Raw genomic sequence first — 144,179 nt, forward strand, 5'->3', positions numbered from 1 at the left:
TGTTCACAGGGCAAAAGTTGAGTAGTCTATCAAAGGCCAGTTCAAGTTTATAGGATTTGGCCTATTTGCTTTTCAATTAAAGTATCTTTTGAAAAGAAAAAAAAATATATTAAAGTATATTCTTATCTTTGTTACTAATATTTTAGATCTTTAATCAATGTCTGATCTTTGTAGAACAATACTAAAACTTAAGTTGACACAAAGGCAACCACATTCTCACGTTTTATTGTCTTCCAATTTAGTTGTTGAGAGTGTTTCTTTTTTAAAATTTTGAGAGTGTTTCTTCAACTGAAAAGTTGCTAATATATTAACATAAACAACTAAATAAACTTGAAAATCACACACAATTTTGTTTTGGTCTAATTATCTAAAAATACTTCAACTTTTTGACTTTATTTGTTTATATTTTAAATTTTTAAAATTACCGATTTCATCTTATATATTTTCCACTTAGCAGTTTCAATTTATCTTTCAAAAAAATGAAGGTTTGTAACTTTGAAAAAGATTAAAATATGTCATTTATATTTTTATTTTTTTAAACATAATGAGGATTTCATTAATACTAGGCAAAACGTACAATACAGTCCCAAAAAGAAGGAAATACGAAATACAGAAATTACAGGGAAATATTTCACATGAAGGACAAACATTGAAATTTCACAACTCAGCTAAACAAACAAATGAACCATACTCGTTGTGAGGTCCAAATAAGGATCCACTAGGGGTAGAAAAACCAGCAATTCACCGAGACTCAACTGTTTGTAATGATCTTTGACGAGGATAGTAGCGTTGATTACAGAGATCCAACTTCCTTGACCTCAAAACTCGCATCTCTATTTCGATCGGTAGAGAAATACAAATCTTAAATTACATTAGATTAGATCTAACCTAACTAAGACACTAGAAAAAAAATCTAGCACTATATGTAGGATGGAAAAAAAATTGATCAAACTGATTAATCGAATATAAATCGAAAAATCAAAACAAAAATATAGTCAATCGATCTAAGAGTTGAGATTTTAGTTTGATATTCTAAAACATTTATGGTTAATGGTTTAGGATTTCAAGTTTGAAAAACCGTGGTTAACCGATTACTGGTTTATAAGTAATTTATATATATATATATATAACAATTTTTCTATTTTCTATTTTTATCTATTAAAGAAATTGAACAAAATTGTAGTTTCGTAATAGAATACACCCAAAATTTTATTCAACCGTTCTAAATGGTTAACCAGTTAAATAGTTAACCGTTTTAAATTTTAAAAACCATAAATTATAGATCGATTTGTAATAACGCTCATGCACCAGTTAACCGGTTCATGGCTATCCCAAATTCTATCTATAATTCGTACAATCCTATTTAAAATCTATCGTTGTATTGATATCACTAAATAGAATAACAGATATTGAGAGTATGCAAATTATTAGAATATATTATTTTGATGATTAGATTTTGATTTTTTTGATTTTAATTATTAAACTTTAATTTTTTTAATTTGTTCTTTTTTTTAATTTGGTTATCAAATTTTAATTGCATCTGAAATTTAATTTTTTTTGCATAATTTAATTAAAAAAACTCATTATTGAATTGAAATTATGCACAAGTGATAAGTTCTTATGAAAATACAAGAAAAAAACAATTGCCAAGTGTTAAAATCCGGATGCCATGTTACCATTCTAGTCGAAAAACTTACATTGAAATTATTTTAAAGTTCAGCAAACAAAAAAAAAGTTCGATAACCAAAATAAAATATTATATAGTTTAAATACTTTGAGTGTCTATTATCCAAATCACTTAATGAAAGGTGAACTAAAAATGAATCATGACCAACTTCCTCCAAATGAAACTAGTCCATTATAATCAAATGGATTTCTAAAAGTGGTACTAATTTATGAATAGAAATAAAACCCTTCTCGAAAAACATGACAGACTTTATGAATCATAAACATTTAATTAATGAGCAAATCTTAAAATAAATCTAGCAACTTAAGTAGACTCACTCAGCTCAGATGTATTAATTATGATACTACTGAAGTTCTGCGATTAGAAAAGAAATTGACAAATGATAATGAGTGAGTGAGAGAGTAGTCAATTTCCATTAGATTTGTGACGAAACAAGAGAGCAATGATGATCTAAGTTAAGTCATTTTCTCATTGCTTTCACTCTTCTTTCTATTAACTGCACTCCAGACCCGTACCGGCCAATTCAATCCATCTGATATATATTGTTCTTTCCGCTCCATAATATTTATCGTGTTTGGAAAAAATAAATTCATAATATTTTATTTAAAATATAAAAATTTCATTATACAAAGTATACTCATATCTAATGAGCCGGAACTCAAATAATATAAATGCTGGACAGCAAATTATCAAGATTGTGAGTTCAATTCCTCCCACAAGCGCTCTCCTTCTCCAATTATATCAAAAAAGTATATTCATATTATATATAGATATGTAGCAGTTTAATTGATGGCTAAATCGATTAAACTATAGCCACAGTAATTGATTATCGGTTTAATTTTTAAAATATTAATTAGCTGCTTAAATTTTATTTTTGTTTCAGTAACTATTCTTTTTCCTGCCATTGTACATTGCGTTTGATTAAGGGTTAGATGTAATGATGAATGAAATCGAGGACATGACTTGTTGGATTGCAGATAGAGTTAAATGTAGCCATTTATGACATTGTGAGCCCACCCAATGACCATGAAAATACTCAAAATGCAAAAGTTGTAAAACATTTATGGGCCTAACTATTTCTCAAAGTACCAACTAGACCCACCAATCCATTGTTGTTTCTGAAAATTAATTTAATTAATAAATCAAAACAAATCTCTGTTCTAATTTTTTCTCCATCCGTTAAAAAAAAACATAGAGTTTTATATTAAAATAAAAAATCTTTAATAGCACAAATTACAAAAATAACCCAATATTTAGAGATTATCACGAATTAAATTAGAACAAAGGGTCAACGCTCCCCCCTAAACTTGTAATACGGGGTCATCTAGCTCGATTTATATTTTTTTGAGCAACTAACCCCAAAACTCTTCATTTTTGGGTCAAATAACCCCATAATTTATATTTTTATTTTAAAAAACAGATTTAGGATAATTATATCGCAATAATTAGAGAAGTATCTAATTACTTTTTTGCATCCCTCACCTCCGATTTGTATTTTACGCATTTTGTAAATATAATTATGGGGTTACTTGACCCGAAAATAAAGAGTTTTGGGGTTAGTTGCTCAAAAAAATATAAATTGAGTTAGATGACCCCGTGACACAAGTTTAGGGGGCGCGTTGACCCTTTGTTCAATTAAATTATATCGTATTTTTTTATAAAAAAATAAACTCTAAAGTTCAAAAAACTTTAGAAATATCGTTGGATCAAAACAAAACATCAGAAAAAGATTATACTAGCTTTTTTAATTTATAATAAAATATCAAATTAACTAAAATTTAATTACTTTGACAGTAATCCATAATTTTAATTAAAATAAAATAATATTTTATTATTTAAAAATAAAAAATAAAAAATATTATTTATTTTTGATTTTATTATTTAAAAATAAAAAATAAAAAATATTTGTTCTTAATTATTATGCTTAATAAGTATTATTTATTTTTGATTTTATACTCCAACCTTGAAATTTTAATTTTTTTTTTAAAATATAATAGGTTGTGCATTAAATATAGACTTGATTTCAAATATATATATATATATATATATATATATATATATATATATATATATATATATATATATATATATATATATATATATATATATATATATATATATATATAGACTTGTCGCTTAAACTTAATTGCTTTCAAAATTTATATTTTCGGTAAGTATATATTATGCATTGTTTATCTAATTTTTTTATGTAATAATTTTTTATAAGAGAAAGTATTTTATTGATATTGAGACATCTCTTATAATCTACATCGATTTTAAATAAAGGATGTTGATTATTTATTTTATTTTATAAAAACACATATTTTATTTAATATTTTATTATTTTAAAGATAAGTTTACATGTATTTTATGAATTATTTTTTTAAGATGAATATAATAGTTATTTAATCAAAATATTATAGATGATTAGTATAGTTTTAATTAAATAAATTATTATTTTTAATATTTGTATAAGTTAACAGAAATATATATTTTTATGAACTATGGGAGTAATATTTATTTTAAATCAATTAAACTCTTATCTTTTTATATCAGGTCATAATTTAAAGTTTTACAAATGAATAGCAAAATATTAAATAATAATTAATGACTTCTTAGTCTGATGGCGAATGTGAAATTCGATACCTAATTTTTTTAATATAATTGTACCATCATTTGTAAAAATAACTGCTTGTGTTGACGGATCTATAGTGAAGTAATTAGTGTATATTTATAAAAAAATTATCTCATTAATTATTTATTTTTAAAATGTTTATTTTTATAAATATTTTAAAGAGTACATGAGAGTGTAGCCTCGCCGTACATTCTGAACCCTGTCTTTTGTTATTAATTTTTTTAAAATATTATTTCAACTAATTTTTAACATTGATGCATAACACATGTCACTGATTAACACTACAAAAAATACTATAATTAGCAGCAAATATTTTTGCTGCTAATAATGCTAAAATTGTTATCATTAACATATAACAAAAAAAAATTGTGACATGTTGCTACTAATAAAATGTTGTCTTAAGTTATTGGCAATAAAAGTTTTTGTGAAATGCTGCTAATAACTAACTAATGACAGCAATTTTTAAAATTATTGCTGCCAAATGTTTTTTAGCAACAAAAAAAATTCGCCGTAAAAATTGTTGTTGCCAAATACTACATTTTTTGTAGTGAAAAAAATATTTTATATAGTAAGATGAGAAAATGACAAATAGAGTAGGTAAGATATTTTGATTTTTTTTTCTTTAGTTATTTATTTTTAATATACTAAATGAGGGTGTTATTCCATTTTTCATTTTATTTCACTAATTTGATGTTTTCACTTTACTTGCTTTATTGTGATTTTAGTGCGGTGTGTCACATCTAATCTCCATATGACCCCTTAATTTAACTACTTAGTACTTTTTTCGGATACTATTCAAGTTTCTTAGATTGGTCACATATGTTCCTCAAGATTTAGACCTAATAGAGTAGGACTTCTTGATAGTGAAGCAATAAAAGAAAACATTAGGAACATAATTTTAGTGGGTATCCCTTCCTTTTTAGGGGCAGATTTTAAAGTTATGGGGTACATTGTCAATTACAATAAATATATATATGAACAAATTACTTTAACACCCCTCATGTTTGTTATAATTCTCAGTTTGATACCCCTTATTTAAAAATCAAACGATTTGGTATCTCAGTTTTGATTTGTAAACTATAAGACCTTTCTGTTAGTTCCCTAATAATTTGAATTTTACTTTGAAACGATATGGTACCTCAATTTCAATTATGTAAATTATTTGGTACTTCATTTTCAAACAATTTGGTACCTCACATTTCATTACATTAACGATTTAGTACCTATATTTAAAAGAAGGGCTTTATAGTTTACAAAATTAAAACTGAGGTACCAAATCGTTGATTTTTAAACAAGGGGTACCAAACTGTGAATTATGACAAACGTGAGGGGCCTTAGAGTAATTTTCTTATATATTTTTAATTAATTGACCATGTAAAAAATAATAGAGCACATTATCTTAAAGCTCCTAATATTTGTCATAATTCACACTTTGTCCCCTCTTATTTGAAAATCAAACAATGTGGTCCCTCACTATTGATTTTGTCAACAATTTAGTTTGTCCGTCTATTTTTGGTGTTAGTTAACCAAGTTAAAGAATTTATGGTTAAATTAGTTTCAAACTTTGATGAACGAAATCGTATACAAAAACAATAGTGGGGTAGCAAATTGTTTTGGCTTAAATGAACTTTCGCGTGTTTTTGGTATTTAACATAATCTTTTAATTTTGGCATATTTAACATGAACTTTCCAATTTTTTGCAATTAAGACCACGTATGTTTTTCTTTGGAAAATAGTTTTATTTTACATTCAAAACTGTGCCGGTCTTTAATTGCAAAATTTTAAAAGTTCATGTACTTTTTTTGTCAAAATTAAAAGATTATGTTAAATGCCAAAAACACGCAAAAGTTGGTGATTTTTAGTGCATTTAAGCCGGTTTTTTTAATAATTTTTTTTTGATTTAGTCCTCTAATTCAGTTGACTAACACAAAAAATAGACGGAAATATTAAATCGTTGACGGAAACAAAAATGAAAGAACAAATCGTTCGATTTTTAAATAAAAGAGATCAAAATGTGAATACATACGTGGAAGACTTTAAAATAAATAATCTGCTCAAAATAATAATATCTAAGACCTCCCTTTTAAATCTTGTCAATTTTTGATTTATCAAAATAATTAAATTACTCATTTTCTCTATTTTTAATCTTGGAAGACTTTAAAATAAATAATTTGCTCAAAATAATAATATCTAAGACCTTCCTTTTATGTTATCAAAAAAAAGACCTTCCTTTTAAATCTTGTCAAATTTTGATTTATCAAACTAATTAAATTACTCATTTTCTCTATTTTTTAACCTTTAATCTATGTCTGATCTTTATTATACAAGACATGACTTTTGAAGTTTGTTTTATCAAATTAATTTCTGTTTTTGCACATGCAACTGTCCTTCATTTTCAGTTGTTATCTAACTAAAAAGGTAAGTGGATCAAGAAACTTGTACTAAGGACTCTTTATGAACTATCTTGTCATGCCCTAGTTATGATTAACATACTTCTAATTAATTCATAGCTCAATTTAATTTCGTTGTTGTTGCAATATATAATTTGTAATCCTAACAAAGAAATAATGTCCAACAATAAAGCATTATTTTATAATTGGTGGTGCTTTAAAAAACAAATCAATGTCTGAATTATTGTGAGTGTCGTCGATTCACGATTCAGTAGGTTTAATTACCGCTTAAATAAAAACAAAAAGTAATAATTCTATACGTAATATAAAAATATAAATCGGCATTATATATAAGCTTTAAAGTTGAAAAGATTACAATTAAATTTATGAAAATCGGTTGAAATAACTTATAAGTTATTGATGAAATAACACTTGACTATAGAAGAAGACACAATCCTACTTCTTTTTAAGATGAGAAGAATTTAGAAGGATTATTTAGAAATTAGCATATCTTAGCAAATGTATAGTTAATTAAAAGGGTTAAGGTCATAAAAATTCACCAACTTTAAACATTTTTTTATTTTAATTACGCCGTTTAAAAATCATAATTTTCATACACGAACTATCAATTTTTATCAAATTCATACACCATTCAAAAATCCGGTGGGAGTTGCCATGCAACCGGATAGTGACATGCCATAATAAATCGGATAATCACACATCATCAATTTTTACCAGATTTTGAACGGTTGAATTTGAAAAAAAGGTAGTTGGTGTATGAAAATGACGATTTTAAACAACGTGATTAAAACAAAAAAACGTGTAAAATTGGTGAATTTTTATAACTTTATCCCTAATTAAAAACTCTAAATTAGATTAGGTTATGATGAAATAGTAGTTGGTGTCAATTGTAAGGGCCATATTATTGTTTTCCACTAACATATTAAGATTCCTTGGTTTGGCCCCTTAGATTTGACTAACCCATCCAAGTACACCACATTCAAGGCCCTTTTAATTCATCAACAACTACATCTATATGAAACAAATTTTTGGATCTAAACTTTTAAGAATTTGTCGAGGTAGCTCTTGTTGCATTCAGTAACTTAGTGACAAAACTGAAAATAAATAAATAAATAAAGAGATGAGATATAAAAATAATGACTGGAAAAGGAATATAACGGAAAATTTAAATTAAAATACTATAAAAAATACTGTAGATAATTAATAGTCGACACCCTGCCTCTACCTTGTTTCTGCCCATAATTGCTATCACATTTACTTTTCATTAATTATTCAACTATCCAGTTGAAGCTTATATAAATCTCACTACAGTATGTTAATAAGATATGTTACGTTGGATGATGTTAAATGTTCTTAATAACTCAAAAGCATATGAGCAAGAGAATGATAAACAAACAAGCATGTAAATATTAAAAAAAAAAAAAAAACAAGCATATAAATATGTATATTGTTCGATTAATATGATCTATATTTGCAGATGGTAGAAAAATAATTTATTATAGATGCTTGTATAATAGCAAGATGTGAGTTCCCATTATTACCTGCTAAGAGTAAGAATTATGAGAATTTAAGTTAAGCGTTAATGACTGAACTAAGATCCGTACAGTATTTTGATTGACACTGAAGATATAAAAAAATACTATAGTACATCATTCATATCATCTGTGTTAGGACGACCAAGATGATACTGGTGTTAAGGATAATCACAATGCAACTACTTCTAGATGATAGAGATTGTATAGATTGAGTTTGTATAGAATGAAACTTCCTAATTCTTATCCTTATCACATTGTATCCAGCGTGTATATATATACACATGTACTGTTACATTATTGATTCATTAATAAAACACTTTCTCATAACTTTACATGGTATCAAAGCCATAATGACTTCAACTCCAAATACTCAAATTGCCCTTCCTTCTTCTTCCTCCTCTTCTTCTTTTACTTCAGCTCAACTGAATTTCGCTATTAAACTAAACTCCAGAAATTTCTTATCTTGGAAAACACAGCTGCTGCCTTTACTTAATTCTCAAAATCTGACCAGTTTCATCAATGGTTCCAAACCGCCACCTCCACAAACTATTATGTCTAATGATATTCCCCCTTCTATTATTAATAATCCTGAATATCAAGAATGGTTTCGAAAAGATCAAACTGTATTATCATGGCTTCTATCCTCATTAACTGAGGAAGTATTTCCTTATATTGTAGGCCTCAACTCTTCTTAGGCTGTCTGGACTGCATTATCTGACACGTTCGAAGCCGTCTCTCAAACCAAACAATTGCAGCTCCATATCGAACTCAATGAACTCAAAAAGAATGATCTTTCCATCACTCAATATCTTCTCAAAGCCAAATCTTTGGCCGATGAGTTGGCTGCAGCAGGGAGACCATTACAATCGGCTGAATTCAATGCCATTGTATTTCGTAATGTTGGGTCTGAATTTCGTGAAATTGTTTCTGGCCTTACCTTGCGAACTACACCCGTTACGTTCAATGAATTGCATAGCCAATTAGTAGCTCATGAACTCCTAGCCAAAAGTTATTCCTCTGAATCCCATATAGCAAATATTGCATATAATCCTCCTCTTTTACCCACACCACCTCGACGTACATATTCATCACCAAGACCTATGTTCAATAATAACTTTTCACCATCAAACCATTCAAATAATGCTCGTCCTTCATGGCAAAATCGGCGTCGCAAAGGATCTCAATGCCAAATATGTGGGTACTACAATCATACTGCTAATATTTGTCGTCGCCGGTACCAACAGTTTAATCAGACATCCTCTCCCACATTCAGATCATCTTCTCCACAGGCTAACATTGGTTACCAGCAGCCTTATATTGCTCAATATTCTTCTCCATCACCACCTGTCACTTCTATTCAACCTTGGATAGCTGATACTGGTGCCACCTCTCATATCACACCGGATCTTGGTGCTCTTCATCTTCCCCAGCAATATGGTGGTAATGATCAATTAATTATCGGTAATGGTAAAGGTCTCTTTATTTCTCATCATGGCAATTCTACTTTCTCCTCTCCTTCTCATAATTTTGTTCTATCTAACACTTTACATGTTCCTCACATATCGAAGCCCTTAATTTTTGTTCAAAATTTTTGCACTGATAATGACTGTTATTTTAAATTCTGGCCATCTTTCTTTCTTATCAAAAATCTGAAAACAAAACAGGAACTTTTGAGGGGCATCAATGAACATGGCTCATATCAATTTCCACCATCACGTGTTGCTCCACCAACTGCTCTTCTTGCTGATTCGGCCTCCTATCAAATGTGGCATTCTAGACTCGGTCATCAACAACAACGCACTGTCTCTCGAATTCTTCAAGAAAATAATTTGTCTGTTTCTAATAAAATTTCCCATGTTCCTTATGAGTCTTGTTTAATGGGTAAACTAGCAAAAATTCCTCTTGCATTAGTTGAACACCATTCGACTGCACCGCTTGATATTATTTATTCCGATGTCTGGGGTCCTTCTCCCATTTGTTCTAATGTTGGTTTTAAATATTTTATCTTATTCATTATTGATTTCACCAGATTTACATGGATTTTCTTTCTTAAAAATAAAAGTGATGTATATGATGTATTTATTAACTTCAAATCCATGGTTGAAAAGCAATTCAATACTTAACTTAAATCATTTCATTCGGATTGGGGTGGCGAATATCAGCGTCTCAATAAATATTTTCTTTCACAAGGTATTGTTCATCGAATTTCTTGTCCTTACACTCACGAGCAAAATGGCACTGCCGAAAGAAAAATTCGCCACATTGTTGATACATGCCTAACTTTGCTAGCTCATAGCTCTCTTCATTTTAAATATTGGCCATACGCATTTGACACATCTGTATCACTCATCAATGGTATGCCTACTCCTACTTTACATAATAAATCACCATTTCTTTCATTATATGGCCGAAATCCAAATTATAATGACCTCAAAATTTTTGGTTGTGCCGTATATCCACTACTTCGCCCATATAATAAAAACAAATTTCAATTTCGCACCACATGTTGTACATATTTAGGTCCCTCTACTTCTCACTTTGGTCATCGTTGTTTGGATTTATCTAGTGGTCAAATCTATATTGTTCGTCATGTTAAATTTGATGAATCAAAATTTCCTTGTCAAAATTCTAACATGCAGGTAGATGCAGATTCTCCAATTTTATCACAAGAGAATGACATCTAGTAATATTCATGCACCCTCATCAGGTACGTTACCTAGGGTTTTTGATATTTGGGTGCCTCAAAGGCACCCAAAAATCCGGATCAGTGCCTCTTTCGGATTTAATTCCGAAAGAGTGCCTGGTCCCATGTGGTCCGCATTCTAGGAATGCGGACCACGAGGTGTTCCGCATTCTTAGAATGCGGAACACGCTAATCAGATTTAATAATCTGATTAGCAGTGTTCCGCATTCTAGGAATGCGGAACACTGCCAACTTTACCGTTGGGAGCTGGTCTCCCAACGGTAATGTCAAAATAAACTTTCTATCAAGTAAGGATCAGATTGGTGATATCTTCACCAAGCCATTGGGGGTTCGCCAATTTCAGCAACTCTTTTCCAAGCTTCGCCTCACAGCTCACCCACCATTGGCTTGACGGGGGGTGTTAAGGATAATCACAATGCAACTACTTCTAGATGATAGAGATTATATAGATTGAGTTTGTATAGAATGAAACTTCCTAATTCTTATCCTTATCACATTGTACCCAGCGTGTATATATATACACATGTACTGTTACATTATTGATTCATTAATAAAACACTTTCTCATAACTTTACAACTGGGAGAATGATTCCCTACTTCTCTACTGTTTGAGACCATATAGAATAAGAATAATCCCATTGCTTGTCATTCACTCGCCGTTTCCGATCTAAAAACATCATCACTAACAATCTTCTCATCTTCTTCAAATTCCTCCATAACCAGACCTTCCGTATTTAATCCATCAACAGCAGTTCGTTCATTGTTCTTGACGAAGTGACTGTAGATCTAAAAAGCCATCTTCATCTTCGAAGTGACGGTGAGTAGGGATGGAGGCGACGAGCAAGAAAATTGGATTTAATTGAATCTTAAATTTTTTGTTGTTTGATTTGTTTGAATTTTGATTTTTTTTTGTAGGATTTGTTTGAATTTTGGTTTTTTTGTTGTAGGATTTGTTTGAACATTAGTTTTTTTTTTGTTGAATTTATTTGAATTTTAGTTTTATTTTGAAAAAATTGACGTTGAATGAAAATGACGACGGTAATGATAATAAGTACTAGAAAATGACAGCGGTGTAACAATACGGTGGGAAAGGTGAGGCAATGAAGAGGTGATAGTGGTGGTGGATTATACTAGAAAACTGCATTTTACCAACGGATTTTTTCGTCGCTAAAGGCTGAAATCCGTCGGTAAATTAATTTTTTCGTTGGTAAAAGGCTAAAATCCGTCGTTACATCTAAAAATTTCGTCGGTAATTCTCTGTTTTATACTCTCTCCGTCCCATTTTATTTGTCCACTATTCTATATTTGTATGTCCCAAAATGATTGTCACATTTGTATTATATACACATATGTTCCTCTTTTATCCTTAATATAAATGGATATAATTTATAGAATATTGTGTACCATAAATACATATGTTTGACTACCTTACATTTTTAATGCAAAAATTAATGACTACTTCTTTTCTAATATAGTAATTGTAAATTTACTCAAGAATCAAAAAGGGTATAAAGGGAAGAATTGTTAGTAATTAAAGTTTTCTTAATATGTATGAAATTAGAAAGTGGACAAATAAAATGGGACGGAGGGAGTAGTAGATAGTTAATAAGGTTAAATAGGTTTAATTATTTTTAATTAGGATTAATTACGATTTATTTGGATTTTAATTTAGGATTTTAATTAAAATTTTAATTAAGACTAATTAATTGAGATTAATTAATTTTAAATTCGTATCTCACTCTCTTTTTCAGTTAGAAGAGTAAAACCGATCTAATTTTTTCGGATAAAAATGAACCAATTTTATGAATTTGGATTTATTTAATATTTTGTGCCGGAGTGAAATAGTCCTTCGTTCATTTTTTTTGTTCTTAAAACCTTGCACACTCCTAATCATGTTGAACATTGAGAAGGTAAAAAGATGATAGTAATAATTGTAGCAAATACTAGTAAGATTTGGTTGGGAAGAAGAAGAAAGTGATTAAAACGGCATGAAAGCATCTTTGAAAGTTGTAAGTAAAAAACTAATGCACTCTTTTCCAAGGCAAAAGTAAATATAAGTTTCAAATCCCAAAGCAAACAGTCGCACTACGCAATGCAATGCATATCTTTAAGCCTGCCCTGCCAATGATTTTGACCGCCTGCTTCTCTAATCTATACACTCACTTCACTCTTTTACAGTTGCATTATCACCAGTGTTTAAAATAACTGAATTACAGTGGCTATTGGTTCAAAATTGAACACATTCAATCGATAATTTAATCGATTCAATAGGCAAATAAATCGGTTGAATTATTTTCTTTAAATATAATATGAATGTCTTGTAACAATAAAAACATCTGTAGTGTTTGAAGGCGACGCCAAACTGGTAACCCAGTCGATTTAGTTCGAACAATTGCTGGTCGACAATGAGTAGGGGCACCTGTTAAGATATTTGGCATCTAAAATCACATTTTCAAAAATATTTTTTCAAGTACATCAAGAGAAGTGAGAATTGGATTATAAAATAGCTCATGAGGCGAAAGCGAGAGTTTTAAATCTTTGTAATTATAGATATATTGTCTAACTTCCGGCTATTTTTAATATATCTCTACCTTTGAAAAAAAAAACATAGTGCTTGATAGTAATTATCACTAAATTTTATTAAATAGCGTTTCATAATTTATATTATGTTTTTTTAATAATTTAATTTATATTAGGTTGATGCGGTTGCAGTTACGGAGACAAATTTTGAATTTATGAAGAAGAGAGACCAAAAAGTGGCGTATTGGCGGTTTCGTAATTATGATAAAATTGGACATGTGCAATTAATTTAGACGATTCCTAAGCCTAAATTTATTGGAAACAGGCCAACGATCGATACCCATCAATTATGCTTATTACCTACATCACTTTTGGCCGAATTCCATTGTCTATACTTTCAAAATGGCGTTTTTATGATTTCGGTAGTTTTTGAGACTATTTTATTTCTTTTTATACCCATCAATTATGCTTATTACCTACAATGCTTATTGAATGTTCGTTTTTTATATTTATGAGACAGTTTGATTATTTTTTTTTAAATATTAGTATTGAATTAAATCAATGACTTTTGATGTCCAATACTTAAAATTCTTGTTATTGAATCAATAGATTTTAAAAGTTTATTTACATATATTACGTATAATCAACAATCTTTAAACTATACAGTTCTTAGTTGTAACTTCCACTATATATATATATATATATATATATATCTATCTTAATTTATTTAATTAAGTTTAAATCGATTCAAAATGTTAAGGTTTCAATTTAAAAATTTACTAAAAATATTAAATTGTTAGTTTTCCAATTATGGACCACACCCTTTTTTCATTAAAAGTATTTTACTACTACCTGTTATATATTTTTGTTAAATAGACCCATAAGTTTAATAAGAGAATATTTAAGTAAAATTTCTTTGAAATTTTTATCGGTGTTTAATCCACAAACAATCAAATCTACTAACCAACTCGTTTATTCATTATTTATTTTAACATATATCTTATTGATTGCAGCAAGAAATTTAATTTTTTTTAAAGGCCTAGAGTTGTCCTAGGGACATCTAAATAGACAAATAATATTAGTATCATATAAAATAAAGGGAAATTTTAAATTGAAAAATAAAAATTGTTACACACAAATTATAAATTATAAATATTTAGAGAAAAAAATTCATTAAAGTACATAAATGGTTTTATATTTATAGATTGTAAATATACATTAAATACTTATACAAATTTACTATGTTGACTACAATTAAAATTTAAATGAATATTTATTCAATTTTTCTTCCAAGTTTTATTGAACGATATATATATATATATATATATATATATATATATATATATATATATATATATATATATATAATGTACAAAATAAGATTAATTTATATCTGAATCTAGTTTTTTTATCAATTTTTAATTATTTAACTCGATATATAAACATTTCTTATTGAAAATGTAAAATTATGAATAAATTTAATAAAGAATAATTTATGAAATAAACGAGTAATCAACTATTGAATGATTATTTATTAATATACATTAAAATGATATATTTAATACGTGATTAACGATTTAGTGATCTAATATTTAAGAAAATAATAATTCATCGAAGTTAATTATAGAAAAATATTATATTTTAATATAATTAGTTAAAAGAATAATAATTATATTTTAATTAATTATATATGGACTCCACCATGTAAAATTTCTGGATCCACCACTGTTAATATACAAACATAATATTTAAAACAATATTTTTTGGTAGTTACAACAATCAAACATAACATTAAATTTATTATTCAAAAAATTTAATGTTTATTATATTTAACATTGAAAAATTGATACTTAATTTAGCAAAATAATAAATTGATATGGGATAAGGAAAACGACAACCGCTTTCTTGTTTAAGAAGAAATATAAATTTTATATACATGAATTAAGAAGACAATGATTAATATTATTTTAGCTCATTTCATTCTAATTATTGATGATTTTGTAAATTGTATTTAGAATTATATTTGTTATTTTTAAAAAAAATGGGTCAAATTTTTCTTTATATAAATAACATTAAAATCGTGATAGAAATTCTTAAATGAAACATGCAAAAAAGAAAATGTCTCATCTTAAATGAGATGAAAGGAAGTGTTAGATATGAAAGAAAATATAATTATTTTAATTGATTTATCATTTCATAGAAGTATAAAATAATTAATTTATTTAAAATTTTAGATTATCAAATAAACCTCTAATTATAATCATATTGTTATTTTTAATATAATTTAATATTTATTAAAAGTAAAGTAATACATATTATGTTAACACATATATTTAATTAATCTAATGAAACGATGAGAAAACAAATTTTAATTTTTAATAATAAAATCTATTATTTCCTAAAAATTATTTAACTATGAACTCAACGTGCAAATATAATGTGTTAAATATAATACATGATTGGCAATATAATTTTCTGTCTTGCAATTTTAACTTTTTAAAAAAGATAATAAAATAAAATTATAACAAGGTTAATTTTTTAAATAAATCAAGATATTACTAGTACTAGTAGCTACTTATAGAATTTTAATGTCTAAATATAAAGAGGTTATATTAAGATATGAACAGCTTAATTCACTAAAGTATCCATAAAGCTAAAAAGTTCTACATTTGCATTAATAAAGATTTTATTACACACTAATGACTAACCTCCTTACAACTACAACAAAATGCTACTAACATAATGATATCACGTGCAACACCACAAAAAACTTAGAAGTCACGTGACATAGCTAAAGCAGCATCATCCATAGTAATAATGCAACTTTTGGTGGTTATAGTGCTGCTTTGACTGCAACTGCGAGCACGATGGAGACGAAGAACAAGAGCCACCAGTACCCTTAAACGACGACGTTTTCACCGAGAACACACCGTTCCAGATCTCAGTAAAAGCTCTAACAATAATCCCATGATAATACGGAGAATTCAGCTGCAAGAAACAGTTCAGAAGCTCCTTCAGATCATCTTTAGAGTAAATTTCCTTCTCCAATATCATCTGCAGCATTGAATGTCGGAAATCAAGATACGGGTCGTCAGAATCTTTCTCAACTGCTACACTTTCACCTCCGACTCTCCCCAATCCTCGCACAGTCGAGCGTTTGTGCGGTGGCGTGTCGGTGGCCGGAGATAATGAGGTAGCGGAGGTGGCGGTGGTGTTTGATGAGGTGGAGCAAGAATGGTAAAGGTGGTGGTTATGATAAGTAGTGGTGGTTTTGGTTTTGTGTTTAGGTTTAGGTTTAGGGTTGAAAATGTTGGAAAGATTTGGTTTCTTGCAGCTGTTACAGCCTAAGTTGATTGAGACAGTGTTGAGAATGAGTTTTTTCTTGTTACTGGATGACATTGTTGTAGTAGAGAGAGAAAGTAATGGGATTTTAGAGAGAGAAAGAAGCTGTTTGTGGAGTGAATCAGTGAAGAAGGATCGTTATAAAAAGTTTTAGTTGGGTTATTATATAATGAGGCTTCACTACTTCACTGTGAGATAGTGTTACTGGCTGTTATTGTTTGGATCTCACAAGATGATCTTGGCCGTTTATCTTGAATAATGTATTTAAAATTTGGAGTCAAATTAGTTAATAAATGTTGAGTTAATGGATATTGGGATTGAGGCAGGCAGTAATTCATAAACTAGCTGTTGATGAATGATGTAGTTTCTTGGTAGTTGCTACAGTGTTTGAATTGATTTTTTTATACTTTAGGAATGATCTTGTAAAAAAATTAATCAATGATTAGAATTTTAGATAGGAAGATTTTCTTTTCCCTTTATAACACAAAGGAGTCTAACAAAGGCTAATACCAAAAGCTCTCCCTCTGTCCCATTCTAATTGAGTACATGGTGATTGTATATCAAACTGAATTAATTGCATATATTAACTTTATTTTAAATTATTGTTTATTATATTTTATTAATTTTAAATGAATTAATCAAATCAATTAACTAATTTAATCATTTCAGTTTTATATTTTTAATAATTCAGTTAAACTAATTTTAGAATTACTAATTTGAACGATTCAGTTAAATATATACTTGCTCAATGTAAAGTAAAAGAAAATTATTTTTAGTGTACTTTTTTTTGAATTCAATAAAAATAGATTTAAGAAGCATCAGAGCTTGAGACGGGAAACAAGAAATCTGATGGATTGAATATCCACAAAGGCTAATGGTTGAAAAAACCCGATCTTTGTTTTAGTTTTTATTTCCACCCCGACCTAGCAATTTTTTCAATTATACCCTATTTTGTATTTTTAGTTTTCAATTGCACCCTGATGTATTAAATTGAACTCTTTTTATTTGATTAATATTCAAAATAGGTCCTTTATTTTTATTAAAAAACCTAAAAATCCTTTAATATTATAAATTATACCAAAAAATCATCTTCTCTATAAATAAAAAACAAAATTAAATTTAAATTAATTAAAAAAAATAAGAAATATTTTTTAAAATTTCCGAAGGAGGAGCAGCTGCTCCTCCTCCGGCAGCTCCTCGACGGAGTAGCCGATCTGCTCCTCCGTTGAGGAGCAGCTCCTCAGGCCAAGAGCTGCTCCTCCTCCTCCGGAAACTAAAAAAAATAAAAAAAAAATTATTTTTATTTTTAGGATTTATTTGAATTTTATTTAAATATAAGGATTTGAAAACTAAAAATGCAAAATAGAGTATAATTGAAAAAATTGCAAGGTCGGGGTGGAATTGAAAATTAAAATAAAGGTCAGGGTTTTTTCAGTCTATTAGCCATCCACAAATTAGAATCGGACAGGAAAAAAAAGATCTCGCTAAGCTTTAAAATGCACAATTCACTGATTAAAATACAAAATGCCATTTTAAATTTATTATAATGCACAGTAACGATTTGCAATCTAAGATAGCAGCCCCAAAATAGTTGTGACATTCGGAGAATTGAAGGTAAAATTTATTAAGGTTTATAGTAAAATGTGGGACAAAAACAGAGAATGAAAGGTAAATTTATTAATTTTATGACTTGATATACCTTTTAAATTGTGCATGAAGCTAAACTTTGACAATCTTTAATTGTCCCACTTTTTTAAAAAATATGTTCTAGAAATAATATCATTTTGATTGATTGCACTTCTTTTGATTCATACTATGTTCTTAATTATCTAATTTTAAACCATAAATTAATCAAATAAATTTAAAGTTTGAACACGACTGACTAGTTGAAGCAACTAAATTGAAATTCGAGCAGCTTATTGAGCGGAAAACACATAATGTGTGCGTTCGTATTAGCAGAGTACACATAATGTGTGTTTGCATATCAGCAATGCATACATATTGTATGTGTTGAAAATTCTAGTTTGTTAAGAAGTACCGGTTATTCATTTTTGTGTATAAATAGATGTTTAGGTTTTAGCTTTAATCTCTAATTTTATACTCACAAAGATTCAATCAATATAGTGTTACATATTCTCTCAAATTTTGATAAGTTTGACTCTTTCACCTTTTTTTCTTATTATCATTTATTAACTATTTATTCCCTTTCCTTCACATTATAATTTTAATCATATCCCAGTGGAAACGTAATTTAATTCATTTACCCTTTGTTGGGCTAATTCTATCCTAATAATTCATTTCATTTACAAGAACTTATTTGTTCTTCCTTTTATATATATATATAATTTATTTACTTACAAATAAATGTCACAAAATTTATATATTCCGAACACACCATTAAAATTGTTTTATACTCACCCACCAAGTGGTAAGCGGCTTGGTATCGCTTAAGTAAGGTCTCGGGTTCGAGTCCTTGTGAATGCAGAAAATTCCCACTGGAAGACTCACCCACCATGCCAGGTGCGCGACACGGGTCGGATCCGGATTAGTCAAGGCGAAGCCTTGGAAACCGGATGGGCTTACCAAAAAAAAAGTTGTTTTATACTCCCTCAAAGTTCAAATTAAAATAAAATTTAAAATAAACTTAAATATTGTGGTCTTTAAAATTTAAAATAAACCTTCCTAAAAAAAATTAAAATAAACTTAAAATATTAAAAATTATATATTATAACTATAAAGTTTATATTTTTTAATTGGCCAAATATTGTAAAAAGGCCAAACCTTTCATAAAAGTTTCACAAAAGTCCTGACCTTTCAATTTTGTTGATTTTGGCCAAAAATAAATTATTTGGTTTCAATTGTGGCCCACTCTCAATTTGATCTCAATTTGCCTATGTGGCGCCTACATGGCATGCACATATATTGAAAGGTCAGAACTTTTGTGAAACCAAATAATCCATTTTTGGCCAAAATCGACAAAATTGAAAGGTCATGACTTTTGTGATACCAAATCGACAAAATGGAGTAATCAGTTTTTGGCCAAAATCGATAAAATTAAAAGGTCAGGAGTTTTGTGAAATTTTTGTGAAAGGTTTGGCCTATTTACGATATTTGGCCTTTTTAATTTAGGCTTAATTACTTAAAAACCACTCACCTTGAACTTTTTTTTCGTTTATACCATGACCTAGGAAAAAATTCATTTATACCCTGACGTATGTATTTATGTTTCATCTCTACCCCGAGGCACTAAATTAACCTCTTTTCATTAAGAAAAAAATTTAAAATGGTTCTTCATTTTTAACCTAAGCTAATCAGAGTTTAATTAGAAATGAATTTTTTCTCTATTTTAAACCATAAATTTTTCTCTATTCATTTTTGTGTATAAATACTAGAAATTTGTTACAACTCATTAACAAAAATTATAATGGTTGTAAAATACACCTGGCTGCCCCAACAATGTTTTGTTTGGTGAATTTTGAGAAAAACTACAAGCTTCTCCTCATCACAGTCCTGAATTGGTCCACGTACGTGTTGTCCCTGCAAATTCATGTATTTTGACATTTTTGGTGAATTTGCTAAACTACAAAACTTTCATTTTCATTTTATTCATCAATTCCTTCTTTGTACGTACGTGATACACTTACAGACAAATTTGCGAATTTCTATTTTTCCCTCTAGGCAAATTTACATATGTAGATAGACAATTATGATACAACTGCAGTTTTTTTTTTTCAATGAAATTTAATTATATCATGTAAATGTATCTAATCTGTCAATTGAACTTCAATTAACATTTGATTTAACAAGGTTAATCTCTTACCATTGAGCTTCTTATGATTTTGATCATTGCTAACTTGTAATTATTCCAAGCTTGTTGATCTCTTTAGGCGGTATCAAAAGGTAGAATGAGCAACCATCCTCCTGATCTTCAACCGTCAGTAATTAATCGACTTAGATAATTTTTACTTCTTTTATATTTTTTTAATCGTCTCATTAGTAGCGGAGCCAGGAGGTGAGAGCGGGTGGCCACTCCTCCACCGGTTAAAATATGTTTAGGGGATAATCTAATTATGGCTAGCCGCTCCCTCTGCTCTAATTAACTAAAAACAATCATTGTTTTTATTTTGAATAAATTTTCATTATTTTCCCGTGTTTTTATATAATATTGTATAATAAATAGTAAACTATGTGTTTTTTTTTTATAATTTGGGGAGGGGGGAGCGCTTGTGGGAGGAATCGAACCCACGACCTAGCAATTTGTTACTTAGCACTTATACCATTTGATCTGTAGCTCATTGGTAGCTAACTATGTGTCAGGTTATTTATAATAATTAGTTGCTCGTATAAATTTATTTGTTATGATTGATGAATTAATGAATTTTATTTGTTAGTTTTAACAAAAAGATAGCTAATTTTATTTATTTTATATAAATGAGTTGATTTTTCAATATTTGATGAATCAATAAATTATATAAATGAATTAATATAATTAATAGATTTTATTAATTTTTAAAGGGACAAAAATGACTTTTTACAAAATAGGACGAACGGCATAAAAACAAAAAAAGCCAAACGACAAACAAATTAAAGATCATAATTTATCTTTTCCTACACTTTTCTCCACTTTTCACTTCTTTCCTTCAATTTCGATTCTACGAGATCACAATTGAAGATCTTAATTTATCAAGTGAAGGAAGGTAAAAGCAACGTTTATGGTATTACGGTAAAGATGAATATAGACAAGAATAAGGAAGAAAACAAGAGCTAATAACTCAACTTTGTTGCTTCATAATTTGTCTCTATTTACACATTTAGGAATGTGTTCATGAAATATTATAGAGACAAAAATAAAAGTTGGACTACAAGAATCACATGCCCTTTTTATCAGTATTCTTCATAAAATTACTAAATATTAGATGGTGCCCATGTGCACCATCATTCCACTAGCTCATTCTTTTTGTCCATTTACATTATTTTCTTAGTTGACCACATTTGCAGCTTTAATTTTATATATTATAGTTCCCAAATTGAAGATGTTAATTAATCAAATATTTCAGATTTACAGGAGGAGAAACTTCTATGCGAACCTAGTTCGTCAAGTAAAATTATAAAAATATTTTGATGTATGTACGATATTTTGGACAGTGCAAAGCTTATAATATTAGAGAAACTCTGCAGATAATCTTTGAGATTCTGCACTAGTGGAATTAATACACTTCCTGACTTCCTGCACTAAATTTTATTCAAATAGCATCAAACATATAGTACTTAACTAATTAATTCCCTCACTAATACATTTTTTTTGCTTTGTGCCCACATCGGACCGACCAACGCGTTTCTGTTTACTTTATCTATGATTAATTTAGGATACCGTTGAATTGCCTCTCCGTAATGATCAAATTTGAACTCTAGTGGATTGCTCGAGTCGGTTACCAATTCGATCATCATTGTTGTTGAAAAACATATGTATAGTGAGACTGACCTTATTTCTCCGGACTAAGTATTCGACTGTTTATCAAGCATGCTACATGTCGAGCAACCCACAACGAACCAGTTTCGGTGCAGCAGAAACAATGCGTGTGTCCTTCTCTTTCAACAGATAGAGCAATTCCGGGAACCTGCTTTGAGATCTGTTTCGAAGGACGAGTTAGTTCTGTATATTTGAAATTATCAAATTAATAGTGAGGAAAACATAAGAGTTATTATATAATTGCACTTGCTTTATTTCAAAATGAGATTGGTGGCACTAATCATAGATCAGTTGACGATCAACGATAAACAGAATGTTGATGAGACTGTAGTTTCGATGCATCGGTGCTATAAACTTGGATGTAAAGCACGTCGTAGAAATTGACTAATTCCATTTCAGTTATAATGGAAACTGCTCTATGTTATAAAGGCTACACATAAGCAATTTGGTAGATAAACTTAGAAAGAGTTCAAAACGAGAATTCCTTAAGAATATCATCCATAAATCATACTTGCGTAGCATATACTCGAAATAAAGAGGATAAGGGTGAGGCTTAATTTTCTGACAGGAACTGTTAATACAGAATAATAGCACGTACCTCTTCGAACATCAGAAGCGGAGCCCAGTGGTCATCATCACCGAACAAAAATGTGACTTTGTCCTTGTTCTCCCTCATGAATGTCCAGTCTGGTGGCTCCAAAAGCTGAAGTGATTTACAAGTAAGAAAAAAATTACAAGTAGTCAATAGCTAAAAAGGAATTTCAGGAAATAAACAGAATTTCCGGATGTTTGTCCATGTGCGTTAGATGGATATAGATACAAAACCATCTCTAATGTCGTAATATGATTATTTTGCAATTAATTAATCTTAAAATCTAAAATACCTTCTTGAACTCTGTCATTGTCATAAAGAGCACATTCTGCATAACGTGGTACTGTAGATAAGTGCAACATAAACAGGTGTAAGTTCGAAAAATTCAATAGTTTTAGGCACAGAACACGTATTTTTTTTAACATAAGAATATATGCCGGGAATGTCCTCTGTGGCCAATTACAGATACATACGAAGCAAGTACTTTTGTAATATATGAAGTTCGTACTTATATCTAGATCAAGAACTCAGATTATACCTGCAGCAAATGACTGCAAGCAGCCTCGACGACAGTAGCAGAACATGATTTCCCGATAACCTTTAGTGCAATCAACCTTAAAGCCCACTTCGGAACTAGCATGCCCAACAATGCAACAATGCAACTGACTAGAGAAGACACTTTCAAAGACCTGAAACTCGTGATTTTTCGAGATATGCATTAATCATAAAATACTAAATGCAGAACAAAGGAAATGAGGGTATACTTTAAAGTGAACACTTGAAATGAACGTTGATCTACGAATTTTATCTACCGGATTATGATTAATCCATCATATAAGTATTGGGTTAACCATGTTGTTTATCTACATTTAGCCCTCTTGTGCTGTTATGTATCACGAAAACAGAAATGCCGAAACGGAAAATATAAAAATAAGAAACAATGAAATTAAATTTTTACAAGAATATGTTTAATATACATGGTTTTGGAATTTCACAAGCATTTCTAAAAATAAAACAAAACACCAAAGACCATAGAATTTTCTGTACAATACAACTGTGTTTTTTCAAGTCCAATCGTTCATTAACCGTAACCTAGAAATCTTTACCCAAATAGGAATGATTGTTAGGATACAAAGATCATAAATATGAATATAACAAATTTAAAACAACAGTTTTCCTTGTAATAAAGAAAGAGGAAGGGACTTACCCTGAAATCGTCCCGATGATAGGCTGCCACGATGACTTCGGATTTAACGTTAAAAATGGATAGAGTGCTACACAATATACAACCTATAATTCCCGAATTGAAAAGGTAGTAGGTTTTTACATATTCAAAGCATAATAGAGATAAAAAAATGAAAAATAAAATAAAGAACAAGAGTTTACCTTCTCCTTACACCTCCTCAACATTTCAAGAGATATATATGAACCAATAGAGTGCCCAACCTTCAGAACAAGAACATTTGATTTTCTGTCAAATTAGATAACATATAACAAACCAACAGAAAATTATAGGCATATACTGGATAACGGGCAATTTTGAATTTCAGAATTCTTCTTGCTATGGAACCCGAAAAGGGGTTGTCGATAACAAGAAAACGACGACATGCTTCTTTACTAAACCATATATTGGAGTTTAGTAGATCACTATTTTCTTGATCCAATCTCTTGACATTTAACAGGACAATGCTAATTACTGGTGCAATACTTTTATCAAGTCTGAGCAATTGTTTCCCCCGAAAAAAACATTTTATAAATTAAAAAATCAGAAAGGATTAACTTATCTCTACATTTTCAAAACAAACCACTATTACGAAAGACAATAAGGTGATTCAAATGATTTTCATACCAGAACTATAGGAACTTCAACATTTTGCAGTTCATTTCGGATGAAATCGACCTGCGAAAATATTAAATTAAACATAGAATTTAAAAATGCATACTGAACTTGGAAATTCCTACTGATTAATGTTCATGTTAACTGACCTTATGATCAATCTGTTCTTGCAATGAGAACAATCTCCCATGCTCCCAGTCCTAAGAACCACATAAATTTGTAGTAAATCACACAAAAACATAAGATTTCACAAAAAAATTAATAGTTACAAAAATATTACCTTTTGGGTATGAGCAATGTGCCCAATGGCTTTTGATAATCAAAGACAAAACCAATTAGATAACATAAAATAGAATAAATAAATTAAAACCAAAGAAAAAGATATATAGTAATCAGATTAAAATTAAAGAATTACCAGTAATGGATGCAACTTCTCCAAGAAGCACAAATAAAAATTCCAAAAAGTCCTTGTATAAACCAATAACACCTTCATGATAAATCAACCAAATATTAACATAAATCCAATTACTAATTAATTACTAATAAATTGACACAACAAACCAGGGTTTCCAGGGATGAACAGAACATGTAATTGTGGGTCATCAGCTTCAATCTCCAGCAATTCAGTAGTGTAACTGAATAAAATCATAAACACAGAAGAAAATTATATGTTAGAGAATGAAAATTCTGGTTTGGCAATGGAAATTAAAAATTAAAAAGAAATTAAAACCTGGAGATATTGCACAATCTGAAATTCAAAGGTTTCATATTGGTGAGCAAGATTAAGAGTACTCAGCTCTTTCACTAATTGTATTTATAGAACTAATTTGAGTAAGTATATATGAACATAAATATAGCTAGAAATTAGATAAAGACAGGTGTAAGCTAAAATCAGCACCAACATTTTTAAGCATGCATGCATTTTATTTTTGATGGGAAGTTCAGTTCATTTTTTTATTTTATTTATGACTTGTCATTTTATATATGTTATATAGTCCTTGTCATATGGCACAACCATAATATAGATCAGGGACTTACCTAAAAATGTCCTTCAAAAACTCTAAAGTGCAGGTGAATTGGTAAGCCGTTCTCCTGACTTAAGTGAGGTCGCGAGTTCGAACCGTACTCATGTATGCAGTCGTTTAAAATTTAAAGTCAGAGTCCGCCTCTCACAAGGGACCTACACTACTCGGGTGAGAATTAGTCTGAATGTAAAAGATTTAAAAGTGTTGTCTTATAGTTGATACCCGTTTAAAAAATCTCATGAATCATGTACCAAAAAAAATAAAAATGTCCTTAAGCAAATAATAGCTTAATCAGTAGTAATGTATTTTCTTAAGTTCAATTTTTATTTATAATCATCAAGTGTCTCTACTCTCGAATAGTAATGGAGTTGTTTATACATAATTTGATGTGTATTAACAGATTTATTTAAAACATTAAATAAATTCTTTTAGTATCGTAAATAAATTGTTTCAATATCATAAATAAATGATATTGAAATTGTGAGCCCGATGTGCCTTCTGGTGATTTGTTACGCAGTCTCATGCTCTTAAAATTTGAAAGAGTTTCTTCTTTTTATGTATTTAAATAGAAATTGATGGTAATATTTTCCTAATATAAAAATGTGATTAATATTTGAAAAAGTGTAATGATAATTTTTAAAGAATAAAGTCGGATGACGAGCTAATGGGTCTAATTAAAGAATTTAAAAACTAAATTGACATATAGCAACAAAATTAGTAGATTAAACTGTAATTATAGCAAATAATTTATAAAATCTAAAAGAATTGCAGATAGAAAATTGAACAAGAAAATTGGTTTGCCTAGATTTTCCCAGACCTCACGCCTGTTCGTGCATAGTTGTCACAAAATTCATTTTTTGATGGTTATGAATATATTTGTTCCTGGATGATTTATACTGTTGTAAATATGTATGTCTAGTCTTTCAGGAATGCTTAATAAAGGTGTAAAAAGGAAGTAAATTGATTAAAAAAAAAAGACAGTTAGATTTAAACTTACTATAAAATTAAAATTTATATTAATTGATCATCGTTTAACTATGCAAATTACCACTTAAGTCATAAAAAAATTATAGCATACAAAAGAGCAATTCAAAACCTAAATAGACATATATTTAGGTTTATAATTTTTTTTTTCAAAATACCAATTAGCTATAGCTCAAATAATAAAAAAAAGTAAAAAAATTTGGAGATTCTTTCAAATGTTATATTTGAGATCACCAAAAACAATATTTAAAAAAATCTACAATTTAAAACATATTTAGAATTCTAGCCACTGTCATTATGAAATAAAGCAACAAACAATTTCATCAAAAATGTCCAAATTTTCCAGTAATGATGGAGTTCACGGCATAAATCAAAAGATGATTTGCACCATATGAATTTAAACTTTCAATTAAAACCGTCAATATATATCTTACTAATATAATTTTATCCACCTTTAAAATTCTGTTTTATGTGCATTTCTCTTCGCCTTGTAAAAAAAATTCTGAATCCGCCAATGGAATCAATGACTTGAAGTGCAGCATCTGCAAGGTGTCTAACTTCATTGATTTGAGCTTAACACTTGATTCTTAACCAGATCTGCTACATGCTGAGCCACCCACACCGAGCCAGCCTCAGTGCAGCAAAAACTATGCATATGGCCTTCCCTTTCTATGGATAGAGCAATACCCGGTGCTTGCTTCGCGATCTGTCAGCAGACAACGAAGCAAGTTTAACATAATTATAGACAATTACATTCCGTTGACGCCTTGCAGAAAAGGCAAGGTTTCCATGCATAAAATCATGAATGCATCAACACTTAACCTCTTCAAACATTTCCAAAGGACCCCAATGATCGTCGACTCCAAACAAGAATGCCATTTTACTTTCGTTAGTTCTCATGAATACCCAATCTGGCGTTTCCGAAAGCTAAAGATAAAAAACCATTAAGGTAGTCGGACACGCATTAGCACTCTTACGTCAACACTGCAACTCTCTTGAATCTTTCACTACAGAAGCAAAGGTGGAATAATATAATATTGTACCTACAAGCGAACAGATCAAAAAAGTGTAAAATATATTTAGCATAAATAAGAAACAGCTAAATAGAAGTTTTAAATAACCTCTAAAAGCTACAGCTTTTAACTTAAAAATCAAATTAAAGTTAAATTCTGGGAATTATTCTATTACTTTCATATTCATGCAAGATTACCTTTCTGAATTCTGTCAGTGCCATGAAGATCATGTTCCGGAATGTATGGTACTGTGTGAATTAAACATATTAACAAAGTCCACACATAATTTAAATAAAATAAGAAATGGGATACCAAATTCATTGGAACAATAGTTAAAATGAAAGATGAATGCAATGATATTTTATAGATAGCCCATTACAGTGAAAGTGGCGAGCGAGGAATATTTGTAATGATGCGGCAAGAAAATCAAATGGATTTAAACATTATTTAAAGAATATCATACCTTTAGCAAGTGACTACAAGCAGCGTCAACAGCAGTAGCAGACCATGACTTTCCAATAGATTTCGACACAATAGTTCTTAAAACAAATTGCGGTAGCAGTCCCAATGATGCTACAGCAAAACTAATCAAAGCAGACTGAATTGAAGACCTGAAACTCAAAACTTTCTTCCAATAATTATATACAAACTTCGAACTTAAAATATAGTAATATGAATCAACAGAGCACTGAAATTATAATTAAGGCCATTTGAAAGAAAAGAAGTATCACTACTGCATAATTATCACTAAATAGATTGACTATTTTACCTTTTTTTTCTTAAAAAAGATGTATCATTTCAAAATTCAGTCTGATTCAGACGAAAACTTTTTTTAGTAAATTAAGATGCAAATATTAACAGTTGTCACTTATTTGTGATTCTTATTCTATTTGAGCGGTCCAAGTTCTTGAACTATTAGGATTAGTGCATGGAGAAAATATATGAGTCCTTATTTTTCAATGTATGTGATACTGTTGTGATAAATAACTTTGCAGCTTTTAAACCCTGTTTAATGTTTGTCATGCAAGTGTGGCCCTCAATAGAGTGACAACAGAAATAAGGATGCAATTCTCAGGGAATCTACAAGCAAAACTTAGAAAGCTTTGTTTTCATCCATTTGCAGAATTCATCAGATGGTAGAAATAATTTGTAAAGAAACCTAGTCAACACCATGAACTAATAACATATATTCCAGTTATATCCTAAAAATAGATCATCAATGGTGCATTATACAGTATAACTCAACCCTCGACCCTCAATCCTAAAGCATGTTGTTTTTCTAAAGATGTTATTTAAACCATTAAAATTTAACAACTGCGCAATTTTTCACCATTGAGATAACCCCTATAAAGTAAGCATCTAAAAGAAGTACTCCCTCCGTCCCAATAGAGTTGTCCACTTTATCTTTATCATACAGTTTAAGAAAAGCAATTATTGTTAATGGGTGTTGTAAAATTTTCTTTGCTTTTCTTGTCATACCCCTATTTAATATAGGGTCCACTTACAATTTTACTTTAAATTTACTTATTAGTAGATTTTAAATAGGGGTAATATAGAAAAATTGATTGTAAAAATTAGTTACTTTTTGAAAGTGGACAAGAGTTATGGGACAAAAAAAATTCTCAAAGTATTTTAATTGTATGACACTATCATGACACAATGGTATTGTTGACATCTAAAGAGAGAAGAAACTGTAATATTACCAATGACAATGCAATGCATGAGACTAGGGAATGTAGTAAGAACAAAAGGAAGTACTTTACTAATAAGAGTAAAAGAAAGTGTTTTACTCTGCAACTTTCTGAATATCAGTTTGCTTCTCTGATTGTGGGTCCAACATTAAAAAAGGATAGAGTCCTATACAATATTGGACCTATAAATCAAGAAGGTAAATGTCAAGAAGCTAATATTTTAAGTAAATATCACATGCGGGACATCATGAAAAGTACTGAGAGCATTAGCTTTATATAACAGTAGATACCTTTGCAGATCGTCTAAGTGTTTCAATGGCTATGTATGATCCAATAGAATGTCCAACCTTTGGAGAGAAACTGCAAATTAGTCACCATAAATTTCAAATTGAAACTACAAGAACTATCATAGGATTGAGTCAGTCCCAGAATTTGGAAACCATTCCCAAAACAGATCATTTAATAATGACCAGAAATGTTAACGACGCAAATGATGCTTCACTAAACCACATTGGAAAAATAATAAAGTTCAATGGAAGAACACGGCCAACCAGTACGATAGGAACTTCAGTATTTTGTAGCTCTTGTTTGATGAAATCCACCTACAAAGTAAAGGCACATCCAAATGGTCATCATAATTTACAGAACAGAAGAAACAAGAGATATATCTCGGTGTCAAGTCTTAACCAACAGCCAACAATTATCTTAACAAAAGTAATGAAGCATGGAGCTGAAAGTTAAAAGCTCATTGAAGAAAATAATTTTGCTGATAAATGAGACCTTAATGAATAAACTGTATTTCGTGATAAAATAAACTTAAGATGTATTCCAATTTTAGGCTCTTGGCCCCTTGCTGTCACTAGTACTAGAAGAACATTGATCAAAACTCACATAGATTAACTAAGAAAGTTCATAAAGCTTCATATATGGCATGAACATCAACTCAAGGCATACGTTGGTTCTATACCTCTACTGTATCAAGCCATAGGTTTCAGCCATAAAACAATGTCCCAAATCTCAAGTCCTTAATTTAGTAATCGTTCACACAAATAAAAATCAAATGAAAGCCAGGAAAGCAAGCAAACAGATACCTTGTGATCAATTTGTTGCTGCAATGAAAACAACCGGCCATGCTCCCAGTTCTAGTTAGAAGACAATTCATGCAAAGAAACAGACATTAGCCACTATAAATCTGGAGATAAAATATGTACAGACCAATTGCATTACATGCTACGCCTTCCATAAAAAGAACAAAACACCAAACGTCTTATTCACTCAAAATCTTTATAAGAAGAAAGCAGGAAACACTGTAAAATCTTTTAAGCAAAAAAAAGAAAAACATTTTGACACAACATTTTCCTATGTCCTGAAACAATTGAGCCTATAAATATAGACTCAACTACGGCATAGAATTACAAATCAAACGAGTAATTCTTCTATCAACGATATCTTCAATAAGATCATGCATCCGTCTTTAAAATCAAAATTAGGAAAAGCAAGTACCTTTCTAGTGTGGGATATATGCCCAATAGCTGTTAATGAAACGAAACAAAAGCCGCCATTCAATTTCAATAAAGATTACACCTTACTAAAGCTGAATAACCAACAAACTCGAAAGTCAAAATTAAAAGAGGACACAAAAATTGCCTGTAAGAGATGCAGTTCCTCCAAGCAAGTCATACAATGATTCTAAAAAATCCTTATAAAAAGAAACAACACCTGCATTCAAAACCAATCATTATTACTAAAACTCGTAATTCCCATAACTGAGCAACTAACAGCATTAACTAACCTGGATTCCCAGGAATGAGTAGAACATGTAATTTAGGATCATGAGGAAAAATCTCGAGCAGCTCAGTTTTATAACTACCCACAAACAAAATCAACTTCCAATTAACAAATACAGTAGTAAAAAAACAACAAAATCAATGATAAAAATTACCCAGAAATGGTGCAGATTCGGAAACTAAGACTTGGTTTGAGTGTAGAATTTTGAAGACTCATGATGCCTCTCCTTTTATAACAAACAGAATGAGCTCAATTGAGTAACTATACAACAATACTGTGACTGTGACTGTGACTGTTACTGTTACTGTTACCTGCTGCAAGTGCAGAGGAGTGAGTTTGTAGAGCCAGACACAAGAGGGAAGACGGACATTAATGGGACAGAGCGGTACATTTTTCTGCAATTCATGATACGTTTTAAACTACGACATGTCGTTTATTTGAGTAACGGCCAACTAACTTGCTTGCGGCGATTAATATTAATGCATACAATATGATTGTAGGTCCCTTAGTTTAATTTATATTCCCATTCCGATCCATAAAGTTTAACGTTTGAAAATAGTATACTCATAGCGATAAAACCATTTTTGTGTGTTTGCCTCTAACATTAAATAAGCCCTTAAAGTTAAAAGAGGTTTAAATATGCCTCCAACATTTTAAAAAATAAACAACCAAACCCCTCAATTTCGACAATCAGGCCCCCAACATTTCATTTATAAGTCAAAATTAGAGTCTGCTTGTTCACTTTATAAAATGTTAGAGCATATCCAATGACACTCTTTATAATAGAGAGTATCTTTTGCAAAATAGAGAGCATCTGACAAAAAAAAAGTATGATTTTTAGTTTTAGTTCAATAGACTCTCCAATTCATAATAATTTACTTTATACTTTTCTAAATATTAAATAATATTAATCTATTAATTTATTCATTTGTAATTTATTTATTTTATTACTTTTAAATGTTGAAAATAATATAAAATTATATTTCCAAGAGTAAATCATCAAAATCATTTTAAAATTTGAATTTTTGTTTGATAAGATTTGAAGTAGAGAGTAAATTTGACTCTCTACATGTGAAAAGTCAAATTCACTCTCTACTCTAAATTTTAAATATAGAAAGTCCATTGGAGTTTATATTTTGCATCAAACTCTTTAAATTAAAGAGTTTTACATTTTTAAAGAGTGCATTGAAGATGCTCTTAGGGACATATTTGAATTTTTTTAGACGTTGAGGGCTTACTTGATCCTGAAGTCAAATTTTAGGGGCATAAATGACTTTTTTCTCTAATTTAAATAGTTTAGCTTAAAAAAATGATAAAGAAGAAGGTCTCATAAAAAAATGCAATCATAGATCTATAATAGAGCTGACCGCAACGACCACATTGATTACTTTTATGCATAAGGATATTAATTTTTTTTGTATAAAAAATTTATAAATCATTATAAATCTTCCTTTTCTTTTCTATTGCAATTTGCATGATGACTTGACATCAGCCTCATCTTCCTTCACTTAACCACTAACAATTTGTCTAAAGGTGTCGAATACATAGACGAGGGTCATCGGTAGGCTATTATAAGATAAATGAATATCCATGTTTTTAAGAACTATACGAAAACATTTGCTACCGGCGAAGAAAAAGACAAGTTCTAATTGTATAATAATATCTTAAACTTGAGGTGTTCTAAATCATTCATGATTTTATTATGAATATATAAATCGAAATTGTAAAGTCCTACAAGTATACAGTTAACACATGTAAATACAATTACTATAACTAAACATATGTAGGTTATAATTTAATTTTAATGTATTCGTATTATGATATGTATGATATTTTTTATCAAAGTGAAGAGATAAAAGAAATTGAATCTAGTACTTTCACATTGAATTCCAATGCCCTAACAACTTAGCATATGCTTTTGGGGATTGTAATTTAATGCATAGTTTATCGTGCATTGACAAATCTATTATAACACATTTAAGTTTTTATACTGTCTCATCTTTTTTTTTTTATAACTAGAGAAAAAGCGCACGTTTATGAAAGGATTTGTACCCACAATCTAGCAGTTTACTGTCTAACATTTATACCATTTAAGTTATAGCTTATTCCATCTCATGTTATCTTACTTAGATAGAACTATACTACTTACATTTTTTTTCTATAATTTAAAAGATACAGAGTGATGATGACGACTAAAGAGTGAAAATCACCTAAAGAAAATGTTATTTTACTAATAAGATGATTCCAAAATCTTAGTTTAACTAACCTAACTGAAAATCATACGTTATACATAATCGGACCGTCATGATACATGCTTACAATATAGTTTTGTATTATTCTCATAATTGTAGATGAAAGGGTTGACCTAACGACTTCATACAACTATGTTTCCTCTTATTGATTAATTATATACACTGATGAATTTCTTCAATTTTAAGTGTCCATAGGTCCATTATTTTATAGAAAATTACATTATATTTTTTATATTTAGATATTCGGTCCCTATATTATATCGATTTATTTAAATTTAAATCATAGAAACATATGATCGTCATGATAGCGTATTTAATATGCTATTGTGGGATAGTATAGTCTTTCTTTTTATTGTTTAGTTTTGTCTATATAAAGGTCTCTTATGTTATTTTAGAGTTTAAGACTTTCTCTTCTATTGTTAGCCTCTATCCTTTTATATCTCATTTTTCTTCTATTCAATCAATAATTTCGGATTTTTCCGTCAATGTTATCACGTCAAACCTCTTCTCCAGTTCTGTTAAAATTGTATATATAACTGTGTGGAAAAATTAAATTAGGTACCAAATTATAGAATATACCGTCCACAAATTTATTCCTGGAGTATTTTAATGTATTGGTGAGCTTACCACTTCTACACAAATTAAGAACTTTTTGGTTCGGAGACACGTCTTGATGGCCGTTTTAAAACCAATTCAATGATCGAAATAAGGTTGATACTAGTTTATATTGATATATAATTTAATCGGTCATATTAGTTCAAACTAGTGATATGACCAATTTACAAAAAAAAAAAAGAATCTATAGTTTTTATTAATTCAATGTATCTTTTACTAAGTTGATTATTTCAAATCTTGATCAAAATTAATGTTATCAATATGTCTAATTTTAAACTCTTTCTGAAATGAATAAGTCAGACCAATTTATTTTATTTTCAAAGGTTAAATTTCACTGAATATGGTGAGTATTTGTTTATATTGAGCGTAAAATATGATTATCACTTTTTTTCGATAATTAAAAAGAGAGCGTTTGTGGGAAAATTTGAACCTACAACCTACCAGTTTACTGCTATGCCCTTATACCATTAGAGCTATAGAATTAACACTTGAAATACAATGATTTAATTGTTTAGAGTTAGTTGATTAGATCTTCGAAGTGCATTACTGAAATCTCGGCTTGAATTTCTAAACAGTCAAATTAAGGTTGATTTAATATTATATATATCTAACAACTAATTTATATTAGATCTATTTCTGAAAAAGAAAAAAACCATTCAAAATTTTTAATTTTGATTTATTTTTCAATTCTCAATTTTAATTATAGTCATTTGTCTAAATTAGATGGAAAAAAAGTTTTATATATATCTTTCATATTACTTTATTTTTGAAATTTTTTATTTAAAAAATGCAAATTTAAAGATTTTAAAAAGTTAGACAATAAACGAAAAAAATTGAAACAGTGGGATATTTTTGGATGATTAAACTAAATAAAATTGTTACCTAAACCTTTCTTTTCTCTCAAAGCAAACGCTAGCCGTCTAGAATTTTTTTGTTGTTTCTTCTCCGGCAGCCGTCAATGGTTTGATTTTACTGTTGACGGTAGCCATCCCTTTATATATGTTAATTTAATTTCATAGATATAATAAATAGTCAATTCTTTTCCATTTTTTTCTTGATGGATTAAGATTTATCAACGAAGCCCAATTCAATTACCAAGAAGCGAAAATAAATTGAAGATCATCAACAACAAAATAGAATCGTTTATGAGCTATATTAGGTTTATTTATTTTTTCTTATTTGTTTTTTTTTTCTGAATGTTTTATTTTATCATTTTTTTGTAAAAGGTTTGTTGTCCTTCCTCTGTGGAAGGTTTGCTGTCTCTTTTTTATGAATGAGTTATCAAGTGGTGGTTGAACCGGATGATGTGAGTTTGCGGGTGGTGAGTGATGGATGAAGTTTGATCGAAGATTGATGAAAAACTGCACTTAATTAGCGAAATAGTTAATAATTTATTTTTATTTTCGTAAGTAAGATCTTTGAATCAGACAGCATGTTGTCTGTTCCATGTCAGGTCATCGGGTTTCATTTTCGAATTATCCCGAATTTTTTACAAATATAACTGTTTCATATTCGATTTAATGAGATTTGATGAATTCAAAAACAAAAGCTAAATAAAATTGTTCAGCATATAAAGAATATGTCTTAAGTTATAATAAATGCTAATTGTCTGAAATACCCTTTTTGACATTTTGAAGATTCTAGAAAACTACTCACGAAATCATAATTAGAAAAGAAAAAAATAGAAACGTGACTGATTTGACTCGTTTCTAATGTTCTTGCAATTTTATATCGTCAACGTAGAGGAAGGCCCATGGAGAAATAAAAGAAACAAGAGAAAATTAGGAAAAATACTCTCTTTTTAAAAATAATATGATTTCCTACCTCAATAAGGAAAAGATAGAGAAAATACCTCACCCTTTTAACATATTTATTTTTTTACTCTAAGACATGTTTATATTATAATTATACCTAATTCTTATTGTTATTTTACTCTAATCATACTTATTCTATTCAAAATGACATCTGTCATTTTTCTCTTTCTTCTCTCTTTCTTCTTCTTCTCTCTTTCTTCTTCTTCTTCTTCTCTCTTTCTTCTTTTTCTCTGGTTCTTTTTTCTTCACCATGTTTCTTCTTCTTTTTTTCTCTATTTTTATTCTTTTCTTCTTCGTCGTTCCTCTGTCGCTCCGCCATCGCTTCGTCATCCTTTCATATTTGATTTTAGCGATTTTTTCTTAATTCGTGGTGGTAAATATGATTTATTTTCATTTTCAGATCTAAATAAATTACTCTTGAATTTTTTTCAACTTTAGATCTAAAAATCTGCATAAGAAACAATGTTATGATGAAAAAAAATGATTTTATGCACAAAAAAACGATTTCTGCAAAAAAACAGCCTATGATTATCATATGAGTATCATCACTGCATTATCATGTAAGTATCATAACACTACAGAGAAAATTGATTTTTTACTAAAAAACAGTGTCTGATTATCATATGAATAACACTGTATTAACGTATCGTTATCATAACATTATATGATTATGATAAGGTTATGATAATATAAATGTACGATAATGATAATAGTATGATAATAGTTTTATGATAATATAATGATAAGCTTATAATAGTATGATAATATGATACTTACATGAAGAAAAAAATTTACAGAAATAGTGTCATATGATAATGTTTTATCATATGATAACGAGATGATAATATTTATGGTACATATATGATAATATCTATGATAATGTATGATAAAATAGTTTCTGATTATCATATCGTTATCATAACACTGGAGTATGATAATTAGATGATAATGAATTATGATAAGTTTATGATAACTGGATGATAATGTACGTGAAGATAGAGTTATAAAAAGATTCATGACACCAGTATGATAACCAGATGATAATAAAATAATAAAGTTATGATAATAATATGATAATATGATACCTATATGTAAACAAATCACATAAAAAATATGATAATGAGATGATAATGTAAAGATAATAGTATGATAATATGATACATGTATGAAAAAAATAATTACAAAAAAATTATAATAACGAGATGATAATGTGAAGGTAATAGTATGATAACATGGTACATGTATTAAAAAATAATTACAAAAAAATTATGGTAATAAGATGATAAGGTGACGATAATAATATGATAACATGACCTTATTGTACTTCATTATCATACTATTTTCTTCACATTATCATCTCGTTATCATAATTTTTATGTAATTATTTTCATATAGGTATCATATTATCATATTGTTATCATAATTTTATTATTATGTCGTTGTCATAACATTATCATTTAGGTACAATAATACATTATCATCTCGGTATCATATGATTATAATATGATAACAACATGATAATACAGTGATAACAACATGATAATCAATTTTTTAAATTTTTTTTCTTTATGCAGTGTTATAATAACAACATGGTAATACATTGATACTCATATGATAATCAGAGACTGTTTTTTTTTTTATAAAAAATTATTTTTTCTGCAGTGTTATGATAATCATATGATAATCAGAAGCTGTCTTTTGCAGAAAATCGTTTTTTTCATCATAATATCGTTTTTTCATGCAGATTTTTAGATCTCAAATTGAAAAAAAAAAAATCAAGTGTAATTTATTTATATCTGAATGTTAAAAAATCGCAATAATCACCATGAATTAAAGAAAAGTTCGCTAAAATAAAAAATAAAACAGAAGAGCAACGGTGGAGCGACGGTGGAGCGATGAAGAAACGGCGGCGGAGCAATGAAGGAACGACAGAGAAGAAAAAAAGTGGAGAAGAAAAGAAATAAAAAAGAAGAAGAAAATTGATGAAGAACAGAGAAGAAGAAAAAGAAGAAAAAAAGAAGAGAGATGAGAGAGGAGAGAGAAAGAAATATAAAAATATGACAGTTGTCATATGATAAAAGTAAAAATATATACTTGGAGTAAAAAATTAATAAAAAGTAGGTATAATCATAATATAAACATGTTTTAGAGTAAAAAAATAAAAATATTAGAATGATGAGGTATTTTCTCTATCTTTTCCTTATTGAGGTAGGAAATCAAATTATTTTAGAAAATAGAGTATTATCCTAATTTTCTCAAGAAACAATAATAATAGAAATAAGACCATAATCTATATATGATTGGATTATAATCATAAAATTGTAACAAGTTCATCAGAAAGTTCAATATTCAAATTTTCTAGTAGCTGAATTGCCTTTTTTAATTGTCAAATTCTAATTTTATGATTGAATGATAGTATAATTTTAGATTGGCTTATCCCCTTAAAAAACCCTCACCTTTTACCCCTAATTCATTTGCACCCTCACATTGCAAAACCACCAAATATACCCAAATTACGACCTTTCACTTTCAATTGCACCCTCAAGCATTAAATTAATCTCTTTTCACTTAAAAAAGTAGGTTTATTTTTGTTTTAAATAAAATATTAAATTCTATTTTAAAATATATGCTAAAATTTAAAGTATTGATTTGAACATTTTTCAAGTGAAAAGAGGCCAATTTAATGCTTGAGGGTGCAATTGAAAGTGAAAGATCGTAATTTGGGTATATTTGGTGGTTTTACAAGGTGAGGGTGCAAACGAATTGGGGGTAAAAGGTGGGGGGATTTTAAGAGGATAAGCCTTTTAGATTAGAAAGTTCAACATTCAAATTTGCTAGTAGTTGTTTCTTGATTGTAAATTAGGCACATTTTGAGAAATCGGATGCATTCTATATCGTTTGCAAAAGTATATTTATTATTTGAACAAATAATCTAAAATTAATGATTGAATACTTATATAGCCATCTAGGTTTCATGTATATACCTAATATAAGATTTAAAAATCAGACTTTTATAAGGTGTAGTATTTGATATACCAAGAAATGGAAATTGGGAGTGGCGTAAACGAGTAGCATTACTCGCGAATTATTCAAAATTAACTCGAAAATTTTGAGCCGAGTTTGAATATGAACTAAAAAAAGCTCATTAGATTTGCGATCCTAAACAAGTATCTAATATAATAAAAAAATTATTTTTTTAATATATTAATTTTTTTATACCTTTAATTTAAATGTGTATCATCATAACTTTTATATTTTATATCGAAATAAATTTTAAATATATAAAATATAAAAAACATTAATATAAAAATTTATTTTTATTGAACTCAAGTCGAACTCAAACACAAGTAGCGCTCATGGCTTAGGAGTTTGAAAATTTAAGTCCATTAAAACTCGAATAACTTATTAATCTTTTAATTTCAAATTCCAATTTAAAAATTTAAATTCATTCGAATTCAAACTTGTATTATATACACTAGATTGAGTTTGCATGACTCAAATCCGGCTCGGCGCGTTTGCACTCCTAGGGTGAAATAAGATATGAGGATGGACTTAATAGAAAATTTTTTATAACCCTCCATTTTAACTCATCTTCTATAACTTCCTTATGTGGCAGTATTTTATTCGTCTGATTCCCCTTTAAAAGTGTATATTTTAAAAATCAATTTTTAATACATTCACTCTTTTAATGTCGTGTTAAGTGGGTTAAAAAAAAGAATTAAAAAAGAGGGTTATATAATATTACTCCTTTTTTAACTGTTAATCGATGGTTGTTTTTTAATATTTTTTTAAATCGTCTCATTTTATCTCCTTCCTAGTACTAATTATTTTTCTCCTTCTTTTCTTTTAGTTTTGTCAATATTTTAAAGAATATATATACAAATCAATATATTGAATATTGATGAAACTTTCAAAATTATTTATTCTAGAATTTAGTCTTATAAATAAATATGAATTTGAGGGTTAATAGGAGATTAAATACTTAGAAATTCTAATTTTTAAAATTTTACTATGATAAAAAATTAAAAATAAATTACCAATAAATTATAATTCAAATTGTATAAGGTTTGGACAACAAACTGTTAGATCGTAAAATCCTCCCACAAACGTTACCCTCCCTAATTATAAAAAAAAATACAATTCTCTAAATTTATTATATTACAATAATTTAAAATTTTGTACTATATATATTTGACACATTCTTGAATGAGTACATAATTAAAGAATAGTAAATAAAATCCTTACAAAAAATGGGTCTATGCAATATAAATTTAATTTAAAAAAAATGGAGTGAGTGAAATGACGAAAATAGGGTTAAAAGTAGTTAAACTAGTAAAATAACTGCTAAAGCGTTGAAGGCGTAAGAAGAATCCTGAGAAATCTGAATCTCCGCTTTCCCTCCCAATTTCTCTTCTCTTTTGTTTATTAACAGAGGCGTCTCTGCCAAGAAATCTCTCCATTTTTTTCTCTTTTTTTTATCCACTCTTCTTATTACTATAAATATACACACTTTAAAATCCGTTTTTAAGTTTTTTAAATTTATTCTAAACTCTCTCTAATCTCTCTTCCTCTGTATATTCTCCGGTTTCTCACGATTTCTGCGAAATAATTTGTTCATCGCATTATATTATTTATCAGAATTCGCAGAATCTGAGAATCAGAGATATCCCTCTCCTCTCAAATCAACAAATTAAAGGTTAGTTTTAATATTAAACAAACCCCATTTTTCTTCCAAGAATATTTTATATATATTTAAATTTTGATTTGGTTCATGCGTTTGAATTGTTCATTATCTTGTTTTGTAGATTACAGTATTTTTTATTTCTTCAGAAGAAAGTTTCTTCATCATTTTTGGTCTTCAGGTTCGACTTTTTTTCGTTTTTTTTTAATTTATAATTCATTTTTGTTTTCTTGGTTAATTTATGGATTGAGTTAATCAAAATAGTTATATATTTCAGGGTATTTATATATAGAGGGAGAGATTGAAGATGTTAGGAGATTTCATCACCAGAATTCTTGTGTATGTCACTGAAAAATAATCACCAATTTAATTGCTTTTTCTTTTTGCTTTTTTTTGGTTTATTTATTTCTTTTACTTTTGTTCTTTTTCTTTCTGATGAATGTTTCTGGATTGAATGCTGATTTGTTTGTTATGGTTAATATTTTGGTTGGCAGGTTGCTTTTCGGGTATGCATACCCGGCTTTTGAATGTTTTAAATCTGTTGAGAAGAATAAAAATCAAATTGAAGAACTCAGATTTTGGTGTCAATACTGGTAACCCCTTTTCTTGATTTTAATCCTGCTTTCAGGTTGTTGACATTGTTCTGTCTTTTTCATTTTTTAATTTTGATGATATAATTGGCCATGGAAATGCATTAGAATACTATGTTTACAAACAATATTTTTCGCCAACTTGCTGCCAATAGGCATTGCGATAGAATTGGTCAAGTAATTTAATAAAGGACATGTAGCTATTAATGATGTGGAATTGAAAAATGAAAGAGAAAAAAAATAGCGGGTAACGGAAGAAAAGAGCGGCATTCGAGTATTTAAGAGAAGAAATTATTATGGTAGGAAATAGAAAAATAATCGAAAACAACCGGTGACTGATAGGTCTCGAATTGCAGTCTTAGCAGCACCTTCCTTTCCTTTACTAAAACAGAATTGACTCAACAAAAATGAAGAGTTGTGAAGCAAAATGAGTTTTATAAATTTGGATATTGCATGGTTATAGAAATGGTTTGATCTCACGTTATTCGTGAATAAAGCTATCTCATTATAGCATATCATTAAAATGATAATAATACACAATTGATAATGTTTTATAATGTGATTGGATTTATCACAACGTTGGACAAAATCTACTTAATTTTTTTTTCATATTCAGCGCAAATTTAGCTCCCATTCTTTTAACATTTTCTAAGAAACTCGGGAAATTTTTACTTATACTATGGCCATCATGTTATTCATGGATAGAGCTAATAATTTGTCGTCACACCACGTGGCCGACAAAGTTTATGTAAGAATTTCTCGCTAAACTCCTATATATCACAACAATTATTTCTATATAATTTAGATTTCTTTCCTCATTAGTGTTTCGTTGATTTTGCAGGATAATCATAGCACTTCTTACTGTTGTTGAGAGGATAGGGGATATTTTTATTTCATGGTAACCATATCTCTACCACTTCAATTCGTATCCTCATCCTCAAATTTCCCATTTGTAGGTCTGATTTTGTTCTCATTTATTGCTGAAGGTTGCCAATGTATGGGGAGATAAAGCTGGTATTCTTTATCTACTTATGGTATCCCAAAACAAAGGTAGGCGAATAAAGAAAACGAGAAATTCTCATACAGACTTCGTCCACCATGTTACATGTCGATATTATATCACATCATTCAAATAATGTCAATAGTATAATTCAATCCATTAAAATCCTCAATCATTCAACAATGTGTTATAATCAGTGGCGAATTCATTATTGTTTTCAGTCAGGGGTTAATTTTTAATTCACAAATGACCTTTTGTCAACCCGAACTTAACATTCATCTAGCCTCGACCCCAGTCCGAGCTGGAGCCTACCCTAACTTAAAGGTAGTTATGCCTTTGGTTATAAAATCATCTCATTGACTCTGACCGCTGATAATATGGTGGACAAAGTCTATGTAAAAATTTCTCGAAGAGTAATTATTATGATTCAATTTGCCGAACTGAAATTATGAAACTATTTTGTTCAGGGAACTGGGTATGTCTACGAAACCCTGTTGAGACCTTTTGTGGCAAAGCATGAAACTGATATTGACAGGAAGATTGTGGAACTGAGAGCTAGAGCTTGGGATTTTGCTCTTTATTACTGGCAGAACTGTACTAAACTAGGACAGGGTACATTCTTTCAGATTCTTGAGTACTTGGCTGCTCAATCTGGAAAATTGTCCAACACAAATCCTAAGGTAAATTAGCTCTACTTGTCTTCTACTAGACTTTTGTAGTAAATTAACACAAAGCAATAGAACATCTCATTGTTGGACAGAACTCCGAAACTCTATTCTTGTAAAAATGTAATACTCCGTTTTCCGATTTATTAATTCCATTTCCGTCCTACATAGCGGACGAGTAAACAAAAAATAAATAACAATGTAACTGCAAGCAACAATTTTGATATGTACAAGCAAAAGTTTTTGCTATAATTAACAAATAAAAATGAAATCATTAGTTTTTAATTCTTGCAAGCATTCCATTTAGTTTAAACAGTTACCTTATCAGTTTGTTTGCACACAACAAATTTGATTCTTACAAGCATTCCTTAATTAATCCAAACTTTGCTTATCAACATTTGCTATCCAACATAATTCAAATTAACACTAATTCAATCAATTAGTACTAATTACTGATTACTAACCAAATCCTGCAGAAGACAGAAAAAAATGAACCGCGGTCACCATCAGCAGCTCCACCACGAAACGATTCAGATTCAATGAGCAAGCACAAGAACAGCAGGTGGCCATCAAGAGCGCCGCCGCCACCTCCGCCGCCAGGTAGTTCAATCAACCGCGAACAAACAGAGAATTTGCACTCTGAAACTGACGTCAATGACAGCCTTCAGCAGGCTCGGATGAAGCTCCGGCGATCAAAACCAGCCGTGAATTAATATAAAAAAAGTTCTTGTAGCAAAATTGTACAAAAAAACACTAGCCAAACACTGAAAAAGAAAAAAAATTGTAAATTTTTTTTTCTTGAATTGGATGTTCAATTTGTTTCATTCTTTTTTATAGTACACACTTTTGTTTGTATTTTTTCATTTGTAATTTATAATGCAAACAAGAAAATTTCTATCACAATCATTGTTATCTATTCATCGGAACGCCGATTAATCGGAACATGCGATTAATAAATTGAGTAATACTCGGAATTATATGGCGAGTGATGAATTCAATACAAGCATTTATAGGATTCTCTGTTGAGAATCGAAGCCAGAGGCGGCGGAGGAAATGTTGACTGGTGGAATCCGGCGAGGACGACATAGGCTGAAGGTAAGCCCAGGCAGCTTGCTTCACGAGGCGGTTACGGATGGAAATTTCATAAGCGGAGCCACAGGTTGGAGTGGCGGCGCCGCCTGTGGGGGAATTAACCGCGACGGACGGGAGGATATCTTTGAGGGAAGTGTAGGATAACGAGGAGGAGTTGAACGAAGATAGCTCGAATGAAACGACGTCGCTGGAGTTGGTGGCGGTTGTGGTGGTGGTGGTGCTGCCGTTTATATGTAAAGGAGGGAGACTTGTGGTGTGGTAAGGTTGGGAGTTGGGGACAGTGAGTTTAGTTGGGATGAGTAGTGAGGTGGCGATTGAGTTTCTGCGGCGGAGAGTTGGCGGCGAAGACGGCGGCGATAGAGAGGCTGGTTTTTCCATGTGAGTCGCTGACTCGGTCAGAGAGAGAGAGGAGAGAGAAAGCGGAATTGTGGAATTAATGAGAAGGAATTTATAGGTGAATGGAAAATAAAAGATGGTTTCTGCTAGTCTTGTCTGTAGCTTAGCGTGGCTTAAGCCCAGTTTTTTTTGTTTTTTTTTAAATGTTTAAGCTGTGTAATAGTGCGATTATTGCTAATAATTGTCTTTATTTAATGTGATTGTGGGGTGGTTTTGTTTTTTTTTTATGCCCCTAAGTTAAGAAATACGATTCGAGCCATTAAAAATAATATTTATAAATAAATTTTCAAATTAAAAAAATAATTCGAGGACACATATTACGGTCGATTTCATAATAAAATACTGCCAAGTGATATATCTATTAGCACAAAAACATTGTATCATAAAACTTAGAATTTCATGTAGAAATAAAACTTCCTCCTTTTTGAAAAAAAAAAAACTTCCTCCGATCTATTTAAAAAAGGACATATCCAGTTTACATATAAATTAAGAAAACAGTAATTACTGTCGTTTTTTTATTTACTAGTATCAACTATGGCTTTATAGTTTGTGTATATAGCAATTAATTATGAGTTGATCTTTTTATGTAGAACAACAAAAATTGAAGAAATTATTAGATAGACTTAGTCCACCACGTCATCCGTGAACTAAGTCAATCATATCATAATATTTTTATTAAAATGAGAGTATTCTTATAATATCATTATTCAAAAGTGTATGCAAATAATGAACAAAATTACAAAAATACCCTTATTTTAATGAGGTATTATCATATGATTGGTTTAGTCCACGGATGACGTGGTAGACTGAGTCTATATAAGAATTTCTCCAAAAATTGATCTCAAATTTCAAAACATTATCACTTTCCTTCAAATCCTAATGTTTGACCTTTTTGACAATTTAATCTCAAACTCCAAAACATTACCAAAAATGTCCTAACATTTTCATTTTCTTGATTTTATAGCCCGATTTTTTCGGAATATTTGTATACGTAACTGCCATATTAGAAACGTATATTAGATTGAATCCTAATCTTTCGCGTTTTTGCTATCTGTAGCCCAAAAAAATGACAAAATTGCCGGAAAATAAATTGGGCTACAAAATGCAAAAATGGAAAAGATTAGAATTTGTTTTGTTACGTTTTGAATATTGGGACTAAATCATCAAAAAGTTAAAATTTGTTTTGTTATTATCTAAATAATCTATTTTTGAAAAAAAAATTATAGAGATAGAATAAAAAATGAAAATTATGTATTCTTATAATATTTAAGAACCTATACGAAGGCATATTCTTGTTCTCCTTTACAATTATATACATACACATGATTGGGTTTCTGCAATAATTTTATTTGTCCTATCATACCTAATAAATCTCTTATCAGGGGGAATAGATAACAAAAAAGAATTTATTAGGAAGAGCCATCATCAAGACGTTGATTTTCAGATTCAAATATAGTTATTTAATTAAAACTGATTAAAAGAATAAAGGAAAATTTATAAAGTACAATTTATAAACACCTGATATTAAGTTTGAATTTTTCACTATTTTCTAAAGTATCACAGGAAGGTAGCTTCCAAGAGATTAGGGAGGAAAAATAACAATTAAAAGGGCTGAAAGTGGAAACTGAATTTCCACCAAATGGTAAGCATTTTGTTTGCTATTTAAATTGTAATGAAACTCTATCACTTTCCTTCAGATTAATGAATAAAAAAAAGGTCAAGCTAAGTGGCCTAGACCTATTCTTATTTCATTTTACATTGTCATATTCAATTTGCTAGTCAAAGGGACTCTCCCATTTGTCACATAGGTTTTGTTTTGTAATGTGCCTAAAATTTTATGCACTTCTTTTTATAATAGGAATTTTATGCATATTTTTATGGGTTAATTCTATAAAAAATCACGAACTTTACATAAAATTTCATTTTAATCACGATCTTTAAAAATTATCATTTAAAGCAACGAACTTTCAGTTTGTTTCAAATCTATCATTTAAGTGTATTTTTGTTGACTAAATTTTTCATTAAACCAATAATAAAAGACGCAAATTATAAATCGACATTAAATCTTATTACCTTTTATTTGGATTATGTAGGATTAAGAATTTTTAGTCGGATAAAATACACCAAATTTTACTTTGGTGATAGATTTGAAACAAACTGAAAGTTCGTGCCTTTAAATGACAACTTTTAAAGGTCATGATTAAAATGAAACTTCGTGTAAAATTCGTGATTTTTTTAAAAATTAACCCTATTTTTATTGTTGCCTATAGTCTTCTTTTTAGGCTATCACCCTAAAATATCTAACTTTTTCATTATTATTTGACCTCATTACTTATAAGTTCAATTTATATTTTTTATTAATTAGAACAAATTTTTTAAAATTTTAAAATTATATATAATTTAAAAAAAATATAATTATTCCAAAACTTTGAGTCACATTTGTTTAAGTCCAAACTTTTAGGGAAAATTATAAACAAATCCAAAAAAATACATACTTTTCAAAAAGTTTACAAAAAATACAAAATAAGTTTTCACTTTTTACGTGATGTATCAAATATGTTTTGATAATATATCAAATATGTATCAAAAGTATATTTTTTATAGTAAAAAAGTACTTAATTATGTAAAAAAAATTAATTATTAGGTAAAATTAAATCTTTTTAACTAAGTACATATTTTTGTAAATAAAATTATTTTTTATGATAGTTTTATAGTTATCCCAAACTTTTATGTTCCTTGTCCGTTACAACCAAATTTTAAAATATTATCTAACTTTTAAAATGAATTAATATGAAAATTTAGAATTGATAAAAGATGCAAAGATTTGAATTTAAAAAATAAAATTTTAAATTTTAAACATATTTAAAAAATTAGTTTGGCGTCAAAATTTTTATAGCCAATTTTTTTAATCTTATCAATTGTAGAATAATTTCAATATCATTCCATTCAACATTTGATATGCATTTAAAAAAATGCATTTAATTGAATAGTTGGCTTCAAATGAAATGTACTTATTAAAATTAAATTGCAATTGAAGAAACTAAAAGATTAAATCATAAATAGAAAAGGTCAAAAAAGTTATATATTATTGAATTCTTATTGAACCTTCTTTTTATTGATTCTTGTTTGACCTCAGCAAAACATTAGAGCCTAAAATAAAATAAAACAAATATACACTAAAAAAACTATAATTTGTTAACTGGATGTGAAATCAGAAAATAAAGGTGGCAAAAGAAAGCTAAAGGCATCAATAAAGCATTCTTTAGGAGTGGATAAGTTTATGCATCTAAAAACTCAAACAAGGGTCCATGTAATGAGAATGACTTATCAAACGTGAATCAACCACCCCAAATCCACCTCCACAATATAATTCGACAGAATTTGAAAATTTTGTACTCATCTGATCTAGCCACCTCCAAAGCTAATTTTGTTCTGGTCATGAAAAATAGAACAAAAACAAATCACTTATGAGTTGTTTTTAATTTATATGCCAAAGCACATCAAACCAAAAGACTCCCTAATACAGGTAGAACTTGGAATATAAAAGAACTGAAGTTCAGAACTCTGATACTTTCTAGGACCAGATTAAAATAAAATTCTTTTGATTTTTTATCAGTTAGGGGGAACTTTATTACTTTAGCGACTTTTAGTAATGAACCCTCAAAAACTAAACAGTTCCAAAATCCTATAATAGTACTAAGTTAGAATGCTTTCCTTTGAAATACAAAGCGCATGGAGAAAATAATCTCCAACATCATATATATGTTTCGTGACAAGATTTAACAAAATAAGAATAAGCAGCGGATTAGCCAAAGGTTCAGTCGATTATCAATTTTAAAATGAAACTAAACAATAACATGAAATGCTATGTTTCACAGAAATTTTAAGGGAGGCAATTCATTCAAGAAAATAACATGATCCTATTGCTATAACGGCGTATGCACTGTTTACAAATGAAGTCAATAAAAATAACTAAAAGATACAATTAAATCAATTCTGGAGGGAAGGCTATTGCTGCCCCCAATATTTTTTCCCCGAAGAACTATTCTTGCTGCAAGATTAGAGTTTTTGTTGCCTTCACTCCATATAGAACCAATTATGCAACACAAAGCTAAAACATACATGATTATAATGGACAGCATGTATATTCAATTGTGTAATGGTTCCACTATCATAACCCTAATCCACTAATCCTGCCATTCCCTATTTTCAATATTTTTCCTTAATTTATTTCCAGATGGACCGTAATGGTAAAAAAATAGTTGTGATGTTACTGTTCATGACTCGATTCACCCTTTACGATCTGCCAGCTTCTTCGAAACGAGTCTCTCGTTTCCACTCACAGGCTACCAATTGGCACTTGTGTAATAGATAATGGGCAGCCAAGGATTCGCATTTGAAGAGAAACGAGTTTCTTTGATTTAGTTTACCTAGAGATATCAAAATTTACCTGGTAGAGTTTTGAACGGATGCCACATCAGCTATTCCTGATGATGGGGTTTGTGCCCTGGGAGTTTGCACGTCAGATATTCCAAAGTCATCCCGGAGCATATTCACATCATTCCATTCAACATTTGCTACATATGGGTCAAGGATTACATACTTAAACGGAGAAAGAGAAGAGTAGAGGTGATGAAAGAGCAAAATATTCAAGCAGGATACAATCCGTCCTCCACATGTCTGTAATGCTAACGTCAGCATCTGAAAGAAGCCAATAATCTGCATCATTCTGCAAAGATAACGTGTACTTCAACAATTTGAAAGAATTGATACATGTGAATAAGAAATGTCTTAAGATGGTCAATTCAAATCCATTTAGAACTGTTATGGAATGAGATCGTGGACTATTTGTACTTCTGTTTTGTCAGCTGGCAACCAAAGGCAATTTGGAAGAGTTATGTTTCACTTACAAATTCAAATGCAAAGAACAAAAAAATGATAATTTACTAAGATATAATTCTAATGTGAATTATAGCGGAAATGCAGTCATAGACATGATGATAAGAATGACTGAGCATGAAACAAAGGGTTTCATATGCAAGACTTTAGCAATTAATATTATTCATAAACAAGTGATATCAAATCTCTTTGCAGGAAAAAAAGAGATCAATTGCAAAATAGAAAACTCGGCATAAGCACACTTACATCAACATCAGAAGGAACAATCTTCATCATTCCCCCAGCCAGCTCTTGTGAAGCATCCAGATCAAAGAATGGACTGTGAACTTGTTGCATCTGAGGTTCAACTCTCTTCTGAAGTCTATTCTCATTGATCATCATCTCTTTTGCTGGGATTTCATTTGAGCGAGAAGTAGGAGCGCGTGGGACACTAGTGGACGCCTCACCATTGGCCTCCTCAAAATTCTCCTCAAATTGACTAGAAAAATATAGCAGAAATGGAAAGAAAACAAAAGGCATTCCATTATATATAAGCCCAAAGAATCCACCGGAAAAAAAAGGTATTTCACTAGGTTGCAAAAGGTAGTGGAGATAAAAGTACACATAAGTGAATACATCGGTGCCACATAAAAGGCAGTCTCACCTCACTAGGTAAACATCAATGGGACCCATTGAACTTCTAAGTATTATCCTGTATCTCCTCTGCGGATAGTCAACGGCCTGGTTTCAAAAGGCAAGTGATCTCAAGCATTAAGAGCACTAAATAGAATAAAGTAATAAATGCCTCTCTTTTTAACAATTTCTACTCGTCTTACTTCATCAGGATCTGGGACTTCAAGTGTAGTGCCATGGGGGGCTTTAATTGCTATTAGGGTTTGATTCTGCAAAACGAATACAATTTTAAATATGGGCGAAATAAGCAAACGTTTTATCAGACAAGAGTCAAAATAAGATGATTATAATGATGAAGCAAACTGACCTGAAAACAAGGCAGGGTCTTAATATCTTCTTCAGTCACAAAAAGCCACCTGAAATTGTTGGAAAATGTAGAAAGGTATTAATATATAAAACATGAACATTAGCTGAGATTAATCTACGAGTGTTGCGCTTGGATGGAGAATTTTTACTTTTGACTGTTTTCATCTTCACTCAAGTCTCTCAATCTTTCCTGCATTTCTCTGCAAAGGTTGGAGAGTGTCAAGACTAAATGTTGGGTTGAAAAGTGGAACATAAAAGAAGGAAACAATCTTTGTAACCTTGTTTGATCATCTAGCCTGCGCTCTTCCATGGTAAGCTTTTCAATTTCTTCCTGTAAGCAACAGAACATCAATTTCCATTTCATCAGGGAGAATGATTTAGGTAACAATCCAGCATTGAGAAAAATTGTAATAAGCAAAAATTAAGATGATTTTGGAAACACAAAGGCTGAGTAAAGAGAATAAATCAATAAAAAGACTAGCAATAAAGTAAATGCGAGAATAGATCAATAAATAAGGCCATCAATAAAGCATTATCTGCTTCCATGCACCTGTAACGAAGAGGCGTCACCATCTGGCTCCCCTGGCCTTGAAGCATCAACTCCCCTGATAAACCATTCAGCCAATTACCCATTAAGTTCACATGTAGTACACATACTCAATAAAATACAATTAAAATGAAGAATACATAGAGATTTTGAAATGTTAATGGGTTTAAGATTACTTCCAACGTATCCGGTTCTTGAGCGTCTTCTCAATGAGACCAATTCCTTCCAGGACATTCGTTATGTCATATATTCGTCTCTTCTGCACCTGTTTCAATGAAAAGCTCTTACAAGCAGTATGGACGCTTTAAAAAAAGGCTAGCATCCAATCGAGAAAAAATGAACACCTCCAAAGTTTCGGCAGCCTTGTTTAGATCGAGAATACCGTCTTCAGCATGTTTAATCAAGTTGACAAACTTCTTTGTTAAAAGACCTGAAAATTTGGGCACATTTATGAATGACAAGCTTTTAATAGATGCAAAATGAGCAGGAAAAATATAAGTACAAGCCAAAAAAAATGCTAATATTCTCGACATTACCTAAAGAACTATCATAACGGCAATTGCCTGCTGCTGTAAGAGGAGACGGACAATCTGCAAGTTCGCAAAAACTCACATGTTAATGGCGCTAAGCATAATAAATACACCGTAGCAACTTAGCAAGTGAACAAATACTTTACAAGGGTTGTAGAAAAACTGAAATCTACAATTCAATTGAATTGAATGTCAAATAATAACATGTGCAAAAGGACAGGAGAATAGAGTTCTGACCAAGGTTTGACACAGGTGTCTGAGGCCCTGATCTATGGCCCTTAGAAGCCTTTGATCTATTGTACGCCCTTCCCCCTTTTGCAGAAACAGGTGTTCGAAATGGGCTATTTGATACATCATTGCATATAGCACTGCTAGACTCGAAACCATTCTCATCGGAGCCATTCTTTCTTTTTAATAATGGCTGAGAAACACACAAAATAGTATATCAAAAAATTTAAGTTAAAACTACAGCAACAAGTAAATAAGACTATGCAACTATCTACAAAGAACAAACTAAGAACTTGTAGCAGCATGTTGCGTTATTACTAGGTAGCACAGAAACTTCATCCAATCAACGTGTCCCATTTCGGACATGAAACTTCATTTTTTTACATAGGAAACCTTAACATAACACTGTTTCTCCGTGTCCGTGTCCAAGCATAGTCCAGTTTCAATTAATGCCTAAGCTGGAACAAGAATTGACTTAATGGAATACTTGCAAACTCGGGTCGAGATAATTCAGTTCTAGCAATTTCAAGATCTAACTAGCTACATTGCACAATAATTCAGCAAGTTATTTAATCAAATAAGTGTCACTAATCACAGTTCGATTAACAAATTAATTAGACATCCAAACAGACCATAAGCAGAAAAACAAACAGCATTAAAATAACTAAAAAATTCAATTAGGTACAATTACAGTAATCAATTAAAACACATTTACAAAAAATCAACTCACAGGAGACCTAACAACAATCCCTTCCGCTTCACGATCGGCGATTCCGTTACTATTATAATTATTACCACTACTTGACGCCGGAGTGAAGCGGTGATAATCATTTGGAGGAACAAACGGCGGTTTCATTGTTGCAAAAGCAAGGTGTCGTCTCAGCGGAGGAAGGATCGGCACCGCAGGCGGTGGATTATGAGAAGGAGGAGTAGACGATGATGATGATGCTGACGCCGCGGCGGTCGGCGGAGGACGGGCGGAAGCTTGAGAGCCGCCGGGCATGATGGTTGAAAGTAAAAGAGTGGTCGGAGATGGGAAATCGGAGGGAATGGAGATCTGTGGAGTGGAGTAGAGAGAGAAACTGAGGGTTTTTAGAGAGAGAAAGTGGGGGGTTTGAGGGGAAAGTGGTGAAGAGCAGAAAACGAGGGAAAGATGGAAATTTTAGTTTGGGATAAATGTGGAGGGAAGAATAATAGAAAGAATACCAAGACAAAATTCATTTTTTATAATTGCATTTTCTACCCCTAATACTTTTTATTTCGCTCCATATGGTCCTTTTCGGAGACAAATAAAAAGATTTTGGATTGGGATTCTTTCAATTTCAAAATAAATTTGAGAGGTCATGTTCACAATCTACACCGTTTGTTATAGAATAAACGGTGTAGATTTATTTGATTAAAATTATACCTTTTTTATCTACACCGTTCATTTTATAACAAACGGTGTAAACTGTGAACATGACCCTTCAAGTTCATTTTGAACTTGAGGGAATTCCAATCCGTATATTTATTATATCTTTTCAAATAATTTAGTCAGTTTATTAGTAGAAATTAGAGTAAAATACACACACCTAACATTTTTCAAAGTTCATATTTATCACTTTAACTTCATGATTAACCAATGTGATCTCTTGATTTTGATAGCATAAACAATTTAAATTTTGTGCTAAAAAATTATAATTTTACTAATAAAAATAATGAAAAAACATTAATATGTTTAATTTGTGAACTGGCTATACTAGACGATTTTGAGTGATTTTGCTAGAAAAAATTTCAAATATCTCATATCATTCAAAATCGGTTAGTTTAGCCTATTCACAAATGGCAATTTTTTCGGTTTGATTCACAAATGCCGAAAGACTAAAAAAAGGCTTCAAATATTTCAAAGTAAGTTAAGCTAGCCGATTTTGAAAAATTTAGTTATAACTAACAAAATTCGTAAATGTTTAGTATTTTATTGGAATTAACCCTTTAATTTATAATATGAATTGTCTGAAAAAAAATCTTTATAAAATTGAAGATTATTTCTTGTATATAATTTTTTTTATTAAATCAACAACTAAATCATTTTTGAAAGTTGAAATGTATTTATTTTGATCTGACATGGACTTGAGTTTACACGCATAAAATTGTACGTAATTCATTTAATAAATTTAAAATATTATATATATGATTGTTTATTATAATTCAGATCTTTTGAACTCTCAATTAAAATATATTTATTTTTTATTAAATATTTATTATTTAAGAATATGTGCCGTAAGATTAACAAATTAAAAATGAAATCTATCATGATCTTTTTTAAAATGTTAATGGGTAAAGTGATTGCAATTGGTTGCATGCGTTTATTGTTGAAATAACCTAATCCTTTTCGTAAAGAAAGATAAAATAAATTTATGTGAAAAAATAAAGATAAACAAATTTCATGAAGAAAAAAAATTAAGTGAGATTAATTTAATTTATATTGTTGGGGCGTCTAGATCTAATTTTCAATTTCAAAACTTGAATTCAAAATAATTACTTTTTATAATTGAAAAAAAGTAACAATAAAAACATTAAATTAAAATTCACTACGCACTGAAAAAAATAATAATTTCATTTAATACTGTTGATACCAAAACAAAAAAAAATGATGTTAGATGGTTAAGGCTTTTCGAGGGCTTAACTGAAACATTTTATGACAATAAGGGTACACAAATAAACTATAAAAAAAATATAAATCAAATGAATCATCTGTTTATCATAGCATAAGCGCCCTTGTTTAAAGATACCTAACAAATTATTTCAGAAAAAACAGAGATACCTAACAAATCAATAAGATCATGAGATGTGATTATCATTTTCCATAATTGTGTATTTCACAGTTTGTATTTAACGTTAGTAATGCAACTAAAAAAAAGAATGATAAATGAAATTGTAAAAAAATTATCTACAAATAGAATTTTATAAGATACTAGTCCGGAAATTTAATTTTCCGGAGTATCAGAAAACATATCTATAAAAATATCGAATCGAAATAACCAAAAGTAAACTAAAGTTAAACCGATTTAATCTAGGTTTAGTTTATTTTTTGGTATCAGTATGCCGACAATACACCGAAAAACGTTGAGATAAACATCAAAAATATAGAAAGAAACAATTGAAATACATTTAACTAATACTTACATAATAGTCGACAAAGCCAAATACACAATAAAAAAACATTTTAAATACACCTAAAACTACTTATAAAACCCTTATAGTATAATAAAGTCAACAGTGTAGTGGTCAATAGCGAGCACATCACGTATTGAGCATGTGATGACCATTGTTGACTATTTATTGACTGTATGTTTAACCACCGTTGACAAGTAAATTTTCAGCCTAATTTTACGAGCGATCATCGGACTCTAGCGGTTTTATTTTGATGTCTTTTTAGTGTTTCAGGTGTTTTTTCAAATACGATATTTTATAAATAAAAACTAAAAAAAAGTAAACAGTATTTAAGTGGTCCAGCATGAAGAGTGCTTTTAAACCATATTTTTAAAATCGGACTGAATATCAAACCGGTTTCACAAAGAGTTCATGGTTCGACAAAATAAACTGGTTCAACTTAAAATTTTTAATTTTAATAATTAATTTGTATTTTGATGTTTTAATTTTAATAGTTCATGGCGGTTTTATTTTGATGTTTTAATTTTAATAATTAATTTTAAGAAAGTAAACAATATTTAAGTGCTATATGAGATTTATATTAACGCTCTAGTTTTTAAAAATACAATCACAATTTTGTGATAACGTTTTCATAAAGATTTTTAAAGTGATTTTGAAAAGAAGTGAAAACCTTTTTGTTATTTCAAAACACGAAAAATTTAAAGAGGTTTCTAAGCTTGCTACGGGTTTCAAAACTAACATTCTCATTTCCTGAAGTCGGTCTCGACTCGAGATATCGGGTCGTGACAAGCGGATAGAGTATGAGTACCTCCCCCGCATTTATTTCCATTATGATAAATTTTGCCATGTTAAAGATTCGTTCCTGATAATATTATTATTGAACATCATAGTGCAGTTGACGATGCAGCTAGTAATGCAAGGTAAACTCCATTATAGGCAGTGAAGAAGAACAACATGGAAAATCCTAATTACGCCCCTTGCATGATAGTCGATAAAAAAAGTCGAAATTTAGTGATGAGGATAATTCCTTTTCTGTTAGGAGGTCGAATATTATGGGATCACGATTTCAAATATTAAAAGATAATGTTTTGGTTGAAAATGATGATGGAAATAATTCTCTTAATTTGACGGTGATAGAGAATGGAAAGAAACATGCTAATCAAGGTTTTTATAGAAGTCATATGACTCGTGTAGTTAATGAGAATTTTAACTTTGTCATATAAAATTGAACCCAGTAAGGTCCACTGACAAGGTCTAAAAGCTCAACACATCATGTGAATTTTAAATTTAAAGTCATTCAAGCCCGAACTTCTTTGGACCCTAGGTCCCTAGCGGACATTATATTATTCACATGGTTTTAATCATCCAAATACTCTAAATACTAGAAAAATTAATATCAGTTTTGATGAAGACAATATAGAAAATATGGAAATCAATACCGCTAAATCTGAACCTCATAATACTAACCATTATGCTGGTAATAGTCAGGGTATAAACCCATCATGGAAGCTTGATTTCTTAGTTGGTTCACGATCATTAAGAAATCTTATGATTTGTATTTTTGTAATGTTTTAGGTCTATACCTCATCCCTTATAATTAAAAAAAGAATATTTTATAGTAAAAAAATAAAACACTATTACAATCCAATTCTTTATAAAAGGAAACAGAAGAAGTCAACGGATTTTCATTATCAAAACTATAATTATCTTCCTCTTGCGACACCATCTTCCTTGCAACTGTCAAGTAATGTAAAATAAAATTAGATTGACTTAAAGATTTTTAACTTTATATTTTTTATTTATCTGGTTCCTGAACTTTCAAAATTTTCAAATTTAGCCAAATTTTTATTTTTTAATTTCAATTATAGCCATTAGTTCAAATTAAGGTGGAAAAAGTTTAAATATACTCTTCATATTATCATATCATTCTAATTTATCCGTTTATCATTAAATATTCTAAATATGAAATGTATATTGAATTTTTTTTCATTAAAGTATCAACAAATAGCTATAGTTGAAACTGAAAAATAAAAAATATATATTAAAATTCAAAACTTTGAAAGTTTAGACCATAATTTTTCTTTTTCTTTAAAAAAAATATGGCATTTTTGAATGGTCAAACTTTGAAATAATTGTCTCATATAGACACTATTTTTGCTTCTTTTTTCGGCTACAAGTGAAATGTTGTGTTACTTTTACTTTTCAGTTTTCCCAATCAACCAAAGATATTTCATCCATGTTAGAACATTTACAACAATACTCTTTCGAATAAAAAGCATATTTAATAAAATAGAAAGCATTTTAAAGATGGAGAGTAATATTTTATTTTTTTATTTTTTTGCCAAAAATATGATTTCATTCATAGATGAAAATTCGACTACAAGAGTCTCAATTCTAACCGCAATAAACGGGTCAGAAATTACAGAATATTAGGATTACTCGACAACAATTGTGTCACTCAAAATCAACTCCACAAAAACTAGATCTAAAAATAAACCTAACTAATGTGGGCAATTTACAAATATAAAATTACAACCAAAATAATAAAAACCTTAAACCTATAACAAATCTAAAGAAATATCATTTAAACTATAAAAATTAATTTGTAAACTAATCTTCCAAGGAGATGTTAGAAATTCCGAACTTCAACGAAACACTCGTTCTGGCCGATTTCTAGACGAAGAACAACCAAGCAATCTTGTAGCGCGAAACACCGGAGTAGTAAATCTTACATAGCTCACTATGAAAAGAGGAAGAAAACCCATAAAGGGTAGAAATCAATATGGTAAAAATTATTATAATAATAGATAATAGATGGCAAAAATACCATTTATTTAGAGTAAATGTAGAGAAAATAGAGGGTAGGGAGATAATTTTGGCAAAAAAATTAGCAAAAATCACATCCCCAAGACATGAGCGGCGCTGGTTGTTTGTTAGGGTTAGAAAAAATGTTGGAGAGAAAGGAGCTGGTTAGGAGGTGATATTTTAAATTTACTTCAGTGGACTCTTTAGTATTAATTTTTTTTTGTATTTTATTTTTATGAATAATAATAAAAATATCAAATATTAATTTAATTGACTTTTTAATATTACTTTTTATTTTATTTTATTTTCATAAATAATAATAAAAATATCAAATGTTAATAAAATGAATTTATTATTATTATTTATTATTTCTTTATTCAATATTTTTATTAAAAATAAAAAATATAATATTTTAATGTAAAAATAAAAACAAATTACTATAACACCCCTCACATTTGACATAATTCACAGTTTAATCCTTCTTGTTTAAAAATTGAACTATATAGCCCTTCAATTTTGTTTTTATCAACGATTTAGTCCTTCCGTCCATTTTGAATGTTAGTAAACGAAGTCAATCAAACTATATGGTCCTCCACTTTTATTTTTCTCAACGATTTCACCTCACTTTTATTTTTATCAACGATTTCGTTCCTCAGGTTTGATAATTAATTTACCCAGTCCTTTGACTTCGTTGACTAACACCAAAAATGAAAATATTGACAAAAGCAAAAGTGAGGGGCCACATAGTTTAGTTTTCGAACAGGAGGGAGTAAAGTGTGAATTATGTCAAATATGAGGGACTTCATAGTAATTTACTCTAAAAATAACCAACTTGTTTTTTGAAATTTAAAATTCTATAGAAAAATGAAGTAGAAAGTAAAAATGGCTCTTTACATGTGGAGAGTCATTTTCACTCTCTACTCTATTTGACTTCTTTTTTTATTGTCAAACTCTTTAATTTAAGAAGTTTGATAAATTTAAAAAGTTTGATAAATTTAAAAAATTCATTGGAGATGCTCTTAAGCCGGTTAAATTGCTAAAACTTATCACCGGTCTTCCTGCTTTTTCTCTCCACACTCCAAAAATAAGAGACCAGCCCTAATTGCAGGGCCAACGCTCCTTATGCGAACCAATTTCAAACTCATATACGTTCTATTCCAGTGACAAGGTTAGCAAAAGGCCGAAGGTACAAAAAAAACTCTGAACTTTTCAAGAAAGTACAAGACAACTCTTTACTTTTTTCTGGCTCAAATCGACCCCTCAATTTTTTTTTCGAACAAAAAACCCCCTCCGTCCAAAATCTCCGTTAAATGATGACGTGGCACATAAAGGAAAAAGTTTAAAAACATTCTTAATGTTTAAAAGACTTACCAAATTTATACTAATGAACCTTTTTAATCATTCTCACCCTCTTCTTCACTTAAAAACCTCTAAAAAAACCTAATTAATTTTCATTCTAATTAATTGTAATAAAACACTAATGAAACTCAATTGAAAAAAACGAATTAATTTTAAAATCGCCTCCGAGTACCGAATCCACCGCCGCAACCCGCCGCAACCGTCCCATTCAATTTTTTTTCTTAATCCTTTTTGAAAGGATGAACAGTGTTCGTCCTCTTTGAGAGGATGAACATTGTTCGTCCTCTCAAAGAGGATGAACAACTGTTCATCCTCAAAAGAGGATGAGCGAGGATGAGCAGAACTTGCTCATCCTCTTTCGAGGATGAGCTTGCTCATCCTCAAAAGAGGATGAACAGTTCGTCCATCCTCTTTTGAGGATGAACATTGTTCATCCTCTCAAAAAGGATTGAAAAAAATTAAAAAAAAACTTGATTTTTTCCGGTAAGATTTTAAAAAAATTAGTTGAATTCCGATTAAGTTTTGACGTATCTAATTAGATTTCTATTTGGTTTAAATGGACTTCGATGTGTTTAATTAGATTTTTACTTGTTTTAATTGTGTTTTGAAGTGTTTAATTAAGTTTCAATGTATTTAATTAGATTTCTATTTGTTTTAATTGTGTTTCGAAGTGTTTAATTAGGTTTCGATTGGTTTAATTGAGTTTTAAGTGGTTTTAACTTATAATTTTATTTAATTATAGATATTTTTTTAAAAAAAAGATGGTGAAATGTTTAAAAAAATTATAAGTATAAATTTGGTAAGTCTTTTAAACATTAAAAATGTTTTTAAACTTTTTCCTTTATATGCCACGTCATTATTTAACGGAGATTTTGGAACAGAGGGGGTTTTTTGTTCGAAAAAAAAATTGAGGGGTCGATTTGAGTCAGAAAAAAATAAAAGGGTTGTCTTGTACTTTCTTGAAAAGTTCAGGGGTCTTTTTGTACCTTCGGCCTTGGCAAATGATAGAAACTCCTTGATACTCCAAATTGAACAGAAAATCGAGTAATCCATTTCGACTTGGCTGCAACAAAAACTATAGACATTTGCAATAGATTTGCAATAGCAAAGGTTTCACACGAGCATTTATACAAACACCTAATAACATAACGCTTAACACGAAAGCCAATCCATCCGAATCCTCTGCACCGGACATTACACTTCGCAGGAGCATTTAAACAAACACATTCACAATCAAATAAAACATAAACAAAAAAGAAAATTAACAAGAATTCAGCTTGTATTAGAAGAATAATCATCAGAATCACAACTATTTATACAAAACAAAGGCGAATTACTCGAAGGCATTGACGAATTACAACAAACATCCAATCGACTATAAAATTGATCGTCAGTAGTCTTCAACAAACCACGTAGAGGAAAATACAGACCTCTCTCAACACAACACTGGTGTCTCGGCTTAATCCTATTCTCTAAACTAAACGAAAAATACTGCGGAAACTCTCTTAATTCCTTCAAATCCCGCCCCATTTCGACTACAAAATAGTTCAGTTTCGGCTCAAAATTATCATTCACACTGTAATTGAACAGGGGCGGAAACCTCCTAAACATAGACACAGCTTCTTTATATTCAAACCCTATTTTTTCAAAGTATTGAATTCTCGGAATTAATTTATCCTCCACACTACACGACAGTAAATACGTGTGTTTATTTACCTCTTCTATTCCGATACTCTGGATGAAGTATAGGGTGGGACGCAGCCTTTGTTTTACGCTGGAGAGTAGCAATCTCGGCCGTCGGTTGATCACTCTCCTTAAATCGGAGCCGTTGACGCCAGCTTCCCGGAGAAGGAAGGTGAAGACCGGGAGGATTGAGGCGGCGCTGGAAGCGAGAATCTCGGGGCAGATGGAGACGATTCTGCGAAAGTCGAGGGATGTGAAGTTCATGGAGGAGAGTAAATCAACGGTTGATTGAATGTCTGTGAGGGAAGCGGAGAAGATAATCTGACGGTGGCGGTCGGGTGATGAGAAGACGTCGATTCCTATCGAGTCTAGGTAGAGCATTTTATGTTGGAAATCGTCGTTGGGTTTCGGCGGTGGAGGGTGGATTTGAGGTGGCGGAGGTGGGGGCGGCGGTGAATTGGGGGTTTTGATGTTGTGAGGGAGGATAATAGTGTTTGTTTTGGAGGAAAGGGAGGGAAAATGGAGAGCTGTGGAGCAAGAAAGTGAGGGAAAATCATGGTGAGGATAAGGGAAAGTGTGGGCTGGTTTAGTGTAAGGGAATGAGAATTTGTGGTGAGAGAAGCAATGGAGTTTTTTTTGCATTGTTTTTACATGGTTTGTGTGATTGTGAGGAAGAAGATGATGTGAATTGATTTTTATTTTTTGAAAAAGAAAATAAACAGAGGGAATGGTGATGTTTGTTTTGGGGTGGGTTAGGATAAGGGTAAGGGAAGATTATGATTTGAAGATGGTGAACCAGTGGAATGTGAAACTGGATAATACCACAATTGGTTATACAATGGGCTGGGTATGGGCCCAAATAAATAACTCATGTTTAGACCTTCCAAATCTCCCATTTAAATTGTGGCATAGCCACGATGGTCCTTGGCGGTGGATGCACTAGGACTGCAATAACAATGGAGGAGTTGTTGATTTCAGACATCGTTGTCAAAAATACTGGAGTAGTCTTAATTGATATTTTTGATCTAATTTTTCGATTTTCGAAAATTAAATTTTAATTGGGTCCATTCGGTGGCTAAAAAAGCTCTTGTGGATGACTGCTTTGCTGTTCTCATCATTTTACCTTGTAATAGTTTACTCATTAGTGTTGAGGAGTTATTTCCTTTTTATATATATATCTTTTTTCATTTAATGAAGTTCAATATTCGATAAAAGAAATACCAATTTTATCTCTTTAATTTACATACATCAATAATTAATATTTAAATTTACAAATGAATTAAATAACTTTTGAAAATTAAAATGTATAGGTAACTGATGTGAAAATTAAATTAATCAACAAAAATAAATTATTAAAAATGATTTAAATTTAGATTAAACTAATTAAAAAGACATTTTCTCTTTATTTGATCAAATTCACCACTATCGATCCGTGAGTTAACTCTAGTAGCTGATAGTCACAAAACTTAATTTTTACAAATAATATTTAATTTTATATATAAATTTATTTATTTTTATAAAAATTTATAAACTAAAAAAATTTATTTATTTATAATTTTTATTTTATTAATACATGTTTATAATAATAATTGTTATTATTTGAAAATATATTATTATTATTAAACTAATTTAGTATTACTAACTTTTCAGTTTAATTAAAATATATAATTATCAATTTAGTAAATATTTATGATTTTTTTTATATTTAAAAAAATAAAGATAAAATCCCAATGCGCAGATAAGTGCTCTCCTGATTTAGAGAAGTCGCGGGTTTAAACCGTGATTATGTATGCAATCTTTTAAAATTTAGAGTCAGAGTCTACCTCCCGCAAGTGACCTATATTACTCGAACGGGAATTAGTTTGAACGTGGAAGGTTTAAACGTGACGTCTGATAGTTGAGACCTGTTCAGAAAATCTCATGGACCATATATTAAAAAAATATAAAAATTATAGTAATTGTTGTAAAAAATAATTGACAAAAATCAACTAACATCACCATTAAAGTAATAAATTTGATGGAATTTTTTTTAATAGTTTTAACATCAAAATTTTAATATAATTATTTCTTAATAAACAAAAAATTATTTGAGTGTCAATTATCCAGCTACAGCTAGCAGCATATGATATTTAAGTGTATTTTATCTTCACACTTCCCCTCACCATCGCTTCTCCACCTTAGACTTTGTAAGTGGCAGTGCTATAGTAGCCACTGAGACACTAACTCTCTCACAAATCAATCGGTTTGGTTCTGCAACAAAATGGCTTGTTCTGCTGCTTCAACGACAGCTCTTATCTCTTCAATTGCAGCCACTTCCAAATTAACCCCCGGCCCCATCTCTCAAACCCTAACTCTCCCATCTTCCTTCTTCGGCCACCGCAAGCCCCTCCAGTCTCGCTCCCCTCGCTCCATTTCTCTCAATCGAACCTCTCATTCCAGAAGAAGCTTTGTTGTTAAAGCTACTGTAAGAAGTATTTGCTGATTTTTTAACCATTAATTGATTCAATTAGAACTCTACTATTTGCTGTTTGTAATGGAATTATGTAATGTAGCTTCTTTTCTTTTTGTAGAGCGAACTTCCTCTTGTTGGAAACAAAGCACCTGATTTCGAGGCAGAGGCCGTTTTCGACCAGGAATTTATTAAGGTAACTTTTATTACCGTAATGTTATGCTGTGAATTGCCCGTTTCGAGGTTTAATTCTGTTTATAATGTTATTTGTTGTTGTTGTTGTTGTTATAGGTTAAGCTTTCCGATTATATTGGGAAGAAATATGTGATTCTCTTTTTCTATCCGTTGGACTTCACATTTGTTTGCCCTACAGGTGTGTTTTCCACATTAAATTTAACATCATAAGTTCGGTTTTTTTCCGATAGAAATTGATGCTTATTATTGTTCTTACGGATCTTGAACTGTTTTTTTATGAGCAGAGATTACTGCTTTCAGCGACCGCCATCATGAGTTTGACAAGATAAACACTGAAGTGTTGGGTGTTTCAGTAGACAGTGTGGTAAGTCTCTCATCAATTTGAAAAGGCTAATGTCTTTCTTTGCAGTTTTGTTTTGATTTTATGTAATGTACTGCTATTTCTGTGTGTCTCTGTATTCTCTCTTACTGAGAATTGTCTTTAGAATATAATCTGTGTGGCTACAGAGGGAATTGAATAGTCTTGTGGAGATTTATGTTCTATCTTGCAAAGATTAAACCCTTAACCTCTTTGTTTATAGTATAGTTCTCGACGATTAAATGTTTATGCACGCCCCACGAGTGTATTTGTATGAGCATTGCAGCCGATGAAGATGGAATGTTTTTTTTCATCTCTCTCATTATCTTCACCTTAGGCTTAGCTTAAGTACCTTTTTCACTTTTTTTTCTTGTTGAAAGAGTAAAGATGTCAATTTTAATTTCAAAAGTTTTGGTTTCAGTTTGTCTGTTCCATTTGACAGAAGAATAAACTAAGAAATTATCTTTTTTGCATGGAAGATTTAAATATTGTTTTGGTACTAACTTCATTGATTTGGCTTTGAAAGGCTAAAAGCTTTTATGTTCAATTTTATTATAAAATGGATTAGCAAGGTCAATGACGAATGTCTTAGATTTTTATCAATTGTAATTTGTATGTAATGTTTAGTCATTTTGCTGTAGAAATTAGTAGCAAAATGTATCCATCTTTATTTCACAAATTATGATAATGTTAATTTTGTGCTCAATGTTGAATTTTCATATTAATCCTGATTCTGTTATGCTATTCTTTCTGTAGTTCTCCCACCTTGCATGGGTTCAAACTGATAGAAAGTCAGGCGGTCTTGGAGATTTGAACTACCCTCTGATATCTGATGTCACCAAATCGATTTCAAAATCATTTGGGGTGTTGATTCCTGATCAGGTATATGACATGCTTATGTTGTCAAAACTCATCCTGAAATAGCATAAGGTTTTTGTTTCCTATCGGTTTTATTTCCAGCTCAAATTTAATAGTCAGATCTCCTGACTACTTTATGAACACTGGCAACACATTCGCACAATCAATTTTCATGCATTCACTGTCTTTCCTATGATTATAGCTTTATTTATAAGTGTTCAAATATAGTTTATGTGGGTTATGAACTTTGGATGAGATGGTATTTTAAGTGTAATTTTGACAATATCCCACATAAACCAAATGTGAACACCCCTAGCCTTATTGGGACAGAAAAAAATGTCACTGCGCATGTGAAGCTAAGTGACGATTCACCAAGTTTGTTCTCTGTGGTGCTTACACTTATGGGTGTGCAAAAACTGAACTGAACAGACAAATTTGGTTCTGTTTGAAACTATAAAAAAAGTTCATTTTTTAAGTTAGGAGCGGTTTTTGAAGTAAGAAAAAAATTCAGTTCATGTGTTTTCATACCTTTGTCTTGTAATGACATATAGTTTCTAATGCTAGGGAATTGCTTTGAGAGGACTTTTCATTATTGACAAGGAAGGAGTTATCCAACACTCCACCATTAACAATCTTGCAATCGGGCGTAGTGTTGATGAGACTCTGAGAACCCTTCAGGTAATAATGCTTCCCAATTATAGAATTCTCCATATAGATTTATGGAAGTGATACCTAGTCTATGTTGATTGATTTAATCTGTTTCGTTCTTTTGTACTATGGTTGCATCAGGCATTGCAGTACGTTCAGGAAAACCCGGATGAAGTTTGCCCTGCCGGGTGGAAGCCGGGGGAGAAGTCCATGAAGCCAGACCCAAAGGGGAGCAAAGAGTACTTCTCAGCAATATAGGGGTTACCTTTGAAACCCCGATTTCGTATCGTCTTCAGGTAGAGAGTTGTAAACATTTTTTTTTCCGATTTTCATGTAACATTTGTTAGACGCTTGAGTTTTGGAAACAATTTCTGGAATAATGCATTGGACAGGACTTGCATCTTGTTTTTGTGAATGAGTTGATTCATTAATCAAAATGACTTATGTGTTCCTTATTTTCTCAAATAATTAATATTTTCTTACTTCAATCCCTTCTTGTAACAAATAAATTGACAAGCATTTTAATTGAATTTAATGACAGTAGTATGGTTTGATCTGTCAACAATCCTAAGTTAGATTTATCTAAATCAGATATTCAGACTATATTTATATAATATATGTATATTTTAAAATTTCTAAAATTAGTATGAATTTGGAAAATAAGCAAGAAATTTCATAATTTTAGGCGCATCTCATGTGATTCAAATACAAATAAAAGTTTATAACCACATAATATCATGTGGCTCACATGTAAAGGCTCAGCTTGAACTCATGAAAAATTATAGTACTATTAATATTCTGAATCGGAGCTTGAATTAATTTAGGTATCAATTTCTATTTTTTTTAACATACCATCAATGTCTATCAGTATGAAGGCAAATGCAAACTTTTATAACGGTAAACAAGCTTCATCTAAGAGGATAAAAGAATAAAAAAACATTGGCAACCACCCAACACCAATCATGAAACTCAGATGGTCACATGCTGTCGGCCAATTTGGATATGGATAATAAGTGATTGACTGTAGAATTTTTCACAATAAAATAACACATAAAGAAAGAAAATAATAATGAATTGTTCTATCAAACCTAACACAGCTGATTTTATAAGACTGTAAAGCATTTCAAATCATATCAATTAATAATTAATTCTTGGAGTTTGTTAAATTTGTTTAATTCAATATGTACCTAAAAATCAACTGAAATGTTATATCATTAAATCAAATTAAACTCAAAAACTTTTTTTTATAATTTTACACTAAACCAATACGAATATATCTACTCCGTCTGATAAATCGATTTCAATTCAATTTTGCACAATGACAATTTACAATTTCGAACTCCGACATTTAGTGGCTACAAATTAAAAGCTAAAACAAATATACAACTATAGTCTTCTTTGCATAGGGTGAACAACACAAATTATGTATATAAAAATATAATAATAAAAGCTTGATTAGATTTCCTTTTCCTTCCCAGTTCAGACAAAAAATGGAGAAATGACACATTTTTCTGTTCTCCACAATATCTATACATCTGAAAACATAAACTGGGACAATTGTGCTTAATTTAGAGCATTGAACCAAAACAAAATCCCAACCCCAAACAAAAACTTCTTCTGCTCCAGATGTTAACATTTTCTATATACTGGGACGGCCAAAAAGAGGTTCAAAATAGGATCATTGTTCTTCATTATATTTATATATTGGATTACCTCCGCATTCTACAATGTAGCAACTCCTGGTCCGGCCACATAATTTAGTCTACCAACTTCTTCCCATACCAGCTTCGACGTTATTTCGTCGTATTCCGGTACGTATTCCTGCCGGAAACAAATAAAGAAATACAGAAAGATTAGAGATGATACTCTAAGTCATCATATGATCATTTTCATAAGAATCTCAAAATTAATCTAATCAGAGAGATCAATCATTTTCAATTGTTAGTACTTAGTGGGGCACCACTTCTTTCTACAAACGATGGCAACTATACTTGACCATGGACCGAGCTTGTCTGATTTCGGAACTGATCCAATCCGACCTGACTCTCTTAAATGTAAATCTTAAGGGTTCACAAATAAGCTTTTACAAAAATAAGCTTTTCTGAATTTTTTTATTTTACAAAAATATACTTTTTAGTAGCTGCGGACAGCTCCTACAACTTTTTGAGAGCTTTGCATTAGATTTTTAAAAAAGCAACATTTATGTAAAGAAAAACTAAAAAAATGTTTCTGTAGAAACAAAAAGTAAAGATTGTAATTTCCTAAATCTAAAACTCATCATCCAGGTGCAGTTCATGAATTGGATTTATACTCGTTCGGTCAGGATGTTTCAGGACTATATGCAATTATTTTTAAAAAATAAAGAGTTCAAGCCCGCCTGTTAAAAATGGACTTAATAGGAGCACGGCCTCAGACCCGGACCGAACTTAAAATAAAAACTAAGTGTCCAAGTCAAGTTCAAGCCGGACGGGACAGTACTCAACAGTATAATGGCAACTAAGGAGCCCGAAAATGAAACCCGTGCTCAAACAAGTCTAACTTAAGATGAATCTAATTCTGGCAAATTTATAAGATTAAAATAGAACCAAATTGTACCTCAAGTTGTCTGACTAGTTGTTCAGCAGTTGGTGCAGAAATGATAATGCGACGTGCAATAGGAGATATAAAGCCTTCATCAACGGCCTTATCAATGAAAGACAACAATGAATTATAGAAGCCATCCACATTCAACAGTCCCACCTGCATGTTTTTTAATAGTTATTTATTTGCATAAGAATGAGACAATGTTTAATTATTAATATGGTGTAACACCTAACATACACAAGCACCTTCTTTTGACCAAATTAATACCCTTTCTCCCATTCAAACGGAGATTATCTCATAAATCAATTAATAATCCAAAGTCATGATTCATAATCATCATTGCAAAACTATATCTTAATTAATCTATCTTTCCATGTGATATCCATAGAGTGCCCACATGATTTGATTCCTTCATTATTTATCAACTTTTGATAAAATTATACTATACTTAATTGACCAAAGAAAACAAATTAGCTTCTTACGAATTGAACGGAAGGCTAATAACAAGAGACGTGTACTCAAGAAACACGACATATCAAACATGTCCCATCAAGCTACAGAAAGCTTGGAGACCAGCTTTAAATATTTATTTATCATGTGAACTAATAAGTTTATTATATAGAGCCGTGTTTAACAAACGTATCGGACCGACCAGTTCAACTGCAAATCGAAAGCCTACCAGCTAGGTTCATATTACAACAAAACATGTAATTCGACCGGTTTGAACTGAAAAAAAAAAACTATAGGAATCGGTAAACTAACTAAACATGCGTTGAGCCGTAAAAACTGGTTGATTTTCATAAATTTGATTATAATTTATTTATTTTCCATTTTAAACTACAAAATCTCATTTACAAGGTCCAATTATATAATTCATTGTTCTAAGAGTCTTTTGTTTGTATACATATATATAAAATTATGAGTATCTATTTTTATTCAAACGGTTCAACAGTTGATTAAATTGTATGAACGATAAACAGATTCGATTTTTAGAACACTGATTTGGAGTTTCAGACTATAAAACACGACATCATGTGTATGTAACATGTAAGAGATTAATTTCTTACAGGTTTCCGATGGATTCCAAGCTGAGCCCATGTAATGACTTCTAGTAATTCTTCGAGTGTACCATAGCCTCCTGTTATCAATAAATGAAATTACAATTATGTACGCTAACTAGTTACAGTTTTATTGATTAATATTAAAAAGCTTCTTTAAATTCCTGATGTGCAGGATCAAATCTAAGAGGCAATTTAATATGAAAATCTTACCAGGAAGGGCAATGAAGGCATCGGCTTGACGTGCCATCTCAGCTTTTCTTTGATGCATATCAGAGACAGCTCTAACTTCCCCAACAGTTTGACCAATTATCTGCAACCATATCAACTTTTGTTAATTAATATCTTATTTCTCTACCATAAACAAATTCCTAATCTAGTTCCAAAAAAGTAATTAAATAATAAACCATGTTTCCTAACAAAGGATATTAAATTGATACATTCTGTAACCTTGTCTCAATCCAACACAGCAATAATGAAAGAGGCAGTAGAAAGTAATTAAACAATTAAATGGCCTATTTTTCTATCATGAACTTGGTTCACTGCGTAAGATTATAAACCGTATAATAAATGTATGATATTTGCAAAATAAATGAAGATATGAAAAAGCTTCAATTTTAACTTAGCATATTACAAATAATAACAAAACATCTAAAGAAGGAATCAAATTGCATGTGTACCAAAGACCAAACTTACCTCTCTAGGCATAAGTGTTCTTGGGATTACCCTGCAAAACATAAAAACAAACAATGAACATAAATCAAAATCATTTACTACTAGGTCCTTCAATCTGGTCTAGAACATCAAGATTTCAAAAGGGTAACAATGTCTTTTTAATCATAGATCCACTATTGATGATAATAGTCCTAAAACTCCTTTTTAAAGAAAGGTGACTATAATCACTACCTTAAAGTGTACATACTTTCTAGCTAACTTTTCATTATCTTTTAATTCCAAGCTTAAGTAAACAACACATGGTATTAGTCTGACACTGCAAGAAACAAAAAAGATTTTCACTTTATCCAATTGATCAAGAACATTGTTATCCTCAAGGAACATCAAGAAACTAGTTTCAAGAAAAAGACTGTATGAAAACACAGAATTTCAGTCTCTCATTACATAAAGATAGAACCTTTTTGTTTCAAATGAACCAAAAGAAAGAAAGAAAATTGCAGAATTTCCATTTTTTCTAAAAGGGCCACCAAGGGTATAAGAAATTGAAAAGTCCACTTCATAGTAAATGGAGAAACAAAAAAAAACTTGCATGGTTTAGCAAAATTATGAGCAATTATAATTTTGCAATAAGAAATACCACTTGAGCTACATTTCATTATAATGTTTATCTAGCGTATATATAATTTGAGCTACCGCTCGTTGTACTTAAACGTGTGACATCCAACAATTAACCAATCAATAATAAACTAAATACTTTTTGTTGATTGATTATTAGAATGAATTATAATAAATGTCATGCAATTAATAAATAATTCATAATCCTACTACACAACTCATACAAAAATAAATTGTTATAATGAATAAAAATAAGTTGAGATTCCAAGAAAAGAGAGACTAACCCTAGAACATGGCGCCCACCATCATGAACTGCCTGAGAAACAAGACCCATCAATCCCACGCTCCCACCTCCATACACCAAATCAATCCTTCTCTCCACCTTCATTCAAAAACATTAACACGTGTCACCTTCTCCAATCATCACCCTCACCACACCCCAACACAAATAACACAGCAAAACAGTAATTATAATATTAATAATAAAGCTTGGTGTGAGTGAAATATGCACATTTGAAGACTCATAATATCAAGGTAGCACGTTTGGTTCCCTTAGAGTAAACAATAATTTTTTTTTCTTTTGGTAGGAAGAAATTTTGTTTTAACTAATTAAAAACCAAGAAATTAATGTTTTTAAAAAATGGATTAAAACTGTAAAAAAAAAAGGATCATGCAAGAAGTCTGCTCAACTGACAGGCAGGTTACAGCTAGCAAGCAGCCTCCTCTCATGCCAAACATAAACCCTAAACCTTCTTTAAGAAATATATGTATATTTATTTATTTATTATTAACATTTTTCAACTCTTTACAATCATAAGCCCACGTTCAGACCTTGTTTCTAGCGACTACCTTCATCTCCTCCAAAATATTTATTCAGAATCAAAAACAAAAAGTTACATAGCTTTTTAAACTGAGATGCAAAGTTTCTGACATAAAACAAAAACTTTCTGATCAAAAATGGAGATTTCAACAATAAAATGATAAAGACAGTTGATTAAATTGCACCCAGAAATAAATAATGACCATTTAAATTCATTTTTAAATAATACCCAGAAACAGAAAAGGCCAAAAGAAGAACACAAGCAAACAAGAACTGAATATGGTTTGTTTTTTAAAAAAAAAATCGGGATTGGTTCCTGCAACACATTTTTTTCTTGATTTTGTTTCTTGAAAGTGAATGAAAAAGAAACTAAAAAAATAAAGAAAAGTATACCAATTCTTTGCCTAACTGAACAGCAGCTTCTTGATAACTAGGTTTTTTGCCAGTACTGCTACCACAAAACACACAAATCCTTTGAAACCTAGACTTTGATGCTTCCATATTATTCTTCTCTTTGTCTTTCTAATCAAAAAGAAAATAAAAGATTGGTTTTTTTTTTGGTTTGTTTGGGTTCAACAAAGAGAGGGTTGGGAATGAGAACAAAGTGAGTGTTTCTTTAAATATACAAAAATCCCTCAATAACTCTCTACCCAAGTCATTTGGATTTTTTTTTTATTTTTAGAAGTTTATAAAATACAAAATAAATTTTTTTATAGGTATTTTTAAAAAAAATTGTGTGTACTTAAAACAGAAACAAAAAGTATACATGTCATTGTGAATGGAAATAAAAAAAATGAATAGAATCCCACTGGAATATAAAAATAAAAGTAAGGTGGAGTAATTATTCACTGGTATGCATTCATTTCACCCACTGGTGGATTTAACCATACATGTATGACACGTGGAAGTTGTGTTTAAGCGCAGATCAACCCTTGCCTACTGGATGAGGCGAAGCGACTTGTTCAAAAAGTTGGATGGATAATCATTAAGGTGCAGTATATTTAACATGTAGAGCAAGCACTGGATAATTGATTTTTTAGTATGAAAATTAAGAGCAAATTACTCTGAAGTCCCCATATACGCTGTAAGTCACATTTTAGTCTATTCTATTTGAAAATCGAACGTCATGGTTTCCTTTTTTGTTTTTGTCAACGGCTTAATTCCTCCATTAACTTTTTTCAATTATTGATGTTAGTTAACTAAATTAAAGAACTTAATAATAAATTAATTTTAAAAATGAATACGAAATTGTTGATAGAAATAAAAGTGAAGAACCATAATATATTTTTAAAATTTCTTAGCTCTCTTCATCCTTTACAACAACAACGCTTTGAAAATAATAAAGTGAACGACAGACTCAGTGATCTTGTAAAATGGGCTAATGGTTGTAAAGTAAAGTTCAAATTAGGGTAATTAGAGAGAAAATGAGACAGTTAAAGGTAGATAAGGAGTTACTTGAGTTAATGAGGGGTATTGTTGGTATTAGTGACAAATTAAGAGGAGTTGGTGATGAATTAAGTTTCTTCAACGTTTTCGAAACTGTTTCCAAATTTGTTGAGTGTTGAGAATCTAACATAGCATAAAGTTTTATTAAGTTTTATAACTTACAGTTCACTTTTGACAACAACAATTATTCTTTCTAGTTTTAGCATTTTTAGTACCTTTTTAGAGATTTAAGCCATCAATTTTATCTTTTTCATAATTTTTTATCCTATCATGGTTGGTGATTTGAAGCTTTGTTGTAGAACAATTTTTATCTTATTAATGCAAGTTATTATTGTGGGTTCAAATCGTCTAAGTAAGTATTCATTTATCATGCTATCTTTTTGTTTATTAGTTATTATTTTGATGTAGAGCATGGCTGGCTAAACTCCCGTTGTTTGGGGGTGGATTATGAACTCGCAAATGTTGTATTAATTGGTTTTGTATGCTATGGCTTGTTTAAACATATTTTAATCATAGATCATAATGCTTATTTAGGTTTCGCTACCCTAAGCATGATTTCTGTTTGTTTGATGCATTGAAAAATGGTTTAATGAATAGATGTGTATGGTTAGGAGCCTATGCAATGATGCCGCGAGAGCGGGTTAGGGTTTAGGTAGTCATGAGTTGGGTTAACCATCCTTTATCGCTTAATCGGATGTACCCAGGATCACTAGAGTGTATTAGGCTACGTTTAGCTATTCAGTTGACGGTTTTGTCGTTCTTTGAGACTCGAGAGAGCGGGAATGGTGCCTTATAAACAACTTGGTTTGTGTTTATTGCCATGATATGCATGTCCAGTTAGTGCAATGTTTGCTAGCTAAGTATCAGCCTCCAAACGTCTTTACTCTTATCACTAGTTCTGTATTTGTTTACCATTATTTAGTTAAAGTTTCGTGTTTATTGTTGAGTTTCTACTAGTGTTTTGTAGTTGTAATCCGGCTCTATTTCGTAATGGTTTAAAGTGTTTTCGATGCCTCTTTCTTGTTTGCTAACTGAATTGGGACTCACTATCAATTCATTTTTGTTAAATCCTTTTCATCCTTGTGGGTTCGACTACCCGGACTTATAGTTCACTTTATTACGAGTTGCGATACCGTGTACTTGCGATAAATGACCAACATATTTTTAGCGTCATTGCCGGAGATGAAATTGTATTTGATTGATTGAAAGTATTTTGAAACTCGGTCGAGTTAGCTTTATTTTTCTGTTTTTACTTTAGTTGTTCTTATTTTCTGTTTTTAATTTTACGCCCGGGTGTTCTTGTTTTTGTTTGCATAGAATTTCACTTGTAGTGTACGTACAATACGCGTCGATTCAAACTTCCACTCGAACCATATCAAGAAGACATTGGAAGCATCGAAAGGAGTGTGCGTTGAGCAAACTGTCGACCCATAGTAATAGAGGGTGACAGAGAAGAGTATCATATTGAGAGATTCAATCCTTCGATAGAGGAAGGGGGTCAACATTTTCCACCATCCCCGCCTCCTATTGAGGAAGGAGTGCAATAAGCGCAACATCTACAAAGACAACTGAACCCTAGGAATGATCCCCCACAACAATCACAAAGGCGTACCTTGGGCAAATTTTTCTTGCCGGATGTGGATAATGCGAATTACCGCTGTTTTGCTCAACGGGTCCAAGCGGTCACTTTTGAGATCAAACCGAGTACCATCCAACTTATGAAGAATCGGTGCCAATTCTATGGTTTGCAAAACAAAGATCCAAATACTCACGTCTACAAGTTATTCGGAGTGTTCAATATCTTCAAACTTCACAATGTGAACTTGGACCAAATTAAACTCTGAATTTTCCCGTTTTCTTTTAGTGATAAGGCGAGTCTATTGCTTCAATCGCTTCCTAATGAGTCAACCACTACTTTAAAAATGACAAATATAACCCTATAAATATTCAGCCATATATTTATTTGTTGGAAAATTATACCACCGCTTTAATAGAGACATACCCGGCATAATTTTAATAAAAATCTTGTATATATTAATTATACATATATATTTATAAATATAGAAATATTTGCGACCAATCATGTCATATATAAATTATTGATTTTTAGTCGACATTCTTTAAAATATTTATATATTAAATATATATGCATACTAAAATTAAAATTTACTAAAAATATATTAATAATTTATATTTTAAGAGTTATTTTAATAAAAATATTATATAATATTATATTTACATTCAACTAGTTTATTAATATATATTATGACTACTTTTGTATTTAGAATTATTTTAGTAAAAATGTAAATATAATAAAACCTACACATGATTAGTTATTTCAATAAACCCAACATATAGTATTTTTATTAAATTTTAGTATTTTTATGTATGGTGGCCACAGTTCACAAAGTAGAGTTTCTTGTTTAAAATCTATGATTCACGTGCAAGGAACAAATGAAACAGTTCCATTTTTTATCGATTTGTTTTTTGTTTTTATAAAATTAAATATAAATACTTAAAATAAAGTTAAATTTAAAATTAAACTTAACGTAAATGATTAATTATATTTAAAATTTAAAATACTCATTTTGTTTACGTTAAATTTTGATTTGTTTTATAATTGGAAAAAGAAAGAGTTTATGAAAGGAATTAAATCCACGATCTTAGCAGAATGTTGTTGATATTTATATCATTTGATAATTAATATTTTATATAAAGTAGATATAGTTATAAATTGTTATAAAATAAAAATAAAATTGATGGTTATTTTTAGAAAGAGTAACAAAATACAAAATATTATTTATAAATAAATAATTTTTTAAATATTTATAGTGAATATATTATTAATAAATATAGTATGATATATAAATAATTATATATATATATATTGAATAATTTAAAATACATCTTTTAAGAAATATGCATTTTGAAACTGGAGATTCTGATTTTTAAAAATACTGAACCTGTCCGAACTCGGTTTCCTACCAATTCCAGGCTGATTTGTACCTGATGTAGGATTTGACTTGTTTCTAGTCGGGCCAGTTTTAGACACGAATCACGGTTCAATCTGTTCTATTGTCACTTCTATTTCTATGGTCACCTCTATTTTTTTAATATATATATATATATTATTATTATAATTTTAATGAATATATCTCTTTATTAAGGTGTGAGTTTAATAGCAAAAAACAAATATAAAATTGGATATACTTATGTTTCAGAAAGGAATTTTTTAAAAAAAGTATAAGGATTTTGCTTGTATTTTTGATTTAATCTATAACAGTGTTAATTTTTTGTTGGATTTATACTTATTTGTATTGAAATAATTGAGTATATATGTTCTTTTAGATAAGTTATATTAGATTAAATGTTAGCGAAAATATTTATTTTTAATTCAACCGACTGACTGTAGAAGGGTCGATCGAACTCACACCCATTTAAAGGATGCAATATGAGGATTGTTGTGTTGGCCAACCCTCATTTGTAGTATAGATGTTAATATGTCCCTCTTTTTACTATAAGTTGATATATATACCAACAAAGTGTATGATGATTCTTTTTTGGCTTTTGGCTTTATTTAAATAATTTTTTATATTTTTCATTTTTGGTAAAAGAGAAAAATTTGGCACCTGTATAGATATAATGTACTGGTGTCCATGCAGTTAAGTAAAAATCACAGAATAAACTGAAATGCTGTCCATAACTTTTGCAATCTAAATCTAATTTTGCATAAATTAAAAACAATTTTGAATATTCTTGTCTTATATGTATATAAAAAAAATAAAAAAGCATGCAGGTCACGTGTAAACCCCCAGTTGTATTGGGGAGCGCCTACAATTCGGAAAGCTCCTGGAAGGTAACAAAATAAGACAAGCCATTTCATATCATTTAATTAAACATATCTAATTACTTATATATTAGTCTATTCCTATTAAATAAAGTTGTTGTCTTTTTTAATTTGATCTCTATATGCTACAAGACAACGTTACTAACTTAATAATTGAATTACTTAATATATAGTGTAAAGTAAATTTGATCTCCTTTATTATTGGAAAGGAGGAGTAGATTGGACCTCCTTTAAGATATAAACTATTAATATTATAGCCTAAAGTAATGAAGGCTTTTCATTATTATTTTTTAGTTATAAAGTGTAGATGGAGGGTAATTGATCGTCACCATTATTGAATTTTTTAATTTTTTCATTTCAATCACTAAATAATTTTTTTAATTCATTTTTTTATTTTAATATTTTCCAGTCAAAAAGAATTAGGTGAGCCGAAAGTTTACACGTGTCAATCGAATTTTATTAGTATTATTTTGAAAATTTACCATATATATATAATTTTATTTTAAAAAAGAGTTTTTAGGTTAAATTATACTTACATGACAAATTTTTAGTTAAAAATAATTAATTTTTGATTGTCATTTAAGTATTTTGGCCGGAAAATATCAAAATAAACAAATAGCTTGTTGATCAAAATAATAATAATAATAATTTAATAACTGAAATGAAAAAATTGAAAAATTAGTAATCTTCAAGATGAATTATCCGTAAAAGAATCTAATCAATTAATACTCTAAGTTGCTACAATTAGAAAAATTCAAGTTTGCAAATGATTATTGACAATTTGGTGCTTAATTTAAATTATGTGCTAACCTTCAAAATGACACAAGTCCAGCTGTTTTAAGAGGACATTCTATGTAATTTTTTTTTATCATCTTTCTTTAGTTTCTTTAAAGATTATTATCATAAAAACAATCTTCGCATTTCATGTTATTTCGATTTAAACATATTTTACCAAATGTGGCATTCTATTATTAAATTGTTTATTTTCTACTTAATAAAAACTCAATTTTTATTTTTTACATTTTAAAGCTCAAATGTCTTATCTTATGTCATTGTAGTCGTTTAAAATAATTAAAACATCGTTAAATGCCTAATGAGATATGCTTAAATAAAAAATGCATAAGTTAATTTTTGGTTTAATCACCAAATTGTCAAACCTATACGTCTTGTGTTAATTATAGTCAAACTTTTAAAAATCACCAGATTTAGCCAAAGCCTTATATGCTCTGTTTTTTTGGCCATTTTTGAATCGAACTGGTTTTTCTGACACCGTGTCGTCCACGTGACCACTAACTAAGCAATTGGCTGACATGACAGCTGAAATATTTAAAAGTTTTTTTATGTCTTTAAATTTTTATTTTTTCATGTCTCTAAATTGGCTGTTCATCAGATTCTTCAATTTCTATTTAGTTTTTGGCTTAATTACTTAAAAACCACTCACCTTGAATTTTTTTTTCGTTTATACTCTGACCTAGAAAAAAATTCATTAATACCCTGAGATATGTATTTATGTTTCACCTCTACTCCGAGACACTAAATTAATCTCTTTTTATTTAATTTTTTTTTTAAAATAGTTCATTTTTAACCTAAGCTAATTAGAGTTTAATTAGAAATGAATTTTTCTCTAAATAAAGGACTATTTTAATTTTTTTTCTAAATGAAAAGAGATTAATTTAGTGTCTTGGGGTAGAGGTGAAACATAAACACATACGTCAGGGTATAAATGATTTTTTTCCTAGATCAGGGTATAAACGAAAAAAAAGTTCAAGGTGGGTGGTTTTTAAAAAATTAAGCCTTAGTTTTTTTATGTTTTTAAATTTTTATTTTTTGATTTAATGATGCCTTAAAATGCATAAAAAAAAAAGGATTTTGGCATGCAAAATCATGTGGTACAAATAGTGGGAAAAGGGATCGCCAACAAAACGATAGCATTGAATTAAAGAAGAAACAGAAGTGACAGTTGACAATGTATTAGTAGTATGAGATTGATGATCAAAGAAGAAAAAAATTGTATCGGAAAAAGAGTTATATTAAATTTCTGGGGGAGTGGTCCGGTGTTTCTCTTGTAATCATTACTCTTTTTGCTTGAATTGTGCACTTTGATTGATTTAATTTCACGTCTGCCTCTTCAATTTTTAGATTACCACCTTACTACTTAATATAAGTCCATCAATCCACTTCAATTTAAATCTTTTTATCAATTAGATATAGATTTAATTTCGAAAACATATAAATTGATAAGGCGTTTTTTTTATTTTTTTATCAAAGGCTAAAACTTTCATTGATGAGAATGAAAATTACATAGATGAATGGTTCTTCAACATATTGAACGAACTATTCTAAATTAATGATGAGAACTGTTAATACAGTCATCGATTAGGGCTTTTTCAACCATCAAAAGGTTACCCAAAACATAAATGAATCAAACTGAAAATAAGATCTTGAAATCGCTTGATTCTTGGAGCTTCAAATTTTTCAAACCTCATCTTCAACATAGATCCATAAGTTATCTTCCAACTCTTAGATCTACAACAACATTCAATCAAAATAAAATTTAAACAAACACCTTAAAAAAAGATTTATTGAAATAAAAAAAGTAGATCTATGATTAATAGTATTATGGGCGGAGAGAAGATGATTTTCCGGTTAACCGGAAAAATCTTCTTCTCTCACCCTTAAAAAGATGAAAAAGAAAAAAAAAATTGGTTTTAGAGAGAAGGGAGAGCTTTTGGTTTTAGAGAGAAGGGGAGTAATTAGTGACATGTATGCAGTTATTTAAAAAAATTAAATTAAAATTTTGTCTCTCGTAAAATATCTATTTAGTTTAAATAAAATTTAATTTATATGTAAATTTTTTAAATGTGTAATTTTATAGTTAAAACTCGTCTAAAATATCTCACGTATCTTGTGCTAAAAAGAAAGATAAAGAGAAGACAAATTGAGTTTTTATAACCATTTTGTAAATAACGGATCTAACATAAATTTGGTGACAATTTTATTAGAGTAATGACAAGTTAAAACACAGCTTAATAAAAAAACACTGTTATCAGAAAGTATTTTAAACTTGGCTTACTACATAATTTAGCCTTTAAATTTATACCTATTTATCTATCTAACTTCTAAACGTGAAGTTTGATCTACTAAACCTCAGAATTTGTTAAATAATCTATTTTCACCTCTAAATTTGATAGTTTTATAAACATTTAACATCTTCTCGTCCACCTGACTTTGGCGTCTATGTTCAAGCAAAGATTGGCACGTAACGGTAGAAATCAAAATTTAGATGGATAAAATAAAATGGCTTAATACATTATCTGATCCCTAAACTTGTACTGATTTACTCATCTGACCTCTAAATTTTTTAATTAATCCATTAGATCTCTAACTTGTTAAATTATCCTTTTTAACCCCTAAATTTGAAAAGTTTTAAATTTATATTTCATTTTTAACATATATCTAATTTAATTAATAATTATTAATAAAATATTAATTTTTTTCCATGCCTTATATACTATTTTTATAGTATACATCGTTTATTTTACATTTATTAGTTCTAATAAATTATCATGTAAAATAGTAATACCTTATTTTTATTTAATTTAATATTTATTTTATTTTAGTTTATTTTAATTATTATTTTATTATGCAATATTTTTTTATTAATATTTTTTTTGATGATTGCTATAGTTTATTTATGTTTATTATCTATTCAATTTTAAATATTAAATTAAATAAAAATAATTAATAAATAAATTATAACTATTTTATAGAAAGTTTATTAGAACCGATAATATATACAAAATATAAACGATTTCATTTAAGCAAACAGTATATAAAGCATGAAAAAGTAATATTTTATTATTAATTAAATTAAATTAAATATAAATTTAAAATAAAATATAAATTAAAATAATTTAAAATTCTCAAATTTAAGGGTTAAAAAGGATAATTTAACAAGTTTAGAGGCGTGATGGGTTAAATAAAAAATTTAAGGTCAGGTAAGTAAATTAGTACAAGTTTATAGGTTAAACGATGTATTAAACCGTATATATTTAACAATGTGACAAACGAACTAGCAATTTAGTCAAAAAGCTTTCGCTACGTCAGTGCGTTTCAGGCTCAATTTTCGTTAAGAAGGATAATTTTATAAGTTCATAGGTTTGATAGGTCAAACATCAAGTTTAAAGGTTAGACGGGTAAACGAGTACAAATTTAGGAGTCAAATGTTATATTAAGCATTTTAAACTTATTTTGACAACTCTTTTCAAATTCCATGAGCAAATGATATTCAAATTATTTGGTGAAGGAAAGCAGCATCAAACCATCGACAAAAAGTATAAAGATTAAAGTACATTATATATGTAAATAAGTTTATTTATCAGACTCTCCCTTTTTCACATTTATATATATTAGTAGTATTATTTTACATACTTCACGTATAGCCTATATTTTGACATAAGTATAATATAATTTAATTTAATTATTAGAATAAAATTAAACTTAAGTAATAATTTATTAATAGATTAACAAAAAATTACCTAGGTCGTCGGCTCAATTTCTCCTACAAACGCTTCTCCTTTCTAATTATAAAAAACATTGTACGATTATAGTTTATCCTATTTGGTATCTTGAATAATGAATCTAATTTTAAAAATTACATAAAATTGCAATATACTTTATGACTAGATCAAATATAATTTTACTTAATAATGGCTGTTTACGTGAAATATAATCATACAAAACAATAAAAAATTAAACTTAGTAATTAGTTCAAACTAAATATTTTAAATTAGAAAATATTTTTTGTATTAATTCATGCATATATAAGTACTTAGAAATAATACCTAATGACGGTTTACTAGATAACTTTTGTAGATTTTATATAAATTTTAAAAATTCGAATAAGCTTTTTTTTTATTATTAATAACATTTATATACTATTTTACAAAGAGAAAGTAAGTATAGAGTCGAATTAAATTCTATTTTAACAGTTAAACTCTTTGATCAAGAAAAAAAGTAATGAAAAGTTTTAAGGGAAAAGGTGTAAAAATAACCTTATAAAACTCAAAAATGATCCTAATGACTGTTTAGACGCAAAAATAACCCTAATGTACCCATTGAGGAGCGAAAATAACCATTATGCTATGAAAAATGAGATTTAGAGTCCTTTATTAGACAAATTTATTTAGAATGTATAACTAAAAGTCTTTTTTTGCGCCTTAAAAGCAATATTTAGGATTGTTTTTATATTTTTCTATTGATATGTATTAAAAAATTTATCTTTTATTAACTTCTATTGTAAAATTATTATAATTTTTTTGTAATCAAATAACTTTTTCCAATTTTTTCACCTTAAATGTTATTATTTCTACTAATCTGCATGATAATAACAATAAAAAAAGTGGATGTTATAGACAACAACCGGAGTAAAAACAATATTTGAAAGATGTCATTCAATTGTAAAATAACTTTACAATAGAGGTTTTAAAAAATAAATTTTAATACATATCAATAGAAGGATATAGAATGGATCTTAATATTTCTACTGATACACTACAATGAATGATTTTGGAAGCGCAAAAAGGACATCAAGTTTAACGGTATGATATAACTCGATCTAACAGATAGGTCAAAATATTAGTTTTTAGAATGTTCGGGTTACGTTTCGACAGCAATATTAAAATTACTTTTGTGCCTATAAAATCATGAGGATGATTTTTATAATTCAGTGACAATATTAGGGTATTTTTGTACCTTTTCCAAGTTTTAGTTAATCCAACCATTTATTAAGAATAATAGAATTATTATTTTTTAAAATTATTATCAGTAATTTATCAAAATTCAGTGATAATAGTTTTTTCTTTTTCTGGAAAAAAGTGGCACACAACAAAAGTTGTTATGAAAATTGGAAATGGGGGCCCGAAATAAAATCTGAAGCAACACCCAACAACAAGGGCCCCTATCAGTCTATTTCATTGCAAAAAGGCTTGCTCTGCCGACACCATGGCTTATGGACTGCCACGTGTTCTATCATTAAAAGTGAACTCATATCCACCGTCAGATTATAATCTTTTGATAAAACATGCGGACCCCTCCATATCAGATCACATCTGACACACGTGCGATCCGCCGCCGGCTACATAACCGACGCTGAGACACATAAAGACATGAGATAATGTGTCAGTGAATTATACGATCCAGATTCATTAACTTGTTTTGAAAAATAAATATATACTCTTATCTTCAAATTGAAAAATTATTACATCGTATAATCGTCAGGATATGTCATTCGCGCGATAAATAGTGCGTTAGTCATGTGAAAAATTAATAATAAAATTAAATAATATTCTCTCCGTATCACTAGAGTTGTCCACTTTGTCTTTATCACACAGTTTAAGAAAAATAATTATTGTATATAGGTTTTATAAAATTTTACTTACTTTTTTTTTTATAACTAGTTTCGCATTACGTGCTATGCACGTGGCTCGTAACGTAACTGGTCAATGTATATATTAGTAAATTTATTATAATTATATTAATTTTTTATTTATAATTAATATTAAATTAGTTAATAATTTTTTTAAAAATAAATATAATATATTCGGTTATTAATTTTTTTTTCATACTGCAATTATTTTTCTTTTGATTTTATAATAACCATAATTAAATAATTAACTTAATTTTAATAATAATATCTTTAAAAATAATAAAATAGAAATTTAAATAATATTATATTGACCAAATACAGTATTTTAATTTTATAGATCAATCAAACTAAAAAATAGGCATTCCTACTAATTTGGAGACAATTTAGTTATTTTTTACATACTAAAAACTAAATTGGAGATAATTTAGCTACCTATTCTAATTAGAATTTTAATTACAATAGTGATTAATTAAATGACTAATAAGTTAATGACTATAAAACCTTTATTTAGTAGTAAACTGAAAAGGATTATTCAGTAAATTTGTCTGTCCCCCCCATCCGTGCTTTTATATATAGTATAGATATCCCTATTTTATATAGGGTCCACATGCAATTTATTTTCACTTTATTCATTAGTGGATTTTAAATAACGGTAATATAGGAAAATTAAGTGTAAATTTAGTTACTTTTTAAAAGTGGACAAGAATTTTGGGACAAAAAAATTTCTCAAAGTCGACAACTCTATTGGGACGGAGGGAGTAATTAAAAAAATTTCTATCATAAATGCTTATTAACCTATTGCAAATATACTACTCCCTCCGTCTCAATCGAGTTGTCCACTTTATCTTTATCACAAAATTTAAGAAAAATAATAATTATATATGGGTTTTGTAAAATTTTCTATAATTTACTTGTTATACCCTTATTTAATATATGGTCCATTTTCAATTTAATTTATTAGTGGGATTTAAATAGAGATAGAATAGAAAGATTGGTTTTTAAAATTGTTACTTTTTGAAAGTGGACAAGAGTTTTGAGACAATTTTTTTTGACAAAGTGGACAACTCTACTGGAACAAAGGGAGTATAATACAACCAATGAATGAGATAAATACTCGTTCAAATCTGGTTGACTGTGTAAATGTTATATTTTAATTGATAATTTTAATTTATAAAATATTATTTTTTATGAAAATCAAATATTAATTTTTTGTTTCATCTTCACGTGTTTCCAAAAAAAATGCTCTAAAAAATGCATTATATTTGATTAAAATAATATTTTTGCCAGTATAAAAAAAGTGATTATTTTTTTATTTTGACATCTTAAATTATAGGTACTTTCTATATTTGATAAACAACTTAAAAATTCAAAGTTTTATAAATTCCTAATCAATATGTGTAGTTCGCCTCGAATGAGTTAATAACTTCACCTTCCAATACAAAATTAATCAATAAATAAATTAATTATTAATATGGAATATTATGGAGTATTATTTATATATCTAAAATTATAAAAGAATCAAATTAAAAAATGAATAATATTTTTAACAGTTTAATCAAATCAACGCTTAATTTGACTGGTTTAATTATTATTTTATAATTTTTGTATATTAAGTTAATTCGTCGACTCGATTAAAGAAATAAATAATTAAATTAGATATAACAAAATCAATCAATTTTCAACTGGACCAACCGTGTCCTTGTCTTTAATTCGCCAATGGAAGAGAAATCATCTTATACTTTTTCTGATTTTGCAGATATGTGACCATGTTAGATTCATCCAAATGTAAGCAAATTATAAATATCTCTCTAAAAGTTTGACCATGTTAGGTGTCTATGATTTTTTTAGAGATTCTTTGCTTTGTAAAATGAAAATAAAGGGTTAGTTCAAAATTTAAAAGGTAAAATTCAAGCAATAGTTTATAAACACAAATACCCAATTGATCATCTGTAAATCACATGACTTGAGTTTGAAATTGCATTAAGTTTAGAGAAAAATTGCATTAAGTCTTTATTCACAAGACTCATTTCCATTTTATAAAGAAATTAAAACTAAATTGCTATTTGATTTGCTAAGATTCTCTTCAAGACTCAAGTGAAGTTAAATTGCATTAAAAAATTATTTCGTTTCTCAAAGGATTGTAGTTAAGTAATACATGATTCTATTTGGAAAAAGAACTCATTTTGTTTTTAGAGAATCAACCAATAATAATGTTTAGAAAAAAACTTAGTATCTTTGTAATTTCATAAATCCATCTGGTAGAACTACTTACAGAATTAGATATCCATCTGATTTGTTTAAATCCAACCTGCTTGTACTGCGTTTAAATACTCATTTTTCATAAGTCTAACATGGAATTGATTCCGTATTAAATTTTTTTATTTTATGTGTAGATTTAAAAATGGATTTTTGATTTATTTTCTATATAGTTTTTTAAAAAATTATGTCTGAATCTGTATAAAGATAATAAATATACTGAATTTAAATATTTAAAATGTTAATTTTCACTTATAGTTCTTAATTTTTTTTCACTCTTACTAAAATCTTTAAACTTCAATTTATAATCAGAAAATTTATGATTTTTCTTCTCTCTTCCACCAAAGTCTTTAAATTTCATTTTGTAACAAAAAACCTCTTATAATTCATTAAACATTCACAAAAATCTGTTCATCTATTTTTTAATATGAATTTAGGCTTATATGGCTGTTAAATTGTTATGAAAAACATAATAAAATATATTTTAATCTTATATCCTAATTATATTTTAAATATTATAAAATATTAATTAGATTGTTTCACTATCTTGTATTTTTAAAAAAGTACACAACTACAAAAAATCAAAATCTCATTTCTATAAAAAAAATTATTAATTAATTGTTTTATTTTTATAATTACAAACAATAGAATGATACTTTAATTTTTGTACTAAATTTTATATTTTTTATAATTATAAATATATACAATAATACTTTTATTTTTGTATTAAATTTTACTTTAATTTCTTTTTTAATTTTTTTTTATATATATATATATATGTGTGTGTGTGTGTGTGTGTGTGTGTGTGTGTGTGTGTGTGTGTGTGTGTAAAAATATAAGTAAAATTCAGTACAAAACTAGAAGTATTATTGTATATATTTATATTTATAAAAATAAAAAATTAATTAAAGATATTTTTAATAGAAATTAATTTTTAATTGTTTTATAATTGTGTATATTTAATTAATAATACAAGATGTTAAAATAATCTAATTAAATATTTTATAATAATTAAATTAATAATTAGAATACAAGATTAAATTAATAAAAAATTATGAAAAAACTTTTTTTTTCTTTTGCCTTTCTTATGTTTTTAGTAACGTTTTAGGTTTCACATAAGCCTCAATTAGCAATAAAAATAGATATATTTTATTTTATAAAAATTTAGTGAAACATTAAAGATATTATAAATTAAAACTTAAGGACTTTAATAAAAGAGAAAAAAAATCAGAAACTTTTTTCTTATGAATTAAAGTTTAAGAATTTTAATGAAAGAGAGGAAAAGAGTGGGGGATTATGGATGAAAATTACCTTATTTAAAAGAGGAAATTACACGGAGCACCATTAAACACTAAAATAATCTCACAATTACGGACACGCATATCTCGCTGCAAATATACGACAGTCTTCTTTTTCCTTTTCTTTTCACGTTTTTATTTTATGTCTCTACCATTTTATATATTAAAATTTTCGACTTCTTCTTCTTAGAATATGTAAGGCGCTGTTTTTACCATCTTGACAATTTGTTCGAACAGATACCTCCTATGGGTTTGTTGTACCCAATTTTTTTAGTTCCAAATGTTTATCATCCACAGCAATCGTTGCCATCCCTTTTGTCGCCATTTTCACCGTCCTCATCGCCATCTTCGTCTTCGCCGCCATCCTCAATGTCATCGCTAAATTAGGTATATGTCTGTCTTTTTAAATAACTGTACATTTGTTGGTTTGAATTGTTTGCAAGATGATTGATCAAACATTCACTAATTTATATGTAATTTCAATCTAAATGAAGGACGAATGTGCTGAGTCCAACATTGAAGTTGTTCTATTCTTTTCAAACTAATATCAGTTATTTAGCTTATGCATATCTATTGTTTGACATAAAGAGACTCTTGTTCTTAGAGTGTAATAATTGGTGGGTTTGCTAAAGTTAGTGAATATATATTCTAAGTGGGGAAATATTATTCATGAATAGAAATATAAGTTGCGATGATGCCTGAACCTTGGTGTGTGTATATGTTTTCTTTCTTATGTTTATCAGTTATTATGTATATAGCTTTACAAGAAGGACTGTTATCTATTTTAGTTTTATAAATTCTGCAGTTGTTTAGTGAACTGTTACTGAACTTACAATAAACTACAAGTTAGATTTATGTTAGTTTAAACTGAGATTTACCTGAATGTAGTTTGTTTTGTTAAATTTATGTGTAGAATAGAAACCTACAAATAATGCACATTGTTTGAAGTAAATTGATAGTAGATCGTAAGTAAATACAATAAAGTTTGTAATCTTGCGATTCTAATATATATTGTATTTGAATTTATGCTGCATTCTTTGTTGAATATCCGGATGGCTCTGGTATGTTTTTTAATGCATAGTGGCCATAGTGGCTATATTTCTTGAAGCTAACTTTTGATTTTAATTATGACTATGGTTGTTGGATTGGGTTGGTAGAGTTTATTTTTTCTTCCTTTGATAATGATATATCATATTGGTGATTTATGTTCATTAGATTATCTAATTGGTAGTATTTTCCATTGTTCGGAAAACACATTGGTCGTTGGATTATGTTGGTAGAGATCATTTATCTTCACCATGCACAGGTTCATTGGAAGAAAAATGGAGTCCCCGTGTCGAACGAGAAAAATTAAAACCGTGATGTTTTGTGATTTTATTTTGTAATTTATGATTGTAATGATTTTGTTGTTGGTTTACCAACGGTTTACTAATAGTTAACCAATAATTTTAATTTTAATAATACCGTTAGTAAATTTATAATTATTCTTTGATGATGCTCTTGTTTTTTTTATGTATTTTTTTTTCACTTGTGTATCTGTAATGGTTTTGTTGTTGGTTAACTAATGGTTTACTAATATGGGAACATGAAGATGACTGAAAATATTGAGAGTGGCGAAGAGGTTGAAGTTAAGAACACGAATGCGGAAGCAAGAAAGGTAAAAATGAAGAAAAAAATTTTAAACTTATGATTGTCTAGTATATGAGTTTTCAGTATCAGTTGTTTGTTTGGATTATTTTATTGTATAGGATTGTTTTCTAAACCTATGAATATTGACTGTTATTTTTGTTTAGTTTTATAAATTTAGTATCTATTTAGTACATTTTTAGTTAACTAGTAGTAAATTATACTTTAGTACATACTTTACTTTATTACAAATTATCGGTAAATATTTGATAATCTAATAGTAATCTTCTGATATATAATTTGATAAACTTTTATATAATATACTAGTAATTATAGTAATTGTCTAATGATTATTATTATTTTTGTGTTATCTGATGGTAACCATTCAGTAACTATTTAGCAAACCTTTGGTTACCATATATGAATTTATTTTACTTTTTAAAGTTTTTTGATTTTTAATAATAGTAATATTGTTAAACTTTTAGGTAAACTATTAAAATATTTGAATTTTGAGTAAAATAAATTTTATTGGTCAAATTTGGATATAAAAATTGTGTTTTTATTGTTGGTGGATTGTTTATTTGGTTAGCAATGGATAACCATTTAGTAAATTATAAAAAATCTATTATCAAATTTATTGTGAAAGTATAAGTAACCTATTGGCATACCATTAATAACTCTTTAGTATGTCATTAGTAAGCTTAAATTGAGAGTATGCATTATCTAATGTTAATCTATTGGTAATTTATCGTCAAATTATAGAAAACGGATTGGTATACTATTAGTAAAATTTCAGTAATCTATTAATAAAGTTACAATGAGAGTATGAGTTACCTATTGATTTACCACTGGTAACTGTTTAGTAACCTATTAACAAATTTTACAGTATTAGTATTTGTAACCTATTAACAAACAGTTACCAAAGGTACACCATTGGTAATCCTTTATCCTTGTTGCAGAATAATATGTCAATGAAATTTATTACAAATCTAAAAGAAATGAATTTTTAAATTGTTCATGAAAAATAACATTCTATTTATATTTATTTTGGTTGATTTCGACACGTCTTCCTGTTATGTCCTTTTTTCCCACATCTTATACACTTATTTGTACTTTATGTCTTCAATGATGCATTTATTCTTCTTTTCCTTGGTCTCCCTGGTGTTATCTTTGCTATTGATGGAAGAATTCAATTCTCTCAACTTCAACAGGTATATCCCAATTGTTTTGACTAGGCATTGGATTCACAACTAACTGTATACCAAATATATCAAGAAAAAAGCACGAGTATATATATATATATATATATATATATATATATATATATATATATATATATATATATATATATATATATATATATATATATATATATATATATATATAAATGAAATAGTAAAAAGAGTTAACTAATTGTATACCAAATAGTTACTGAGAGTTTACCTTATAACATGCAGTCTACATACAGAATCACTCATCAAATCTTTCAATTCACCTAATTTAAGAAAACCGAGTCTCTAAGAGTATAGATAAATTTTAATTTTAAATGCTGAATATGTAACACAATGTTAATTTTTTTTGCAAAATATAGAACTACTAGTAAACTAACAATACAATGATCATTGCAAAATATTGTGCCTCTAAAAAAGAAATAATTGTTTTCATATCAGCTTCTAAATTCTCAAAAGTTGAAATTAACTCATACACATATATTTAACATATTCAAACTGACAGAAAACTTTTAGTAAACTAATAATACATACTTGATCAGAAATCTAATTGAAGCATCTTCAAAATCAATCAAAACCTAAATTGAAGTAAATTTGAACAAATTCCAGCTAAATTAACACAATTGAGTTAAATTAATTGTCACGACCCAATTTCATGGATCGTGACCGGCGCTAGGTTATGGGTATGGTTGTACCAAAACCCGTAGCAAGCCTTGCGGAAAACCACCAATCATATAAATCTGCAGAAAATCCAATGCTCGGGGGCAACCGAGACTCCAACTTAAAACTATCAGTTTAAATATAAGTACTTCCATTAAATAAAAATAAGTAGAGTTAAACAATAGTAATGCCAAAGCATAAAATAAAGTCAGTCAGACAAATCCGACAAACAGACTAGAATAATATAGACTTCTAGTTTACTACTGCGGTCTAAAAAAAGGTAGTTTGACAATTTATTAAAAGAAAATAAACCTCCGAGGAATAAAGATTCGGAGTGGACCAGCTTTCAAATCATAAACCTGGAAAATTTGGGAAAACAACGGGGTCAGATATACTGAGATGAGTTCGCAATACTATTTACATTTATTAAGTTTAAAACCCTTAAATCAAAACAGTTTATATTAATATAGTATGATTATGGAATAACAGTATTGAAATGATCCCAGCGTAAGTATGACATAGCATACTGAAAAATAAACCCAGAGTGGACGGGAACTAATCCTCGTCAAATTACCAGCGTAAGCGAGACCACAGTCTGCCGATCCCAGAATATATACCGGTGCACACAGTCTCGATACAAGCCTATCGAGTAGCTCGTTTCAATCCAGATCCATAATCGCTTAAAACAGTTCAAAAACATTTATAATACTAAAATAAAATGCGGTACTTAATAAAGCGGTAAATAGCACTACAAACTCACTGCTTGCTTATCCACGTGAATCTTGGCAAACAGCTAACCCTGCGTAGACTCCAAAGCACGAGCAGTCGACGGGTCTAAAACATTATACGAGTTAAAATTCGAACAAGCCCTAACTCTAAGAATACTAGACACCACATAGGACTAGCATCTCGAACACAACAAAAGAATCAACCAAGGTGACCAAGTACAACCAATGTATATCCAAAATATTTCATTCAAACCAAATAACAAAGTTAGGCAAATTAAGTTAGGTGAGTTCTTATTTTTGAAACAAAACCAAAGTCCTTTCATAACTTAAATACTTTATTTAAAATTGAAAGATTTCCCAAAGTAGTGTGTTAGCCTTAACTGCAGTATAGCTCAACATCACATGTCGGGAGACCACGTCTAACCCGACTCATACATAAACCAAAGTTAAAACCAAAGTCTTAAATCAAACCTTAAATGAAACCAAAGTTATTTTAATAAGAACTCATACCTTAACTTAATAATGCCAAAACATAATTTAGCCAAATAAGCTTGCCAACACTTGACAAGTAACACCCAAGGTACACTTGAATATATCACCTTAAATAGAATCAATAAGATTCAACATATTTCAAGTATCAACTTGAAACTAAAATAACTTAACTAAACATAATACGCTTACCCCTTACATGCCTTTAATCAATTACTTAACCCATGTTAACCACAATCTAGAATAAGGCTAACATCCTTTTAATATGTTTAAACCACTTTTAAAACATAGTTTTCAGCCTCTTATATTTACCAAAAACCATCTTAAATATGCCTTAAACATTTGACCAAAATGTTGGTTAACCATTTAAATCCAATCTTCCCCAAAGTAGCACTACAGTTACTTAAAATCAATGTTAAAGTAATTTCCAGAAAATAAGTCATTTTAAAACAGCGATTTAATCTTTGTAAAACGTTAATTAGCCTATGATTTAACCTTAGCCAATGTATCACAAACCCCCCAAAAAATTAGTTGTTAACTAACAACCTATAATCATCCTATAGTGGATTTCCAGAATTTCAATTCAAAATATTGCCCAATGTATTAATCCTCCAATTAACTCAACCAAATCAATCCACCCAAAGTACAATTGACAAGAACAAGCCAATCGCAACACTAATCATTATATACAGATTTTTATATTGCAACCAAACAGAAATTAACAAGCCAAACACCCTAGGTATGGATTCATACAATCATTTAGCAATCTCTACACATTTAAACAATGGATTAGAGCCACTAACCTCTTGGAACAGATTAAGAACGATTCAATATAGAAAACCCAGAAAATATTTGATTAGAACAAACCTACAATCAACCAAACACTATAACTAATTAATCCAAATCGATGGGACAAAGAAATCAATGAATTAAACGACAAGGGATAGGTTTAGAACACTTACTGAATGTCTAAATCACCAAGGAAAGGTAGGAAATCAGTTGGGAATGAGTTAGAATCGTGTTTAGGGTTTTAGGAAAAAGTGGGGGCTGATTAGGTTTCAGAAACGGGCTTTTATAAGCTTTCCCGTTGTGAACCGGTTCACTGGCCGGTTCTACTGGGCAGAACCGGTCAATGAACCGGCCATGCCAAAAGTGAGCCGGCCCTCTGGCCGGTTCTATTGGGTAGAACCGGTCAGAGAACCGGTTTACCCTCTGCTCAGTAAAACTGAGCAAACCGGACCTCCAAACCGGTTCTACTCAGTAGGTCCGGTCCTAGGTCCAGTCAAGGCCTTAAAACCGACTTAAAACATGTCCGAACACGTCCCGAAAGCTACGATACGATCCGCCAATCGCACACACAAGTGTGAACCAAACCGACACCAAAACACATGCACAAACCGAAGTTAAAACACGGCTAGTGTTCAACCTAAACCGAATATTATACGGTCAACCAACCTTCGAATCGAGTCAGAAAAATACGGGGTATTACATTAATACTGTTATTTAGCTAAATTTAAAATCATGACTGCAATTGAAAGTAAACACAACTGCGATTGATTACACTCACCAGAATCGTTTGGAAAACCCATGCCGTTGTGATTCTTCACTTTTTTTTGAGTTTCTGATTGATTATCCCCTTTTTTGCTGAAATTTGATTGATTTTTATGAACTGTGATTGATCGATGCTCTGTTATTTGATTGATTGTGTTAGAACTGTGATTAATTGGAGTTTTGAGAGAAATCGTTCTCTGGATTTGAGAGAAATTTGATGAAATTTCTGATTATGCTTTTGATTTGAGTTTGTTTTTTATTTAAGGGAATCATATTTATCTAAACTAGGAAATATAAAGAAACTCGGTCAAATCATATATTTTAGTTAATTTCAGTCAACAAGTACTCGTGAGATTATTTTGCTATTTTGTATACATTTGTCTAAAAATTCCTATTTAAAACAACAAAATGTAATTGGATCCGGTTTGAATCCACTTAAACCCAGCCCATTTACATATATATATGCTGGACAGAATTCTGTGAACTTAATTTAGAGAGACAGGCTACGGATGTGGACATGGGCATGGGCATGGCACGTTTTGAGCTAATTTATGGGAATGAAGTAGGAATAATTATAAAACTATTTTAAAAAATCACTTTATTTATAAAAATATACTTATTTTGTCAAATTAATTTTATATAAAAATTAATTTTTTACATAATTTATATAATTTTTTTACTATAAAAAATATTTATTTGATACATATTTAAAACATATTTAATATATTATCAATATATCTCTTTTGATACAGTACGTATAAAGTGAAAATCTATTTTATATTTTTATATATTTTAGATATTAAGTGTAATTTTTTTAAAAAGTACATATTTTAGTATTTCTTTCCGTTTTCAATTTTTTTTTATAATTTTCCCAATAAAGTATTATGTGGTATGTGTTTAGAAAAATTATAACATACAACATACTAGAATAATTTTTGAAAAAATACTTGACCGTCTTTTACATTAGATATTATTTGATTAATTTTTTTTAAAATACTTATAAAAATATTATTACTATCTTCAGAGTAATATATTTTTTCTTCGCAGCAGTAGTGTGACACTGGGATATGGAGGTATGTGGTTGAGAATAGAGGTGGCAATTTTCACCCATACCCATTTACCCACCCATATCCACCTATACCCACCCATTATATAAAGAATATGAGTTATAAAAGGGTAGTTATATGTTAAATGGGTAGGAAATGGGTAAAATCTTCCAACCCATTAAAATAAGGGTTATAAAAGGGTTTGACATTGGTACCCACACTCTATCCATAATACTTCAATAAGTAAAATTGGTTAAATGACACATGTCAATTTAAGAGTATTTGAGTTTTTTTAGAATATCAAATAAATTTTAAATTTCAAAATCAATATTTAAAAGTCATAATGAACCAAAATATTTTTTTTCGAAAATAATTTTTTTTTTTCAGAAATTTTTTTTCGGAAATTTTTTTTTTTTCAGAATTTTTTTTTTCCAGAAAATATTTTTTTTCGAAAAATATTTTTTCGGAAAATATTCTCTCTAAATATTTCTCTCTAAAATTCATTAATTCTCACAAGATTACAATTTAAATGAAATATAATTTAAATTTAAAAAGTCAATTTTAACATTATCTATACTATATATAAAAGCACGGATGGGGGGGGGACAGGCAAATTTACTGAATAATCCTTTTCAGTTTACTATTAAATGAAGGTTTTATAGTCATTAACTAATTAGTTATTTAATTAATCACTATTGTAATTAAAGTCCTAATTAGAATAGGTAGCTAAATTATCTCCAATTTAGTTTTTGGTATGTAAAAAATAACTAAATTGTCTCCAAATTAGTAGGAATATCTATCTTTTAGTTTGATTGAACTACAAAATTAAAATACTGTATTTAGTCAATATAATATTATTTAAATTTCTATCTTATTATTTTTAAAGATATTATTAATAAAATTAAGTTCAGTATGGAAAAAAATTTAATAACCGAATATATTATATTTACTTTTACAAATTTTTTTAACTAATTTAATATTAATTATAAATAAAAATTGATATAATTATAATAAATATACTAATATGTTCATTGACGAGTTACGCTACGAGCCACGTGCATAGCACGTAATGCGAAACTAGTACATATAAAAGTGGGTTAATGGGTGGGTTACGGTCATATTGAGTTATAAGAGTATGCGCATCCATATAAAATTAAAACGGGTCATAAATGGATAGATTACCCATTTATTACGCTACCCATTTAAACCCAACCCATATCCACCCAAATCCATCCATTTGCCACCTCTAGTTGAGAGGAGTTTGAAGATATAGAAATGGTGAGAGATAGACACGTGTCCATAAATTTTAAAGTCGGCACTTACAAACAAAGTTATGAGGAATATCATTTAGAGTTAATACATGTATGTTTTTAGCGAAAACAAGACTTTTATTAAATTGATGGTGAATTAGATTTAAAAAGTTAAAAAATAAAAAAATAAAAAGTAAACTAATAATTAACTCAGTTTAACAATAAATATAAAATAAAAATATAACTTTACCTTGTAAATCATTAACTGTAAATATATAAAAATAAATTAAAAATAAACTGTATCAATAGTGTCAAAAATAATTTAAAAATAAACGAGAAATTTTTAGGTATACCAAGTCTATCACGTTATCCGCAAACTAAGCCACTCACAATATAACATCTCATTAAAATATTGGTAATATGTAATATCACCATTAAAATTGGAATATATTTATTGCACAATGATTATGATATTGCTACCTGGATCGATACCGGAAATGGAGATAGAAAAAAATACTAAGATTACTAAATATCAAGTAATTAATAAAATTGATATTTTTTTTTATTTCAATTTACAAGATCAAAATGAGGTGTTGTATTGTGAGTGGATTAATTTAGAGTTGACGTGGTAGACTCGGTTTACATAAGAATTTTTTTAAACTAAACTTACAAAAATAGATTCTAAAAAATTATAACATCTAAAGTTAACTAAATACTTTTATGCTCTTTATTGAAAACTATCTAATTTATTTAAAAAAATGTAAAAATAGGAAGGATTAAATTAATTGATATTAATATTTTTTTATTATATTACACTAACACGTGATTAAGTAAATAATTTTGATTCAACACGTAGCCCTTCATCTTCCTCTTTTCTTTTTTTTTTCTTCTTCAAATAAACTCTAATTCAAAAGCTAATAAAAAAACAGATCCATCACCTGGTTCATGCTTCATCACCTTTTTTTTTCTCATCTCTGCTGCCTACCCATCATGATTCATCTCCATTTTTTTCTCTTCATCTCCGTAAATTTCTTTTTTTTTTTATGTCTTTTGAATTGTTTATGAAATTACAAATTTAATGAGTTTTATTTTTTTTAATTAAACTTTTACAATTGATTGAAATCGATTTCAATCAATTTCAGTTTTATAGAATTGCTTAGTTTTATTGTGAAGTGTTGTTGTTTTTTTATGTTGTTGTTGTTGCTGTTGTTGTTTTCTATTTTTCTCTACAGCTGCTGCTTTTTTCTGCAGCTACTGTTGTTGTTATTTTCTTTGTATACTCTTTGTGTATTTTAAGTACAATTTAGTATATCTACATATAATTTCAGTATATTGTTTTTTATTAATTAACACAATTTAAAGATAAAAACGACAAAATGTATCAAAATTAATTAATTTTAATATTACATTGACAATAGTGTTTGTATGTTTCTTAGTTTGTTGTATGTACTTGTGAGCGGAGTGGATTTTGGTGGTTACTCGCCCAGACTTTTGACTGACTTCAGATTTGGTTAGATTTTGAAAAATGGAGTTGCCACCTAGTTAAGTTAGGAAATGCCTGTTTCACCGACTAGATAACCCTCACACGCTTATGAGTGGGATCATCGTGCATTGTGCATCAGAGCAAAAGACAGTGTTTGATGGACACTACCAAAACTCTTGTACTTGGCTTATCGATTGTATTCATCCACAAGGCATATGCGGTATATCTCATTTATATTATACATGTAGTCCATACGATAATATACTAGAAAGTAAAAAAATTCTAGGAAGCTAGTAGATGAAAAGCTAGAAATAATATGAGACGCGCATATGACTCAATATGGACTAACATGTGAGCATATAGTAAATACTTCTAAACAAGCATTTAATCTCGAGTTTCTATCATGTAATAAACAATGGTAGGTCTTAGTCATTTTGTATGCATAAGGCCTAAACCAGATGTATATATGAGATTGATTTTAATTTGGTCATCTTGAATGTCTATACAACTACTATTTACATTTTCATAGCAATCATAATATTTTTAGGCGATTTGCTAGATTTGGAAATAAGTTAACGTGGTTAAATTATTAAGCCTGTTAATATCTGGATCGGGACAATGCTTTGGCAAGCAATTAAATCATTTAAACATACACAGTTATCAGTTGATATATATACAAGGTTAGAGATATTTTTAAACCTTGAAGAACTAGAGTGTTTGGTACTCGTCTCTTGTCTAGATGTCCGTGTGAACAGAATCTAGATTTGATCAGAATATGGAAGTTCCTTTTTTTGGTCGATACAAGTCCACTAGTTCAAGTTAGGGTCAATTCCGAGTTCAAACAAACCTAGAATCACTTCTAAAAGTTGCCGGTCTTTAGCGAGTTTGGGCTTTATGGATCGGATTATGTGGCAGTCCACAAAAATGACGTGGCAGTCCACAAAAATGACTTGGTAGGTCGATGCTGACTAGGACATGACAATATAAATACAGAATAATATCTTACAACTAATTACAAAATCGTTAGCTCAAACAGGGCTCAATTTTAAGCTCAGACGAAAATATAAACACAAAAACACGATTATCATTGGAAACAAAGATTTGGGAGTGTCTGCGTATGAAGAACAACGGTGCCACTTTGAGTGACGATGGCGCCACTTTAATCTGGCGGTGGTTTCAGATCAACCCTGGTCAAGACGGTTTGGTTTTGACCTAAAAAGAATGTAAAGTCGACAGAAACACATAATTAAAGGTCTAGAATAACATATAATCAAAATATGTGCATAAAGAACGTATAAAACATCATAAAACATGTTTTTTAGGATCAGAAGCATGGCTATTATGGCAGTTTGAACAGTTTATAACAATTTATGGCTAAACATGGAACCGTTATATTTTTAAAAGAGTTTAATTTGTTATTAAAAAATTATTAAATTATTAAAAGAATATGTAAATTGAATAATACTTTCATTATTTTATTAACCAAATTTGATAAATCCATAAAACTTTATTTAGATATTTTTATTAAAAATATGAATCTGTTTATTTAAAAATTAAAATACACAAGTATATTATATATAATTTATTAATTTATTAAAAGATGGCATTTATGGACCCCACCATTCAGACATCCATATGCCACTGCGATAAAATGATTTATGTCTATGTGGTTACCGTTAATTTATATAAATTATTAAATGTCGTGTTTATATAATTTATATTCAACATATTTAAATAAATAAATTAAAGATATTGAATTGGTATGTTTCATAGTTTGATTTTTTTTTTAAAATAAACAAGTTAAATACATTGTTTGTAGGATCCATATCCGACTTACTAAATTCAACCTTTTAAAAAAACCTAACTGCCTATAGTTTTTATAGTTTTTTTTACTGCCATTAATAATTTAATTTTACGTTGGTGCTAGATTTTTTTTTCTATATTGCTTTAATTATATAAAATTTAATAAATAGTCAACTCTTTTTGATTTTGGTCTTGATGATTTAAAATTTATCGACGAAGCGCATATCAAATCCAATTTATCACAAATTTCAAGAACCGAAGATGGATTTAAGACCTTTCAACATTAAAGATGTAATTATTTATGAGCAATATTAGTTTTTTTTTTAAAATTAATTTTTTATTATTTGTTGTTCTTTTATTTGTGAAAGGTTTGTTTCTTTTTATGAAGAATTTGTCAGGTGACGATTGAATCAGATGTTATGTCTATAGTTTTTGATATCAAAAATCAATAAACCGGTGAAATTTGACTGAGTACTGTACTTTATTGACAAATTATTTTTATTTTTATAAATAGATATGAGAATCAAACAACACATTTAATGTAAATTATCTGTTTTATGATCGATCATCGGAATTTAATTTTTTATAAATGTAATTATTTCAAATTTGATTTAATGAAATTGATGAATTTGAAAGAAAAACAATAATCCTACAATAGCCTCTATTTGAAAAAATAGAAAATCATATACTCTTTTTTTTGTTTTTTGTTTTTAAATCTAATCATAAACTGTTCATTCAAAACCACTGGAATTTAATGTAATATTTTAAAAGACAATTTTGTGCTGACACACATACAAAAAAATTATAATTTTTAGCATGCAAACACATATTTTAAAAGACAATTTTATGCTGACACACATACAAAAATTTTAAAAATTTTAGCATGCAAACACCCCCTGCATAAACTGTCATTGTATGGTGGATAAGAGAGGATGTGGTGCCTATCCTTCTTAGGAAAATAACAAAAAAAGTCTGATGTAGCACTTCTTTTAATTTATGAAATACATTTAAGCCATGTTTAGTTCATGAAATGAAATAGCATGAAATTCTAAAATAGCTATTGTATAAGGAATGCTATTCTTTAGTTTTTGAAAGGAATACTTATTCCACAAAATCATGCAATAACAATTCCGTGGAATATCTATTTCATGAATCAAAATAAAAAAATTTCATTTTATACGGAATAGTTATTCCATTCCGCACCTATTTCATGAACCAAACATGGCCGCATTCACACTACGAAATGTAACTATTAACTTTTAGTAACGATATATTACGATGACTATGAAGTCTGTAAATAAAAAATATTTTTTTTCAAAATATATATTTTTATAATTTTTTTTATGAAGACTATTTAATATTATTTTCAAAAATATTATTTAACAATGATTAATAAAATTATTACAAAAATTATACTTTTAATTAGCTGCTTATTTAATACTGTTTTTATATATAATTATTTTATAACAACTAATTAAGTTATTCTAATATATTTTTTCGACGATTTAATTTGTGTTGCTTTTGAATATAACTATTTAACAACGATAAAAAATTCGTTGCTAAAAAATAAAATTTCACACATAAAAAAAAAGAAATTTAAAATATTGTATCTTATTATAAAAGAAATTTACATTTCACTAATCTATTGGAACATATCAATGAAAAGGTAAATATTTTAAATTTTAATAATATTTAAATTATTAATTATATAAAACATTAAAAGTAATTTTTTATTAATTATATTATGTTTTAGAATACTAACTATAATCTTATGATAATGACTTTCTATGAATTTGTTTTTTAAATTTATAAAATATCATTAAATCGAATTCAAAATGGTTCCATTTGTAAAAGTTTTAGAAAATTCAAAATTAATTCGATGACTTGAAATAAAACGTACAATTTTTGTTAACATATAATTCCCCATTCACAAATCTTTTTACAAAGATAAATATTCCATTCATCACAAATTGATAGGCACCATTTCAAATTTTTGTCCCAAATTATAGGTATTAGATATTTGTTTTACTAAATAATTGACTCATATATCTTCATAAATTATACAGAATATCTTAAAAAGACAAGAAAACTCATAAAAAGACAAAAATTATCACTATATTAAATGAGGGTAAACATGATATTTTTTCATATATTAACTCATTTTTTCTTGAGAATTTTAAATTTCTTAGTACTCGTGTTTGTCCTAAGCTGCCTATCAATTTGGGATGGAGAGAGCAATAAATTATGAAAGTTTGCAGTTTTTGATCAATTTTTTTATTATTAGCAAACTGATTCCTAATAGCAAAAACTTCAGTCATGACATCAAAATCCAACTACCACTTAACAAACTCTTCATAAAAAATGAAAAAGAACTATTTACAAAAAAATAACATGAAACTTTCAAAATGAAAGACAATAAAATAAAATAAAATATTTTATAAAGTAACACTACTATAATTCATAAACAATTCTATCTTTAAGTCGAAATGATTTAAATCTATCTTCGATTCTTAATTTATGAGAATACAAGTAACTGTATCAATATAAACAAAATAAACCAGAGAGGAACTACATAAAAAATAAAAAAATATAAAATTTTTCTTCTTTTAAAATTAGAATTCAACACAAGATCAAAATACAATTAAAAAAATTATATGACAAAAGTTTACAATATGATCTTTCTAACTTTATTCTACGAAAGATATAATAAACAATAAAGGCATCAAGTAAAATTAATCGAAAATAAAAAGACTCAAGCCGTGGATCTCGCTAAGTTTGTCTTAGGCAACAAACGATGAAAAAAGTCCCGTTGTGTGCGTAAGTTTTTGAGTACAAAGGACTTCCGATTTACACCTTAAAATTATTAGATCCGTTGAAGTTTAGTATCTCCGATTATTTTTGTTCATGGGATTGGATAAGATTAGATAGAAAACTCTTTAAAATTTTAAATCTACAAAAAATTAATTATAAAACCCGAACAATCGCTATAGATTTTCGATAGATTTAAGAAGACCAACCATACATAAGCAATTGTTGTAAGAGACATGGTGAGCGACGATGGTGACACAAATGTTAACGCGATCTGATGTCACGAGACACCAATTGACGACATAACAAGCTAACAACGTTACAAATGATTCACGAGACAATTCTACTAACCTTCTCCTATGGTTCCCACCATGTGCCCTAACTTTTAGTTCTATCATATATCACGTTGGAAAAAAGTAGAGGTACAAACTAACAAAAAAAAAACATTTTTAAATTTTAAATATATTTAATTTTGTGATAAATCAGTGTATATAAATATTTTCGTATTAAATGTAATGTTTTTTTTATGTATAATATTATTATGATTTTGCCTTAGACATTATATGATATAATCATATAATGTAAAACGTAATTTATTTTTGAATTTGTATTATGAAAAAATAGCTTGCTGAAACTTAAAAATAAAAAAAAAGCATATATTTTGTTTTCTAAAAAAACAACAAGTTCACAATTAATCAATCTTTTAATTTAAAAATTTGGATGTACCTTCTGGTTCAACTAATTCGACTATAAATTTTGATTTGATTTCTCTTATAAATCGAAAATATAGTTCAATTGCTTTGAAACAAAAAAAACATTATAATGAAAAAAATTGATGAACCGCAAAACCGACCAATTTACATAATTTTATAATGTTCAAGCGGTTCAGAAGATGATTAAACTGTGATTCAATGGCTAAACTGGTTTAGCTAAAATTTCGGTTTAAAAGATTGCTTTTAAGTAGGGTTGTACAATATAAATCAAATCAATCAGTATCAAGTTAAACAAATTCAACCAAACCAAACTAAATCAAATATTCTAGTTTGAATAATTATTGTTTTGATTTTAATTGGCAAAAATAACAAAATTTATTATCATTTTGAGAGCTAATGTCATTAAAATTCACCAATTTTACATGTTTTTTCATTTTAATCTCGTAGTTTAAATTTTCTTTTTTTCATGCACGAACTACCGCTTTATTTCAAATTCATGCACGGTGCTGAGGTGTCACGAGTCCATTGGCGTAATTCGCTGAGGTGGAGGTCATTTTATACCAATGAATGAGTGCCACTTGAGCACCGTGCACTACTAGAAAACAGCGATTTCGCGACGGAAATTAGCGACGGACTAAGGATCCGTCGCGAAATCGCTGTTTTAGCGACGGATTTAGCGACCGGTGCTTTATCCATCGCCAATATGTGAATTTCTGTGGCGGGTGAAGTCCCGCCATTTTAGCGACGGATAATCCGTCGCAAATACGTCGCCAAAATGGCGGGAATTTGGAGGGAAAGGAATGCGCCAAATTTTTGGTGAAAATTTGCGACGGATTGGTTCAATCCATCGCTAAAGTGTTACAAAATTAAACGCATCGTTTCATTTTACCGTTTAGCGACGGAATGAAGTTATCTGTCGCTAATATTTAGCGACGGATAACTTGTATCCGTCGCTAAATGCTAGGTAAATGAAACGCACCGTTTCACTTACCAATTTACGACGGATTTACTTTTTTGGCGACGGATTGCGTCCGTCGCTAAAAAGGAAACCCTATTTGAAGCAGAACGCTTCTTCTTCTTCTCCATTTTTGATTTCAATTACAGTTTTTCCTCCGGCCACCGATTTTTTCTTCTGCCTTTTGTCCTCCGGCCATCGTTTTCTCCCCTTTTTGAAACGCCCACCACCCTACCGTTTTCTCCCCTTTTTGGAAACGCCCACCACCTCCACCGTTTTCTCCACCACTGCTGCCGCCGCTCCTCTCCTCCTCCGGCTGCCACTGCTCCTCCTCCGGCGAGGTTGGTTTTATTTATTAGCTTTTCATTATAAATATAATTGGTTTTTTAATTTTTAATTTTTTTTTCTCTTTTTTGGCAGCCTCCTCCACTACCACTGCCACCGCCGCTCCTCCTCCGGCTGCCACTGCCTCCTCCGGTGCCGCTGCATTCTCCGGCTTCCACTGTTAAGGTTAGTATTAATTTGTTAATTTATAATGAATTTATTAAATTATTTAATTAGGTTAGTTGATTGTTAGATTAGGTTGGTTAATTAGATTTTAGTTAATTCAATTAGATTAATCTAGTATGTTAGTATAGATTATTAATTAAAATTTTGGTTAGTTAAAATTAAAATTAGGTTAGTTAATTAATGTTATTACTATATATATAATTTGTTAGGTTAAATTAGATTAAAATTGTTAATTACAATTTGTTAGGTTAATTAAACCCATAACTTTGCAAATGTAATTTAGGTGAATTAATTATTATAATTAATTTAATGTGTTTAAGTTTAAATATAATTTTTCTAGTTAATAATAATATTTAGTAAAGCTTTTTTATATTGGTTTAGATTAACTTGTTATTCAAATGTTTAATTTGATTTTTTTGTTTAATTAGGTTAAATAATTGTTTAATTAGGTCACATAATTATTTTTAATTTTCGGTAATTTAATTAATTGTTATTTAGGACAATTAGTTGTTTGATGTAGATTGCGGTTTGTGGATTGTAATTTGCTTGCAGGACTTCTCTGAAAAATGGGTGATGCTCATTTTTAGGGGAAGTGCTGCCCAATTTTTTCTAGAAATTTAATATATTTATTGCGTGATAGGTGTGATATCCGTTAGTGTGTTGCAGCGGCTCGACATTCTTTATTGTTCTTTAATATCTGTTGCGGTTCTGCTCTACAACAAGTAAGTACCGTTATTATTTTTATTTTTATTTTCATTTATAATTAATTAGTTAATTTATAAGCTGTTTAAACCTAAAATGACCTCGATTTTATTCCCACCCAATAAAATCGTAAACCTAGCCGTAGAGTTCCCGTCCCGTGTGTTCAAGCGATTGAACGACACGGGATTGTACAGTTTGTACAGTTCGCAAAATTGGTCCTCCCGTAACTCGATCACGAAAAATATATATGTCTAGTAGCGGTAGAAAAATATTCGGTTGTTTTCCAGCGTTTGTTCTCCGGGTGGATGTATAGTATATGTTATGTAACGCTTATTCCTCGCGGAATATATAATTAGCGTTACACCACATATGCTAAATATCGCACTGAAGGAGAACGACGCCGGAAGGCTGCCGAATATTTTCGCCGTTGCTAGGCATATATCGTGGCCGAGTTAAGGGGCGTCAGTTTTGCGAATGGGATAGGTCCATACCTTTAAAGCAGTCAATTACATTGACTTTGCTATTTTCGAGCGAAAACCCCTCCTAATTATCCGTGCTACAGAAATGGAATCAGACCGAAGTTGGATGTATAGGCGGCTCCAGGGCGGGTTGTTGTACCCAGGTTTTGACGAGCGCGTACAAGAGTTTGTGAATTTCGCCTTACGTCATCCTGCGTGTATGAGTGGGGCTGAGATTAAATGTCCTTGTCCAAGGACAGGATGTAAAAATACGAGTTATCGGGATGTCGAAACAGTCAAGCTTCACATTTTGCAGAAAGGGTTTGTCAAAGATTATCAAGTCTGGGTTTTTCATGGTGAGGGAAATGTTTTAAATCCCCGTCCCGTTGCAGAGCTACCGGAGTATGACGTTGACATGGAATATGAGGGGGGTGACGAGTTCAGCTCCGTTCAGAGAATGGTTATCGATGCTGCCGGTCCAGAAGTAGTGTTCACGGAGGAGGAACCGAATAATGAAGCGAAGCATTTTTATGATATGATGCGGGCGGCCGAAGAACCTGTATGCCCCGGTAATAGCAAACACTCTCCCTTGTCTGCAGCTGCTAAAATGTTAGACATCAAATGTCGACATAGTGGGTCAGTAGCTTTAGTAGATGATGTGACCGAATTTATACAAGAGCTGCTCCCAGAGAACAACAAGATGCCAAAGAACTTTGCTGAAATCAAAAAGATAGTTAGAGGTCTTGGATTGCCGGTTGAAGTTATCGATTGCTGTTTTCGCAACTGCATGATTTATTGGGGGCCAGACGCGGAGTTAACACGATGCAAAATTTGCGATCACGAACGGTGGAAACCGCCCCCTAAAGGAAATTCTGTGAAACGACGAGTTAACGTCCCTTATAGGAAAATGTTTTATTTTCCTATAACTCCGAGACTGCAGAGGTTGTACGCTTCTATAGCCACCGCCAAGCATATGACGTGGCATGCAGAACACGAGATGGTTGATGGAAAAATGTGTCACCCGTCAGACTCTCCGGCGTGGAAACATTTCAGTGAATTGCATACAGAGTATGCAGGAGAAATTCGAAACGTCAGACTAGGCCTGTGTACTGATGGGTTTCAACCATTTGGGGCCTTCGGGCAGAATTATTCATCATGGCCAGTCATTTTGACACCCTACAATCTCCCCCCAGGGATGTGTATGAAAGATGAGTTCATGTTTTTAACTGTTATTGTCCCTGGGCCTCGAAATCCTAAACACCAAATGGATATATTCCTGCAGCCGTTAATAGCTGAGCTGATCCAACTGTGGGAATTTGGAGTCCAGACATTCGACGTTCATAGGCGACAGAATTTTCAATTGAAAGCGGCACTAATGTGGACAATTAATGATTTTCCCGCTTATTCCATGTTGTCTGGCTGGAGCACATCTGGGAGATTGGCTTGCCCACACTGCATGGAAAATACCGCTGCTTTTACGCTTAAAGGGAGTAGAAAACAGTCGTGGTTTGATTGCCACAGAAAGTTCTTGCCTCGTGGTCACCCGTACCGTCGTAACACAACTCATTTCCGTAAAGGGAAAACCGTAAATCAAGAATTCAGACAGCCGAAAACCGGAGAAGAATTGCTGGCAGAGGTGGACAATCTGGGTTTTATGAAGGCATATGAAATTGGGGCTGAGAAAAATAATGCTGCAAAGTCGACAGATTATGGTTGGAATAAAAAAAGCATTTTTTGGGATTTGCCGTATTGGAAAACAAATCTCATTCGTCACAATCTCGATGTCATGCACATTGAGAAAAACATATTCGTCAACATTTTCAACATGGTACTAAATGTTCCCGGGAAAACGAAAGACCATGCAAAATCTAGGGAAGAGTTGAATGACATATGTGATCGGCCTGAGTTAGCAAAAGATCCGATAACTGGGAGATTTCCTAAGGCGATGTATGCTTTGGACAGGGACGGAAAAAAGGCTTTACTCGAGTGGATTAAGTTAATAAAGTTTCCAGATGGCTATGCGTCTAACTTGTCCAGATGTGTCGATACAATCAGTTTGAAGATGCATGGAATGAAAAGTCATGACTGCCACATTTTTATGCAAAGACTTCTGCCAATCGCTCTCCGTGAGCTATTACCGAAGGAAGTGTGGGAGCCTTTAACAGAGCTGAATATCTTTTTCCGTGAGTTAACCTCCACGTCTCTAACAGAGAAAGATCTTGAACGTATGAGGCTGGAAATCCCAAAGATACTGTGCAAGCTAGAACGTATTTTTCCGCCCAGCTTTTTTGACTCCATGGAACATCTACCCGTACATCTACCGTACGAAGCTATGATGGCAGGGCCGGTTCAGTATCGCTGGATGTACCCATTTGAAAGGTAATGTTACTGAATTTTCTCAATACTGTGTATTAACATGTAATGTTTGCTAACTGTGGCATGTGGAATCAGATATTTGAGAAAACTGAAAAAAAAAGTGTCCAATAAAGGGAGGGTAGAAGGAAGCATCAGTAGCGGATACTTGAATGAAGAAACCGCAAAATTTGCAGCTTATTACTTTTCAGAAGGTGACCCAATGATACCTGAGCGGCTGCAGAGAAATGAAGTTTGTGACATTGAAGTCGACGACAATGTTGACAGACTATCTATTTTCAAGCCTCACGGGCAATCAGTGGGTGCTTGTCGAAAGAGATATCTTGAAGATGCCGAGATTGTTGCTGCCCGGACATATGTTCTGTTGAATTGTTCAGAAATTGAAAATTACAGAGAGTAAGCTTTAATACAGATGTTAATGTAAATAATAATAACGATTCAGAGTCTAATTGTTGATTTCTTATTAACTTAAGGATTTTCGAAGGCGAGTTGCGGAGAGGAAACCCCGATATCAGCACCTCGCAAATTGAAGCAAAGTTTGAGAGTGACTTTGCCTACTGGTTTCAACAATATGTAAGTATTTTAAAAATTATATTTCGATTATTTCAGTATAAAGTTCCGATTTACAATACACTTTTACGCTACAGGTTCAAAATCCAACTGTCTGTACTAATCCCTTCATTCTTAGTCTCGCCAAAGGACCTCTTAGATCAGTCAAAACATTTAAGGGGTACCGGGTAAACGGATTCAAGTTTCAGACTCAAGCGTATGGGGAGGAACAACTTACGATGAATAGTGGAGTCTGCGTGAAGGGAACTCAATATGTCGATAACGAAAATGACTTTTATGGAGTTTTGACAGACATAATTGAGTTGGAGTATCCGGCGCTTCCAATGAAGACGACTGTCTTATTTAAATGCGAGTGGTTCGACCCAGCGCACAATTCTGGCACAATTAGTAACAAAAAATACAACATGGTGGATATTAATAACAGAAAGAGATACAATAAGTATGAACCTTTCATCTTAGCCGAACAGGCCGATCAAGTTCATTACCTACCATATCCGAGTAAAAGAAGGGATAAATTAAATTGGTGGGCAGTTTGCAGAATAAAGGCACGATCAGAACTTGACATGCCCGAGGGGATTGTCCCGGCTTTTCAAGATGACATAGAAGAAAATCCTCTCATTGTTGCAACAGACGACAATCCGACATATTTAGCTGATCAAAATGGAGAAGCTGAAGAAGATGCGTTGTTTATGCCTCCTGAACAAGAAACAGAAGATGAGTTCATCGCATCCTCATCAGACGAAGATGAAAGCGAAGAGCTTTAGTAGTTTAGTAATTTTTTTGTATTACATTTTTTAAGTGTATACTCGTTGAATTTTAATTAATATTTATTAGTTTTATGTTTCACGAAATATTTCTTAATTTATATAATGTGTTGGTTGGTTGTGGAACATGTAAAATTGACGTATGTACAGGTATGAGGGGTCGAGGCACTGGCTCAGGCCGTGGCACTGGCTCAGGCCGTGGCACAGGTCGAGGACGCGGACGAGGAGATGACCCTGTTGTTGGCGATACCGACGTTGCTGAGGAGCAACAACAGCTGGAGACCGGAGGACCTATTCAGCCTCGGCAGCAGCGTGAGCCTGGCGAGCCCCCGGCTATTCTGGACGACCAGGGCAGGGCGAGGGTTCACCCAGACCCTAGCAGGTTTGATTACTGTTTAGTTTGTAATGATATCATAATATGTAATTAATTTATATGTAAACTAATTTATGCTAATCAAATCACAGGACTTTGTTGCTGGACTCAGGGCCGGTTTCTCGTGCCATCAGAGAGATTTTCAGGAAGTGCTGGTTCGAGACTGGCTATGCATGGCGCTTTCTGACTGCGGATCAGAGGGATTTCTATTTCCAGGAGTTCCAGGTAATTAAATTAAAGTTAATACATTTACGTATTGATTTTCGTGAAAAACTAACTCACATCATACGTTTTTACTGTTGCAGAAAGAATTCTGGTGGGATAGTTCTGTCTATAGCGACGAGCTCATCAGACAGGTCTTTATGACCCACGCAGCTACCCGCTACAAAGACAACGTCCATAAAATGAAGTCCAAAAAGCAGAAGCATCAATCTGTGGGCCAGGACATATGGGATGCCTGGAATGCCTTCTGGGACACAGAGGCGGAGAAGAAGAAGTCGGAGATAGCCCGGGCAAACCGGATGAGCGAGCCGGCGGGCGCCGGTACTGGACCGGTCCGTCATACCGGGGGATCCCGCTCAGCTCTCAAGCATATGGACGTGATGGTATGTTTCTAAATTCAGTAAGTAAAATTATGTTTTTTCTTTATTTTCGAACTTATTTAATCATATTTTTTCTAATAGGCTAAGGAGCTCGGCCGGAACCCGAGTGCGACGGAGCTGTACACTCGCATTCACTCCACGAAGGGTGAGAAGAAGCCTGTAGACAAGCGGGCTCAGAACATGACTGTAAGTTCTTATAAATTCATAAATCTATTAATTAGATTTAGGCTTCAGTGCTGAATATATATATTGTACTTGTTAAATATATTTGGATTAAATCTTTAAGTATATAAGTTGTGTAGACTTGACGTTTGTATACTTAATTAGATTGAAAGTGTTTGTTGTTTGGGTTATATATTGTAATTTTCTTGCAGGATTTCCCTGAAAAATGGGTGATGCTCATATTATAAAAGAAATGCTGCCGAAATTTCGTTAACAATTTGAATTACTTTTCATATGTTATGCTTTTTTATTTGTCATTAACCTGAACTGATATGTTTTTTAACTGTTTTGCAGGACGCTATTGCTGAGAGGCTGGCTGCTGCGACTCAGTCGCCGACCGGAGAGGGTAGCTCGACGAGTCCAGCTGAGGTGGATGAGACCCAACTGTTTCTGGACATCGAGGGTGTCAATAAGAAGCACCGCGTGTACGGTTTAGGGTCGGCGAGTAGCAGGATGCGGCCCCCAGTAGCAGCAGGGCGCAGCGAGGCAGCTCTTCTAGGTAGACACATCTTGCGGACGAGGACATCGAGCGCCGTGTGCAGACAGGCATTCAGGAGGGCCTGTGAGAGGTTGAGCAGAGGTTAGCGGAGCAAAATCGTCAACAACTGGCAGAGCAACGGCGTGAGCACCAAGCGGCAATGGCCCAGCTTATCCGAGAGGAGATAGCAAGGATGATGCCTAATCTTCCTCCAGAGTATCAGCCACAGTTTCCCGCTCCCCCACCAGACCGTGATGACATTACAGATTTGTAGTGTCCTGTTAGATTACGATTCAGAATTAATTATGTATTTTTTTCTTTTAGACGACGTTATGTGTATTTTGATATTTATCTATATATTCAGTGTCAACTTTCTATTAATTGTTATCCGTAAATGAATTTTAATTACTGTATTTACCGGATTTGAAACGACAGGGAAAAAAACTGCGAAAAATGGCATAAATCTGCCGAAAAACCATAAATTGGCGACGGATTTCAAATATTGGCGACGGATAAATCCGTCGCCAACGTGCCAAATCGGAGACAAACTTGGCTACTTTGGCGACGGACATAATCCGTCGCTAGAGTTCTGGATTTGGCGACGGATATATCCGTCGCCAAACGTGCCCATTCTGTCTCCAAATTGGACAGTTTAGCGACGGATATATCCGTCGCCATTTCGCGACGGTTTCTGGTGAATTTAGCGACGGGTTATCCGTCGCTAAATCTGCCACGGAATACAATTTTGGTCGCTAATTTGTTTTGCGACCAAAAATGTTGCGACGGACATAGTCCGTCGCAATTCCGTCGCTAACTGCTGTTAGCGACGGAATGTGGGGCATTAGCGACGGGTTTATCCGTCGCTAATGTCCTGTTTTCTAGTAGTGGTGCATGAATTTGGAAAAAAGTGGTAGTTCGTGCATGAAAATGAGAAAATTTAAACCGCGTGATTAAAATGAAAAACGTGTAAAATTCGTGATTTTTTTAACATTAACCCTTATTTTGATTGCGGTTTTAAAAATTATAAACTAACATAAATAAAACAAAACCTATATATATATATATATACTATATATATATATATATATATATATATATATATATATATATATATATATATATATATATATATATATATATATATATATATATATAATTAAAAATGTAAGTATTACAATTTAAAAATAAATCTTCTAATACTATTTTTAAAATTATAATCTATGAAGTACACTACAAAATTGGAGAGCTAAGGGGACGGACTGTTTGGACGACTATTAGAAAATGGTCCCCGAAATCTTGCATAATAATTATTTGGGGACGAAAATATTTGCAGTCCCCTATTCCCTTAAAATTTATTAATTGGGGACGATTACTTGAGTGAACATCCTATATTATTTTGGGGACGATAAAAATAAACTTCCAGGACATAAGAATTTCTTATTTTATTTTGTTTTCTTTTAGTTGCAATTCCAATTTAAGGTATTTGCTCTGTCTTTCTCTCTTTATTTTCTACTTCTTTGGATATAATGAGAATGGGAAGCGTAACTGTTTCTCCTATGAGATCTCTGAACCAAGAGAAAAATCAATAAAGAGGGATTTTATCTACAATTACTTTTAATTTTGCTTTTTGTAATCGACTTAGGGTTCTTAATTTTCGATTCTGGGCTCAACAATAGTCACTGATTGATTATATTACTCCTCCGTTTCTCTCTGTCATCGTACCTGGAGAGGGATCGCTGTCAATTTCATTCATTCAATAACCTAAATTCCAAATCTGAAGGTAACCTTTTTCTTAATTTCATCTTATTTCTGAATGACTTTTTTTGTTTTTAAAAATTCACATTGTTAGATGATATGCAATTTATTTGCCATGTTTCCACGTCGTAGGACTGATGAGTGTTTGGTTTACAAAAGTGTCGCATGAGGTGAGTGCTCCAACTTTAATGAATCCATTATCCAAACCAAAGCATTGTATAGTTCTGTTGGTGCAAAGTTCTTTTTTTCTTCATTTTTAAATTAAATTAAACGACAGTCCTTGTTCATAATCACACATAAAACAATTGCTGATAATACTTTGATTACGTTCATTGATGCAATCTGATGTTTGATGCTCTGCACTTTGTTTGTGTTCTGAACTTGATTGTGTCAATAGGGATGTACTATGGTTACTTTTATTTACAATATAAATCTTACTTGATAAATGATTACTGTTGGATGATAAAGTGAAATCCCACTCAATTTTAATTTTATCAGATCATCTTGTGTCATATGCAACTATATTTATATCTAGATTTAATGATGTTCATTAGCTAATGAAGATTGAGGAGATAAATGGAATATATACAAAGCTGTGTTCTGTAATCTATAACTATTCATATCCATGGAAAGTTAAATAGTTCTTGGTACATTTGATTGGACTACAATCCCTAAAGCTACTAATATCTCTGGGTTGATAAATGTTTGTTATTCAGAGGCAAGTGTTCAGTTTGTTTTAGTATCTACTATGCTATGCTTTGTGCTTTTCACAATTATTATCTAATTTCTTTTGTTATTCTTGTGTAGATAGTCTGTCAACCTATCTGATATCATTCCCAACTCTATCTTGGAAGCCATTGATTTAATCATTTCTACAAGATTTGTTGCGATAGTATTTCACATGAGTTTTCATGGTAAGCATTTTTCTTTTAAAATGTTTATTGATTTTATGTGATGATGGCATCCTCTACTTAGAAACATATATCCTAGTCAACTATATATGTTCTATGTTTTGATATATAACTTGTAATGTTTTCCTGTTAATCTCCATGCATAAATTCTTGTAGCACCAGTTTATAATGGTATGGTTCTTGTGATTTCATAATAATTATCTATATCTACATTGCAACTTGTTTCTTCTTGGCCAGTAGTTGATTCTAGAAGAAATCGATCTAACTATATAATTAAATGTGTAAGCTAAATACCAGAATTAATTGGCTAACATACATCATTTGCTAATTTTCTATTATGTTTTATACATAATAATGTTTATTAATTCAATAATATTAATTTTCTAGCTTCCATTAAGTAAAATTTCTCCTTATTTTTTATCGTATGATTTTCTTTTTATGCATAGAGAGACTATAAATTCTTTTACATTATTGTTGTTACATATTAATTCGCTTGGAAGACTTATAAAAATGTGCAGTAACTAGTCTTTTGTGAGTTTGGCTTATATGTTAATCGAGTTATTGATGTTCTATGCAGGAACATAAGCTGATCGATATACGTGGTTGCTCAATCAGCTTAAGTATGGATTAGATTTAAGTTATTTAGTTTTTCTTAGTAACCTTCATACCAACAAACAAATTGTAAACAATGTAATTATATTAATATATTATTTTATAGATTATTGTGTTTATTGTGGTTTCACTCCATTTTTTTTATATTAGTGTCGTTTTGCATTATTATTTCTTTTAGCTTCAGGGGTAAGATTTTTTTTTTATTTTAATTATAATTCTATGAAAATTAATAGATTTGTAATAAAAATAAGAAAAATTAAATTTTACCCCTATTTTTTTATTTTGTTTTATAATCATTTGGGGACAACTATTGTCCCTCTTCTTTTTATTGTTTTCAGGTCTTTGGGGACAAATATCGCCCTTTATTAAATGGGGATGATATTGGTCCTCATTTAAGGGGATGGCTGTCGTCCCCAAAATTGGGGACGATAATCATCCCTAAAATGGGGACAATTTTATATTTTTTTGTCCCCTAAAGAATAGGGGACGGAGGCAATAGGGACAAATTATAGGGACCAAGTTATTTGTCCTCTAAAGAATAGAGGACCATTTTTCCAAGATTAAGGGACTATTTTTGTAGTCCCCTTATGTCTCTTTTTTTGTAGTGGTAATATGATCCCTTGAGCAGTTTTTATTGAATTGGTATTGAGTTGGTTGGCCGTAGCCTTTCATTGCCTTTCCTCATTGAGATTGATGTAATTCTAAGCTCTCTTCATCAAGTTTCTGTAATTCTCAACAGGATTAATGATTAGACTGTCCCTGAAGACCTGTATTGTTGTATTTTTCCTTCATTGCATCAATTACTGTATCATTATTTAGGTCTTCCACTGTGATGGCTTCCTCATTGAACCTGGTGATAAATTCTTCTATGCTTTCCCCTATTTTTTGAAAACATTTATGTATATCACTAGATTTTTTTGTCCTCTGTATATTCAGTGAAAAGTGGGTTTGAAAAGCTATTTCCATCTCATCAAAACTCTGGATTGATCCTTCCTTCAGACTATGATACCATTTTTGGGCTGGTATTTTAATATTATGGGAAAAATCTTACAAATCGATGCATTAGAGAGACTCTTTACCCCCTATGGCTACTTGAAAACAAGCCAAGTGAGTATGTGGGTCAGTTTTCCATCATAGTTATCCAATGTTGGCATCTTATAATAAGATGGGAAGGGCTAATCTCTGATAGCCCTCGAGAGAGGTGACCCTAGCCTGAAAAGGCTATTCGACTTTGGATCTCTGCCTTTCCAATTCTCTTCTTATCTGCTTGAAGATAACTTCATACAAGTTTTTCTTCCAGGCGGAGTCCGCCTTAGAACTATGAACATTTTCTGCTATTTTGTTTCCTTGTTGGTTTCCGATCTACAGTATTTGGGTGTTTTTCTCTCTGTGGATATGTTATCGGAAATGCTAGTGGATCTGCTGTTGGTACCTGTGAAGGCATACCCATGTTGTGTTGTGGTTGAGCTCCATTTCTTCCTACATTTTCATAGGGTAACCTCTATGCATCCATATGAGGGGTATTATTTCTGGCGAGGTACGATGCTGATCTTGGATTTTCTAAGTTGGTTCCTATCTAAGATGGTCGTGTTCTAGACAAAGTCACTCGTTGTACCTATTGTACCAAGGCCACCTGTTGACCGAGATATTTCATGTATTCCTGGACTTATAAAAGTATAGGTAAGGGTGGTTCTGAGTAAGTTAGAGTAGGTTCAAGAGTGGTTAGGGTTGATATTGCAGGTGAAATAATCGCATTTGTGGATGGTGATATTGGGTTAAAGAGAAAACTCTATGGTATCTGTGATTGTGATGTAAAGTATGAGGGTTAATTAAGTCCAAAAGAGGGCCAGAATAAAGTGGGGTTATTTTGAAAAGTGGCCTCCCGGTGGGGTAACCGGGTATTCCAAGCGTATGTTCCGTAACAGTTATACTTCTAGAAGCCATATTGCTACCTACTGCACTGGTGATAGTTGGTATGAATGTGTTATCCTGTGGGAGCGATACACTTATGGTTCCACCATTGTTTTTGGTAGAACTAGTAGTCTGTTCTCCATCACCCACAGTTCTAGGAAAAATTATCTATTTGATTACTGGATCAATATTTCCTATTTCAACAGGTGGGTTTGCGCAAATTGGATTTAGTTGAGATAAGGAATAAGTTTCCCACAAATGGCGCCAAGTGATACATCACTGAAACCAGGGAGAGTGATCCAATACAGCTCCGGGATCTGAGAATAGAGGACATGGTCAAAAGGAATGCCATATGAGGTTTTCCAGGCGCTCGCTCCGACGCTCAAGTAAGTATTTGATGAAAAAAATGAATATAGTAAGACGAGTAAAAATTGAGATCATAAAAGCGAGTACCTTAGGGTTTAGGGATAAAGTGATTTATATAATGTATTTCTTCTTCTCCACCCGTGTTTCATGTGATGAGGTGTCTCTTTATTTCATAAGTTGAGCTAACAATTTCTGTTATTTTAGTATTCGGAGCGCGGAGGGCATGATTTTGGTATATTCTCTTGCCATATAATCTTTAGTGGTCCTCCAGGCTAATGTGGCCTTTCTTCTTTCGTGTGCAAGAAATGTCTTTAGACTTCTATCCCGAACATGGTTATCATGTTTGTGGCACAAAATGAGTCTATAAGGTAATTCCGAGGTGGAGGAAATTCTCGTCCGGGATCAAATTCTTTATGGCCTTTTAGGCCTGGATATTTCCATTTTACTCTAACTGGGTGAAAATGTATTTATGAAGGTTACTTCGCTCCTACTGGATTATCATCTAAGTTTTAAAAATCAGCGCGTTTGTACATTAATATAATAAAATTAAAATAATGAAATTAAACAAAATCGATTTGATCAATTTTCTTTAACAAATCAATAAAATAAAATTGAACTAAAAATTAAATATTATTAAACTGAATAAACCTAATTAAAATTTAGTTGATTCAATTTTAGATGTAAATTTGATTTTATATGAAAGGGAATATTGTTAATTTTTTTATTTATAGTGCCTGTTAGATATTTTTTTTTGCAAATGCAACAATTCGCCATTTATTGTTACCTTCTTTCGTATTTATTTTTAATTATTAGTAGTTGACAATTTGATAATTGCTAATAATGGCATTTTTTCACAAAGGAGGTAATCAACAACTTATATGATTTCTTCGAGAGAAAAAAACAACTTATATAATTTATGAAACGTCCAACAAATTTAAGTAAACCGTTGATTATAACAAGTTTCAAATGATATTTGAATTAAGGCTGAAAAAAAAGTCAAACATTTATCGAAAATATCACTTATATTCAAACTTTTTAAAAGTGTTCATGATATCATTTTGATACACGAGGTTTTATTTCAAAAATATTCATCAACTTAAAGGCACACGCATGAGAAGACGTGGCTATGATATTGCGATGACGTGGCGTGCCACCTATTTGCCACCAGGACAAATATTAGATTAAATATGCAAACAAGATCTTTGAATTTTCTCTAAAAATATTTACACCTTCGAACTCTATATTGTTTCAATCAAATTCTTAAATTTAAAAAATAACTTAAAAAACTAAATAATTGAATAATAATAAAATTTATAAAATCTTAAAAATTTAATTATGTTTAATTAAAATAAAAAACTAAAATCAAATTACGACTAATTATGAACTAAAAGATAAAAACGCCCTTTACACTAAATTGATGTTACTTTACAAAAACAATCAAAAAACATTTGACTCCGGCGACAGAGTTCGCCTCCTAAACAAACAGAGATCTGTTCGTCTGAGAGATGAACAAATCTGTTCTGTTCGTCTGAAACATAGAGATCTCTGCTCGTTTGAGACGATGAAAGACGATCAACTATTTGTTCGTCTCTCAGTCAAACAATCTCTGTTCATTTGAGAGACAAACTCAGCGTCGAAGTTGGATATTTTTTGTTTTGTTTCTTGTAAAATGAGGCGGCTTAGTGTAAATGGTGTTTTTAATTTTGAGAGTGTAATTTTTAATTTTATATCTTAATTAATTGTAATTTATTTTTTAAGATTTTAGGAATTTTATAATTATTATTATTATACTATTTTATTAATTTGAATTATATTTTTATTTTTAAAAAATTTAATGATTGGGTTTAGAGTTTAAGACTGTAATTTTTTTTATATTTTAATTAATTATAATTTATTTTTAAGATTTATTATTATTATTATTAAATTGTTTAGTAATTTTGAGTTATATTTTAAATTTAGTGATTTGGTTAAAACGATATGGAGTTGGAAGGTGTATATATTTTTAGAGAAAAATCTAAGGGCTTGTCTGCATCTTTCAACAAATATTTTTCATGGTGGAAAATAGATGGCATGCCACGACATTGCCATGTCATCGCTACGTCAATTCATACGTGTGTCTTCAAGTGGATGGATATTTTTGAAACAAAAATCCATATTTCGGATTTATATGGACACTTTTAAAAGGTATGAATATAAGTGAATTTTGTTTTATAAATTTTGACCTTTTTTGGTTATTTGGCCTTGAATTCCTATCTATACTTGTTTTGTTATAATAAGTTTTAAATAATTGATCTATATTATTTATTTATAATAATTACTTTTATAATTGTAAATATAAACATAAATAAATTAATTTTATTTGAAATTTCTTCAACTTTCTAACTATTGAAAGTTGATTAAAAATATTGAATTTCCTATTTATTGAAGATTTGTATGATAAAAAATGATTGTTTTTTGTTATGCAATTTGATTCTTAACTTAAAACAATATGATTAAGGAGCTTACTGAGGAGATTTTTGTAAAAGAATTGGCAATAGCATCGAGGTTGCTATTTGAGGAGAAAAATAATGAGATCTCTAATCTCAGATGATACAATTTTTTTTGAAGTTTAATAATATCATACTACATATAAGAGTTTTTTTATAGTACTCTTTATAATCGTAGAGATAGTGTGCGTTTTGATATCTCTGGGTCGGACTTTATGCAGATCCCTGGAGATCAGAATGATTTCTTGGTTAAGCCGTTTTATAAGATTTAGATCTTTAATGTTCTTTGTTCTTGCAGTGAAAGAAAGGCCCCAAAGGTCCGGATGGATTTACTTTTTATATTTATCGGAGAGCTTGACCTCTTATGAAAGATGCTATTATGGAGTTGATTTCGGGGCTCTACAAATTTAATATCTTATCTAAAGGTATTAATTCTTCATTTATGGTGTTGGTTACAGAGGTTGCAAGATCTTCTAACATTAAATTAGTTTAGATGATTTATTTAAGCTGATCTCTGAGGTGTTTTTTTGGAAACTAGCACCATTACTATCTAATGTGGTTTCAGATAGTCGACATGTTTTCTTAAAAGGCATAAGTATTGTGGAGTGTTATATAATAGCTAATAAACTTGTTCATGTAGCTACTAGATGGAAGGAAATACTTCTAGGTGTAAAGCTTGATTTCCATAAGACTTTTGACATCATTGATTGGCACTACTTGATCTACGTTATGTGTTGCATAAATTTTCCAATGAAGTGAATTGAATGGATGTTTTCATGCCTGTCTTCTGCAACCACGGCTGTCCTTGTTAATGGTAGTCCCGTTAAGAGGTGTTCGTCAAGGGGATCCAATTTTGCCATATATGTCTGTTATTATTGTGGAGGGTCTGGAACACATTCTTTATAGATTGGGGGGTTTGGGGTCCATGCAGGGTTTTTGTTTCTCGGAAGAACATGAGCCTATTTCACTGCTTCAATTTGCAGACAATACTATTTTATATCTTCCTTATGACATTCAAAAACTAAGGAATTTGACCTGAATTCATCGTTGTTCTGAGTTGATTTTTAGTTTGACTATTAATTTCCATGAAAGCTTTATTATTGGAATTAATATTAACAAGGTAGACTTGTTGGTGGCTGCGTAATCGGTTGGCTGTAAGATTGATTCTTTCCTATTCAAATATTTTGGTCTTCCTCTAGGTAAAAGGAATCTTTCTATTTGTTATTGGGACCATGTTGTTGAGCGTTACAAATCGTGTTTGACTTTGTAGAAGGATTCTCTATTTTCTTCTACAGACATGACAGTCCTTGTTAAAATCTATCATGTTCAACGTTCTTGTCTATTTTATGTCCATGTTTAGTATGCGTAACTTTGTCTAGAAACAGTTAGAATTGTATATGATGCGTTTTTTAAAAAGGGTGGCGTTTCTTTTCGTGTTATGAGTAAGGTTTCGTGGAAGGTTATTTGTTAAGATTTTGATAAATGGGATTTAGAAATTTCTAATCTTCATATTAGATATCAGTCTTTTATTTAAATGAATTTGAAAATTGAGAATTAACAATGTTATTTCTAGTTGTTCGCCCATCGTTATTTGGGATTTTCAGTTTCTTGGTGATGTTAAGAAAATATTTTTTATTACGAAAGATATTGGAGATCTTGTTTGACAGATAAAAGAGCTTGGGGAGTCAATTGCTAATTTGAAATTTAATATTGGTGAGGGAACTTCAGTTTCTCTTTGACACGACAATTGAATGGGAAATGGTCCGACTTTGAATTTGTTTCCTCGGATTTACAATCTTTCAAATAAAAAACGGGCAACTACTAGTGTTGTTTGGGGTTGGCAGTGGAGGCGACCTTTGAGAGGTGCAGAGTTGTTGTTGTTTCCTGATTTTCAATCAATTTTCAGCATCCTTCTCCACGTATGGATCAGTTAGATGAAGTGTTTTGGAATTCAATTCCTCAACTATTTACTTCTTCCTCACTTTGCCAACTTATTGCTGGACGTTGAAGCTGCTGGTTCTACAGCTCGTCATGCCAGGGGTACAGTAGCTACTCGGCGTATTAATAACAGACATGCTGCCCACCATGCTCGGGGTGGTCGTGTAGTTGTGTAGGAAACTACTAATCCCGCTGTTTCTAATGGTTCTGGTTGGGTTGCAGCGGCTTTTTTTGAGGGAGGAGAGTTTCTATTGGATAAGCACGACGTGGATGATACGACAACAACAGGAGCTGCTACTCGGACAGAGGATATTTGTGGGTAAATTCGTTTACTCATGTCAGGAAGTCGATCGCTCCACTTAGAGTTATGTTTTTTTTTATTTGGTTTGCTTTGTATAATAGAGTTCTTTCACTTGATTATTTTTGGGACGCTCTACTGTTACAACTGATAATTTTTTTGTGCTCTTTTTGTGAATTTGTGGACACGCAAGAACATATTTTTATTCACTGTAATTTCGCATAAAGTATTTGGTATGCTGTTCTTCAGAGGTTGGATGTGGTTAAGATTTTTTCTTGTTTGATTGTGGATTTTATGATTCAATAGCAACACATTATTCCTAGTGGATCATATTCGAAGTTATGACAGATTTTATGGTTTTAATGGTGTGAAAAATATGGAAGTGCAGAAACAACAAATTTTTTAAAACAAGGTTCAAAATATGGATGTGGCGTTTTTAACTGTTTTTCGAAGGCAATTTTTCTTTTTAAGATTAGTAATAGAAATTTTTTTTATTTGGATTTGAATTTTTAAAAAAATTATCGTATTTTATCTTTGGGATCGTGATTGTTTTGACCATTCTTTTAAACCGTAATCTCTAGTTTGTTATAAAAAATACTTCCTCCGTACCAATAGAGTTGTCCACTTTAAGAAATATTTTTGTCCCAAAATTCTTTTCCGCTTTCAAAAAGTAACTAATTTTTACACTCAATTTTCCTATATTAGCCCTATTTAAAATCCACTAATGAGTAAATTGAAAGTAAATTGCAAGTGAACTCTATATTAAATAGAGGTATGATAAGAAAATCTATTGAGACGGAGGGAGTATGTCTCATTTTGTGCAAAAGATTTGACTTTTGGTTTTTGCCACACTTTTAATTCTTAATATACATATTATTCATAAAAAAATATTAAGAAGTCAACTGAGCCCTCTTTGACCTAAATATATTTCACATGTGTTGTGTTAATAATTTAGCCACTAGCATTAATAATTTCACTTGAAGTAATATCAATTTTCAATTTTTTTTTATTTACACAATTTTTAAAAATGTTTTTAATGTGATATACAAGACTAAACAGAATTCACTAACTTTTTAAAGTAAATAAAATTAAATAAAAAAAATATCAAAATGAATAAACCAAATTACATTATTACATTAGTTGAATCTAACAATGTAGATTTAGTTTTTTACCGGATAGAAATTTCTTTTTCTAATTTGGGTCTATAGGGAGACTAATCAATTTTATTTAAAGTTCCTTCCTGTTAGTAACAGAGTTGGAAATGGAACATATTCCCCACTTACCGTTACTTTTGAAATCTTCCACTATAAAGTCTAAACCATAAACAAGAAAAAAATCTCATAAAAAAGCCCCCACTTTTCTTACCAAGTTGTCTTTAACATCACCATTTCAAAGCTAAAAAACAGAACTCCCATGGCCATTCCTTACTCTTATCTTCTTCTCTTTATCTCCTTCCTTCTCTTCCCCTTCGCTTCACCGTCCACCATCAAGATTCCCATCTCTCCGGCGATCACTAAACACCCGTCATCTTCCGATCCATTGAAACTCCTCAATCAATTGGCTTCAATTTCCATCTCCAGAGCTCACCATCTCAAGTCAGCAAAATCTGATGCCTCCTCGTCTCCAATCAAAGCACCTCTTTTCTCGCGTAGCTATGGCGGCTACTCGATGTCTTTAGGGTTCGGTACTCCGTCTCAGACTGTTAACCTCATTATGGATACGGGTAGTAGTCTTCTTTGGGTCCCTTGTACCTCTCGTTATCTTTGCGATGACTGTAATTTCCCAAATACGGATATAAGTAAAATCGCGAAGTTTATCCCGAATTTATCGTCTTCCACGAGGATTATAGGCTGCGCGAACAAGAAATGCGGGTGGATTTTCGGATCCACTGTGCTGTCTAAATGTCCGAGCTGTAGTTCCAATCCTCAAAACTGTACGGAGGCTTGTCCTCCGTATATAATTGAGTATGGCTTAGGCTCTACTGCTGGTCGCTTGCTATCAGAGAATTTGAACTTCCCCAATAAGACAATTCCTGATTTTCTAGTCGGATGCTCGCTTCTTTCGACGCGACAGCCCGAAGGAATTGCAGGGTTTGGTCGGAGTTCATACTCTCTGCCTGGGCAATTAGGTCTCAGTAAATTCTCTTATTGCTTAGTGTCGCGTAATTTCGATGACTCTCCGGTGAGCAGTGACCTTATCTTGGAGATGGGCCCGAGTAGCTCAGGCGATACGAAAACTGCAGGGGTTAGCTACACACCGTTCCTGAGGAATCCTGGTAACAATGGGTCAAACCCTGCATTTCAAGAGTATTACTATGTGATGCTGCGCAAAATCATTGTAGGTTCGAAAGACATTAAAGTTCCGTACAGTTTCTTGGTTCCGTCGGGTTCTGACGGTAGCGGAGGGACAATTGTTGATTCAGGTACGACGTTTACGTTCATGGAAGGGCATATTTTCAATTTATTATCTAATGAATTCGAGAAGCAAATGGCTAATTACACGAAAGCTGCTGAAGTCGAAAAACAAACCGGTTTGAAGCCGTGTTACGATATTTCGGGTGAGAAATCGGACGTTCTTGTACCGGAATTGATTTTTCAATTCAAAGGTGGTGCTAAATTGCAATTTGCGCTGTCAAATTATTTTGCATTCGTTGACAAGGGTGTTATTTGCTTAACGATCGTTAGCGATACTAGCGGCAGCGGCGGCGGCGTTCGTAGCGGTCCGGCTATTATATTGGGGAATTTTCAGCAGCAAAATTTGTATGTAGAGTATGACTTAGAGAATGACAGATTTGGATTTAAAGAACAGAGTTGTGTATGAGCTGTTAATTTTTGTCGATATAGTATAGTAACAAGCGTTACTACACTGAATAAGTCAAATTAGATATTGTAATTTGAGTTGTATTGACATGACCATTGCATTCACAAGATTATGAACATTAAACAATGAGACATAAAGGTAGCGGTGGCAACGGTAACATGTAAAACTATGGCGGCCACCCTATTGCGGCAGCAATTTACTGAAAGCTTTTCTTGAGTCATTTTTTGGATAAATTTTCTTGAGTTTTTTTTTAGAGAAAATTTATCTCTTTTAAAGTTCTCATATTAATAATTTATCATTTTCAACAATAACTGCAATTTTCTATAATGTTCTTCAACCTGCTACAATCATTATTCGAAAAGCTGAAGACGTTCAATTCACCCCTCAACTTGGTAAAAATATCAAAAGTCATTTTTGAATAACGTAGCACTTTAGCATCAAAGTCATCCCTTTGATACAAAAACACAATATAAAAAGTGTGAGATTGCCTAATTACAAATTTTAATCCTAATTTAACACTAATAAAACATAATTTAAATTCAAATTAATTATAATTAACTCAAATTAATTAAAAATCTAATTAAATCAAATTTTAATTATCTTGATTGTTTTAACAATGAAACCCGCTACCACCGGCACCCACCTCTAACAACTACCCGACACCCACCGCTGGAGCAGATCTTCCTCATTTGAGAAGAAGCAAATCTACTCCTTAGGCAACAAGAAGGAGCAAAACAGCTCCTTTTCGTCTTCTGAGAATGAGCAAGACGAGAAGGAGTAAATTTGCTCTTTTTCAGACGGCGAGAAGGACTCTAGCATATTTGTTTCTTTTCGGACGAGGAGGAGCTCCTCCTCTTTTTAGGATGGGTATCGGGTGGGTGTCGGAGGCTGGTGTCGGTGACGGCGGGTCTCGATGGCGGCGGGTGAAAAAGAAAAAAATATCTATGTTTTTTTATTTTGATGATAAAATGAAAAAAGTTCAAAAATATCATTGAAGTTTTATTTGAAATTAATTTGGTTTATGAAGTTATAAAATACAAGGATTATAGATGAAAATTTGAAATTATTCAATTGAAAAAAGAATTAGAAATCATTTTTTCTATATATTTTAAAATGGAGAATTTATCTCATTTGAGAGTGTGCGAGTGGAGAGGAGATTTTCATGATAAAGTGCCAGTTAAATTGCGAGTTTGTTTAATTTTAAAAAAATAAAAATGATTAGAGGGAATGAATTGATTCTTTGTTCATTATTGAAAAAAAAAAGAACTTTTTGATATAAATTTTACGGTAAAAGAGAAAGGTATTTCGTTAAAATAAAAGCATATTTTCTGGTAGCACGAGCCTTTCTATTTTTCCAGCTGTTAGCAGTGGTTTTGGCCCTTTCGGGGGAACAAGTTGTTAAAGAAAATGCCATTAACTCATTGATGTTCTTTTATATAATTAAAGAGGAAGGTATTTGTAAAAAGAATTAAACACTTGATCTAATAGTTTGATGTTTAATATTAAGTGTGATTTAATGTCTCAAAATTTTATTAAATCATTAATTTATTTATAAGTATGATTTAATGTCTCAAATGTTTTTAAATACCTGATGTTTTTATCAATTTTATTTAAGTTTTATTAATTATAATATAATTTAAAAACAAAAAAAAAATACAGTTTGAATTTTTATTTTTTTAATTATAATTTAATTCATATTTTTTAAATTTTAAATTAGGTGAATTTATTTTTAGTATATTATTTTTAATAAATGTAAATAAAATAGTAATATTTAATTTTTTTAATTAAGATGGAAGATAGTCAACATAAGGACTTTCACTCGTGATAGTCACCAAATAATTTTCGTTAAATAATGTACTTTCATGGATGCATTTGTAAATTGAAATGTATATATATATATATATATATATATATATATATATATATATATATATATAATATATAGGTGTAACATCAGAGAGATCTTGACTGGAACTTTTGGAGAGCCATATTAACTAAACATAAAACTAAACTTTTAAGAACATAAAATCGTAGTCTAAAAATTAATAAATGATTAATAATGTGTAAATCTATTTTTAAAAGGGTCAAACTAATACTTAGTACTTAATGCCATGTAACAAATGTTTGAGGGTTTTGTCAATTATTACTAATGCTTTCAAATCGGCTAGTTTAGTCAATTTTAAAATATTTTCTTGCTATTGATAAATAAAATCTAAAAATTTGTCAGTTGTGAATGGCTAAATCAGTCAATTTTGATTGATTTTTTCGGAAAAGATTTTAAATTTATATTTATCCTTTTACTTAAAAATTGATGGATATCGAATCTTATTCTACTTATAATGGAGCCGAGTCGCAGGAAATCTATTCTCAGACAACACCAAACTCCCGTTCAAAGGGCTGAATCAAGATAAACCAGCGGCCGAATCCTAAGAATCCGCCTAGACTGAAATTCAGCATCATTCGACAGATAAATACCGAATCCTTGAGGACTCGGATAAAGCGCGTCGACCCTGAGATTCGGATAGATTACCAGATCTACTATATAAACTCGAAGTATATTTCCTATTTGGATACGAATCCCAATTCGGGAAGATAACTCCAACTTAGGAAGACGAGACTATTTAGGATAACATTTTTAAATAAGACTTCTGTCTGAATAAGGAAAGACACTCCTAATCAGGATCTAACCCTACAAAGTAGGATTCGCTTTCCTACTTCAACTCTACCAAGTATGCAATCATCTACTATAAAAAAAGTATGAGATATGCCTAAACACAGAATTACATTAACATATTCAAAACGCTGCTCAAAACTCAATATTGACTTTAGAATCGGAGAGTTAATCGGACAACCTCCGTCCGGTTAGCTGTCTACTCTGTTTTGCAGGTTAATCACCGGATCAGAAGGTAGACTCCATCGAAAATCAAATATTTTGATTAACTAATAATTAGAGTGTCAAATCATTTCAATTAGTTGATCAATCAATCTAATATGTTAATTAATGATCATATATTCATATTCAGAATCCGTATGGAATTGCATTCTCAACAAAGACATGCATGTTATGCTACACCGACGGGTACGTCCTAAATTGGTGGATGGTCTTTTCCTTCACAAAGAAGTAATAAATCATGGACATAACTTGCATAATAGATGAAAGATTGAGCAATTAATAAATATTTGATTTAAATTAAATAAAGGAAAAAGGGAAAAAGCAATTCATGCAAGTTTGAGACACCTTCCACCAAGAACATCACTCTCAAAAGTCCACTCATCAAAGAGATCAATGCACTTATTGGAGTTTGATTTGATTAGCATTTTCACTATGTAAAAATTATGAAAGGTTCAAGTTTACAATTCCACATAATCATATTTAACTAGTTAGATAAGAATTAATTATTTTATAGAAATTGTACAACTCACTCAGTTTATTGGGTTCAATTAATAAACGAAAAAGGAAATAGTATTAAAATAATCTAAAAGCCGTCATTTTTTTCGACATCTCTATTATTTTCATATCTAAAAATTTCACTATATTCGCTTCATTTTAGAAATGTAGCAAGAATATGTTGAAGATATTTTCAAGATGTATCTATAAGGTATTTTATTTTCAACAATTTTAATAATCTAATTTTAGTTAATTTCATTAATGATGTATTTTGATATAAATTTTTAGTATTGCAATGGGGCACCTTGTTAGATGTGTAATTATGTAATTTGAGAATGTTGTGTGAGGAGGATGGGCATGTGATAAGTGAGCTAATGGGTACAAAAGCACATGGGTATAGAATTGGAAATGAAATTATTTATAGAGTTTGAATGCAATTTGGAATCTGTATTCACTGGCCATTATCAGACAAAAATTAGTATTGTCCCTTTTCTTTTGTGGTTCTGGTGAGCAATGCTTATGTCAAATTACCTAATAGTTGCATATGCTGAATTGGCGTTATATTGATGATGTAGCTAAAGTAAGATTTTAGGGGTAACTTAAACCGATTAAAGTAGGATAGTAAGGGTAGACCTAAGGATCATAAATGGATTGCATCTCTTTAAATACAAAATACGACCACCCAAATACAAGATACTACTCCCCCCATCCGTTTTTAGTTGTCAATTTAGATAAATGTATTTTTCCATCAATAGTTATCTTTTTAGAAATTTAAGATAATATTAGCTATTATCTTCTAAATTTATCCCGTCCCTAATAAATGACTCTATGATTCAATTTACAAAAATATTTATTACAGGGTTATATGAATATTTATTCACATAATTTAAGACAAAAACCCCACTATTTTAATATGTACAATTTTAGTTAAATGGACAACTAAAAAAATGGAGGGAGTATATGATTTATCATCGTTCAACATGATAAGATAAAATGAGAAATAGGGTAAAATTAACAAGTTTTCAACGTCAAAGTAGGATTGAAAAAGGACTATAAGGTCGAAATTTTGAGATATTAGACCTTTTCTAAACTGTGATAAAGGCAAAGTGAACAATTCTATTGGAACAGATGGAGTAATATTTTATTATATAAATAATTGCATTACACAATTGATCTTTTGTTTCAGTTTAGGAAGGATTATATGGATTAAAATGAAAATTATATATTTAAAAATATATTTATATTGAAAGTTGGCTATATTTATTTTAATTTATGAAATTAATGGATATAATTTTTTTATATTTTTTAAAAATATAATTGACAAAATAATCAAAATTGATAAAAGCATTAGATAGCAAATTGTTTGGCCGTCAGTTCAATTCCTTTCACAAATGCCATCCCTTCTGCAATTATAAAAAAAAGTCATTTTGTTTTATTCATCCTCCCATAATTTTATAATCATTTCATTTAATTGTTTTTTTTAATTGATTATTTTTCTTATCTTTTCTGCTTTTTATTTTTGATTCTGTAAATGGGTAATAACCATTTTCTCTAATAATCACTTTAAAAAATTTAGTAAACCGTAAATTAATGTTTTCAATCAAATTTAAGAAAAATGATAAGACATTGGTTTTGGATATTTGTAACGATCATCTAAAAAGTTGTAAAACTTGCTTTTTCTAATGATCAAAAGTTGCTATTATTAAAGAATATAATTCCACACTTTTTAGCTTATTAAATGCTTTTACTTCCAACAATAATCTTGCTAATGAAGCAAGATACTATTTTCCTTCCAGCATAATTGTTAATTGTTCCTTTAAGTAACCACTTTTCATATACAACTTTTCTAGGTACAGAAGAATGAATTATTATTATTTTCACAATGTTTTTAAGGTTTAAATGTATAATAAAATTAATTTATTTTCTAGAATGTAAAATTTATAAATAAATTATTATATTTGTTATTTTGTTAAATAATTATAAAATATATTTTCAAAAAAATGAAGAGTGTCATGGTACACACAATATCACATAATTATAATCACGTAACAATGCAATGCATATCTCAATAGCATATTTAAAATATTAGACTTTGGGTGTATTTGGTTCAGCTTTTTGGAGGAGTTTTTAGCTTTTACTTTTCAAAAAACTCCACTAAAGTGTTTGGTGAGAATTTTTCTAGATTTTTTTGGAGCTTTTTGAACTTTAAACAGCTGCTGTTTGCAGGGACGAAGCCAGGATTTATTTTTGGAGGAGTGAAAAAAGAAAATTTAGAAAATTAGAGGGGCATAAACATTTAAAAAAAAAACTTAAAGGGTCAAAAAAAGTTTTTTTCAAGAATGAAAAAGTAAAAAGTAAAAATTTGGGGGGGAAATGCCACTACAAACCCCCCTGTCTCCGTCCATGGCTGTTTTTTTTTTTTTTTTTTTTTTTGCCAAAGATAGCAATATATAAATATATAAGAAGAAAGGTCATCTCCTGAAGATGATGAACCAATCTTAAGCAAAAGAAATAAAAGTGGACTTCGCGGCTACTATTGAGCCATCCAAATACACATTCGTTTACCAAATTAGAATACGAAAGCGTAAATAATTTGCTAAACGAACGGTAGCAATATAGAACAATAAAAATTTAAATGAGAGAATTACTTACTGTTAAAAAGATATTAGTATAAGTATTACCTTAATTGTAAAGCGTATTACTGAAATGTCGAGACTATTCAGAACAAATCGCACCACCATAGCTTACCTGAACATTTAAATTTAAAAATAGTATATAAAAAAATTAATTTAAAACTTACCTTATAGTAGAGGCGGTCCATTAAAAGAGAAATTCCACCAATTGTCAACGGAGAGAGTAAGAAGTGCTTGGTAGGCCCCTCATTTAGAAGTATATGTTCAAAAAACAAAAAACACAAACAAATAAAATATTAGCATTTATATTTATAAATTAATATTTTGTAAACATTTAGACTAGTTTAATACACCCATAAGGGGGACGTTTCACTTCCACTGCTTTGATATCACCACCATCTCCTTTCTTCAAATGCGTGTTCAAAATTCTCTTTTGCCTCTATTAATAGAATAGCAGAGTTCCACTAATAGACGACATAAGAATGGGAGGTAGAGGGGCCATATGAGAAGCCCCTCTAGCGTAAGTAAAAATTGTAAAAATACTATCCATATGTGATAGAAACAGCCATAAGGGATATAAACACCCAATTGGGGATAGAATTGAACTTAGTTGATAAGATATAACATGTGCAGTTAGTTGTTTTCAAAGAAAAATTTGAGTTAAAGTCTAAAATTTAGTGAAATTAGACCAGAAACTGAAACAGTAAAAAATATTGGTTTAGTGAAATTAACCCAAAAATTCAAACATAAAAAAGAACACTTTGTTTCCACTCGGGATTATTGAAAAGTCTAACCTAAACTAAAAAAATCCTATCAACATTAAGAAAACCCATAATCTAAACTAAACTTATATATTTTCCTCTTATTTTATACAGTTATTATTATCGGTTCATAGAGGAAGAACTCGTCATGGTTAGAAGAATTCAAAAACACAATGCGATAGCCAAAATATATAACCTTCATCCTTTTATAGGAGTAGTGCCAATAAAAAATACATGATCACGCCAATTTGGAAAAAGAAATTATCAAATTCTCAATGAAAAATGACTAACCCATTATCTCCAAATTTCTCGCACAACAGTTATTATTTCGAAATGTAATGGACGCGCTCTTCCATGTCTAGCACTCTTTACTGGTTATCAACATTATTTGCAGTTGTTGATGAAACACCAATTGTGATACCAGGAATAGATAACAGTTGTTGCCGAAACACCGATTATTAATTATTAAGAAATAAGTAAAGGTTTTTTTTTACCGGCACACTTGTCATAGACATTGATTGTATAATTGAAAAGAGTAGGATATTAGTTTGTATATTTTTCTTATTTTTATAATGTAAACTCGTGGAAGATAATCAAGTATAAATCAAACAAACAAATAAAAAACTGAACAATTAATTGAAAAAATAACATGTTAATGTAAAAGGAAGATATACACTAACCGCTTCCTCAGCGGTGGTTACTCCGTCAAAACCACTGTTCTTACTCAAGGAGGCGATCATCAGCCACCTTTTTTCCACCGCATGCAGGCGAAAGAGTTTAACAACCGCCAGGATCATTAGTTCATGTTATAAATGGTTATTTCTGAATAGAATTTACAATTGCATAAATTTTTTATGCAAACAATGAGATAGTTTTATTACAATTTGATTAAGTTACAGTTATGAGTATAGAAAATCTGAAAATATTACCATGTCACTGTCTTAAAAAGAAGAATTTGAACATTAATATGGAGGATCCAAATTGAGAATTAGAAATTGTACAGAAACAGTTTTTTCACTTTTTTGTCCAGAAATAGCAGTTTTTCACTTAATTTGGTAGAAGTTAACTTGATAATTCTGTCCAATTTCCATTATTAATTCGATAAACTGTAAATTCGATAACTACCGGAAGAAGAAATGGAAAAAATAAGAAATACATTACAGTGATAAAGATCCATCTTTGCTTTTTCATAGTCTTATGTGGGCAGATGGCGAGGATTTAGGGAGCGTTTGTGGGGTAAAGAAGCCGTCCATGGCTGTTTGAAAAGCTCCATTTTGGAGCCTTTTGCCAACAGCTGATAGCTGTTTCAATATTTTTAATTATTTAGACAAAATTACTCCTATTAGAATATATCGTATTTTTAATATATAAAATTATTTAAATTATTTTTAAATACTCTAATTATTTATAAATTATACAAAATTATTTTATTTATATTAAAACAACTATAATTTACTAATTTTTTTGAAAAATTTATTATAAATTTATCAAATAAATATCTAATTAAATTTAAACTAAATATTGCTTTTTATAAAAAAAATAATTATTGATATTTTCATTAAATAATATATGATATAATATATAATTTAATAAATAAAAATAAAAATTATGCCATTTACGGTCATTTTGTATATAAACGGCTACAGCTAATTAAATCTCACCAAACACGTATAGTCTATCAGCTATCAGCTACCAGCCCACAGCTAACGGCTATCATCAACAGCTAACAGCCACCAGCTACAAGAAACAGATGAACCAAACATGCCCTATGAATATCTAAATGTAAAAACATGTACTAACAAGAAATTGTGTAATCACAGTATAACTCCGTCAATGCTTCTCAAGATAATCTTTTTTGAATAATCACCGACTCCAATGTTCTTGACGTAAGCAATCACAAATATATCTAAAGATAAAAATCTTGAATTAAAAATCATGTCGAATTCTAAAATACTTCTAAGCTCAAATATTTTATAACCATCACGTAACGTAAACATATACTTTTTAATTGTTCTCGGATTCAACATAATCAACTGTCAAATTCAGCTTCGCAGTAATTATTTTATAGAAGTTTATTTTCAAATTAACTTATTCACTTTTTCAATTTCAATTTTTAAACTATCCAAATTATCGTTATAAAAATTTAACGATAGTTCGTTCTTTTTTCGATTTATAATTTTGAGAAGGCCAAATGACTAAAAATAGCCTAATTACCAAAAATAGCCAAATCTTTGAAGAAAATTTCACAAAATTCCAAAACTTTCAATTTTATAAAACACAGGTTTTCGTTTTAATAATGTCCAACTATGCGATTTTGTTGATTTGGCACCTACGTAGCGCCGATGTGACATAATTGAACCGAAATCTTGTGTTTCGGGACAAATTAAATAAAATTGAAAGATTTGAACTTTTGTGAAACTTTTCATAAAATCTTTGGCCATTTTTAGTCATTTAGCCTTCTGAGAATTATAATTTCCATTAGAATTCCTCTATAATACCCATTTCCACTTTTTATTCTTATTTGACCTTTTTAAATTTCAGTTTTTTTTTTTTTTGGAAAAATGGCATTTTCAAATTTCCTGTTAATTTTCTTCGTCAGAATTCGTCAAATTTTCGTGTCGGGTCGCGTTAGGGTTTGTCGGGCCTAAGTGCCTATATCGCTGGTAAAAATTCTCAGGGGGGGGGGGTCGGACCGAACATTGCATTTTCCGATCCGTTTCTCACTCTCTTGACGATTGATAGGAGTATTTTACTCCTATATTTAGGGTCGATTTTACTCGGTTTTCATCATGTGTAGTATTATTTTTATACATTATTTGGCGTTTTTACGTTTAATAGTGTTTGATAGTGTTTCAGTGGAAATTAGGTGAAAAACGACTATTTGGGGCAAATTTATGGTGGATTGCGTGTACGAGTAAAAAGCGTAGCTTGCGGACGAAGGAATTGAAGTTCACGAACGAGATTGAGAAAAGAATAGGTTGTTCCCGTTCGAAACAAAGGTTTCACGAACGGGAACCATGCAGAATGAGCATGAGTCTCGAACGAGAAGGCCTTGTCTCGTTCGGGACTCAAGAAGGAATCAACATCTCAAAGCTTTCGGATTCAAGTTTTTTCGAACGTGAAAGAGGCTCCCGTTCGGGAACCATGTTAAAACTGGGCATGTCACGAACGGGACTATGGTTTCCCGAACGGGAAAGAAGGAAAATACACGTGCAGAAGACTTTGAATTGGACTGAAATTCCTCCTCAAATTACAATTACAATTCCTATTACAAATTGATTTGTAATACGGATTAGAAGACTCCGGAACTTCTCCTACTATATAAAGACCTTGTACTAGACTCAATTTAAGGTGTAGAATAATTTAGACTACATTAGTTTTATTTTCATTCTCTTAAAATAGCGTTTTAGCTTCTATTTCTCAGCAGTTTATAAATAGTTTATTATTAGTTTCTGCAAAGAACGATTGTGAAGATTTCAAGTTTAATCTAGACGATTCTCCCGAAATTGACAACTCCGGTATTTATTGTTCTAATTATGTTTAATTCTTCATCTTCTTCTTTGTTTAATTTAAGCTTAAGCATGTGTAACTAAATCCTTTGTTCGGGGATTGATATGAACACTTAGATTAGTTTTCGAATTGGATTAGGATTTATTAAGTGAGTAAAATTGTGTTTTAATTACTAAGATTAATGCTTGAATTAATTTGATCACTTAGTTCATGATTTTGTGTTTAATTAATTAATTGAGAGATTGTTAATTAAATAGACATAGGTAATTAAAAACTTAGAGGGAAACACCGTGAGAGCGGGTTGGAATTTAGGTAGTCATTGAGTTTGCTTCATAATTACAATTTAGTTATTTAATTCAGTTTTAATATTGTGAGAGCAAGTTAATAATTGATTAGCTAATTAGGTTGTGATTTTATTTGAATCCTTGAGGCTTGAGAGAGCGGGATTCGGTGCAATAGAATAGCTCGATTCATAATAAAATCACTAGATAAATTTTGATCCATTCTTCTACTAGTTTACTTGGAATTATCAATTCTTGAGCTTTTTACCATTATTGTTTAAACTTCAATTTATTTGTTTGATTTCAGATTTTTAGTCTATTTACTTGAGTTAATTCACTTTAGATTATAATTAATTTACACAAATCCATTTATTTTTTTACTAGCCAATTAAAGAATATTAGAAATTAGTTGTTTAGTTCATTGTTCCTTGTGGGATCGATACTTGGTCTTCCAAGTTATATTACTTGCGCGATATCGTACACTTGCGATTATTTGCCAACAAGTTTTTGGCGCCGTTGCCGGGGAGCAATTGCAATTAAATAAATTAAAAGTATCTTATTCTCAGATTGAGTTAGTTCTATTTAATTTTAGTTATTTTTATACTTTGTGATTCTTGGATTTTACGTTGGTTTTCTTGTTTTTGTTTACGCAGGAGTTTTGGTTAGTGTATGCCTAATACACGACGTGCCAGAAAACCGCTAGAACCGTTTCAGTCAGATTTAACATCCTTCGAAAGAAGTATCCGAAAAACAGCGCGGAAATCCAAAACAATGGAGGACGACCGTAACCCTCCGTTAAATCACGAGGGGATTGTTCCACCACCACTACATGATGGCCTAGCTCTTAGGCCAAACGAGAGGGTTGCCCCTCTTCCCGCAAGACGTACCTTGGGTGAATTCTTCTTACCCAACGTAGACAACGCCAACTATGGATGCTTTGCACCTCCTATACTTGCTAACAATTTTGAAATCAAGCCGGGAACGATTCAACTACTTGAGAGTCGTTGTCAATTTTATGGGTTGGAACGCGAGGATCCGAACGCCCATCTTTCAAAATTCACGGAGGTATGCAACACATTCAAAATCCATAATGTGACGGAGGATCAAATCAAGCTTCGTCTTTTTCCTTTCTCTTTGAGGGATAAGGCGAGGAATTGGATTCAATCACTTCCAAGCACCTCAATCACAACATGGAAGCAATTGGCACAAGCTTTTCTCAATAAGTATTTCTCTATGGGTAAGACCGCAAGGATGACCAAGGAAATTATAGATTTTCTCCAATTACATGGTGAATCTCTATACCAAGCTTGGGAACGCTTCAAAGAGCTTCAAAGAAATTGTCCGCATCATCATCTAGGGAGGGAGCATCTTGTCTCTATTTTCTACAATGGTACCAATGAGGCTACACGGGCAACGATTGATGCGGCATCGGGAGGATCACTTATGAAGAAAACTTATGATGAGGCCAATAACTTGCTAGAGGAACTCGCTACAAATAGTTGTTCTTGGTCAACCGAGCGGTTGAGGCAACCACCTCAAAAGGGTATAATGACCCTCGAGCAAACCCAAGAATTTGAAGCAATGAAAGCGAAGAATGCGACACTTCTAGCACAACTCGAGATGTACAAACAACAAGCAAATCAAAGGAATGCTCAACTTGCGGTAGTTCAAATGGGTTGCGAGACTTGTGATGGGCACGATCATTCGGGAATGGATTGCCCCGTCCTACATCAAAACTCAAATGAGCAAGTCAACTATGTCAATGGGCAAAGGCAAGGCAATGACCCATATTCCAACACCTATAATCCGGGGTGGAGGAATCATCCTAATTTTTCGTGGAGGGAAAATGCGGGTCAAGCCAATGCCAACCCAAATATGGGAGGAGCAAATTTTCAAGGAGGAAACCGTGGTCCACAAAACCAAGGCAACTTCAACAACTACCGACCACAACCCCCACCCGGTTTTCAAAATCGGAATACGGATGAGGGGAGCAAAATTGACAAGCTTATTGAGGAAGTTAGAACCGGTTTTAAGAACCAAGCTTCCGTCAATCACCATCTCGAGACTCAAATTTCTCAACTTGCCATCTCGCTTCAGAATAGAGCTCAAGGGGGTTTACCGTCTACAACGGAGTCAAATCCAAGGGAGCAAGTCAAAGCCATTGAACTCCGAAGCGGGAAAGAACTTGATGATCCACATGCAAGTAAAGAGAAAGCGATCGATTCAACAACGGGAACAAATGAGGAGGAAGTAACCGAACTTCCATATGTAAAACCGCCACCTCCTCCTCCATTTGTGCCGAAGGTCCCTTTCCCGGGACGATTGAAGAAGACGCCGGATAACCAAAAATTCCATAAATTTCTGGAAATTTTTAAGAAACTCCAAATCAATATAAGCTTTGCGGATGCTTTGCGTGAGATGCCTCAATACGCGAAGTTCCTCAAAGAAATCATAACGAAGAAAAGGAGTTGGGACGACAAAGGCACAATTTCCCTAACGGAAAATTGTAGCTCACTCATCCTTAGTGACTTGCCCACCAAGCTTAAGGACCCAGGGAGTTTTACAATTCCATGCAAAATAGGCGATTTAAATTCAATTAATTGTCTATGTGATTTAGGGGCAAGTATCAATCTAATGCCTTTGTTTCTTTTCAGGGATATTTTTGGTGATCAAACTTTGAAGCAAACATCAATGATGCTTCAATTGGCGGACCACTCCCTAAAAAAGCCATACGGAGTGGTAGAAGATGTTCTAGTCAAAGTAGACAAATTCATCTTTCCGGTGGATTTTGTCGTACTTGACTATGCGGCGGATAAAACATGCCCTATGATTCTTGGGCGTCCTTTCATGAACACGGGGAGGGCATTGATAGATGTGCACGCCGGACGACTCACTTTGCGTATCGATGATGACAAAGTAGAGTTTGATATGAAAAGGATTATGCGCAACACTTTTGAGGAGGTGGAATGCATGAAATTGGATATGATTGATGGAATCGTGGAAGAACTTTTCCCGGTTTCAAAAGTCATATTCCATTCCGAGGAGACACAAGCAACTTCCGGGGAAGAATATTCCAAAGAAGATGAGCCGAAAGCCGAAAATTTGATTAGAAGAGAGAGCGTGACACCACCTTCTTCTATCTCTCCACCAAAGGTTGAGCTTAAAACGTTACCATCTCACTTACGGTATGCGTTTTTGGGCGACAACATGACACTTCCCATCATCATCTCAAACAACTTGTCGGAAACACAAGAAGAGAGAGTTGTCAAAGTGGTGAAGCAACATATATTGGCGATCGGTTGGCAAATTTCGGACATCCGAGGAATTAGTCCCTCGGTAGTCATGCACAAGATCCACCTAGAAAATGAGTCAAGAGCATCGGCTCAAAGACAACGGCGTTTGAATCCAAATATGAAGGAGGTCGTGCACAAAGAGATAGTAAAACTTCTCGACGCCGGAATTATATACCCCATATCCGATAGTGCGTGGGTTAGTCACATTCAATGCGTTCCAAAGAAAGGGGGGATGACGGTGATTGAGAACGAGAAGGGTGAGCAAATTTCCACTAGGACGGTAACGGGATGGCGTGTTTGTATTGACTACCGCAAGTTGAATACGGAGACGAGGAAGGACCATTTTCCGTTACCATTTATCGATCAAATGTTGGAGCGGGTAGCGGGCCACGCTTATTATTGTTTTCTCGATGGATATTCCGGGTACAATCAAATTCTTATCTTCCCGGATGACCAAGAGAAAACAACTTTCACATGTCCTTATGGAACGTTTGCTTATCGGAGGATGCCATTTGGTCTTTGTAATGCACCGGCAACATTTCAACGATGTATGACTTCCATCTTCGCCGATATGATTGAAGATATTATGGAGGTCTTCATGGATGATTTTTCGGTATTCGGAGACTCTTTTGAGATGTGCTTAAATAATCTTGAACGAGTGTTGGCCCGGTGTGAGGAGACCAATCTAGTCTTGAATTGGGAGAAGTGCCATTTCATGGTAGAAGAGGGAATTGTCTTGGGGCATAAAATCTCCAAGGACGGCATTGAAGTAGATAGAGCAAAAACGGAAATCATCGAGAAATTACCACCACCAACTACCGTAAAAGGAGTTCGTGCCTTCTTAGGGCACGCCGGGTTTTACCGACGATTCATCAAAAATTTCTCTTCCATTGCTCGTCCTTTAACTAATTTGCTTGTTAAAGATATTCCTTATGAATTTACTAATGATTTCCTTGTTGCTTTTTCTAGGTTGAAGGAAGCCCTTATCTCGGCCCCAATTATTTCATCACCCGATTGGACTCTTCCTTTCGAACTCATGTGTGATGCAAGCGATATAGCACTTGGGTGCGTATTGGGGCAACGGAGGGAGAAAAAGCTTCACGTGATATACTATGCGAGCCGAACATTGGCGGGTGCTCAACTCAATTACACCACCACCGAAAAAGAGATGCTTGCGGTGGTGTTCGCATTGGATAAATTTCGGCCGTACTTACTTTGCTCTAAGGTTATCATCTATACGGACCATGCGGCCCTTCGATACCTTTTTGCAAAGCAAGATGCTAAACCGAGACTAATCCGATGGGTGCTTCTTATGCAAGAGTTTGACATCGAAATACGCGACAAGAAAGGAACGGAGAACGTTGTCGCCGACCACTTGTCAAGGTTAGAGATTCCGGAACCAATTATAAGTGGCGTAGAGATTAATGAAACGTTTCCGGATGAGATGTTGATGGTACTTTCAGAAGTGGAAACGCCATGGTATGCGGATATCGCAAACTATCTATCTTCCGAAATAATGCCACCGGATTTGACTTACCACCAAAGGAAGAAGTTCTTGAGCGATGCTAAACGGTTTCTATGGGAGGAACCGTACCTCTTCAAGGTGTGTGGAGATGGGATTTTGAGGAGATGTGTACCACTACAAGAGATGATGCCTATACTTAGTCAATGCCATTCCTCGGACTATGCGGGTCACTATGGTACATCAAGGACCGCCGCTCGTGTGCTAGAGTGCGGATTCTTTTGGCCTACGCTATTTCGCGATGCAAAAGACTTTGTTAGTCATTGCGATCGATGCCAAAGAGTGGGGAACATATCTAAGAGAGATGAAATGCCGCTTACCAACATTCAAGAGGTGGAACTTTTCGATGTGTGGGGAATAGACTTCATGGGTCCTTTTCGTATGTCGTTTGGAAAGCAATACATATTGGTGTGCGTAGATTACGTTTCAAAATGGGTAGAGGCGGAAGCATTACCCACTAACGATGCCAAAGTAGTGTTGGATTTTCTCAAACGTTTGATGAATCGATACGGGACTCCTAGAGCAATAATAAGCGACGGTGGATCTCACTTTTGCAATAGGCAATTCGATGCCTTGATGCGGAAATATAAAGTCTATCATCGGGTCGCTACTCCGTACCATCCTCAAACAAGCGGGCAAGTTGAAGTTTCTAACCGTGAGCTAAAGAGAATTCTAGAGAAAACGGTTAATAACACAAGGAAAGATTGGTCACTGAAACTAGATGATGCATTATGGGCATATCGTACGGCTTTTAAAACGCCCCTCGAAATGTCTCCATATCGTATTGTTTTTGGGAAAGCATGCCATCTTCCGGTGGAACTTGAACATAGAGCGTATTGGGCCATTAAAAAGCTCAATTTTGACCTTAAAGCGGCGGGGGAGAAACGTATGCTTCAACTCAATGAGTTGGACGAATTTCGGTTAAATGCTTATGAAAACGCCAAGCTTTACAAAGAAAAGACGAAACGATGGCACGACGCTCATATCGTTCCTAAAAATTTTTCGGAAGGCTCTTTTGTCTTGCTCTACAACTCACGCCTCAAATTATTTCCCGGGAAATTAAAATCCCGTTGGAGCGGTCCTTTCAAAATTCGAACGGTGGCAAGTCATGGAGCTTTGGAATTAGAGAACTCTAGTGGTGAAATCTTCAAAGTAAATGGACAACGGTGCAAGCCGTATCTTGGACCTTTGACGGATCAAGTGGTGGAACAAATCACGTTCACCACTCCTACATAAATTCCGGGCCACGGTCTAGCTTTTGACCGAAAATACAGCGCACTCGAGAGGCAATCTCGAGAGGTTACGTGTTTTGTTTTATTTATTTTATTTTTATGCGTATTTAATTTTTATTTATTTATTTATTTCCGTTTAAATCCGGGGTGAGTTCTTTTTTTTTTGTTTCTGTAGGTAGATAACAGATTTCAGGAGGTTCTCGTTCGGAACAGAGCCTTTCCCGAACGAGAAAGCCAAAAATTGGCCTTGGTCTCGTTCGAGAAAGCCCTTTCTCGTTCGAGAAAGAGCCCTCAGTTTCCATTTTTTTCGAACGTGAAGGCCTTTCCTGTTCGGGACTAGGCAAATTTTGCCTTTGTCCCGTTCGGGAAAGGCTATTCCCGTTCGAGAAACAAGGCAATTTTGCCTAGTTTCGAAAGGGTCTCGTACGGGACAAAAATGTAAACCGGGAAATAAGCCTAATCCCGTTCGAGATTAAATTATTCCCGTTCGGGAAGCATCACAAATTTTGAAAAATTTGAATTTGCATTTTGAATTTAAATGTAGTAGATTTCTTGGGACTTGTGTTTCTTTTGAAACTTGTGTTTCTTTTGAAACTTGTGTTTCTTTGAGATTTGTGCTTTGCAAAAATTTGAATTTTTCACTTGGATTGATGATTTGGCAAATCCGAACCATTCATTAGTGTTTAAATTTCACTTGGATTGATTACATGGCTTCGATCTAAACCGTTAAATCAATTTCAAGTTATTAAATGGAGAGTTTGAATTTAGTGGTGGGAAATCTTGAGATTTGTTATATTTTCCCTATAAATACCTTGCATTTTTCTACTTTTGATTTCACACATATTCTTCTTCTAATATTCTTCTTTTCTTATTCTCCAAATTTTTGCTTAGAAACATTCTCATCCCGCAATCATGGTGCGAAGCAAGAATGCCGAAAATCAACCAATCCGTCGTTCAAGCACGAGAAATCAAGAAGCGGCGAATCCACCCTTACCGGCCGTGGGAAGGGGACGTACTAAATCAACCGCTCCATCCTCATCTCGGGTTAACACCTCGGCAATATTGACTACTCGCTATAACGCACCTTTCCAAATCCATACGGAGGAGGAAGGTGATTTATATTTGAGTATCAAAGAAAGGGAAATGGTAATTCCATTTCAAATCGATTTTGATGAGATGGAAAGCCTTGGCATCAAGGATGAGGTGGAGCGCTATTTGGATATTTTGGGGTTATCGGCATTGTCAAAGGTTAGTCATCACTCTTACGATGAAATTACTCGTGAATTCTTCTCTACTCTCACACCGGTTAGTGGTTCTCCTACATCTATTTCTTTCCGCATCAACAACACTAGCCATACACTTAGTGTTGAAGATTTGGTGGAAATGTTTGGAATGAGGGGAACGGGGTTGATAGATTGGGATCAAAATTTTGATCAAGTGGCGATATGGAGAGAATTGACGGATCGTGATGATTATCGGACAAGGGGATCCAAGATTAATGAAATCAAAGACATAGCTATTGTGGTGTTTTTGAAGTGGTTTGGGCACTCGTTTGGCGGGCGGAGTGAATATTCGAAGGTGGCCAAGAGTGATCTTTTAGCTTTAAATGCTATTTTGCATCCGGAGATAGAAGCCTACCAAGTCAACACGGCGTATCGTCTTTTGAAGCGATTGAGGGAAGTTCCAACCGAATTATCCAAGATTGGCTATGGTTTCATTATTCGTGCTTTGGCCGAGAAATACAATTGTATGCCTACGGCGTCTACTTTGGCAACTTTTGAGACCATTCTAGCACGGTCTCTTAATATCAACCACTTGGATGTTGCCGGGTTTGTGAAGAAGGGAAGAATTATTCCCTATAATAGAAGGGTACGATTGGTGGCGCGAACACGACGAGAAGAGATAGCACGGGACGAAGAAGGAGGAAGAAGAGCGGGGAAGGAACCCGCGGGAACTTCTCAAGCCGGAGAAGCGGTTCATGTTTCCGGGTTTGACCAACGGTTTTCTGAGTTGATTGAGCAAAACCGGACCGGATGGGAGCAAAACCGGGTTGGTTGGGAAACTAACCAAAAATTACTTGAAGATATCCGACGTGAACAACATGTTGGTCTTGCACAACTACAATGGAGGCAAGATCGAATCCGAGCACGACTTAATCGGCAAGAGGATTTTCTTCGGGGTTATTTTAATGCCGCCGGCGGAGAGCGTTATCCATCACCGGAACCATCACCGGATCCACCGGCCTTTGACTAGAGCGAGATTTGTTTTTCTAAACCCAAACTCTTTTCAATTTTCTATTTTTATTTCTTATTTCTTAGCTTTGGGGACATAGCTAGAAATAGTGTGAGGAGGGGGGAAGAAAAATTTATTTTTCGTTTGGGTTATTTTTCGGTGATTTATCTTTATTTTCAGTTTTAGTTTATTTTTATTAGGGTGTTATTTTCTTTTTAGTAGAATTGTATTAGGTGTTAAATTAGTTTATTTCAAGGTCTTGTATCGCTTTAAATCTTTGTCTTTTAAATATGAAAGTGTTAGTTGATTTGGTGTGTATCTTAATTAATTTGTCAATCTTAGATTTCCCCGAATCAATGAATGTATGAACGCGATTTCTTAATTCGACAATTAATAAGCGATGCTTGCTTAAATGACTTAATAATTCGTTGACATAATCCGATGAAATAAGGGTGAATTCAAAATTTAGACTTGTTCAAATCGTTGAAACATAATTGAATAACTTGATGCGGATTCATGACATGTTGATTGTTTATTTTTATAGTCGTTTCTAAACTTTTGGCATAAGTAGCATAATTTAAGTAGGAATTGAGTTTATGGCATAACACTACACACTTTTAAGAGTTTTGAGCTTAATTTCCTTGTTGTGAGTGTTGATTTCATGTTTTATTCCTAGAACTTGCTCGGTGTCCGTTTAAAGTTACACGATTGAGTTTTCAACAATTAGATGATTATGGCAATTAGGTATAACCTTTCTTTTAGACCACTCAAATAGACTACCCTTTATCCCTTAGATTACACCAATTTGAGCCTTAAACTTTTTTATTGTTTTTACCATATTTTACACATTTTACCGTTCTATGCTTTACCTCTTTTGTTTACCTTATCGACTTTATATATTATTTGTTATGACTATGATGAATATAGGTGATTCGAAACTCGAGATTAGTGAAAAGAGAAAGTGAACTACATTGTGCTTAAAAGATTAAGTTTGCGCCTTGAAAAAAGATTGAAAAAAAAAAGAGATAAAAATTTGCAAGCAAAAGCTTCAAAAGAAGAAAAAATTCTCAGATTGCAAAAAGCAATGAGTAGAGCGTAATTCAAAAAAAAAAAAAAGAAAGTTATGAGTTCATATAAACGCAAAAGCGGGGTTAGATCAACCTAGAAGTTAATAGTAGTAACAAATAGTTTATTAAGTTGATAATTAGCCTTTGTTTAACCTTTTTACCTACCCTTTACCTTAGCCACGTTACAACCCCAATAAAAGACCATATGATTTTTGTTGATTACCGAATCAAGTAGCGGAGTCCGGGACTATGAGCAAGCTTATGGTGAGTATTCATGTTTTCAATTGTGAGCTTTCTTTGTTATATACCCTACTTGTTGAAATATTGATGCCATTAGTTTAGTTTTTACTAAATTGTGCTATGATTTGCCTAAGTGAAAAATTGACTATTTTCCATGTCCCGCAAGTGATAGTGAAGCTTGTAGTGTGATTCAATTTGACCTTGTACTAATGAGTTAGTAACCGTTGTTATATTGAATTATGTCATAAAATTATTATTGTTATTTGATTGCATCATTATTTAGTTGACGGTTTTAGAAGGTTGTTTTTCATATTATTCATAGGGTCGGGGATTTCTTTGATTGATTTATTGTTAAGTTATATGCTAAGGATTTCTAACATATTTTGTAGAGTAAGATTTATTTCTTGCTTGAGGACAAGCAAAGGTTAAGTGTGAGGAGGTTTGATAGGAGTATTTTACTCCTATATTTAGGGTCGATTTTACTCGGTTTTCATCATGTGTAGTATTATTTTTATACATTATTTGGCGTTTTTACGTTTAATAGTGTTTGTTAGTGTTTCAGTGGAAATTAGGTGAAAAACGACTATTTGGGGCAAATTTATGGTGGATTGCGTGTACGAGTAAAAAGCGTAGCTTGCGGACGAAGGAATTGAAGTTCACGAACGAGATTGAGAAAAGAATAGGTTGTTCCCGTTCAAAACAAAGGTTTCACGAACGGGAACCATGCAGAATGAGCATGAGTCTCGAACGAGAAGGCCTTGTCTCGTTCGGGACTCAAGAAGGAATCAACATCTCAAAACTTTCGGATTCAAGTTTTTTCGAACGTGAAAGAGGCTCCCGTTCGGGAACCATGTTAAAACTGGGCATGTCACGAACGGGACTATGGTTTCCCGAACGGGAAAGAAGGAAAATACACGTGCAGCAGACTTTGAATTGGACTGAAATTCCTCCTCAAATTACAATTACAATTCCTATTACAAATTGATTTGTAATACGGATTAGAAGACTCCAGAACTTCTCCTACTATATAAAGACCTTGTACTAGACTCAATTTAAGGTGTAGAATAATTTAGACTACATTAGTTTTATTTTCATTCTCTTAAAATAGCGTTTTAGCTTCTATTTCTCAGCAGTTTATAAGTAGTTTATTATTAGTTTCTGCAAAGAACGATTGTGAAGATTTCAAGTTTAATCTAGACGATTCTCCCGAAATTGACAACTCCGGTATTTATTGTTCTAATTATGTTTAATTCTTCATCTTCTTCTTTGTTTAATTTAAGCTTAAGCATGTGTAACTAAATCCTTTGTTCGGGGATTGATATGAACACTTAGATTAGTTTTCGAATTGGATTAGGATTTATTAAGTGAGTAAAATTGTGTTTTAATTACTAAGATTAATGCTTGAATTAATTTGATCACTTAGTTCATGATTTTGTGTTTAATTAATTAATTGAGAGATTGTTAATTAAATAGACA

At 30.9% G+C, this 144,179-nt stretch overlaps 10 protein-coding genes, 2 long non-coding RNA genes and 1 other non-coding gene across 18 annotated transcripts; 4 read left to right on the forward strand and 9 right to left on the reverse strand.

Moving 5' to 3' along the window:
* Positions 1-16,140: 16,140 nt before the first annotated feature.
* On the reverse strand, positions 16,141-16,983 carry LOC126676533 (transcription repressor OFP6). The gene has a single exon (XM_050370754.2). It carries the CDS (start codon positions 16,889-16,891, stop codon positions 16,295-16,297), a length of 597 nt encoding a protein of 198 aa, XP_050226711.1. The 5' UTR covers positions 16,892-16,983; the 3' UTR covers positions 16,141-16,294.
* Positions 16,984-20,244: 3,261 nt separating this feature from the next.
* LOC126676791 (uncharacterized) lies at positions 20,245-25,664 on the reverse strand. Of its 2 annotated transcripts, XM_050371079.2 has the most exons (13): positions 25,464-25,664; positions 25,295-25,368; positions 25,149-25,220; positions 25,014-25,042; positions 24,883-24,933; positions 24,746-24,796; positions 24,283-24,342; positions 24,104-24,186; positions 23,435-23,585; positions 23,189-23,239; positions 22,903-23,007; positions 22,317-22,464; positions 20,245-20,371 (listed from the first exon to the last, which is right to left on the reverse strand). In XM_050371079.2, the coding sequence occupies exons 1-12, from the start codon at positions 25,499-25,501 to the stop codon at positions 22,318-22,320; spliced, it is 912 nt and encodes a 303-aa protein (XP_050227036.1). In that variant the 5' UTR covers positions 25,502-25,664; the 3' UTR covers positions 20,245-20,371; position 22,317. The 2 variants fall into 2 exon arrangements, with proteins under 2 accessions (XP_050227036.1, XP_050227035.1); XM_050371078.2 differs by lacking the exon at positions 20,245-20,371 and having other exon boundaries at positions 21,910-22,464; positions 25,464-25,663.
* A 1,349-nt stretch (positions 25,665-27,013) lies between these two features.
* LOC126679124 (uncharacterized) lies at positions 27,014-31,664 on the reverse strand. Its single transcript, XM_050374065.2, has 13 exons — positions 31,546-31,664; positions 31,389-31,460; positions 31,239-31,312; positions 31,094-31,165; positions 30,950-30,978; positions 30,538-30,588; positions 29,998-30,048; positions 29,737-29,793; positions 29,546-29,628; positions 28,219-28,366; positions 27,953-28,003; positions 27,565-27,669; positions 27,014-27,448 (listed from the first exon to the last, which is right to left on the reverse strand). Exons 1-13 carry the CDS (start codon positions 31,638-31,640, stop codon positions 27,302-27,304), a joined length of 1,035 nt encoding a protein of 344 aa, XP_050230022.1. The 5' UTR covers positions 31,641-31,664; the 3' UTR covers positions 27,014-27,301.
* Positions 31,665-40,303: 8,639 nt separating this feature from the next.
* Positions 40,304-43,675, forward strand: LOC126679370 (putative HVA22-like protein g). Of its 3 annotated transcripts, none has more exons than XM_050374388.2 (8): positions 40,304-40,611; positions 40,746-40,777; positions 40,874-40,935; positions 41,091-41,189; positions 42,028-42,084; positions 42,173-42,236; positions 42,654-42,866; positions 43,328-43,675. In XM_050374388.2, the coding sequence occupies exons 3-8, from the start codon at positions 40,904-40,906 to the stop codon at positions 43,562-43,564; spliced, it is 702 nt and encodes a 233-aa protein (XP_050230345.1). In that variant the 5' UTR covers positions 40,304-40,611; positions 40,746-40,777; positions 40,874-40,903; the 3' UTR covers positions 43,565-43,675. The 3 variants fall into 3 exon arrangements, with proteins under 3 accessions (XP_050230345.1, XP_050230343.1, XP_050230344.1); XM_050374386.2 differs by having other exon boundaries at positions 40,305-40,611; positions 40,721-40,777; XM_050374387.2 differs by having other exon boundaries at positions 40,305-40,611; positions 40,728-40,777.
* On the reverse strand, positions 43,126-44,401 carry LOC126679371 (uncharacterized). The gene has a single exon (XM_050374389.2). It carries the CDS (start codon positions 44,319-44,321, stop codon positions 43,761-43,763), a length of 561 nt encoding a protein of 186 aa, XP_050230346.1. The 5' UTR covers positions 44,322-44,401; the 3' UTR covers positions 43,126-43,760.
* Positions 44,402-47,399: 2,998 nt separating this feature from the next.
* On the reverse strand, positions 47,400-52,707 carry LOC126678992 (transcription factor E2FA). Its single transcript, XM_050373931.2, has 15 exons — positions 52,252-52,707; positions 51,531-51,714; positions 51,300-51,353; positions 51,108-51,193; positions 50,940-51,028; positions 50,767-50,821; positions 50,495-50,547; positions 50,366-50,416; positions 50,218-50,266; positions 50,054-50,119; positions 49,882-49,958; positions 49,485-49,716; positions 49,002-49,068; positions 48,790-48,916; positions 47,400-47,771 (listed from the first exon to the last, which is right to left on the reverse strand). The coding sequence occupies exons 1-15, from the start codon at positions 52,522-52,524 to the stop codon at positions 47,678-47,680; spliced, it is 1,557 nt and encodes a 518-aa protein (XP_050229888.1). The 5' UTR covers positions 52,525-52,707; the 3' UTR covers positions 47,400-47,677.
* A 7,392-nt stretch (positions 52,708-60,099) lies between these two features.
* On the reverse strand, positions 60,100-61,299 carry LOC126679534 (transcription termination factor MTEF1, chloroplastic). Its single transcript, XM_050374582.2, has one exon. The coding sequence runs from the start codon at positions 61,161-61,163 to the stop codon at positions 60,111-60,113; it is 1,053 nt and encodes a 350-aa protein (XP_050230539.1). The 5' UTR covers positions 61,164-61,299; the 3' UTR covers positions 60,100-60,110.
* Positions 61,300-62,672: 1,373 nt separating this feature from the next.
* Positions 62,673-65,444, forward strand: LOC126678088 (2-Cys peroxiredoxin BAS1, chloroplastic). The gene is made up of 7 exons (XM_050372960.1): positions 62,673-62,985; positions 63,092-63,166; positions 63,262-63,343; positions 63,450-63,529; positions 64,280-64,405; positions 64,946-65,059; positions 65,171-65,444. Exons 1-7 carry the CDS (start codon positions 62,782-62,784, stop codon positions 65,285-65,287), a joined length of 798 nt encoding a protein of 265 aa, XP_050228917.1. The 5' UTR covers positions 62,673-62,781; the 3' UTR covers positions 65,288-65,444.
* Positions 65,445-66,459: 1,015 nt separating this feature from the next.
* On the reverse strand, positions 66,460-71,406 carry LOC126676156 (cytokinin riboside 5'-monophosphate phosphoribohydrolase LOG7). 2 transcript variants are annotated; one of them, XM_050370303.2, is made up of 7 exons: positions 71,174-71,406; positions 70,245-70,342; positions 69,367-69,397; positions 68,884-68,983; positions 68,680-68,750; positions 67,625-67,768; positions 66,460-66,850 (listed from the first exon to the last, which is right to left on the reverse strand). In XM_050370303.2, the coding sequence occupies exons 1-7, from the start codon at positions 71,279-71,281 to the stop codon at positions 66,752-66,754; spliced, it is 651 nt and encodes a 216-aa protein (XP_050226260.1). In that variant the 5' UTR covers positions 71,282-71,406; the 3' UTR covers positions 66,460-66,751. The 2 variants fall into 2 exon arrangements, with proteins under 2 accessions (XP_050226260.1, XP_050226261.1); XM_050370304.2 differs by lacking the exon at positions 71,174-71,406 and adding an exon at positions 70,792-70,891.
* An 18,317-nt stretch (positions 71,407-89,723) lies between these two features.
* Positions 89,724-91,818, reverse strand: LOC126679099 (uncharacterized). Its single transcript, XR_007640813.2, has 4 exons — positions 91,749-91,818; positions 91,590-91,653; positions 90,330-90,403; positions 89,724-89,928 (listed from the first exon to the last, which is right to left on the reverse strand). It is a non-coding gene; the product is annotated as an uncharacterized LOC126679099 (long non-coding RNA).
* Positions 91,819-110,919: 19,101 nt separating this feature from the next.
* On the forward strand, positions 110,920-112,855 carry LOC130015393 (uncharacterized). Of its 2 annotated transcripts, XR_008790561.1 has the most exons (4): positions 110,920-111,227; positions 111,335-111,372; positions 112,010-112,116; positions 112,691-112,855. It is a non-coding gene; the product is annotated as an uncharacterized LOC130015393 (long non-coding RNA). The 2 variants fall into 2 exon arrangements; XR_008790560.1 differs by having other exon boundaries at positions 110,920-111,372.
* Positions 112,856-121,041: 8,186 nt separating this feature from the next.
* On the forward strand, positions 121,042-122,749 carry LOC126679096 (probable aspartyl protease At4g16563). Its single transcript, XM_050374037.2, has one exon. The coding sequence runs from the start codon at positions 121,138-121,140 to the stop codon at positions 122,542-122,544; it is 1,407 nt and encodes a 468-aa protein (XP_050229994.1). The 5' UTR covers positions 121,042-121,137; the 3' UTR covers positions 122,545-122,749.
* Positions 122,750-134,365: 11,616 nt separating this feature from the next.
* Positions 134,366-134,472, reverse strand: LOC126679660 (small nucleolar RNA R71). The gene has a single exon (XR_007640946.1). It is a non-coding gene; the product is annotated as a small nucleolar RNA R71 (small nucleolar RNA).
* Between the last annotated feature and the right edge of the window lie 9,707 nt (positions 134,473-144,179).

Source organism: Mercurialis annua, linkage group LG4, assembly GCF_937616625.2.
Source record: "Mercurialis annua linkage group LG4, ddMerAnnu1.2, whole genome shotgun sequence".
NCBI classification, from domain to species: Eukaryota; Viridiplantae; Streptophyta; class Magnoliopsida; order Malpighiales; family Euphorbiaceae; genus Mercurialis; species Mercurialis annua.

Excerpts from the sequence above, each read along its gene's own strand:
- LOC126679534 (XM_050374582.2), bottom strand. The coding sequence starts at position 61,163 with ATGCAAAAAAAACTCCATTGCTTCTCTCACCACAAATTCTCATTCCCT.
- LOC126679370 (XM_050374388.2), top strand. The coding sequence starts at position 40,904 with ATGTTAGGAGATTTCATCACCAGAATTCTTGT. Across the intron at positions 42,085-42,172 it reads GGGGATATTTTTATTTCATG|GTTGCCAATGTATGGGGAGA; the intron begins GTAACCATATCT and ends TTATTGCTGAAG. Across the intron at positions 42,237-42,653 it reads TATGGTATCCCAAAACAAAG|GGAACTGGGTATGTCTACGA; the intron begins GTAGGCGAATAA and ends TATTTTGTTCAG.
- LOC126678992 (XM_050373931.2), bottom strand. The coding sequence starts at position 52,524 with ATGCCCGGCGGCTCTCAAGCTTCCGCCCGTCCTCCGCCGACCGCCGCG. Across the intron at positions 51,194-51,299 it reads CCGTTATGATAGTTCTTTAG|GTCTTTTAACAAAGAAGTTT; the intron begins GTAATGTCGAGA and ends CCAAATTTTCAG. Across the intron at positions 49,959-50,053 it reads AAGTCCCAGATCCTGATGAA|GCCGTTGACTATCCGCAGAG; the intron begins GTAAGACGAGTA and ends TTTTGAAACCAG.
- LOC126676156 (XM_050370303.2), bottom strand. The coding sequence starts at position 71,281 with ATGGAAGCATCAAAGTCTAGGTTTCAAAGGATTTGTGTGTTTTGTGGT. Across the intron at positions 68,984-69,366 it reads GAACACTTATGCCTAGAGAG|ATAATTGGTCAAACTGTTGG; the intron begins GTAAGTTTGGTC and ends ATATGGTTGCAG. Across the intron at positions 68,751-68,883 it reads TGCCTTCATTGCCCTTCCTG|GAGGCTATGGTACACTCGAA; the intron begins GTAAGATTTTCA and ends TATTGATAACAG.
- LOC126678088 (XM_050372960.1), top strand. The coding sequence starts at position 62,782 with ATGGCTTGTTCTGCTGCTTCAACGACAGCTCTTATCTCTTCAATTGCA. Across the intron at positions 62,986-63,091 it reads GCTTTGTTGTTAAAGCTACT|AGCGAACTTCCTCTTGTTGG; the intron begins GTAAGAAGTATT and ends TTCTTTTTGTAG. Across the intron at positions 63,344-63,449 it reads CACATTTGTTTGCCCTACAG|AGATTACTGCTTTCAGCGAC; the intron begins GTGTGTTTTCCA and ends TTTTATGAGCAG.
- LOC126676533 (XM_050370754.2), bottom strand. The coding sequence starts at position 16,891 with ATGTCATCCAGTAACAAGAAAAAACTCATTCTCAACACTGTCTCAATC.
- LOC126679371 (XM_050374389.2), bottom strand. The coding sequence starts at position 44,321 with ATGGAAAAACCAGCCTCTCTATCGCCGCCGTCTTCGCCGCCAACTCTC.
- LOC126679096 (XM_050374037.2), top strand. The coding sequence starts at position 121,138 with ATGGCCATTCCTTACTCTTATCTTCTTCTCTTTATCTCCTTCCTTCTC.
- LOC126679124 (XM_050374065.2), bottom strand. The coding sequence starts at position 31,640 with ATGAATTGCAGAAAAATGTACCGCTCTGTCCCATTAATGTCCGTCTTC. Across the intron at positions 29,629-29,736 it reads CACTTAGACGATCTGCAAAG|GTCCAATATTGTATAGGACT; the intron begins GTATCTACTGTT and ends CTTGATTTATAG. Across the intron at positions 28,004-28,218 it reads CTTGTAGTCACTTGCTAAAG|TACCATACATTCCGGAACAT; the intron begins GTATGATATTCT and ends TAATTCACACAG.
- LOC126676791 (XM_050371079.2), bottom strand. The coding sequence starts at position 25,501 with ATGAAACCTTTGAATTTCAGATTGTGCAATATCTCCAG. Across the intron at positions 24,343-24,745 it reads TTGAAGTTCCTATAGTTCTG|GTTGGGCACTCTATTGGTTC; the intron begins GTATGAAAATCA and ends CTTGTTCTGAAG. Across the intron at positions 23,240-23,434 it reads CTTGCAGTCATTTGCTGCAG|TACCACGTTATGCAGAATGT; the intron begins GTATAATCTGAG and ends ACTTATCTACAG.